Source organism: Quercus lobata, chromosome 3 (assembly GCF_001633185.2).
Source record: "Quercus lobata isolate SW786 chromosome 3, ValleyOak3.0 Primary Assembly, whole genome shotgun sequence".
NCBI lineage: Eukaryota > Viridiplantae > Streptophyta > Magnoliopsida > Fagales > Fagaceae > Quercus > Quercus lobata.
In genome coordinates, this window is record NC_044906.1 from 9,551,567 (window position 1) to 9,695,745 (window position 144,179).

Consider the following 144,179-nt stretch of genomic DNA (forward strand, 5'->3'; position numbering starts at 1 on the left):
TATATGGGTAAAATAATGATTTCGGGTTTTTACCAACCATTGGCACAACTCAGAAATACTTGATAGCTTCTTGAAGTCCGGATGTTGAACTACATTGTGCTTATAATGATCAACTTTTGCCTCTAAAAGTGTCATTTCTTGATCTATGAAGTCTTTTGGATAAAACTTGCTTACTAACAACAAAATGTTTATACTTCTAAAAGACTCACGTGCCTCTTTAGTATCAAGTGCTGAACTAAGACTAAGCAATTCCATTGCATGCTTACTAAACCGATGATTTAATTCTTGTAATATAGAATCTATTGTAGCATAAAAAATATCTACCCGATAATGATGTTTAATTGTGAAGTCATCTTGTTGATAACGAGCTAGATCTCCTTTCTCAACATAATGAGCATTCATATCTGGGACATCTATATCATGTGTCTCAGAATATGATTTCACAGTGGTAAGTAAATTATCCCACTCTTCATCTTTGAATTTTTGAATAAGTGCTTTAGTGGATGAAACAAAATTCATCGCATTCAAAATGTCTTGAGATTGACACTGCAAAGCTTGACAATGTGCATCAGTGATCTTCATAATTTCTGTCATGAGATGCAAAATGAACACAAATTCAAAAGAAATCAGAGCATGATAACATGAGTATGCTGCTTCTAGTTGGGAAGTAGTATTTCCTTCCTTGATGATCTTAAGTAAAATTTCACATGTTGGACTAAATATATTTACCAAGCTAGAAATCAATCTCGAGTGAGAACCCTAACGAGTATCTCCAGCCCATTGTAATGTGCTAATCTGGTTAAGTCCTCTTCTAGTTTCAAGCTCACCAATTTCAACAAAATATGCAATTTGATTAGCATAAACTTTTTTTAGTTGCTCAGTACGCTTGCATGATGCACCAACAACATTGACAATAGATGATAATCTATTAAAAAAACTTTGAACAAGAATAACTTCTTTTGATGTTGCCACTAATGCTAATTGCAAGCGATGTGCAAAACAATGAACGTAGTAAGCATATGGACAATCATTTGAAACCAAAGCTTTTAATCCATTCCACTCACCTCACATATTGCTTGCACCATCATATCCTTGCCCTCGAATATCTTGAATATCCAGACTATGATGTGACAAGATAGAATATATTTCATCTTTTAGGGTTAATGCCATAGTATCGGGGACATGAACTACCCCAAAAAAATGTTCTCAAACAAAACCATCTTTGTCTACAAATCTTATAGCAATAGCCATTTGCTCCTTCATTAACTCATCACAAGCTTCATTAACAATTAGGCAAAACTTTGCATCACCAATTTCTTCATGAATTGCCTTCTACACCTTATTTGAAAATACATATAAGATTTCCTTTTGGATTTTTGATGATTTGTAAGAGGCATTTTTGGGAGCTTTCTCTATCGCTTCTGCAACATATTCATTATATGATACCACCAAATCCAATATTTCAAGAAAATTCACACTATTAATTGAATCAGAATTTCCATCTCGTCCTCTAAAAGCAAGTCCTTGAAATGCAAGCACTTTGACAACATCAATTGAGGCCTTTAACCACAATCAATTGCTTGCAATTTGATCAGAATTGAAATTTTCAAGTACATTTTGTATGTGTTGAGACTGGTTCATCAAATCTATCATGGCTTGCTCGGAAGCTCTATGAAAAGAGTTAGGTTTTTTCCCCATATGATTTAAAAAAGAACAATTATTTCCATCATTAACTTTCTTCTAATTCCGAAATCTATCCTTAGTGAATACATGAGTCCCAGAATTACTAGTTGGCTTGTCAAAGAGAAAGCATGGTAGACAAAAAACAACATCTTTACTAGGTGAATATTCAAGCCATGTACTAAATGCCTTAATTGCAAACCATGAATGTTTAAATTTATGAGAATGAATTCCAAATTTAGTTTTCTTGTACTCATCTAGTTTACGTTGGTATGAACCAAGCTTAATGTAAGCTGGTCAAATTTCATCCTATTCATTAGCATCATATTCCCATATTTGCTTATGCATTCCAGGATCACGCACAAAACCTGTACTTTTGACTATGGTGACATTTGGAACTTCTGTTTGGAGATTTTCATAAACTAGGACATCAATGCTTGGGGTTGGCAATCTTGCATCATCAGCTATGACCTCAGAATTATTTATATTTTTTCTTTTGAAAAAATTTAATAATGCAGTGGACTTACTCATGATCTACAAATTAAAAAAAAAAAAAAATGTTTCATTATTTCCATATGTCGTAGTTCTATACACCAACTAAAAAAAAAGGGACTTCTCAACCCAAAAAAAAAAAAAATCTAAAACCAAAATAATCACAAACAAATAAGCATAAGTTTATATATATTACTAATATTAACCACATCACACAAAGTGACAAAGACAAAGTTCACAAGTTCATATATATATATATATATATATTACTAATATTGGCCACATCACACAAAGTGACAAAGACAAAATTTTTGATAAAACCAAAACAATCAGACCAAAGACTTTGGTCAATTGGTCTCAGAAAAAAGTCACTTATGACTTGCCAAAGACTAGTCTCACAAATTCATAATCACAGTTAACAGTACTCACAAATGACAAAACAGTGACTACCAAAGACTACTCTCTCAAATTCACTATCACAATTCAGTACTCACGTCCTACTGTCCTAGTGGTCCCACTTTATTTCTTTATAGATAAAACCAAAACCAAAAAAAAAGTTACAAACATTGAAACCAGTCCACACAATCACAAAAAGCCACAAACAATTACACAGTAGTTAATACAAAGCCACAAACACAAACTAGTCTACGGTTTACACATGACACAACACACTAGTCCATAAAAGCCCATAACTCACAAATACAACAGTCAACACAATCACCACAATTCATAAAAAAAAAAACATGGAGGGCAGAGGGCTAACCGGCTAAGGCAGAGCAATATAGCAGAGACAAAAAAAAAAAAAAACACTTGAGCAAGGAGAGAAATTTCTTAGATTTACCAGACTTGTGTGTGACAGTGATTAAGGATCTGAGAAGGAGTAGTAGCAGCAACAGTCCGGATCTGATCTGAGGAAAAGAACATACAACAGCAGCGGCAGTGATGGAGGCGTTGATGAGGTTGAGTGGAGGAAGAGTGAGTTTAGGATAAAAATTTGAGAATTGTAATTTAGGTTTTCAATCCATATTTATTTTTTATTTTGTAGTTTTTAGTTTGTCAGTTATATACATATATATATATATATATATTTTTTTTTTGTGAGAGTTTGTCGGTTATTTTTTTAGATTGCATTCATATATCAATTATTTTATTTTTATTTTTATTTTGGGGAGGGGGGGGGGCTATTAGAACGAAAATTTAATATACTAGCTTTTTTTTTTTTTTGGGGGGGGGGTGCATTGATTATAATAAGCGCGCGTTTGGCATTGATTATTTTTGCTATTTTATTTCACTATTCAGCTTATTTTTGGTACTATTTATAGGTCTCACTATACTATTTCAGCTAACTTTTAGCTATATTTATAATACTTTCAGTAAAAAAATTTCAGTTTCAGCTAAAGAAACTGTTCTTAAACCGACACTAAATATCCATTAATTCAGTTATCCACTTAATATTAAAATGTATGAACATCAAATTTTCTATGGATTCTCAACTAAAGAAAAAAGAAAACAGATAAAGAAAAAAGAAAGAGTGAAATCAGAAATCTTAAATAATAGTTACAGCCATAGGTAGCACACTGCGTGTATGTTTGGCATTGATGAAAGTTGCTAGTTTATTCTACTATTTATTTAATTGTTACTACTATTTATGGGTCCCACTGCACTTTTTGATACTATTTATGGGTCTTATTGTTCTTTTCCAGCTAACTTTTACTTTTATCTATGTACTTTCAGCAAAAAATTTTCAGTTTCAGCAAAATAAGCAAATCTTAAATAAACCCTGCATTTATGGATAAGTTTAGATGATATTTATCATTTTTTTAATAGGTAGCACACCGTAAATTGGGTTCCCATTATACAAAAATGCTAGCTACTTGGTCAAGCATGCTAAACTAAATTGTCACCTAAAATGGGTTCCCATCAATGCATAAAAGCCAGCTACTTGGTCAAGCATGCTTAATCACGCGTTTTCCTACTTGTTCCCGCTGGCAATAAATGCTTAATAATAATAAGTAAATTGAATAAAAAATATAATTAAATATTGAATAAAAAATAGAAAGCAAATGAAAAAAAAAATTAATTTTTTTTGCTACATTCAGTTTGAAAATTTTTTTATATATAAAAATAACGAAAAGGCAATAAATATAAAATTTTACTATTGGATCTCTTGTATTTTATTTCTATCCTTTCCAAATAGGGACAAAAAATAAAACCTAAACGTCATGTAAAGCCAGAAGTCAAGAACCCAAAATAGTAGTAAGAAAAAGATAATGAAAATTTCATCGACTTAGTCTGCAAATTAAATATGTATAGTTATTTTACCTAGCCATTGCCAGTTTGACATCCATGAAAGTCAAAGAAGATAAACGCTTGACCACCCACTCCAAAACTTGTAAAATAAGAAACTGCTGGTGCAGTGAGCCAAAGAAGAGACTGTTTCCTCTTTCTTAACATGGAAACCCTCAAACTTAGACAGCTTCAAGTTTTTCTTTCTATGCAGCAATACACGTTTTTGTTTTCTTCTGCCAGACTCAACTTCATTAACTTCTTTCCTATAAATGCTTGGCTAACATCAACCTTTATATTCATCTCCTTCTTGCTTATAATATTCTTCTTTACTTACCAGTTCTTTCTTAGCTCTTTTCTCTAAGTCTTATTCATTCGATCTTTACAGTAACGGGATATTTGGGTTGTAGAGTAACTATGGCAACAATCAAATTTTGCATGGTTTTCTTTGTTACTATGTCCATGATGGTGTCAATGTCACTGGCGATGCCATCACTCAAAGTGGGTTACTATCAATCAACTTGTCCTTCTGCAGAGACCATTGTGAGAAACGCTGTGATCAAAGCCGTATCAAACAACCCTGGCCTCGCTGCTGGCCTCATCAGAATGCATTTTCATGATTGTTTTGTCAGGGTATATTAGCACTTTGCAGCACCAATTAACTTGTTATATGTTCACTAGAATCTGTACCTAAATTTGCACTCTTCTGCTTTTCCTTTATGTTCCCGCAAAAAGAATATACCTTACAAGCTACATAATTACTAAGTTGTTAGAGTTAAATCTTATTTTCAATGTTATTTATGCCAGGGTTGTGATGCCTCTGTCTTACTTGATTCAACCCCCGGAAATCCAGCAGAGAGAGACAGTCCAGTCAACAATCCAAGCTTAAGAGGTTTTGAAGTGATATTTGAGGCGAAGGCCGCACTTGAAGCTCAATGCCCACAAACAGTCTCTTGTGCAGACATTATTGCATTTGCTGCTCGTGATAGTGCTTACAAAGTTGGAGGCATAAGTTACAAAGTTCCATCAGGACGCCGTGATGGTAGGGTGTCACGTGAAAATGAGCCTCTTGATAACCTTCCACCACCTACCTTCAATGCTCAGGAACTCGAACAAAGATTTGCGCAAAAAGGACTTAGTCTTGATGAAATGGTGACGCTTTCTGGTGCGCATTCTATAGGAAGGTCACATTGTTCTTCTTTCTCAAAGCGATTATACAATTTTAGTGAAACAAATCCACAAGACCCTTCAATGGATCTTATATTTGTTAGAGACTTAAAGACCAAGTGTCCACAAAATGCTGGCAATGTCGATCCAACTGTGCCACTTGATGTACTTACACCAAATAGGCTTGATAATAAGTACTATATAAATCTGAAGAACCACCATGGCTTATTGACCTCTGATCAATCTCTTTTGAGTAGCCCATCAACGGTCGGAATTGTTAGGAATAATGCAAGGGAAGGAGAAATATGGGCTTATAAGTTTGCAGCAGCTATGGTGAAAATGGGTTATGTTGATGTGCTTACAGGAAGTCAGGGTGAGATCAGGAAAAATTGTAGGTTTGTGAACTAGATATTATAGGTTTATTGGTGTGACTACTAAAATTATTTTGTATTATTTTCCTACATTAATTCCTTATTCAATGTTAATTCAAATGTAAATTCATTCTTTTGTATGTTTTTGAACAAATTTTGTTGAGAAATTAATGGGATAAGCTTGTATTCGTTGGATGTTACAAAATGTGCATAACACTTTTTAAAAACCTCTTTTTCGTTGCTTAATTAATGGATTTTTTTTTTCATTGCTTAATTTACATCCTCCTTTTTTTTTTTTTTTTTTTTTTTTGGGAAAAAAATTATACAAAAATGCATGTAGTGAATGTAACCCAAAGAAACAAAATTATTTGAAAGAGTTATTATCCAATAGCTGACTCTAAATTGGATTTTGATTTGTTATTCAACTAAATTCGAGATTTTTATTTTTCACTCGACCAAATTGAAGATATAAAAATTGCAGTTCACTTTCTACCCTGTTCTTTTATGTACTCCATATAATAAAGGAAGGATTTCAAACCTAAGTTCTCCCAATTTGGAGAATAAGACAATAATATCGAGCTCTTGATAGTTCTCTAACTTTGGCACTTACGTTAGAATCATACAATTTCATTCACTAAAAAACAACAGAGGAAACTTTTAATTGTTCAGAATTCCTATTTTATTGAATCCACCAACCACTGAATAGTGAATTATGTGAAACATTAAATTTAGATGATGTAAATCTTTTTTTTTTTAATATAGTTTTACTTTCAAATTATGTAAATCCCATTTTAAAAATGGGTTACTTTGAAACATGTTATCAATCATGTTGTTTATATAACACAATTTCTATGATGACCAAGTAAGTGACTTGAGGTCTAGCCTTAGTGTGATAGAAATTTCCTTTAATTAAAAGTAATATGTCCTGAGTTCGAGTACGGGTATTAGCCTCTTCAATAAATTGCCAAACGAGTTGTGGGGCTTAGCCACACAAAATTGAACACCCTTTAAAGTTGAAACCACCATATTATTTTATTAACTATTATTATCACAATCCGTTTGTAGACATACTCAAATTCACACCCAATTTCACAACATATTTGAATATTAATTTGTAATTGAATTCATCACATACATATGGGCTCACCATTGACAATTGATGAAAGAGTGAAATTGTTGTGCACTAATCACGAGTACATCCAAGCATATTGTTAAATTGAATGTATCTATAAAAATTTTATTATTATTATTATAATAAATATCCATTAATTCAGTTATTCACTTAATATTAAAATGTATGAGCATCTAATTCACTTAATAATACCCCCTTCTAGGTTTTAAATATTTAGCCTTAAATGTTTAGGTTCTAATTTTATTGTATGTTGGAAAAACCGAGAACAAAAATATGTCTAGAATAAGATCTTAGTGTCTTAGAAGTTTTTTAGACATTAATCAAATTGATACAAATTAAGATTCAAGAACATAAAAGTGGAAAAAAGAAGAATTTAGAAACTATCAAGCTCGACCAATCGAACTGCAATTCTGCAGATTTTTAAATTAGGCCCAACAGCCCACGAAATGTTTAGAATTTGAGTCCAACATTGCTAGGTATAAATGGGAAACTTTTTTAAGTCTTGAGATACTCATGTGAGATCTGTGAGGTTCTGTAATCTTCTAACTCTACAAGCAGAGATCAAATCCATATTGCTAGTAACGGTGGAGTAAAGTTGCTGCCAAACCTTCAACTATCAAGCGTACTGAAGATCAAGGCATGAATAGGTGGTTCATGTGAGAACAAGATCTAGATCAAGGAAGTCTATGGGGAGTCAGAGCCTAGCTTGGTAATTGTGATAGATTTACTTACGTGAAGTGTACAATTTCTTTCACCAAGTAAGACCAAAAGATGTAAAAATTAATTGTTCAAACTCCCCACAATATTGTTTTCACCAACGATTGAGCAATGAATTATGTGAAACATTGACTTTACATTAAACTAATCCTTTTTCTTTTTTTTCTTTTTTTGTAAAGTTTACTTTCAAATGACATAAATCACATTTTAAATAAGGTTTACGTTGTAATATGTTTTATATAAATTAATTGCTATAAAGACTAGATAAGCAGCACAATGAATTAGAAGAATTTTTTCACTCCAATAAGGGGAGTCCTCCCTTCTTTCACAAAAGTTGTAGGCCCTACCATCAATCCCACATTGGGAACCACTCCTGTTTGAAAAGAGAGGAGGAGTGAATAATTTCTCATGAGTTAGTGAAGGTTAAGACATGTTGTGGTTGATTGAATGTTGGTTCCTAAAATGGGAAAAGGATATACTGCTAGCATACCAAAACAAGTGTCTTGAGAAATGTTGGTTTCAAACACTTACACTGAACAACATTATATTAATTATAAATCAATAAAAAAGGTGACCTTAGTAACCTTTTATTTATATTTTTTTTATCTAACCAAACTATAAAAAAAGATTACAAAGAAATGTGTGAGAAACATTGAGTGGTTGTACTAAGCTATAAAAGTTGTCTTTTCACAACTATTCATTTTGTCTTTAGTCCACAACATAAAAGTAGGGATTTATAAGATGAGAAAGACATTTCATCAAACAGAGAATTGACTTTTTCCTTGGGATGACATATAAATGATCATCTTAAATGAGTTCCGATTGATAATAAAATGCTAGCTACTCGGTCAATGGGAGACCTATCTAGTTGTCATGCTTAATCATGGAAATTATTAAGTACTCTCTCCTACAATATGTGAATGGTAGATTAAATTATAAATTTAATAAGTAGACCTCATTGCCGTTAAGTGAGAGAAGAGAGCATGTTACTATATTTTGAGAATACAGAATAATATTACCGCACATCCTTGGTATGATGGTTACTCTACAAGTATAAGTGCTTACGAGGTATGGAGGGTAAGGATTAGAGTTAAAATCTCCATAAGTGAGTTTTACACACATATATACTTAAATTATACTATTATAGAATATATATATATATATATATATAAAATACTGAATAATTACTCGATTGTTTACTTGTTTTATCAATTGTAATACTATACATACACACACATAGAATGAATAAAAGAAATGAGATAAATAGATTTTTATAAAAATATAACTGAATAGAAAAAGATAGAAATATATATATTTTTAATTCTAGTTTCCTAGTGTATTTGAAATCTTTAAAGTAAAATGATCATATTCCCTAACTTTTTTCCTTTCACTCTCTTGAAAAACTCTCAAACGGTGGAAAAAATGGTGGGATCCACTACCCCTTTCGTTCAGACTTCCATCCATTTCCTAATTGTCCTAATCAAGGTGTTAGTCTGCATAAGATGCCTGTACGTTGGTTATATATATATATATATATATATATATACGTACGTTATTTTACCTTCTTACCCTCCCCATTGCAAAGTAGACATCCCCGAAAGTCAAAAGAACATAAATACATCATTACCCACTCAAAACCTAAGAGGCTAATAGGATGGAAAGATCTTCGAGTGAGCCAAAGAGGACTGTTTCCTCTTTGTTACCATGGAAACCCTCAAACTTAGACAGCTGCAAGCCTTTTTTCTATGCAGAAATACACGTTTTGGTTTTCAAAGAAAAACTGCCAGTCCCATCTTAACTAACTTCATTCCTATAAATACTTTGCTAACAACAACCTTTATCTTCATCTCCTTCTTGCTTAAAATATTCTTCTTTATCTGTTCTTTCTTTCTTGTTTCACTTGAGTCTTATTCATTCACTCGTTAGAGTATTGCGGTATTTATTGGGTTGTAGAGTAACTATGGCAACAACCAAATTTTGCTTGGTTTTCTTTGTTTCTATGTCTATGATGGTGTCAATGTCACTGGCGATGCCATCACTCAAAGTGGGTTACTATCAATCAACTTGTCCTTCTGCAGAGACCATTGTGAGAAACGCTGTGATCAAAGCCGTATCAAGCAACCCTGGTCTCGCTGCTGGCCTCATCAGAATGCATTTTCATGACTGTTTTGTCAGGGTATGTTAGCACTTTGCAGCACCAGTTAACTTGTTATTGTCGGGGAGATAAACACCTTGAGGAGCTTCCTTGAGTAATTAATATAACATATAGAACACACTTTAACCCAAAAGGCCTAATCCCAATGGGTATGTGCTCAATTATGTTATATTAACCACTCATTCTTCTCATCTTTATTCAATGTGGGACTTCACTCACACGTGTAACCCAACAATCTCCCCCTCACGTGTGAGTCTCTGCCTCTCTGTGGGCTTCAAGACCTCTCTATGGGCCATGAACAAGTCCTACTTACTCCTCCTTGCCTAATGGGCTTTTCACTTCATCAATGTATCATCCATGAGTCTTTCGTACGCCATCCATGGGAACCACGTGTCAACCCCGCACGCACATCCATGGGAACCCCGCACGTCCATGTTCATGGGAACCTTGCATCACACCATTATTTAGTGCCATTAGCAATATTCATTTGTTGGGCTCTTTTTTTTCTTCTTCTCTAGGATCTTTATGTGTGGGCTATTTAGGCTTTCTCTGTCCCCGCTGGATAGGGACCATGAACACCTCACCACCTTCGCCGCACACAACCATGGGCTCTGATACCACTTGTCGGGGAGATGAACACCTTGGGGAGCTTCCTTGAGTAATTAATATAACATATAGAGACACACTTTAACCCAAAAGGCCTAAGCCCAATGGGTATGTGCTCAATTATGTTATATTAACCACTCATTCTTCTCATCTTTATTCAATGTGGGACTTCACTCACACGTGTAACCCAACAGTTATATGTTCACTAGAATCTGTACCTAAATTTGCACTCTTCTACTTTTCCTTTATGTTCCCGCAAAAAGAATATACCTTATAAGCCACATAATTACTAAGTTGTTAGAGTTAAATCTTATTTTCAATGTTATTTATGCCAGGGTTGTGATGCCTCTGTCTTACTTGATTCAACCCCCGGAAATCCAGCAGAGAGAGATAGTCCAGTCAACAATCCAAGCTTAAGAGGACTTGAAGTGATATTTGAGGCGAAGGCCGCACTTGAAGCTCAATGCCCACAAACAGTCTCTTGTGCAGACATTATTGCATTTGCTGCTCGTGACAGTGCTTACAAAGTTGGGGGCATAAGTTACAAAGTTCCATCAGGACGTCGTGATGGTAGGGTGTCACGTGAAAATGAGCCTATTGAGAACCTTCCACCACCTACCTTCAATGCTCAGGAACTCGAACAAAGATTTGCGCGAAAAGGACTTAGTCTTGATGAAATGGTGACACTTTCTGGTGCACATTCTATAGGAAGGTCTCATTGTTCTTCTTTCTCAAAGCGATTATACAATTTCAGTGAAACAAATCCACAAGACCCTTCATTGGATCCTATATTTTCTAGAGACTTAAAGGCCAAGTGTCCACAAAATGCTGGCAATGTTGATCCAACTGTACCACTTGATGTACTTACACCAAATAGGCTAGATAATAAGTACTATATAAATTTAAAGAACCACCATGGCTTATTAACATCTGATCAATCTCTTTTGAGTAGCCCTTCAACGGTTGGAATTGTCAAGAATAATGCAAAGCATGGTGAAACATGGGCTTATAAGTTTGCAGCAGCTATGGTGAAAATGGGTTACGTTGATGTGCTTATAGGAAGTCAAGGTGAGATTAGGAAAGATTGTAGGTTTGTGAACTAGATATTATAGGTTTATTGGTGTGACTATTGAAATTATTTTCTTAGATTGATTCATTATTCAATGTTGATTCAAATGTAAATTGATTCTTTTGTAAGATTTTGCACAAATTTTGTTGAGAAATTAATGGGATAAACTTGTATTCGTTGGATGTTACAAAATGTGCATAGCATTTGTACATGGAACTTGAAAATTATTTTCATTGCTTTATTTACAACCATGTTTTTATTTTATTTTTTATTTTTCGAAAAAATCATACAAAAACGTTTGCCATGGATGTAACATAAAAAAATAAAATAAAAATACACAAATTTTTGAAAGAGCTATTGTTCAATTAGCTGATTCTATCTTAGATTTTGATATTTCATTCAACCAAATTCAATAAATAACCCTCTAACTTTGTTTTTAATATAATATATAGGGGATTCAAACATGAGTTCTCCCTTTTAAGATTTAGACAATACTATCGAGTTACAGGGCTCATGATAGTTGCCCATTTAACTTTGGCACTTACATGAAGCATACAATTTCTTTCACCGAATAAGACTAAAAGATGCAAAAATTATGTGAAACATTGACTTTACATGAAACTCATCCATTGACGTGAATCTCATTTTAAATATGGTTTACTTTGTAATATGTTTTTTTAGTCAAGTATTTTATATAAATTAATTGCTATAAAGACTAGATAAGTGGCACAATAAGTTAGAAGAAATTTTTCACTCCAATAAGGGAAGTCCTCCCTTCTTTCATAAAAGGTGTAGGCCCTACCATGGGTCCTATATTGGGACCCACCCTTCATGTTTGAAGAGTGAGGAGGAGTGAATAATTTCTCATGAGTTAGAGCATTAACATCAGTCTTTTAAAAAATATATATATATATATATATATATTTTTTAGCATTAGAACTTACTTTTTCTATTTTACACAGATACTTTACAAGAAAATCACATAAGTCTATCTATTATATACTCTTTTTTCTTTAAATAATAATAATTTATTCTTTTTTTATTATTTTATTAACCCACGTTGAAACACTCTCCCTCTTTTCTGAACCATATCTCATGGTTTCTTTTCTAAAAAACTCTCGCTCTCTCTAACTAGCCCCCACAACTCAAATCATCAATTTGAAAACTCTCTCCATCCGAGCCTTATCCTTCTCATGGTAGCGACGACAGCAACTGCGAGTCTTCAAGGCTGAGGCAACTGCAATGCTGGCTAGGTTTTGGATTTCTCAAATTTGAAAAGTATCTCTCCACCAGAGCCTCATTGTCACTCTCTTTCATGGCAGCAGTGATGACAGCGGTGAGCTTCCTTGGCAGAGGCGACGACTTGGGGTTTGGGTTGATTTGGGTTTTCCATTGTATTTTGTTTTGAGTTGATTATGTTTTTGGTTGATTTTGAGTTGGATTTAGGATAGGCTTGAGTTTATTTTGATTTGATTTCCACTGATTTTGGATTGATTTTTTTTTTTTTTATTATGATGATTTGTTGTAATGGTTAGTGGGTGGATGGGTGGTGCTAGGTTGCGGTGTTGCAGGGCTACGGTGGTGATGATTTGGTCTTCCTTTTTCCTCTTCTTTGTTCTTCTCTCTCTAGGCATAGAAGAGAGTCATGGAATGAAAGAGAGAAGAGATCTGACAAGGCTGAGTGAAGAGAGAGAAATAAAATAAAATAATCAAATAAAAAGCTACAGTAACTGTGTAAATATATATACTGTAACATTTTTGCATAGGTACAGTATTATAGACCCACTAATATGAGTAGTTTTTTAGCCAAAATGTAACGTCCCAGTTTTAGGGGGGAAAAAAACAAAAAAAAAGGTATTGACACAAAAAATTTTGGGTCCCACATGCCCCACCTATCCCATCACCCCCGCCACTCATTTACACAAATATCTCTTCTCTCTCAGCCGGCCATCCCTCTTATTCTCATTTGCTTTCTTTTCTTTTCTCTTCACTTAAACATACACACTTCTCTCAAACTTCCTCCTACTCTCCCACGGGTGCCACTCCATACCACCATCTCCACCATTATTTTTCCAGCAAGGTCATTGGAAAAACCTTAGGAACCTCTAAGCATTTTCATTCCTTTTATTTGAGGTAAAATTTTCTAATCTTTTTTTGTGGGTTTTGTACTTTTGCATGAGGTTAATTATTTATTTTTGTCCAAGTTTTGATAATGATATTCACGTGATTTATGAACTTTGGAAGTGATATTCATGTGTTTATTTGTATGGGTTGTATTGATGGAATTATTTGATGAGTGGATATATGATTTTTACAATGGTGACTATCTAAGTGGTGAAGATTTTGGGGTTTTGGCTTCTTAATGTGAAATAAACGGTGAGTATAATTTTTTATTGATTATTTGGAGCTAGTTAAGTATTCAAATTGTTTGCCTTGGAGGATATTATGATTTTTGGTATCATGGGTCTCTTGTTGATGTGGTGTAAATCTTGTAGGAAGTACTTAGAAGGTGTTGAGGTTTTGATGTTAGAGATAATATATTGAATGGGTTAATTTTATAAATTGGAGCCTATGCCTTGTGAATTAAATTGTTGAGAAACTTTGGAAGAGGAATACATTATTGATGAGTTTAAATACTAGGCTTGCCTAATCAATTGCTTATTTGGCAATTCCTAATTTGTAGCTAGATACAATTTCAAGTTTTATACTTATTGTGATTGGTTTGCTTGATATTGTTTAGATTCTAGCTAATCTTCTTTGGAGCTTAGAGAATTAGACTTTTTACGGGTTGCAAGGTAAGTAACTTTTTAATGGGATTTTTGAAAAATAACCATGTTGCATAAATGTTGTTTTTGGGTCAAACACATTTTGGGAAATTATTTGTGGAATTATGTTTTTCTAAAAAGTGTTGTGTTATGACCCTATTATATATTATTATATACGAAAAGTGCATTATATTTGGTATTGCATTTGGGGAAATGCATGAATTGTTGACATGGAAAATATGAGCATTTTTTATTTAATCTTTCATATGGAATTCATTGATTTTATGGTGTATTGGAAAATTTAAAGATGCTTTTCTTGTCTTGTTATTTGGGAAACTAATAGAAAATCTTTTTGACAAGAATAAAGTTGAAAACCTTAAAAGTTTTGTGAAAGTTATTATTTAAGGTTTTTTTGAAATTACCTGAATATAAACTATGTATTTGAAAGTACATGTAACTTGTGAGCTTTATATTGTTTTAACCTTATGCCATTGTGTGATTTCCTAGTGATCACTCGATTTGGTTTCCGTAGTCTTTTCACTTGGGATGACATGTTCTTTCCTGTTGCCTACGAGGGGAAGAGGTTCCTTGATTGTGTGTGGGTGAGATTGTCGCCCATGGGGCCAAAAGACCACATGCAAAAGAGGCCCTATTTGATGTGTTCTCCCTGCTGCCCATTAGGGGAGAGACAAAAACTTGAGTGTATGGGTGAGGCTGCTACCTATGGGGCCAAGAGACTGCATACCAGAGAGGACAATATCATGCCAATTGTGAATGAGTGGATCCCCCAACTGGTCTATATGGTAGTGTGGTATATTTGTGATAAATTACCGCATGTTAGATTTTATGCCTTTGGAATTATATTATTAGTGCTCACAGATTATAGTATATAGTTTTATGGTATTATTTTGAGAAACTTTATGTTTCATCATTTAATCATTCTTGTCATATTATTATAGAAAATGATCTTGTAAGATTCAGTTAGAAATTTTCTAAACTAAAACATGTTTTGTAAACTGTTCATCATCATGAGACTTGCATTTCCTCCACCTCCATTAATTAAGCTATTTACTGGGTTTTAGCTCATCTCACCCTCTAACAGTTTTTTAGATCAATTAGCTATACCTCAAGTATGGAGCTTACTTCATTGGTGATGATTGGAGTGCCATGTTAAATTTGGAGACTTTTATTGTAAATAGTTGGTGACTTGATCTTGCTATGTTCAACAAGGTCTTGATTAATTCTATAGAAGGTTAGGCACTTGAGGTTTGTTAGCCTTAGGCGTGGTAGGCCTAAACTCGATGTTAAGGTTCCTTATTCTTGCTAAGATTGTGACTTTGTGTAATCCAATTGAAGTTTTGTAATACATTCCTGTATTACATGGAGGCACATGATTTTTAGTTATTATTCGTAAGTGTGTTATAAAGCTTTGACTTGTAATGTGGAGATTTTAGTATGGTCATATATTCTCATCCTGTGGACAAAAGAAAAGAAAAATCCTCTACAGTCTCTCTCCTAATGGTTCTTTTGCCTTGCTTTGGACTTTTTTGGGTTTGGGGCGTGATACAAAATGTGTAAAATTCACCACTTTTTCTATTTTACATAGACTGATTCAATTGCACTTAATGAAGGCTAAGACATGTTGTGGTTGACTGAATGTTGGTTCCTAAAAAGGAAAAAGGAGATACTGCTAGCATACCAAAATAGGTGTTCTTGGGAATGTTGGTTTCAAACACTTACACTAAATAACATTATATTAATTATTAATTATTAATCAATAAAAAAGAGACCTCAGTAACCTTTTATGTGAATTTTTTATCTAGCCGAACCAAAAAAAAAAAGATTACAAAGAAAGGTGCGAGAAACATGGAGTGGTTGAACTAAGCTATAAAAGTTGTCTTTCCACAACTATTCATTTTGTCTTGGTCCACGAAATAAAAGTAGGGATGTATAAGTTGCGAAAGGAATTTCATCAAACAGAGAATGAACTTTTCTTTAGGATGGCATATAAAAGATCATCTTAAATGAGTTCCAATTGATAATGAAATGCTAGCTACTTGGTCAATGGGAGACCTAACTAGTTGTCATGCTTAATCATGGAAATTATTTAGTAATCTCTCCTGTAATATGTTAATGGTAGATTAAACTATTAATTTAATAACTTCATCGCTATTAAGTGAAAGAAGAGAGCATGTTACTATATTTTGAGAATACTGAATAGTTACCCGATTAATCACTTGTTTTCTCAATTGTAATACTACACACACACACACATATATATATAATGAATGCATGAAATAAGATAAATAGATTTTTATAAAAATATAATTGAATAGAAAAGGATAGAATAATATATATACATTTTTAATTCTAGTTTCCTAGTCTATTTGAAATTTATAAAATAAAATGAAAAGAAAAAAAAATATTTAGTTTTACTATTAAATCTCTTTATATTTTATTTCTTTCCTTTTAAATAGGGATGGCACCTACCATTGAATAATAAAATTGGAACAAAAAAAATCTCTTTAATTATTGAGGAAAATGATAATTTTCCCTAACCTTTTACCTTTCTCGCTCTCTTGAAATTTGAAAAACTCTCAAATAGTAGAATAATGGTGGGATCCACTACCCCTTTCCCTTCCATCCATTTCCTTGTCCTAATCAAGACGTTAAAATGTCATGAAAAAGTAAAACCTGTAAACAAAGATACTGAAAATTAAGCTAACTGACCTAGTCTGTATAAGATGCATGTACGTGGGTTATATATATACACGTACGTTATTTTACCTTCTTACCCCCCCCCCCCAAACAAAAAAAAATCCAAGTTGAGATCCCTGAAAGTCAAAAAACATAAATACATCATTACCCACTCAAAACCTAAGAGGCTAATTGGATGGAAAGATCTTCGAGTGAGCCTAAGAGGACTGTTTCCTCTTTGTTACCATGGAAACCCTCAAACTTAGACAGCTTCAAGCCTTTCTTCTATGCAGCAATACAAGTTTTAGTTTTCAAAGAAAATCTGCCAGTCCCATCTTCACTAAAGTCATTCCTATAAATACTTGGCTAACAACAACCTTTATCTTCATCTCCTTCTTGCTTCTAATAATCTTCTTTATCTGTTCTTTCTTTGTTCTTTACTCGTGAGTCTTATTCATTCACTCGTTACAGTATTAGGGTATTTCGGTTGTAGAGTAACTATGGCAACCATCAAATTTTGCTTGATTATCTTTGTTACTATGTCTATGATGGTGACAATGTCACTAGCGATGCCATCACTCCAAGTGGGTTAATATCAATCAACTTGTCCTTCGGCAGAGAACATTGTAAGAAACACTGTGAACAAAGCTGTATCAAGCAACCCTGGCCTAGCTGCTGGCCTAATCAGAATGCACTTTCAAGACTGTTTTGTCAGGGTATGTTAGCACTTTGCAATCCACTTAATTTGTAATATGTTTACTAGAACCTGTACCTAAATTTGCAGACCATTCTCCTTTTCATTTCCCTTTTTCCCCGCTAAAACAATATACCTTATAAGCTGCTTAATTACTAAGTTGTTAGTTAAATCATATTTTCTATGTTATCTATGCCAGGGTTGTGATGCCTTTGTCTTAATTGATTCAACCCCTGGAAATCCAACAGAGAGAGATAGTCTAGTCAACAATCCAAGCTTAAGAGGCTTTGAAGTGATATTTGAGGCAAAGGCTACACTTGAAGCTCAATGCCCACAAACAGTTTCTTGTGCAGACATTATTGCATTTGCTGCTCGTGATAGTGCTTACAAAGTTGGAGGCACAAGTTACAAAGTTCCATCAGGACGCCGTGATGGTAGGGTGTCACGTGAAAATGAGCCTATTGACAACCTTCCACCACCTACCTTCAATGCTCAGGAACTCGAACAGAGATTTGCGCAAAAAGGACTTAGTCTTGATGAAATGGTGACACTTTCTGGTGCACATTCCATTGGCAGATCACATTGTTCTTCTTTCTCAAAACGATTATACAATTTCAGTGAAACAAATCCACAAGACCCTTCAATGAATCCCATATTTACTAGAGATTTAAAGATCAAGTGCCCACAAAATGTTGGAAATGGCAACGGTCCAACAGTACCACTTGATGTAGTTACACCATATAGGCTTGATAATCAGTACTATAAAAATTTGAAGAACCACTATGGCTTGTTAAACTCTGATCAATCTCTTTTAAGCAGCCTTTCAACGGTTGGAATTATCAAAAAATAATGCAAGGCAAGGTGAAACATGGGCTTATAAGTTTGGAGCAGCTATGGTGAAAATGGGTTACGTTAAGGTGCTTACAGGAAGCCAGGGTGAGATCAGAAAAAATTCTGGGTTTGTGAACTAGATATTATAGGTTTATTGATGTGTCTATTGAAAATATTTTGTATTATTTGCTTACAATGTTTCATTCTTCAACATGATTCAAGTGTAAATTCATTCTTTTGTAAGTTTTTGAATAAAATTTGTTGAGAAATTAATGGGATAAACTTGTATTTGTTGGATGTTACAAAATATACATACCATTTATGCGTGGAACTTAAAAATTAAGTTCATTACTTTATTTACAACCATTTTTTTTTTTTTTTTGGTTGAAAAAATCATACAAAATGTTTGTAGTAGTGAATATAACGCAAAAAGAAAAAAAGAAAAAAAATATATATATATATATATATTTGGAAGAGCTATTGTCCAATTAGCTTACCCGAACTTAGACATTGATTATTTGTTTAACCAAATTCAATATATAACCCTTTACCTTTTTTTTTTCTTTTTTCTTTTTTTTGACATAATAAATGGGAGATTCAAATATAAGTTCTCCCTTTTAAAGAATCAGACAATACTATCGAGTTATAGGGCTCTTAATAGTTAGTCCCCCTAAGTTTGGCACTTACATATGAAGCATACAATTTCATTCAACAAAGACCATAAGAGGAAAAAATTAATTGTTCAAACTTCCCATTTTATTGATTCCAACAACTATTGAACAATGAATTTTGAGAAATATTGAATTTAATTACATGATACTAATCCATTTTATAGATTTTTACTTTCAAAATGATGTAAATCTCATTTTAAATATGGTTTACTCTGTATTTTTGAATGAAGTTGTTTATATAATATAATTGCCATGAAAACTAGATAAGTGGCACCATAAGTTAGAAGAAATATTTCACTCCAGCGGGAGGAGTCCTCTCTCCTCTCTTGGAAAGTGTGGGCCCTACCAAGGATCCCATATTAGGACCCACACCTCATGTTGAGGAGTAAAAACTCCTCATGTAAGAGTAAATAATTTCTTGTGAGTTAGTAACACATGTTGTGACGAATTACATGTTGGTTCTTAAAATAAGTTTCTTGGACTCATTATATGAATTAGGTTTCAAGCACTTAAAGCGAACAACGTTATTAATTAATTATAAATCGATAGAATTTCTCTTTTTATCAATGTAAGAATTAGGTTGACCTCATTAACCTTTTGTGGGCGTCTTTATTTATTTATGTGCTTTGGTCTCAGATCTTGGCCCTTGACTTGTGCTGAAAGAATTTATAATTAAGTTGCCTAGGAATTTATATTACTTGAGGTGGTTCTAGTGCATTTCTAGAAGATTTGATCTGTGGTGCTCAAGTTGCTTCTTTCAAAAGTAGTAGAATGGGCCATGTTTGAGGCTTTCTGCTTGAATGGCTGGATTCGGGAGTAATTTGTAAATTTGTTGGATTGTTAGAGCCTAATGTCATGTGGTAGAAACCTTGGATTTTGTTGGGCTTTGAGGCCCAATACTGTGCCGTCTTGTTTATTGTTTTGTCTACCTTTTAAAAATGTATAAGTTTCCAAAACTACCCTTAAAATAAATTTATCAAAAAATTGAATTAATAAATTAATAGGGGTATAATAGGAACATTAGTAAATTAGTGACTTTTATTTTTAGAAACAGGACAATATTTTGGGACATCCCAAAATGGAATAGAGGACAAACAAAATGGGACGGAGGGAGTATTTCCATTGAGCTTGCACTGCCTAGTTATCTGATTATTAATTATAAAAAAAGGTATTACCCTTTTCAACAGTCCATTAATTCAGTTATCTAATGAGAGACAGAGTAAAAAATTTTGAACATCAGTTTTCCTTTGGTTTAGTCATTACCCCTTCTCCCACCAAAAAAGAAAATGAATGAATGAAAAAAAATCCCTTATTTCATCCGCGAAATTAGAGCTCTTCTTAAATAACACAACAAATTCAAGACATTTACAACCACAAGATATGCATAATGGTGCATTTCCCCAGCTAATAATTCTGAACATGATGTGAACAAATAGCCCACGGATTTTCTTATGATCCATTATACAGTTGTCAAATGGAAAAAAATATTACGATAATTCTTTAATTACTTACCAAAAAATTTCACAAAATATTTCATACCCACTCTCTCATCCATGTGTTTTAGTGGCCCCATATCTAGTGAATGGTTATTCGATGTGACAGAGTGTGTGAATTTTTTATCTATCCGAACTAAAAAAGTTATGAAGAAAGGTGTGAGAAACAGTAAGTGGTTGAACTAAACTACAAGTTATCTTTTCACAGCTAATCATTTTGTTTTAGTCAACGAAATAAAAGTTGGGATTACTAAGCTGAGAAATTCATTTCATAGGATAGAGAATAGACTATTTCCTTAGAATGACGTATAAATGATCATCTTAAATGAGTTTCAATTGATGATGAAATGCTAGCTACTTGATCAATGGGAGACCTAGCTAATTATCATGCTTTTAATCATGGAAATTTTTAGGGAGTCCCTCCTCTAATATGTGAATGGCAAATTTAACTACAAATTTAATTAATGTTAAATTATCGATTGTCCCAAAATGTTAAATTATTAGGATATATATGGTAAATTTAATTATTTAACCACACAATTCTAACACTCTCTCACGTGTGGGCCAAAATTACCTTTTAATAGGTGAGATCCAACACGTGGAATTTTAAATGAGAAGTAGAGTAGAGGAGACAAAGATTGAATTCAGGATTTTATACTCTGATGCCATGTTAAATTAAGAGCTTTCTAAATAAAATGTGAACTTTATTGATGAATCAGGAAAGAATAGAAAGCGTAATTAAGTTACACTAATGCTTTGATATATATACAGTATTAAGTTACTCCACAAATATTAAGAGTTTGTGTGGTGTGGGGGGCAAGGGACATGATTCAAGTCTCTAAAAGGAAGTTTCACACACTTATACACCTAGATTAAGTTAGTGTAGAATTTCTATGTTATATATATAAAAAAAAGCATATCATTGTATTTAAGAATATTGAATAATTACTTGGTTGGTCACTTGTTTTCTCAATATATTTTTCTATTGCATGTAGGAAGTGAGACAAATAAATTTTAATAAAAATAGAATGGAGCAGAAATAGATAGATTAAAAATATATATATCTAGTTTCCTAGTCTATTTGAAATCTATTAAATAAAATGAAAAATAAAATAATTTTACTATTAATTCCTTACATTTTATTTATTTCCTTTTTAAATAGGGATGGCATCTATGGATCTTTGATCAATCTCTTTTGAGCAACCCTTCAACGGTTGGAATTGTCAGGAATAATGCAAGGCAAGGTGAAACATGGGCTTATAAGTTTGCCGCAGCTATGGTAAAAATGGGTTACGTTGATGTGCACACAGGAAGTCAGGATGAGATCAGGAAAAATTGTAGGTTTGTGAACTAGATATTATAAGTTTATTGCTATGAGTCATGTGACAATTGAAATTATTTTGTATTATTTACTATTGATTCAAGTGTAAATTAATTCTATTGTAAGTGTTTTGAACAAATGTTGTTGAGAAACTAATGGGATAAACTTGAATTTGTTGGATGTTACAAAATCCACATAGCATTCGTGCATGGAACGTATAAATTATATTCATTGCTTTATTTATAACCTTGTTTTATAATTTTATTATTATCTTTTTGAAAAAAATCATTAAAAAAAAATGTCTGTAGTAGTGATTGCAAAAAAATAAATAAATAAATTGAAGGAGCTATTGTCTAATTAGTTTACCTGCACTTACAGATTTTGATTTTCCATTCAACCAAATTCCATGTATAACTCTCTACTTTTTTTATATAATAAATGAGGGAATCAAACTTATGTTCTCCCTTTTGAGAGAATCAAACAATACTATTTAGTTAGAAGGCTCTTGATAGTTGTCGCTTTAACTTTGGCACTTACATGAAGAGTGCTATTTCGACCAAAAGTGGCAAAATTAATTGTTCAAACTTTTCATTTTATTAATTCCACCAACTATTGAGCAATAAATTATCTGAAACATTGAATTTATGTTAAACTAATCCATTTTTTAGAGTTTAATTTACTTTCAAATGATGTAAATCTCATTTTACTATATAATGGTTTAATATGTAATATGGTTTTCAATCAAGTTATTTGGGTAAAATAATTAATTGCTATGAAGACTAGATAAGTGGCACCATGAGTTAGAAGAAAATTTTTACTCTTATAGGAGGAGTCCTACCTCCTCTCACAAAGGTGTTGGTCCTACATAGGTCACACATTGGGACCCACACCTCCTGTTTGAGAAGTGAAGACTCTACAAGAAATTATTCACTCCTACAAAAAGATTGTGGGAGTGAATAATTTCTAATGAGTTAGTGAAGACTAAAACATGTTGGTTCCTAAAAAAGAAAAAGGAGATAGTGTTAGTATATCAAAACCAGTGATACTAGGGAATTGTGATAGGAATTAGGTTCTAACACTTAACTGAACAACATTTTCTCTATACTATTAATAACATGATTCTCTATTCGGGTTTCAATTTTTAGTGTACGAAAATACCCTCACACAAATTCTTAAAAACACTCTAAAATGCCCTTATTTTTTAATTAAATAATTTCAAATTAAAAAACAAAAATTGATTAAAAGTGTAATTTATTGTTCCCAAATTTTAAACTTTTTCCTTTATCTTCTTCATTTGACCTAAAACATAGGACACTATCTTTATCTCATTTTTAAACAGTATTCCACATTAACTTACCTCTTTCTTAAATACACACACACATACAGTTATTTATTTATTACTTTAAACATTATAACACTAAACTAAAAAAACAAATAAATAAAAAAGAAAATTATTGCACGCATAAAGCACGTATGATGAATCTAATTAATTATAACTCAGTAGACTTTCTCTTTTTATCAATGTTGGAATTAGGTATCTAACACTTAACCTTTTGAGAGTTTTATTTATTTATTTTGGGTGGTGCTTGGGTCTTAGATTTAAGCCTTTGGCTTGTGCTGAAAGAATTTCAGATGAAGTTGCCTAGAAATTTTAGGCTTGAGGAGGCTCTAATGCATTGCTAGAAGATTTGAGTTGTGGCTCAAGTTGCTTCTTTCAAAAGTGGAAACCTGGAAGCCATTTGATTAATTTAGGACCATGTTACAAGCTTTCTACTTGAAAGGTTGGATTTAGGAGTTATTTGTTAATTTGTTGGGTTGGTTGAAACCTTGGATCTCATTGGCCTTTGAGGCCCAATACTGTGCATTTTTTTTTTCCATTGAGGTTGCCTTAGCTAAATAAAACCAGAACAAAAAGGGTCATAAACCCTCTTGAAACTACTATATTTTTCTAATTTAACTAACTAGATTATTATTCTGATAAATATTCCATTAATTTAGTTATTTAGTTTTTTTTTTTTTTTTCTTAATTGATAGTAGATGATAGATGGGGGATAGGAGACTTGAACCTTAATTTTTTTTTTTTTTTTTAAGGGAACAGGCTATGTTAACATTATTTTTTCAAAAAAAAAAAAAAAAAAGAATGAAGGAAAGAATAAATGAAAGAAACCCTTTATTTCATCAACACAATCAGAGCTCCTCTTAAATAACACAGCAAATTTAGGACATTTACGACCACATGATGTATATAGTGCATTTTTCCAACTAACAATTATGAACATGATGTAGGATGTGATCAACTTGCCCATTGATTTTTCTATGGTCCATTATATGTACAATTGTCAAATGGGAAAAATATTACTCTAAGTTTGTGCTCAAGGAAATTTTCACACCCTCTCTAAACCAGGTTTTTTGGTGGTCTCATATCGAGTGAATGGTTATTCAACGTGAGGGAGTATGTGACATTTTATGTGGAATTTTTATCTAGCCGAACTAAAATAATTATGAAGAAAAGTGTGAGAAATGTTGAGGGGTTGAATGAAGCCAAAAGTCATCTTTTCATAACTATTCATTTTGTCTTAGTCCACCAAATAAAAGTTTGGATTTGTAAGTTGAGAATGGCATTTCACCCATCAAAGAGGACCTTTTCCTTAAGATGACAAATAAATGATCATCTAAAATGAGTTCGAACTGATAATGAAATGCTGGCTACTTGGTCAAGTAATGGGAGATCTAGGTAGTTTGTCATGCTTAATCATGGAAATTATTAGGTACTCTCTCCTTTAATATGTGAATGGTAGATTAAGCTACAAATTTAATAAGTATGCCCTATTGCTATTATGTGAAAGGAGAGAGCACGTCATCAGGACGCTGTGATGGCAGGGTATCACATAAGGATGAGCCTGATCAAAATCTTCCACCACCTACCCTTAATGCTCAGCAACTAGAAGAAAGATTTGCACGAAAAGGACTTAGTCTTGATGAATTGGTGACACTTTCTAGGGCACATTCCATTGGAAGGTCAAATTGTTCTCCTTTCTCAAAGCGATTATACGATTTCAATGAAACAAATCTACAAGACCCTTCAATGGATCCCATATTTGCTAGAGACTTAAAGACCCAGTGTCCAAAAAATGCTAATAATGGCAATGGTCCAACAGTACCTCTTGATGTACTTACACCATATAGGCTTGATAATAAGTACTATTAAAATTTGAAGAACCACCATGGCTTATTGACCTCTGATCAATCTCTTTTGAGCAGCACTTCAATAGTTGAAATGGTTAGAAATAATGCAAGGCACGGTCAAGCATGGGCTTATAAGTTTGGGGCAGCTATGGTAAAAATGGGTTACATTGATGTGCTTGCAGGAAGTCAGGGTGAGATAAGGAAAAATTGTAGGTTTGTGAACTAAATATATATTATAGGTTTATTTGTGTGACTGTTGAAACTTTTTTGTATGATTTGCTTAATGGGATAAATTGGTATTTGTTGGATGTTACAAAATGTGCAAAGCATTCGTTTGTGGATCTTGAGGTTTATGTTCATAGCTTTTTTTACGACCTTTTTTTTTTTTTAATGATACCGAAATATGTGAAGTGATTGTAACACAAACAAACATAATTACTTGAAAGTGCTATTAACCAATTCGCTGACCCTAATTTAGATTTTGATTTTTTATTCAATATATTTTAATACATAAAATTCACAATTGACTATCAACTTATTATTATTATTATTATTATTATTATTATTATAAATTGAGATATCTACCTTTTTATTATTATTAATTCTTATAATAATAAATGGTTATTTAAAACCTAAGTTCTCTATATCGAGAGAAGTAGACAATACTATTGAGTTATAAGGCACTTAGGGCTTGTTTGGTTTAAAAAAAATGGTCACTCATCACTTATCACTCAATTTTCGTCACTCATCACTTAAAATACCCCAACTCCCTACACCTCACCCGTTTGGCACCATCACTTATTTGTCATCACTCAATATTTTTCAACTGTTTGTGGGCCCCATACCTATAATCTGGTGTAGCTTTTACTCCTTTTTTTTTTCCTTTAACCCCCAATACCCAAACTCACCGAACCCAGTGAAAAAAAAAAAAAAAAATTCACCGAACCCAGTGAGGAAAAAAAAAAAAAAAAAAAAAGAGTCAATGGAAGAATGATGTATAGATGATCATCTTAAATGAGTTCCAATTGATGATGAAATTCTAGCTACTTGGTCAATGGAAGACCTAGCTAATTATCATGCTTAATCATGGAAATTTTTAGGTATTCCCTCCTCTAATATGTGAATGGCAAATTGAACTACAAATTTAATTAATGTTAAATTACCAATTGTTCCAAAATATTAAATTATCAAGATATATATGGTATTTAACTATTTAACCACACAATTCTAACACTCTTTCTCACGTGTGGACCAAAACTACCTTTTAATAGATGAGACCCAACACGTAGAATTTTAAATGGGAGGTAGAGTAGATAAGATAAGGATCAAACTTAGGATTTTATACTCTAATACCAATATTAAATTAAGAGCATTCTAAATAAAATGTGAACTTTATTGATGAATCAAGAAAGAATAGAAAGCTTAATTAAGTTACACTAATGTTTTGATATATATATATATATATATTTATAGAGTATTAAGTCACTCCACAAGTATTAAGTGCTTGTGGGGTGTTGGGGGTAAGGGTTAGAATTCAAGTCTCCAGAAGAGAGCTTCTCATATATATACACTTAGATTAAGTTAGTGTAGAATTTCTATGTTGTATTAAAAAAAAAAAAAATGGCATATCACTGTGTTTTAAGAATATTGAATAATTACTTGGTTGGTCACTTGTTTTCTCAATATATTTGTATAGTGCATGCAGGAAGTGAGAAAAATAAATTTTAATAAAAATAAAATGGAATAGAAATAGATAGATTAAAAAAAAAAAATCTAGTTTCCTAGTCTATTTGAAATCTATTAAATAAAATGAAAAATAAAATAGTTTTACTATCAATTTCTTACATTTTATTTATTTCCTTTTTAAATAGGGATGGCATCTATGGATCTTCTAACAAAGATATCCAGTGTTCAAGTTTTTCTTTGCCAACTATTGAATTATTAAATAAATAAAAAAGAGTGACGAAAAATTCATTTCTCTTAATTATTGAGGAAAACGATCTTCCCTATAACTGGTTCCATTCCTCTCTCTTGAAAAACTCTCGAACAGAAGATAATGGTGGGATCCACTATTCCTTTCAGTTCTTTTCCTCCATTTCCTTGTCCTAATCAAAGTTGTTAAAATATCATGAAAAGCTAGAACCCCTAAACAATAAGTGAAAGATACTGAAAATTAAGCTCACTGACCTAGTATGCATAACATGCATGTATATATGTGGGGTATGTACGTACGTTAATTTACCTCCTTATCCTCTCCATTGCCAAGTTGACATCCATGAAAGTCAAAGAAAATATATCACCACCCACTCAAAAGCTAATAGGCTAATAGGATGGAAGATCTTGTAAATTAAGCAACTGTACGTTGGAGTGTGCCAAAGAGGACTGTTTCTTCTTTGTTACCATGGAAACTCTCAAACTTAGGAAGCTTTAAGCACTTCTTCCATGCAGCTATACACGCTTTGGTTTACAAAGTAAAACTGACAAACCCATCTTCGCTTAATTCTTTCCTATAAATACTCGGTTAGCATCAACCTTTATCTTCATCTCTTTCTTGCTTATAATATTCTTCTTTATCTGTTCTTTCTTTGCTCTTTTCTCTAAGTCGTATTCATTCACTCTTTACAGTATTGGGGTTTTTCATATTTGGGTTGTAGCTTAACTATGGTAACCATCAAATTTTGCTTGGTTTTCTTTGTTACTATGTCTATGATGTTGTCAATGTCACTGGCAATGCCATCACTCAAAGTGGATAACTATCAATCAACTTGTCCTTCTGCAGAGTCCATTGTGAGAAACACTGTGAACAATGCGATGTCAAGCAAACCTGGCCTAGCAGCTGACCTCACCAGAATGCATTTTCATGACTGTTTTGTCAGGGTATGTTAGCTCTTTGTAACACCAACTACTTGTTATAGCTTCAACAGAATATGTACCTAAATTTATAGCCCCTTCTCCTTTTTCCCATTTTTTTTCCTCAGCTAAAAGAATATACTTATACTATACGTTTCTTAATTACTAAACTGTAGAGTTAAATAACATTTTCTATGTTTTCTATGTATGGTATACTATACAGTGTATTTATTACTATATATACACTACTAAGCTTCCTGATGATGGACTCAGCCAGTGCACAGTTACCAGTCTAGTCGGTGCGGATATCTGTCTCTTTTTTGATCGGACATAAATATATATCACAGAGTAACTCCCGCATATACAGTTGCCACCGCTTTTGGTGGTCCTCACCCCTCATGTTATCCTTTGGTTTGTACGTTGGAGTTATAAAGACATTAGTTGATTGGTTTGTGACGTGTGGAGCGTCACTGTTTGATATTGTAGAGGTTGAGACAGAGATGATGGGAAGCAATAAGAGAGGGAAAAAAAATAAGAAGAGTTACGTGGTTCAGGCACCATACGTCTCATGTTGGCTTAAGGTATTGTGGGACTTATTCTTATATTTTGAAGAAGAGCCTATTCAAAACCTTCCACCACCTACCTTCAACGCTCAGCAACTAGAACAAAGATTTGCACAAAAAGGACTTAGTCTTGATGAAATGGGGACACTTTCTGGGACACATTCCATAGGAAGGTCACATTATTCTTCTTTCTCAAAGCGGTTATATACTTTCAATGAAACAAATCCACAAGACCCTTCAATGGATCCCATATTTGCAAGAGACTTAAAGAGCAAGTGTCCACAAAATGCTGGCAATGATGATCCAACTGTACTCACTTGATGTACTTACACCATATAGGCTTGATAATAAGTACTATATAAATTTGAAGAACCACCATAGCTTATTGACCTCTGATTAATTAATCTCTTTTGAGCAGCCCTTCAATGGTAGGAATTGTCAGGAATAATGCAAGGCAAACTGAAACATAAGCTTATAAGTTTGCTGCAGCTATGGTGAAAATAGGTTACGTTGATGTGCTTACAGGAAGCCAGGGTGAGATTAGGAAAAGTTGTAGGTTTGTCAACTAGATATTATAAGTTTGTTGCTATGAGTCATGTGACAATTTAAATTATTTTGTATTATTTACTAATGATTCAAGTGTAAATTAATTCTTTTTGTAAGTTTTTTGAACAAGTTTTGTTGAAAATTTAATGGGATAAACTCGTATTTGTTGGATGTTACAAAATCTACATAGCATTCGTGCGTGGAACTTAAAAATTATGTTCATTACTTTATTTATAACCTTGTTTTTTAATTTTATTATTATCTTTTGAAAAAAATCATTAAAAAAAATGTTTGCAGTAGTGATTGCAACACAAAAAAAAAAAAATAAATAAATTGAAGGAGCTATTGTCTAATTAGCTTACCTGCACTTATAGATTTTGATTTTCATTCAACCAAATTCAATGTATAACTCTCTTCCTTTTTTTATATAATAAATGAGGGAATCAAACTTAAGTTCTCCCCTTTGGGGGAATCAAACAATACTATTTAGTTATAAGACTCTTGATAGTTGTCCCTTTAACTTTGGTACTTACATGAAGTGTACTATTTCACTCACTAAAGACAAAAAGTGGCAAAATTAACTCTTCAAACTTCTTATTTTATTAATTCCACCAACTATTGAGCAATAAATTATGTGAAACATTGAATTTACATTAAACTAATCCATTTTTTAGAGTTTAATTTACTTTCAAATGATGTAAATCTCATTTTACTATATCATGGTTTAATATGTACTATTGTTTTCAATCAAGTTGTTTGCGTAAAATAATTAATTGCTATGAAGACTAGATAAGTGACACCCATGAGTTAGAAGAAATTTTTTAGTCCTACGAGAGGAGTCCTCCCCCCCTCACAAAAGTTTTGAGTCCTACATAGGTCTCACATTATGACTCACACCTCCTCTTTGAGGAGTGAACTCTACAAGAAATTATTCACTCTTGCAAAAAGATTGTGGGAGTGAATAATTTCTCGTGAGTTAGTAAAGGCTAAAACATGTTGGTTCCTAAAAAAGAAAATGAAGATAGTGATACTATATCAAAACTAGTGGTACTTGGGAATTGTGATAGGAATTAGGTTCTAACACTTAACTGAACAACATTTTATTAATTATAACTCTGTAGACTCTCTTTTTATCAATGTTGGAATTAGGTTTCTAACACTTAATCTTTTGTGAGTTTTATTTATTTATTTTGGGTGGTGCTTGGGTCTTGGATTTAGGCCTTCGGCTTGTGTTGAAAGAATGTAGGATAAAGTTGTCTAAGAATTTTTTTACTTGAGGAGGCTCTAATGCATTGCTAGAAGATTTGGGCTGTGGCTCAAGTTACTTCTTTCAAAAGTAGAAACCTAGGAGCCATTTGATTAATTTAGGACCATGTTACAGGCTTTCTACTTGAACGGCTGGATTTGGGAGTTTTTTGTTAATTTGTTGGGTTGGTAGAAACCTTGGATCTCGTTGGGCTTTAAAGCCCAATACTGTGCATTTTTTTTCTTTTTTCTATTTTTTTTTTCTTTCATTGAGGTTACCTTAGCTAAATAAAACCAGCACAAAAGGGGTCCTGAACCCCCTTGAAACTACCATATTTTTCTAATTCAACAACAAGATTATTATCCTAATAAATATTACATTAATTCAATTATTTAGGGCTTGTTTGGATAGTCCAAAAACTGAGGCTTTCTACTTGAACGGCTGGATTTGGGAGTTCTTTGTTAATTTGTTGGGTTGGTAGAAACCTTGGATCTCGTTAGGCTTTAAAGCCCAATACTGTGCATTTTTTTTCTTTTTTCTATTTTTTTTCTTTCATTGAGGTTACCTTAGCTAAATAAAACCAACACAAAAGGGGTCCTGAACCCCCTTGAAACTACCATATTTTTCTAATTCAACAACAAGATTATTATCCTAATAAATATTCCATTAATTCAATTATTTAGGGCTTGTTTGGATAGTCCAAAAACTGAGTGATATCACTAAATTTTCATAACCCATCATCCAAAACTCATGGGTCCAACAAATGATGCAGTGTTTGGATTAGTTTTGGATGTTTGTTTCCATCACTCAAAAACTCAAAATTTTGAGTTTGGATGATGGAAATTGAAAACACAATTTTGGTGTTTTCATGTTTCCAAGTTATGAGTTACATGGCATTTCAGTAAATACATAAAAATAATGGGACCCACCTAAAGTCTTGTCACATCAATTCTCTTTTCTATTTTTCTTTCTTTCTTCCTTTCTTCTTCAGGTCACACGCCTGGTTCTCTCTTTCTTTCTATTTTTTTTTATTTTTTTCTTCCTTCTGCACTACACCGCCATTCTTCTCTTCTCTTTTCTTTCTTTGTTTCTTCACAGCTGCTTCTTCTTTTTTTCTTCATCTCTTCACACTGATTTTTTTCTTTCTTTCTTTACATCAATTTTTTTTTTCTTTTTACTAGATGGGTTGTTATAGTCTTTTCTGGGCATTTTTGGCTTTGATTTTCAGACTAGATTATTTTAGTTTTTTTTTGGGTATTTTCTGGGTTTGTGATATTTGTGCTACTTGCTGGGTTTATCACATGAGATCAGAGTTTCAAATATCAACACCAAGCCCATAAAACTAAGATCTTTTGGCTTCATTTTCTGGGTTTATTTTATGAGATTAAAGCTTTTTTTTTTTTTTTTTCTTTTTTTCTTTTTTCACTTTGCGTTCTTCTTTTATCTTCAGGTTGTAGCCATTGGGTTTTGTTTAAAGAGATGAAGATGTGAAGTGGAGAGGATGCATTTTGCTGAGCATTAATTTTTGTGGGTCCCACAACTTTACTTAAAATTGAGTTTTTGAATTGAAATACCACTAAGAATCCAGCCAAACACACTACCAATAGAGTTATGGGAAAATTGAGTTAGAGATATGAGAATTGAGTAATGAGTTTGAGTGATGAGATTTGAGATTTGAGTGTTGAGATATGAAAATTGAGTTAGCACCAAACCAAATAGGCCCTTAGTTTCTTTTTTCTTAATTGATAGTAGATGGTAGATGGGGGATAGGAGATTTGAACCCTAATTCTTAAAAAAATTATAAAAATTATAAAAATAAATAAATAAATAAATAAAGAAGAAGAAGAAAAGAAAGAAGGAAAGAAAAAATGAAAGAAATCCTTTATTTCATCAACACAATCAAAGCTCTTCTTAAATAACACAACAAATTCAGGACATTTACAATCACTTGATGCATGCAGTGCATTTTTCCAACTAATAACTAATTATGAACATGATGTAGGATGTGAACAACTTGCCCATTGATTTTTATGTGGTCCATTATATGTACAATTGTCAAATGGGAAAAATATTACTATAAGTTTGTGCTCACAGAAATATTCACACCCTCTCTAAACTAGGTGTTTTGGTGGTCTCATATCAAGTGAATGGTTATATTCAATGTGAGGGAGTCTATGAAATTTTATGTGGAATTTTTATCTAGCCGAACTAAAAAAATTACAAAGAATTAAAGGTGCGAGAAACATTGAGTGGTTGAACTAAGCTACAAGTTGTATTTTCACAACTATTCATTTTGTCTTAATCCACCAAATAAAAGTTTGGATTTGTAAGTTGAGAATGACATTTCATCAATTAAAGACGACCTTTTCCTTAGGTGACATAAATGATCATCTAAAATGAGTTCCAATTGATAATGAAATGCTAGCTACTCAATGGGAGACCTAGCTAGTTTGTTATGCTTAATCATGAAAATTATTAGATATTCTCTCCTCTAATATATGAATGGTAGATTAAACTATAAATTTAATAAATAGGCCCCATTGCTATTATGTGAGAGGAGAGAGTATATTATTATATTTTGAAAATACTTAATAATATATTACTTGGTTGATCACTTGTTTTCTCAATTGTAATACTTTTTATTTATATGGAAAATGCTTCCATACGTATATATTATAAGTGCAGGAAATGAGATAAATAGATTTTTATAAAAATATAATGGAATAGAAAAAAAATATATATATATATATATATTTATATTTAAATACTAGTTCCCTAGTCTATTTAAAATTTATAAAATAAAATGAAAAGAAAAAAAAAAGTTTTACTATTAAATCTCTTATATTTTATTTCTTTCCTTTTTAAATAGGGATGGCACCTACTATCGAATAAAAATATAGGAACAAAAAAAAATTATTTCTCTTAATTATTGAGAAAAGTGATCATTTTTCCTAACTTCTTACCTTCCACTCTCTTGAAAAACTATCAGGGTAGAATAATGATGGGATCCACTATCCCCATCAGTTCACCTCCATCCATTTCCTTGTCCTAATCAAGATATTAAAATATCATGAAAAACTATACAAAGATACAGAAAATTGAGCTCACTGACCTAGTCTGCATTAGATGCATGTTGACATCCCTAACAACCAAAGATGCAGATATTATATATACGTACGTTATTTTACCTTCTTACCCTCCCCACTGCCAAGTTGACATCCCTAACAGCCAAAGAACATAAATGCATCACTACCCACTCAATTTCTAATAGGCTAATAGGATAAAAGATCATGTAAAATAAGCTACTGTGCGTTGGAGTGAGCCAAAGAGACTGTTTCCTCTTTGTTACCATAGAAACCCTCAAACTTAGACTGCTTCAAGTCTTTCTTCTATACAGCAATAGTTTTGGTTTACAGAGTAAAACTGCCAGTCCCATCTTCACTAACTTCATTCCTATAAATACTTGGCTAACAACAACCTTTATCTTCATCTCCTTCTTGCTTATAATATTCTTCTTTATCTGTTCTTTCTCTGCTCTTTACTCTCAGTCTTATTCATTCCCTCATTAGAGTATTGCGGTATATTTGGGTTGTAGAGTAACTATGGCAACAATCAAATTTTGCTTGGTTTTCTTTGTTAGTATGTCTATGATGGTGTCAATGTCACTGGCGATGCCATCACTCAAAGTGGGTTTCTATCAATCAACTTGTCCTTCTGCAGAGACCATTGTGAGAAACACTATAAACAAAGCTGTGTCAAGTAACCCTGGCCTAGCTGCTGGCCTCATCAGAATGCATTTTCATGACTGTTTTGTCAGGGTATGTTTAGCTCTTTGCAACACCAATTAACTTGTTATATGTTTAACAGAAATTGTACCTAAATTTGTAGTCCCTTTTGCTTTTTTTTTTTTTCTCCGCTAAAAGAGCATACCTTATAATCTGCTTAATTACTAAGATGTGGAATTAAATCATATTGTACATGTTATCTATGCCAGGGTTGTGATGCTTCTGTCCTACTTGATTCAACCCCTGGAAATCAAGCTGAGAAAGATAATCCAGCCAACAATCCAAGCTTAAGAGGCTTTGAAGTGATATTTGAGGCAAAGGCTAAACTTGAAGCTCACTGTCCACAAACAGTCTCATGCGCAGACATTGTTGCATTTGCTGCTCGTGACAGTGCTTACAAAGTTGGAGGCATAAATTACATGGTACCATCAGGACGCCGTGATGGCAGGATATCACGTGAAGATGAGCCCAATCAAAACCTTCCATTTCCTACCTTCAATGCTCAGCAACTCGAAGAAAGATTTGCACAAAAAGGACTTAATCTTGATGAAATGGTGACACTTTCTGGGGCACATTCCATTGGAAGGTCACATTGTTCTTCTTTCTCAAAGCGATTATATAATTTCAGTGAAACAAATCCACATGACCCTTCAATGGATCCCATATTTGCTAGAGACTTAAAGACCAAGTGTCCACAAAATGCAAATAATGGCAATGATCCAACAGTACCATTTGATGTAATTACGCCATATAGACTTGATAATAAGTATTATAAAAATTTGAAGAAGCACCGTGGCTTATTGACCTCTGATCAATCTCTTTTGAGTTACCCTTCAACGGTTAGAATTGTCAGAAATAATGCAAGACATAATCTAGTATGGGCATATAAGTTTGCAGCAGCTATGGTAAAAATGGGTTACATTGAAGTGCTTACAGGAAGCCAGGGAGAGATAAGAAAAAATTGTAGGTTTGTGAATTAGATATATATTATAGGTTTATTTGTGTGACTATTGAAACTTTTTTGTATGATTTGCTTACATTTTTGTTTCATTTTTCTATGTTGAGATTCAAGTGTAAATTCGTTCTTTTGAAAGTTTTTGGGTAAATTCTGTTGAGACATTAATGGGGTAAATTGGTATTTGTTGGATGTTACAAAATGTGCAAAGCATTCGTTTGTGGATGTTATGGATTATCTTCATTGCTTTATTTACAACCCTTTTTTTTTTATTGATACCGAAATGTGTGAAGTGAATGTAACACAAACAAACATAATTATTTGAAGTGCTATTACCAATTAGCTGACACTAATTTAGAGTTTGATTTTTTATTTAGTAAATTTTATTATGTAAAATTCACAGTTGACCATCAACCTTTTTGTATTATATATATATATATATATATATATATATAGAGAGAGAGAGAGAGAGAGAGAGAGAGAGAGAGAGAGAGAGAGAGATATGGGTTCAAGTTACACCTGGTGTAACTTGACAAGAGTTACACCATTTGTAGACCGTAGATTTGTAATTGATCTAATGATTAAAAAAATAGCATTAAATGCTAATTGACTTACACCTCATTCACTTAATTAATAACAATTTTGTTTCTCTCTCCTTATTTATTATTTAAAACCTTTTAAATATACTCCTTTTCTTTCCAATAACTTTACAAATATATTTGCAATATATTTTCTTTTTTTTGGGTTGAGTTTGTACTACACATTTCCCCGGAATATCTTAAATATTCCTATTAGATCATTTTTAAGTAAACCTTAGCTTTGGAATTATTGTGCTTTTTTTGCAGACTTGGATGGAGAGTGGATATAATTGTTGCTGTTAGGACACCATGGGCTTATTCTTTCACATAAAAGAAACTCCATGGTATTATCTTCACATGTTTGTAGTTGACAAGTTGTCTCCTCTAGTGTGCTGCTCATTGTTTCAGGCCAAATAAGTGGTTGTTTTGCCAAAAACACGGGTTCGTTGGTGTTACTATTTTTCCCATGAGTATTGCAATCACCCAGTAATTTTTTTATTTCTCATTCTCTTTAATTAGGTAATTTTAGTTAGACCGATCTAAATTATATTCTTCACTTTTATCCCACAAATTTTGTAAGATGAAAAGTCTGTCAATTGTGAATTTAAACGTAGCTCTCACTCATGAGAATAGGAACCCTGTTTTGGGTATAGTTGAAATTAGATTCACTTGAACTTGCTAACAAAGTTTATGGTTCAAGTTTATAGGAATAGAAATTTAGCTTTGATATGAAAATTCTTGTGTGCTGGCCAAAAGAGAATTTATTTTGGTGGTAAAAAAGAGCACACGGGTTGGCTGTGTAGCCTATTTGCACTAGTGTCTTTTATACTCTCATAAATCTTCAAATACATCAGCAGATGGTTCAAAATATTTCCATGAGTTCCTGAGTGCACGAAACAGAAAATGGATGCGAGTGTCATATTTTACTTCTCGAACTAAATCCAAGTCAGAAGCCCAATTAATTTCAGTCACGGAAGCTCTCTTCAAACTTTTGCAAGACATTAGATGGAAAGCCTATTTAAAGGCATCCAAATAGCTCAAAGAACCTAGCCACGTCCCATTTACAATTGCGAATGATAGACACATCTTCTAAAGGGACAAAAAATCTAACAGAAATTAGATTAGCACTAGTGGCATCGAGTAAATTACAAGCTTGGTCAGTCATTAGATTAAAAACTGCTGAGGGAAATACAGAGTACCTTGGTCTTGCATTGTCTATGTGAAGATTAAATTCTATCTCAGATCAAAAAATTACAAGCTTGGTCAGTCATTAAACAACACTTAGCCATTTATTTATTTTTAAGGAGACAGGATATATATTTACAATTGATAAGACTATAAGAGTATGACCAGCTTAAAAGAAGGAAAAAAAAAAAGAAAAAAGAAAAAAGAGTAGTATGAACTCAATTAAAAAAAAAAAGTATTGCAAATATATTTGAAAAGTCATTGGCAAAAAAAGGAATATATGTAAAAGGTTTTAAATAATAAATAAGGAGAGAGAAACAAAATTGCTATTAATTAAGTGAATGAGGTGTAAGTTAATTAGCATTTAATATTATTTTTTTAACCATTAGATCAATTACAAATCTATGGTCTACAAATGGTGTAACTCTTGTCATGTTACACCAGGTGTAACTTGAACCCATCTCATATATATATATATATATATATAAGCAAAGCTTAGAAAAAGTTCAATTAAAATTCAATTTTGCTCCATATGTCTAAATTTATGTGGAGACCACACCATAATTGTCCACTTAAGTTTGTGTCATGTGTCCAGTTAAGTTTTTTAATCTTTCTGCCAAGTGAGTTAAATGAGTGCAAAACACTAAGAATCTAATATTAATGAACTATAAAATTTATAAAAAATATAAAATATAAAAAATCACATATACTCAATAAAAATTACCACATAACAAAGATCACCACACATTCTATCTTATTAAAAAAAATACAATAAGTAGTATTAAATTTATGAAAGAATTTTAATATATAACTAATTTGTTTACTTAAAAAATAATAATTTGACTAATTATTTATATTTTATGATAAAAATTGTTTTTAATTTTTAATTTTTTTAGATAATATTAATTTTAAATGTATCTATACGTATGCATGTGTTACACGCTATTTTTTATTATAAATAATTTGACTAATTATTTATATTTCTATAATATAAATTGTGTTTAATTTTAAATGCATTCATATGTTTACATGGGTTACATGCTAGTTTTTATAATACCTGATGATCTACCTTTTTATTATTATTAATCTATATATATATATATATATATATATATTTATAGATATTAAGAGGCAAAACTTAAAGAAAGTTAAATTAGAATTTGAAATTAGAATCCAATTTTGCGTTATATGTCTAAATATATATGAGGACCACACTCCATAATTATTCACTTAAGTTTGTTCCATGTGTCCACTTAAGTTTTTTAATCTTTGTGTCAAGATGAGTATTGTAAAATACTAAGAATCTAATATTGATAAACTATAAAATTAAAAAGAAAAACCAATCACATAATCTAAATAAAAATCACCACATATTCTTTCTTATTAAAAATTTAAAAAAAAAAAAATGAGCATAAATAGTATTAAATTTAGGTAAGAATTTTAATATGTGATTAATTACGTTTACTTTAAAAAAATTTTGACTAATTATTTATATTTTTATGATAAAAATTGTATTTGATTTTAAATGTATCTATATGTATACATTAATGCATGTATTACATGATATTTTTTTAATAATTTGACTTATTATTTATATTTTTATAATAAAAATTGTGTTTAATTTTAAATGTATTCATGCATTTGCATGAGTTACATTCTAGTTCTTATAATAATAACTTGTCATTTAGGTAAACAATACTATCAAGTTATAACGCACTTAGTAATTGTACCCCTAAGTTTGCATTTAGTATCAAATTATTTATCTTTTCACTGATTTTTTTTTCCTGAAATTGTTCTAAATTATATTTGTATTTTGAAAAAAGTGAAATTTGGAAAAGAATTAAATAAAAAGTAAAATCTAAAATCTGAGTGAAAATGTTTTTTTTTTTAGATAGTTATAATATGCTGCTAAAATTAAAATGCATGAACACCGGTTTTTCTTTGGCTAGTCATTATGTCCCCTTCCCCAAGAAAGAAAGAAAGAAAGAAAGAAAGAAAGAAATCCTTTATTTGATTATCGAAATGAGAGATCTTAATAACACTACTAATTCATGACATTTACAGCTGCATAGTGCATTCTCAACTAAATGAACTAATAAAAATTTGAACATGATATAGGATGGCAACAAATTTTCCCAAGATTGTGCTACGATCCATTCTATAGCCACTGAAAACCTTTTGTAATTTTCGTACCCCAATCTAATTTCTATGTTGCGGTGGTGCCAAATTAGGTGAGTTGTTATTCAATGTGATGGAGTAATAAGTGAAATTTTATGTGAATTTTTCAGTGTTAATATTTTAAGGTTTATGCTCTACTCTGAGTAAAGATAGACTCAATTTTTATTTACACATACAGGGCAAATCTCCCAATATCACATCTTTTTGATATGGTTTTTTTTCTTTTTTCAATTTACTTTATTTCATGTTTTCCATGAGGTAAAGACTGATAGAATAGAGGCCTTGGGTTTTTTTTTTTTTTTTTTTGATAAGTAATAATTAAAAGAAAAAGAATAGGGGATTCCCATATCTATTAGATAGACTATACAAATATCTTTGAAAGTAATTAGAAACATTCTATGTTAAAGGCTAAAGTTAAAATTTAAAATTTAGGGATAACAAATCTTTTGTTACAAAATTCAATTGAAATAAAATAAAGTACTTTTTGTGAATTAGTTGGAGTATGCTTTTATCTATTAATTAATAGGTTTTCTAACAGAACTGAAAAAATTACGAAGGTGCAATAAACACTGAATGGTTGAACTAATTAAGAAACTAGTTGTTTTTTCATAGTTAGCCATATGTATTATCCATGAAATTAAAGCTGGGATTTGTAAGCTGAGAAAGGTATTTCATTAGGCTAAGAACGAACTCTTCCCTATGGATGACACTTAAATGGTCATCTTAAGTGGGTTCTGATTAATTTTAAAATGTAGCTACTTGATTAATGGGATATATTTAGCTAATTTGTCATGGTTAATCACCAATGGTAGCTCTAGAATTATTTTTAGGAGTGTCAATAAATAGATGAATTTTTTATAGGAAATGAATTTTATAGTCTACGAGATTTTCTTATTACAAATTTGACCATAGTACTAGCATGCAAGAAAATAAAAGATAAACTATTACTTCATTTGGCATACTGTTTCATAATACAATGAACATATTAATTATTGTTACTAAGATGAAATCTTAAAAATCATTTATTGTTTATAAATACAATAAACATATTAATTATTATTGTTAAGTGAACTTTAATTACTGTTGTTCATAATTATTTTATCTATTAGTTTGTCTTTACTCTTTATGATTCTTTTATTTAACAATTCAACTCAACTTTAACAACTATTGTTCTTTGTAATTTTATTAAGTGTGTATTTGAGTCTTGATTATAAGTGAGCTTATTGCTCTCTCTTTTTTTTCTTGACATATGCAAGTCTCATGTGAGTCCTTACTTGTTTTATTTAGCTTTTACCTTTTATTTATACTACTTTCAGCAAAAAGTAGGATAAATTGTTCCCAAATGGACTAAGAAAATTTTTGTTTTGTTAACAATTGCTTTTGTCTTCACCTAATCACTCTTGGCTTATACCACGCCCCCAGTCTCCACTCAACAAGTAACAAATTAAAAACACATTTAGATTTAGCAACTTTTTTTTTTTTTCAAGGTTTTAGATCAAATTGGTTTATTGTTGGGCATTTTTTCTTTGTTTAAAAATGCTAAGATATTGGTAAGAGGATCATATTCAAGGTTATTTCAATTGTACTTAGAAAAAAAATTAAGGTCAGAGTGTTGAAAATTTTATTTTAGGAGGGTCAAAACAAAATAAATATATAAATATTATATATAATATATAATTTTTTTCTTTTTTTTTTGTAAGTCAGCGAGCGCCACTCCTGTTAATTATGGAAAATTACTAGATATTCTCAAAATAGAGAAACATAGTACTCATTTATCTTATATGAATGGTGAATATTATCATATAAATCTAATTAATGTGAGAGACGAAGTATCACATTGTAAAACTTTGAAAATAATGAATAATTACTTGTTTAGTAACCTATTTTCCCAATTGCAATAAATACTTGTTGCTTCTTAAATTAATTTGTCTAATAAGTTATACTCTATTATGGGTGTTTATAAACACTATATATATGAAATGAAATAAGTAAATTTTAATGAAAATAGAATGGAATAGAAAAATAATTATTTTTTTATTCTCATTTTTCTCCAGTCTATTTGAATTTTCTTTTTTTAAAGAATGAAAAGTAAATAAATATACATATATTTAATATTAAGTCTCTTTATATTATATTTCTTTCCATTTAAATAGGGACAAAAAATTCATTTCCTCTTCAGTATTTAGGAAAATGATCAGCATTTTCCCTATTAGACTTGTTCCATTCTTCTCTTCTAAAGAGTTCTCAAACAGTAGAATTGTATTAGTGGGATGCACTAATATTCCTTTCGGTTCTTTTCCATCCATTTTCTTGTCCGAATCAAGTTGTTAACACGTGAAGAGAAACTATAACCCTAATGATGCTGAAAATTAATTAAGCTCATCGAATAGTCTGCATAATATGAATGACCGACCCTGTCTGCATATATGTACGCATTAAGGGTATGAAGATTATTTTGCCTTCTTATTCTCTCCATTGTCAAGTTGAGTTCCCTGAAAGTCAAAGAAGATAGATACATCACCAACCACTAAAAATCTAATAGGCTAAAAGATCTTAAGCTACTTGGAATTAATGAGCCATTGAAGACTGTTTCCTCTTAGTTAATTACGTGCCACGGAAACCCTCAAACTTATACAGCTTCAAGTTTTTCTTCCATGTAGCTATACGCGTTTTTGTGTAAAAGTAAAACTGCATGCCAATCTTATCTTCACTATTTTCTTGCCTATATATACTTGGTTAACATCGACCTTTCCCTTCATCTCCAACTTGCTTATAATATATATTGTTCTTTCTTTGCTCTTTTCGCCTATTCATCATTCACTCTTTACAGTATTTGATCAGTTGTAGAGTAACTATGACAACAACCATCAAAATTTGCTTGGTTCTCTTTGTTACTATGTCTATGATGGTGTCAGTGTCACTGGCCATGCCCTCATTACTCAAAGTGGGTTACTATCAATCAACTTGTCCTTCTGCAGAGATCATTGTGAGAAATACTGTGAACAAAGCTGTGTCAAGGAACCCTGGCCTAGCTGCTGGCATCATCAGAATGCATTATCATGACTGTTTTGTCAGGGTATGCTAGCTCAATTTTGCAATACACCAATCAACTTAATTGTTACGTTCAATATATAGAATCTGTTAATTTGCTATTTCTTAAAGTCACTTTTTAAGACTCATGAGCATATTATGCTCGAAATATAGTTTTTTTTTTTTTTTTTTTTTGGTTATTTGTTGAGATTCTTATGCATGTTTCAAAGTCATTTTCAAGACCCATTAACATGTTGTGTTCAATAGCTTCTGCTTTTGTTGTCTGTTAAGCTTCTCAAGCATGTTTCAAAGACACTTTTTTAGACCTATTAACATGTTCAATTGTTCAATATAATCTGTTTTTGTTATTTGTTAAGCCTCTTATATATGCACGTTTCAAAGTCATTTTCAAGATCCATCAACATCTTATGTTCGATAGAATCTGCTCTTTTTTTTTCTTTTTCTTTTTCTTTTTTGTTTTGTTAAGCTTCTTGTACATGTTAATTTCGAAGTCATATTTGTTATGTTTGAAGAACAAAGAGAGAGAGAGAGTCAAGTCAAACATAATTGCGCATTGCTATTATGCTATAATAGGCTACCTTAAAAAAAAATGCTAGAATAAAAAATTCGGAGAGAGAAATGGTCCCGGCGGGGCTCGAACCCGCGACCTTCGGCTCATAAGACCAACGCTCTAACCAACTGAGCTACGGGACCATTACGGGAACAAACTTCTAAGATATTAGTTTTTTTGTTCGTGTCACCGAAGAAAGGTTCATCTTAACGGACAGGATATAGCAACAGGTGTCTAACCCACGACTTTTGTTGAACTTGCTTTAAGAGCAGATGCTCGTAATATACACTAGCCTCTGAGCACGCGCTCACGTGCGTGCTCAAAGGCCCTTCTGTTTTTTGAATAAAGATTAATAATTTATATTTATTATAATTTGAAATTTCTACTTATTCCAACAAAAAAAAAACTAAGGATATAATGAAATTTTTTTTAAAAAAAAATTGAAAAAAAAGGAGGACAAAAGAAACAAATACATCATGATGAAGTAAAAAAAAAAAAATGAATACGTTGGGTGAGTTTTGTAGATTGTAGGAGTTTTAAAACTAACAAAAGAGCAATCCTATTCTGTAGGGAGTTTGTGAGTAGAAGTAGGAATTTAAATCAACGTAAAGTAGGAATTTATTATTTTTGTCAATTTACTATTTTAACCCCATTTTTAAATTTTAGGTAGGGATATTTTTGACAGTAAAAAAAACAATAACTAACTTTCTTTTTCTAATTTACTATTTTAACCCCATTTTTAAGTTGTTAGTTAATTAATTTAGGAGTTTTTTTGACAGGAAAAAAAGCAATAACTAACTTTCTAAATTCTCTTAATATATACAGATGAAACAAATATCTCTTTGCTATCAGAGTAGGGGTGTCAATATTAGAAGTTTACAATTTAATTTTGACGAGACCGGGTCAAATTCGGGTTAACATGAATTGACCTATTTAATTCAAGTTTAACATGTGAAATCTGTTTGAACTCATTTGATCCATTTAATTTAAGGTTAATTTGATAAATTTACTCTTCAAAATTTATAGTTATAATTATATTTTAATTGTTTGTGACTTTGTTTCAAATCTTTAATCTTTTAGAAGAATTTTGTTTGCAATATAATTGTGTACTTTTTTTCATTTTATAAAATGTGAGGATTGCAAATAGGTTATTTGTGTAAAGTAAATGTGTTTACTTTGATTGCATGATTTATTTGTCAGACTAGTCATGTCAGGTTGTATCATGTTAACCTATTTAATAAATAGATCATTTTATTGTCGAGAAATCCTAACACAATTAATAAACGCCTATACAACCAAATACTCATAAGTCGAAATAACATGTAAACATGAATTACCATCTATAATCAAAGGCGTACTGCATTTGTCCACTGCATATATAATTATTGTATATAGATGTAGTTATGTGCCAAAATTTGAAGTTTATTATTATTATTATTTTGGCAAGAAGAATACTTCGACAACATAGTCGTGGGATCTACATACTTTAAAAAACATGATAGATTATATCCGATACGTAAGATAATTATTGTGTCATATTCCAATATTTTAAGTTTTTTTTTGGGGGGGGGGGGGGGGGTTAAAAGAATACTTTGAATGCTACTAAGATGTTAGAGTTAAATCACATTTTTCCCATTTTATCTATGCTAGGGTTGTGATGCCTCTATCCTATTGGAGTCAACACCTGGAAACCAAGCAGAGAAGGAAAATTTAGCGAACAAACCCTTACGAGGCTTTGAAGTGATATATGAGGCAAAGACTCAACTTGAAGCTCAATGCCCACAAACAGTTTCTTGTGCAGATATTATTGCATTTGCTGCTCGTGACAGTGCTTACAAAGCTGGAGGCATAAGTTACATGGTACCATCAGGACGCCGTGATGGCAGGGTTTCCCACATAGATGAGCCTAAGAAAAACCTTCCAACATTTGACTTCAATGCCAAGAAACTCAAAAAATGGTTTGCTAAAAAAGGCCTTAGTCTTGATGAAATGGTGACACTTTCTGGGGCACATTCTATAGGTGTGTCACATTGTTCTTCTTTCTCAAAGCGGCTATACACTTTCAATGCAACATATCCACAAGACCCTTCAATGGATCCCAAATTTGCTAGAGCCTTAAAGACCAAGTGTCCAAAAAATGCTGGCAATGACTACCCAATAACTGTGCCCCTTGATGTACTTACACCACATAGGCTTGATAATAAGTACTATACAGATTTGAAGAATCACAATGGATTATTAACTTCTGATCAAACTCTTTTGAGCAGCTCTTCAACGGTTGAAATTGTCAGGAATAATGCAAAGCAAGGTGAAATATGGGCTTATAAGTTTGCAGCAGCTATGGTGAAAATGAGTTACATTGAAGTGATCACAGGGAGCCAGGGTGAAATTAGGAAAGACTGTAAGTTTGTGAACTAAATTATAGGCTGTGTGGCAATTAAAATTATTCTGTATTATTACTTACACGGTTTCATTCTTCAAGGATGATTCAAGTATAAATAAGTTCTTCTGTAAGCCTTTGAATAAATTCTGGTGAGAAAATAATAATATAAATTTGTATTTGTGACGTTACAAGAACGTGCATAACTCTATCTTATTGTTTTTTTAATTGATACAAAAAATGTGTAAAGTGAATATAACACAAACAAACAAAATGATTTGAAAAAGCTATTTACTAATTAGCTGACCCTAACTTGATTATTCTAGTTTTCATTCAATCAAATTCAATAAAAATTGCAGTTGATTCTCTCTCTCTCTCTCTCTCTCTCTCTCTCTCTCTATATATATATATATATATATATATTTATGTGTGTGTGTTTTACAACAAGTGAAGATATTTGAACCTTAATTCTTACTATTGGAAGAAAATAATGACAATGAGTTACAAATTTTTTCGAAAACTAACCCTCTTCGGCACATATGTGGAGCATATCATTTCATTCACCAAAAAGACCAAAAGAGGCAGAAATTAATCGCCCATACTTCCTATTTTATTGATTCCAAGTTTCCGACCAACCACTGAAAAATGAATTATATAAACTATTGAATTCACATTAAACTAATCCCTTTCTATAGAGTTTCGCTTTCAATATAGTAATGATGGCTAATTTAATTTTTGCGACAAAGCTGCGCAACAGTTAAATATTACCCCGCTATAATAGAAATGTATCAGTGGGGGTAGATATATGAACAAGTGAACGACAGTTCAAGACTTTGGAAAAGTATTTACTGGAGGGTAAATTAACCATTATGTCAAGAAGAAAAATCTTCAGAGTTCCTTTACGCTATTCATTTATTGTTAGGTAGGATCGTCATAAATTCAAGACCAATACCATAAGTTATGTTAAATCCTTTGTACTATATGGATGGTTTTTTCTTTAAAAAATTATTTTATTTTGTTTGGCTATGACATAGATAGTCACTTTTTGTTCAACATGGATCATGGATGCTTCTCTGGACATTCCTATCCTATCAGATAGGTATCATAAATCCTTGCCACAAAACAGACCAACAAAAATAAGAGGATGTTTTCTTGGGTTAAACGTTGGAATGGATTATGGAAATGAAATTTATCACTTACTACCAAAAAATGGAATGTGCTAAAAGCAACCTAAATGCTTCCATTTTTTGTGAAATAGCTATTTACGTTTGAATTTATTTTTATTGACTTACTGGGTTCAAAAAATAAGTTAGACAAAAATGCAGTTATTATGTGAACAAAATGTACAATTTTTAATCCGCCACTCATTTATGTGAACAAATTACTAACTCATGGTTAGCTAGTAACTTCAAGTAAGTTGGTTGTTTGGTGTGTGTTATATCCCCTCCAAAAGGACTATATAATTTAATTTGCATTTAGTGACTACTCTCACTATTTTTCCATCCCGGACCACATAAGCAAATTGAGAGCTATAGAGACCCTTCTTTAAATGGAAAAGCTTGGTACTATAAGATGGGTGTATATGACTAAGCTTCTCTTCATTGTACTGTGTGTGTTTGAAAGTGTGTGAGAGAGAGAGACAGCATTGCTAGGGTATTCAGACTTCAGAGAGTTGTGTTTGTGTTAAGATGGAGAGAGTTACTAAGGTGTTTTTGATGCTCACCATCCTGCTACTGGTCCTTTCATCTGATGTTGAAAGAGGAAGGCAACTCAAGAGCAATGACAAGGTTGAACACCCTCAGAACTTTCTTGGAGGCATTGGTGGGGTTGGTGGGTTCATTCCAAGTCCAGGTTTTGCTGGTGGCATTGGCTCTGGCTCTGGCTCTGGTCCATCAAGCTTTTGTACTTTCTTCCCAGGTGGCTGTGTTCCAATCCTCCCCACAATCCCTGGTAGTGGTGTTCCCATTGGTGTTGGCTCACCACCATGAAAGAATGAAGGACATGGATGCACAATAGGGTCTCTGGCTTACTGGTCTTGTCACGCCCCAAACCCCAAAGGGTCCAAAACATGAGAGAGACGTCTCAAGTACCTGTAAAATTTTTTTTTTTTTTTTGCCTTCTTGACAATTCAATCCACATAATTATTATCAAGTGCCAACAACAAGAATTATCCTAATCATCCCATAGAATATACTTTCAGAGTAAGTCAGAGCTCTAAGCATTAATTACAAGGATCATAGGCCACAAAAGAATAGAGGTCTGAAAACAACCATTACATAACAACAGCTTGTCCCAACAGTGGAAAATACAGTCATAACCACTATAATATACAAAAGAATGAGTCAAGCCTAGACTAAGATGTACACCATCTAATATATCCATTACACAAAAATTCAGCCTCCATCAGTAGTTAGTCTAACTACTATTAGCCACCAAAAATGCTGTCTCAAAAGATTGTTGCCTACTCTGAAAAGTTATAAAAATAATGGAATGAGACAAAGCCCAGTAAGTAGCATAATTAAAGGGGGTGGGGAAATGCAAGTTTCTTGGTGGTAACAATTTACTAATCATGCTTTTAATTCAGGAGTTTCCAAATAGTTTCTACAAAACTATTTCCCAAAAATAATATGACAATAATGAATAAATTGACACAGCACAAAGCTTCTCAAAATGTTCTCATGAGATTACATACTATACATTCCTCAAAATATCTCAACATGAAACTACTTACTATACTGTGAGCAATAACACACCGTTCCAAACCAGAAAATCTAACCCAAGGCCACATGATAATCGCCGACACAAAGCCGGAACTCATTGCCGACACAAAGCCGGAACTAAACTGCCGACACAAAGCCGGAACTCATCGCCGACACAAAGCCGGAACTCATAACCATCACAAAGACGGGCGCTAAGATACTAATGTCACACAGACTATAGTATCTAGCTAGGTAATCACCGAGTAATCACATGTCACAGCACATGGGTAGAACATAAAGAGCTCACATAACTTTAATTCAAAATACATAATTTCACTTCTAAGTAGTTTCATAAAACATTTGAATGCCCAAGATATTCACAAGGTTTTCAATGCCTTCAACTTATTTCTTGCCAAAGAGATTTTGTATTAACTTCCCAAATAACATAGGCCAAGATAAAGCATCTTTATATTTTTGCAAATAATGCAATAAATCCATAATACGCATTTTCTAGAATTTAATCAAAGATGCTAGTCTTTTCTTTGCTAACAAATCATGCAAATCCCCCATATGCAATAAGAATATGCATTTTCATATATAATCATATATATAGTAGGGTCATAACACAACACCTTTTAGAAAAACATAGTTCCACCATTAATTTTCCAAAATGTGTTTGACCCAAAAACAATATTTATAAGATATGGTTATTTTTCAAAAATACCCATTAAAAAGCTACTTACCTAGCAACCGCAAAATCCTAATTCTCCAAGCTCCAAGGGGAGATTAGCTAGAACCTAAACAATGTCAAGCAAATCTATCACAATGAGCACAAAACTTGAAATTGTATCTAGCTACATATTAGGAATTGCCAAATAAGCACTAAATTAGGCAAGCCTAGATTTAGCCTCACAAATAATATTTTCCATCTCCAAAGTTTCTCAACCAATTACTTTACAAGACATAGACTCCCATTATACTTATGAATCATACAAGGTATTATTTCTAACATCAAAACCTCAATAATTTATAAATAGTTTCCACATGGTTTTCACAACATCATCAAGAGACCCATGACACCAAAATCACAATATCCTTTCAAACAAACAATTTAGATCTTTAACTAGCTCCAAATAAACTATAAAATTATATTCACAATTTCATTTCACAAGATATACCTCAAAACCCCCAAATTTTCACCATAACAAGCCCTAGATACCCAACATTGTAAAAGGCATGAACTCACTCAACAATTACATCCACCAAGACCAAAACCCATAAGTATAACACATGAATATCATTTCCAAAGCTCTTAAATCACATGAAAATCATCATTAAAGCTTGGGTAAAATAACCTCAAATAAGAACATAATACTCATCAAAAGAGATTAAAACTTTTACCTCAATTTACTTATGTGAAGGTGTGATGTTCTTGAGGATTTTCTAGTGATTTGCAAGAAAAATGGTAGAGGTGAGGATGAGGAGTGTACCGGTGGGAGGGTGAGGGAGAGGAGTGTGTGTGAGTGTTGTGTTGACTGAAAAAGAAAAAGAAAAGGAGAATAAGAGTGGGAGTGACCGGCCAAAGAGAGAAAAGAGGGAGAGGATTGTGTGATGGGTAGTGGGGTTAGGTGGGGGCATATTGGTCCACAAAAATTCTGACTTAACCCTTTTTTTTTTTTTTTTTAAACTCACGGGATGTTACAGGTCTTGTTTGAGGTCTTTCAGAGTTAGGACTTGTTTTAGGTATTAGTAGTTTGGGATCTACTAGCTAGTTGCTTTGTGCTTTGTTTATTTTTCTTTTTCTTATGATCGAGTTTCTAGTCTTTTGGGCCTTGATGGTGTTGTTAGGGTCAAATCTTGTAGTGTTAGGACTTTATATTTGGTAGAAATGAAAGTTTTCACCTTTGGGAATGTCTGCTGCTTTTTTGAGAATGTGAGGTCTTGACTTGGCTTTCCATTACTTTTATGTGAACAAAATCCATCTACATGATTATCTATCTTATATATGGTTTTTGGTTTTGTCCTTGTACTTAGATTGTATTTTGCAACTCCTCTCTCTCTCTCTCCCCAACCTCAAAACAGATAAAAAAATAGGTGAACTTCAATGAACGTATATCATGATCCATTTTTGTTTATAATTTATGAGGTAGCCCACAAAGCTAGGTGTACAAAACCATGGCCTTTGGTGAGGAAAACTGACTGATAGTTTCCTATGAAATTAATATGGTATCACGACGTGCTTGAGTTTGACATGCCTTGGTTTGTACATAAATATATTTTGAGGAAACTTTCAAGCATGCCACCTTACAACAAGGATCAGTAGGCTTCCATTTGTTGTAAACTTGGCAAAAGGTGTCACTGCCATGGTTATGGGTTTAAACGACCTTTGAAAATCCATTTGCCATTTTTTTTTTCTAATTAGTCCATTTACCATTTCTTTTTCCAAATGACAAGAAAAGTATAATTGCAACTCATTTGCCTATAGTTTTTATATGAACCGTTTTAAAATAATGTCACTAAAGCTATAGTTAGCCTTGCCCTGGCCATTAATCATTGCATGAGCGAACTTTTATAAGATGAAAGTAACCAGAATAATAAAATGAGCACATTATATAGGACGCAGAATAAGAAGTGCACACTCACCCTAAATAAATTGTCTTAGGGTAAAATAACACATTTTTGTTGTATTGATTAATACAACAATATGGTTGAATTCAGTTGAGGAATATAAGATACAACATCGAAGAAACTATACCTAAGTAATTTTGAACCCCCTTAGCGAACAAAGATACTACATATATCCACCCATGCTAAATCCTTAGAAAAAAGGGAGAAAGGAAACACCAATACGTTTTTTTTATTGTTTTATTATTATACGTACATATTATGATATTATCACTAACAAATAGGTTAGATGTTAATGGTTCAACAGTGGTAATTTCTAGAACATGTTATGATCAGAAAAATAAAATTAAGTTGAAATTAATGAATCACCAAGAATAATGTAAGTTGTTTCTCAAGAATAATGTAAGTTCAAGGATTGTTGCTTCAGTTCAAGTACTATTAAACAACATGAAGGATTGAGTAATGTTCAAGACACAACTTTCACCACAATTTTTGCCAATTTGCTCACGTGGTAAGTTGTGAGTGGTAAAGTAGTAGACCTATAATTTTACTCCACCACTCACAACTTGTCACTTGAGTAAATTGTAGTAAAAATGGTGGTAGAAGTTGTGTCCCTAGTATTACTCGGACTTGTTTTTGGTCTACTACCTATTCATAAAGGTTTGAACTAATGTTGAAAACCAGTAGATGCTATTAAATTAAACAATAATAAGTATACAAGCGAAATACTTTGTATAAATTTTTTCTAAAATATAAAAATTGATATGACATATTGTGATTAGCAAATAATAAAAATAGCACTAATGATAAATTAAAGTGAAAGAAATTTTATTCTAATTATAACAATATAACATCTTAAAGATTACTTAGGATGAAATTATTACTCTAATATTTGATACGTACATTCCAGTACAATTGGGAAGATGGCCCTTGTCCTGATATTATGGTCACCAACCATTCCCAGGGTTTATAAATGATTCCTAATGATGCAAAGTAGTTTTGTCAGTAGTTTGTAGTTGGCTCATTAAAGGGTTTGTTGACTGGTTGTAACTTGTGTAGGCTCAAGACTGAGTCCTAGCCCTAGGCCTCCATTCACCAATTACGACTAGCCTAGTATTCGGGCACATACGTATCATTAAATCGTTGGCTAAAATGAGGGCTAAAAGTTCTCATAAGTCATATCTTGGCTAAAATGTGATCGGGGTATCATTTATAAGGTACTCAAAGAGGTCTGACCTCCTTTACCAAGTGACTGCGTAATGATTAAATTCTAATACAAAGATGAGAGGCCGATAAATGGTTCTCAACTTAGCTTCTTATTTTGAGTGATAGAATACATAGATAGGTCTTGGAACCTTTGAAGGCCCCGGGTCCGGATGGTCTTCCTCCTCTTTTCTTCCAGCACTATTGGCCGTCAGTGGGCGCAGATGTGACTGAAGCAGTGTTGAGTTGTCTTGCTTCAGGTGTCATCCCTCCATCCATAAACCAGACATTCATCACTCTCATTCCTAAGGTAAAAAGTCCCACAAAAGTCTCTGAATATCGCCCTATTTCTTTATGTAATATAATTTATAAGCTTGTATCAAAGGTGATCGCAAACAGGCTTAAAGGGGTACTACCCTTGATTATTTCAGAATCTCAAAATGCTTTCCAATCGGACAAAGCAATTTCTGATAACATTCTTGTAGCTTTCGAGACTTTGCACCATATGAAGAACCAAAAATCAAAAAAAGGGGGTTTTATGGCATTGAAGCTTGATATGAGTAAGGCTTACGATAGGGTGGAGTGGAGTTTCTTGGAGGTCACTATGTTGAAGATGGGTTTTGATGCGCGATGGGTGGCCTTGATATTGAGTTGTATAAATTCAGCTTCTTATTCAATCCTTGTGAATGGAGTTCCTAAGGGTGACATCCGGCCATCGAGAGGTATTAGGCAAGGGGATCCCCTCTCTCCATATCTATTCTTAATTTGTTCTGAAGCCCTAAATTGTCAACTGCAACAGGCAGCCAGGTCCGAAGCTATTAAGGGTTTCTCTCTTTGCAAAAATGGCCCAAAAATTTCCCATTTGTTCTTTGCGGATGACACCCTCCTCTTTTGTCGAGCTACTAAGAGGGATTTGGATGTTATCCAAAGTATTTTGATGTTGTATGAGAAAGCTTCTGGCCAAAAGCTAAACAGAGAAAAAACTTATGTGTTCTTTAGCAAGGCTACTCCGGTTGAGAGGAAGATTGAGATAATTAATGAGTTGGGGGTAAGTGAAGTGCGGGAGTATGAGAAGTACCTTGGTCTTCCGGCGGTGGTGGGAAGGAATAAAAAGGCGAGCCTAAATTTCATTAAGGAGAGAGTTTGGAATAAGCTTCAAGGTTGGAAGGAAAAGCTTCTCTCACAAGCAGGAAGGGAGGTGCTCCTAAAGGCAATAGTCCAAGCTATACCTACCTTTGCGATGGGTTGCTTCAAGCTCCCATCCGGACTACTACATGACATAGAACTGATGATAAGGAAATTTTGGTGGGGCCAACGGGGTGATCAACGTAAGATTCATTGGAAGAATTGGGAAACTATGTGTAAGCCTAAGGCGTTGGGAGGTATGGGTTTTAAAGACTTGGAGAAATTTAATGAGGCTATGCTTGCTAAGCAAGTGTGGAGACTACTAGTGGATAAATCATCTCTCTTTTACCGGGTCTTCAGTGCGAAGTATTTCCCAAGTGGGTCAGTCTTTGATGCTAAGGTAGCATCGGGATCGTTTGCATGGAAGAGCATAGTAAAGGCCTCAAAGTTGGTTCAGTCGGGTTTACTTTGGAGAGTAGGGAATGGCTCTAAGATAAATATATACAATGACAGGTGGCTGCCGGGGGGGGCCTCGGCTTGTGTAGTTTCTCCAAGAATTGAAGGGGTTTCAAATTGGACAGTTGCAAATCTGTTGGAGTCGGGTGGAGGGGGCTGGAATGAGCAACTAGTAGATGACATCTTCCTGCCTTTTGAAGCCCAAAGAATCAAGAGTATTCCCTTGTGTGTCACGGATCAAGAGGACTGCCTCTCTTGGCCGAGGTGCAGGTCAGGATCCTACTCCGTAAAATCCGGTTATCAGTTGTTGTGTGAGACTGAGATGAACTCCCTGCCTTCCAACTCAGATTCAGAGATGTTTAAACGTTTCTGGAAGGATATTTGGCGGTTGAAAGTGCCAAATAAGGTGAAGGTATTCCTATGGCGAGCTTGCTCAAGAGCTCTCCCAACGAAGGTTAATCTCCAAAAAAGAAGGGTGGTGGATAACTCGACGTGTGACCAATGTGGATGCATGACTGAAGATGAGTTTCACGCTCTATGGGACTGTGAGATGGTTCGTGAGGTGTGGGCACCAGCTTTTGGGGAGGTGAGGAGAAAGGGCCAGAATCTTAAAGTCATGAGCGACCTTGTGAGTGTTACCAAGGCAGAAGGTTTAAGTCTGGAGTTGTTTGCAATGACGGCGTGGCTGATTTGGATGCGGAGAAACAAGTTGAGAGCGAACGATAATCCTCAGCCATGCTCTAGAGTCGCCTACTCTGCTTCAGCTCTGTTGGATGAATTTCAGCAAGGAAAACAGAGCATGGCGAGAGGAAACAGAACCAGCCCGGTAGTGTGGCAGCCTCCGTTTGGATGTTCAGTCAAAGTTAACTTCGACGAGGCGGTGTTCAATGAGGATCAGGAAGCTGGTATTGGAGTGGTCATTCGCAACAATGAAGGGCAGGTGCTGGCGGCGCTATCGGAGAAGGTGCGGATGCCAGTTACAGTGGAAGTTCTTGAGATGTTGGCGGCTAGGAAAGCTGCCATGTTTGCCAGGGACCTCGGTTTCAGCCAGGTGTGTTTTGAAGGCGACGCTGAACTAGTGATAAAGTGCTTACAGTCGGGTATGGTTTCAAATGCACTGGTTGGCCATTTGGTAAAAGACTTCATGTCTATAAGGAGGCACTTTCAGTCCTCTAATGTCATCCATGTCAGGCGGCAAGGCAACAATGTTGCCCATGCTTTAGCTAGGGATGCAAAATTTTCTTTTCCTTTAAGGGTTTGGATGGAGGAAGTTCCTCCAAATATTTCCTGTTTTGTTGTAAGAGATTTGCCTTAGTTTATGAAATTTTCTCTCCCCGAGTTGGGGGGTTCCTCAAAAAAAAAAAAAAAAAAGGTCTTGGGATAATGTGTCCTTCTGAAGCTGAACCAATGGCTTTGGACTCGGCACTCTTCAAATTATAGATCCAGAAGTTTACATTCTCCAATATGGTACGTTCTTTTCATGAAAACTATTCGATGTCCACATTTTGTAAGGGTAGATATCCACACTTTTATACCGAGGGCGTACAGTAGGGTGTAATAATCATTATTCAAATTGTTTCTAGACATTTGATAAGAAGGTTATATACACAATGTTTTTAAAAAAGGCATTAATAATAAAGAATCCTTGTAATTGCTATACAAATGATGAAGACGTTTGATAAGGAGATTATATACACAATGTTTTTTTTTTTAAATAAAAAGAACGCATTTTTTTTTCTTGGTTATTATTGAAGAAGACTCTTATCTTAGTAAACATGTTCTAAGCACTCTATCTTTCCATCTAAAACAAATATATATGGTTCCTCAAATAAATAAATATATATATATATATATATATATGAGTATCTTTTATTTTTATTATTTGAATCCTAAATATTTCTATTTTTAAAATGTATTTTCATTTAAAAAATGCATTAATAATAAAGAATGTTTTTAATTACTATATAAATAATGATAATGAGTTTCTGAAGAAATAAATAAGCCCAAATGCTAGTTCATGAAATGGGTGAAAATCTTCTCTCTTCACATTTTCCTGTGCATGTATTTGATCTAATATCTACTCCAATACATTTTAGCCTATTAATCGCCACATTTAAAAAAAATAAAAGAGTCTCTCACCTTTTTAATATGGGATTAAATATTTGATTAACTCCATATCTTTCATATTAACTATTATATTTATACATTTAAGTTGTCATTTTATATACATTTTAATTACTCAATATTTTATACAACAATTATTATAGAACTTACATGATTGGTTCCTGCGTACGTATTTGGTCCAATATTTACTCTAATACATTTTAGCCTATTAATCACCACATTTAAAAAAATAAATAAATAAAAGAGTCTCTCACCTTTTTAATGTGGAATTAAATATTTGATTAACTCCCTATCTTTCATATTAACTACTATATTTTTACATTTAAATTGTCATTTTTTATACATTTTAATTCACAATATTTTATGCAACAAAATTTTTTTTTTAATGAATATACAACAATTATTATAGAACTTACGTGATTGATTCAAATCATACATAGAAGTACAGCGGACAATTTTGGAAAGATAAAAGAAGAAGGTTTATGACTGCCATTTTTTTGGGTACACCCCTCGAAATACCAAGAGCGTAATTATCCAACCTTGTAGTCATATTTCGAGGGGGTACCCAAAAAAACAAAAAAGGTTTATGACTGGTAAAGGGGTTAAAACTAATTATCCAACCTATAAAAAAATTAATTATCCAAAAAATCTCAAAAAGAACAGAAAAATGAAAGAGAGAGGTGGGTATTGAGGCCATAGCATTATGGTGACGTGTCTTTGTTATTTGTTGAAGAAAAAATGACTTATTATTTATTGTTAACAAATAAGTTAGCTTTGTGATTTTATTATTATTATTATTTTTTTTAAATTATGACTTTGTGACTGAATTGTCTCCAAGACTCCAACCACAAAGTCCTAACATATTAACATAAGCCTCAACACAAAGTGATTAGAGGTCTATGAAAGAAAGAGTTTGAATTGCGGAGTTACCAGTATATTGTATCTATCTCCACCAAAAATGAAAATAAAAAATGAGCCCAACATTCCTAAGTCCATAGAATGGATGAGTAAAAATTGTACTATGCATGTCGGACCCCAAAGGGGAACGGACAAGTGTATTTGATCCCACCTGATCTTAACATGGACGGAAAAATCCAATGAAATATAATGGCAAAGGCATGTTCAAACAACAAGTAAAAATGCAAGCGACGGATATGAAAAAAGATAATAGATAAAAGCCCATGGAGGGCAAAATGTTTACATTCAAAGCCCAAAAATACATAAATACTGTTCTCCCAATGATTTATATAATAGAAGTAACAAAAAAAAAGGGGGAAAAGAAAAATAAGACATAATAATAAGTTTCAAAAGCTAAGGTTGGTCAACGGGGGCCTCCTCGTCCATAACCTTCTCATGATCAACTGGCTTGGCCTCCTCAACAAGACGGTTCTCATCCTCGACAGATTTAACCTGTTCATCTTGTGGAGCAGCTTCTTCGTCACCTTGAGCGTCGGGAGTGGGGTCAGCCTCAAATAGCTCATCGGTACCTTCAGGCTCAACGGATCTGGCTGGGATCTGGGCCACGACGTCCAAGGAGACCTGAGACACATCCAGGTCGGGGAAGAGAGCCTTGACCTAATGGAGGCACTCATGAAAGCCATTAGCATAGCAGTTGCCAAGCTCATCAAGGAAACCGTCAGAGTTGCGAAACTCCGTTTTCCCGTCCTCCTTAGCCCAATGGACTTGCTTCCTTAAAAAGGAGATCTCCCCTTCCTTGTCCTTGAGCACCTTCTTTAGCGCCTCAACATGACTCTCCGACTCCTCCAATGCCCTTTTCGTCATGTCTAGCTTCTTGATCTGCACCTTCCTCTAAGCCTTAAGCTTGTTCAGCCTCGTCTCCGCGGCCTTAGCCCTCTCCTTTAGATGGACAACCAACTTTTCTCGGGCCATGCAACAATCCATTAAGCCCTTCATCATCAACACCCCCTGCAAGAGTCAAAATAAGGTTAGAAATAAAGGTAATTGAGAAACGGAAGGGAAAGAGGATGGTTATACACCTATGCCAAGTTGAAAAGGCCAGTCTCCCCCATGGTTTCAGTTGCATGGTTGCCCAAATCTTCATAATCATCATCCTTGATGATGGACGAGAGTTGCCCGATCGATGGCATATCGCGAGTCCTTGTGAAGGAGGGGAGGGCGCTGCTCAACGACGGGACCTTTAGCCGTCATTAAACCTTTCTCAGTCCCATGACGGGGTAGAGGAGGTAGCTTGGTAGCTGGAGGCGTCTCCCCGACGGTTGTAGTAATTACCACTTTTGGCTTCTTTGCAAGACGGTCAACCTTGTCCATTTGTCTTCCTCTTGATGAACGGTTTAACTGGGCCCGTCCCTCCAGTAAGGGGCACGCCCTCCTCTTGCCGTTTCTTTGCATGCGTGGCGACTTGTTGGCAAATGAAAGCCCTCCTCTTACCATCTTCCATTTCTGCACCAAAAGGGACGGGAAGAAAGAGTTAGACAGAAATTACTAAGGAACTAAAAAAGTAAGGAATAAGTGACAAACTCACGTTGGCGTGCGAGTGCATCGTAATGACGGGTAGTGTCTATAGGCTTGGGACCCTCATAGTACCAGTGTAGGGTGTCCAAAGTGACGAGCTTCTTCCACGTCCTCTCTTCTAGTGAAATACTGAAGATCTTCTTTAAGAAGCTCCGCTATTCAAGGTCAACCTCTGGACGGTCTTGAGCTGCAACAAGAGATGGTTAGACAAACAAGTAAAACGGACAAAATAAATAAACGAGCAAATTAAGTAAACGAACGCCTACCAAATGGGGGCATTATACCCTAAGTTCTATCAACAAGGGGCATGTCCTCCCATTCGTCAGGGTGGCACACCCAGTTGTCTCCCTGGATGAAGAAAAACCGGTTCTTCTAGTTCCAATTGGAGTCAGGGGTCTCGTACACTAGCTTAAGCGCTGGTTTCCTTAGCAGGAAGCTATAAATGCCCCTGGACTTGACAATCTCAGTAGGATAGTAATAGTGGAAGAACTCCTCCACGGTTAAGCGACGTCTCCCTTTACTCAGAACCTCATATAACACCTCCGCACCAAGAAAGATTCTCCAAGCATTCAGAGCAATTTGGATGATGGCTAGTCCTAGGTATTGGACTAAGCGACAGTGGAGAGCACTCAAAGGTAGTTTAAATCCTACCTTGAACATTGCTTATACACCCTGACATCATTAGCACCACGGTAGTAGCACTTTTCAAACTTAAAAGGTAGATGGATGGCGATGTCGACGGGAATCTGATACCTCTCCCGTAAGGTGTTGAAGTGTTTTCTTTGAATGGTCGAGTTAAAATCATTGACCATCCACAAAGGGGGAAGGACAAAATTCCTAAGGCCGTCGAGGCTAATAACGATTCTAATAGGAGATTCAAAGCTCTCCTTGTCGTCTTGAGTCTCCGTTTGTATCACTTTCTGACCTGTCCACATCCGAATCCTCATCCTCCTCTTCGGAAGGTGATTTGGTAGACAAAACCCTTTCAAGATAAGAGGCGCCAAGGTTGCCTTAACCTGACAGGTACACCTCATCGTAACCCGCTCCTTCTCGGACACACGATTGTTCACTCAACGCTTCACTAAACATCTATTACACCTACAAGTGACTGATAAACTCCTAAGACTTTACAGGTCTGTATACGTGATGGACATATAATACTTAAATGAAAAAAGAAAATAAAAAATATGTGTACAGGACGGAGATCATTTACAGGTGTACAATGCAGAAAAGAGACAGAAATGGTGTGGTGAACGGACGCACTGAGGTGACAGAGTGGAGTGACAGATTCTTGCAGATGATGGTGGCGCTCTAACACTAGAAAATGGTTGCAAAAAGTAGAATTGGATGGGAAAGGCGACATATATATAGAGAAAATGACGCAAAAGACAAAGCAACGCTTCAATCCAAGTAGTCAACCACTGAAATTGTGCCACGTGTCCCCTCAGCATTTATGACTCTCAACTACCCTGTCAATCAAAACACGACTCCTACATGAAACCGTCACTCCACGTGTCCATCTAGGATACCAAGTGACGAACTCATGGAGTAAGGGGACAACTGATAGGGATTAATCCCAAAGTAGACAAATCCAATTAACAAAGTTAGTCATAAGTGACGGTGTTGCCAAAAGAGACGGTCTAAATAGCCTAACAGTCAAAGAACTGGTAGATAGAATCGTGTCTTGGATAGAAAGGCAGAGAGATGGACGGACTCTTTAAATTGGACGGGCTCAAGGGAGATAGGTGGCAAAGCCATATGGCACCTACGTGGCCTAAGTGGTCTTTAAGGAACCTAATATGGAAATGTCTTGCATTCTATACTCAACCATAATTAGAGGAATCCCTATAAGGAAAGAATCCCATGATATATAAGCATTGAAGAGGATCTTTTTTACAAGGAAATATCTTCTCCATCAAGAAACGGAGGTCAGCTCTACACTACTATAAAACCCCCCCAAAATCCTCACAAATCAAGCTACGCATATAATACCCTAGCTCTGGCACTCTAGAGTAATAGAAAAATTCTCTTTTCTAACTTAACTTTTAGAAGGTTTTTAGTTGGTACCACACCGGTACTCTCTGTGAGGTTTTCTTGGTGTTTATGTTTTCTCAGGTTTCATCAAGGGCGCGTATGGATCATTCGGCTCATTGACGATTTTCAGCATCATCACATACCTTGAAATAATCAAAACAATTGACACTGGTGCCATCTTTTTTTGAATTATTTTGGGGCGAAGTGTAAATTATTTTGATCATTTTGGGATAAAGTGTCACTTCTTGAAAATGAGGTAGAGCATATTCAATTTTGTTGTATATCTCAAGGGTGTTAGTGTAATTTACCCAAAATGTATATTAGAATAATAATATGTAAAATTGTAATGCCTTAAATACTTATTTGACACAATACCATGAAGTCTATATATATGGGTTGGGTTCAAGTTACATCTAGTGTAACTCTAAACAATGTTATACCATCCAATAACTTATTATAAAATTCATATTTAAAAATCTCATTGTTGAATTACTTGTTTTATATATTCTTAATATTCATGCAAATTGGATGCTATATACAATTCGATTAATAAACTCATCTTTTATGCATTATTTTAAAGTAGAAAAACTTGAATTTAAATAATTGATTGATGACATAACTATTAACCTTTGATCACCTTAAAATTTTGCAAATATAGAAAATATACAAAGATAATGTAATTTGATGGTGGATTTGTCAAAAGTCACATTCAATTAAAATATATTGAATGGTGTAACATTGATTAAAGTTACACCAGGTGTAACTTGAACCCAATCCTATGTATATAACTTATAAATAAACAAAGTAACTACTTAACATACATAGGATATATGTCTAAGATGGCCTAAAAAATTTCAAAGAATGAGAATTAAAATTGGAAAGTTAAAATATCTATAATGGAATCAATATAATAGACCTAAAACAAAATTCTAGGAAAAAAACATACTTTAGTTGAACCAACTGAGGTTTCCTCATTTTTAAAAATAGGAATAATTACACTTTACCTACCTGTAGTGGTTTGCCTCTAATTCTATGTGCCCACTCGTGGTTTAAATTTTGACACTTTGCCCACCTGTGATTCTCACCGTCACCCAGCTGTAACCCACCTCTCCAATTTTCGTTACTCTAACACAAAAAAGGTAAAAAACAGAACCCCACACGGATCAAAACTCATTCTCTCCCAAAACTCACTCACTCCCATCCAACGCAACGAAGATCCACAACAAAATCCACATAGATCGGAGATGCAACCACATGGGACGTAAGTACTGACAAATCAAGATCCTCATAAGCAAGGTACCCATTGAGATATACATTGAAGTACAGCAAGTTAAGTGCAGGACTAACAATATCACAGAAATGCAATCGAACCAAGTATTGAGCACCACCTAAACCCACTGGAAAATTCCAAGTGATGTTAAACCTTGAATCCAAATATACACAGCATCAGGCCCAATCTCTTGACTTGCACCTCCAGGTTTTTGTTTTGAAATTTAAATTTCAAACCCTCTAATTATGATGAGAAAAATCACTTCAAATGCATCTAAATTGTGTATGAAGGTTAATAATTTGAATTTATTTTTTCTTTATTTCTTGTGGGTATTTTTTTGGCTTAAATTAGAAGTCAATTTGAATTTAGAACGTCCTCGAGAACGTGCTCCAGTTCCTCAGCTCCCGGCGGGACCGCAACGCCGCCTCATTGGTTTGCAAGTCGTGGTGTCAAGTCGAGGCCTTGACCCGATCCGAGCTCTTCATTGGGAACTGTTACTCCGTCTCGCCTAGACGGGCCATGTCCCGGTTCTCCCGGGTCTGGGCCGTGGCCATCAAGGGCAGATCGAGGTTCGCCGACTTCAACCTCCTGCCGCTGGAATGGGGGGCCCACTTCGCACCATGGGTCGTCGCCTTGGGCTCTGCCTTGGGCTCCGCCTATCCTTGGCTCGAAAAAAGTCTACCTGAAACACATGTCGGTCACCGACGAAGATCTGAAACATCTCACTGAGTATTTCCCTTCCTTCAAAGAACTCGTCCTTGTTTGTTACGATGGCTTTGGTACACATGGCCTCGCCGTAATAACCAAGAAGTGCAAGTACTAGTATAGTACTTGTCCTTGTTTGTTGTGGATCTTCGTTGCGTTGGATGGGAGTGAGTGAGTTTTGGGAGAGAATGAGTTTTGATCTATGTGGAGTTCTTTTATTACCTTTTTTGTGTTAGAGTAATGGAAATTGGAGAGGTGGGTTACGGTTGGGTAACGGTGAGAATCACAGGTGGGCAAAATGTCAAAATTTAAACCTCGGGTGGGCACATAGAATTAGAGGCAAACCACAGGTTAGTAAAGTGTAATTATCCCTTAAAAATATTATGATTCCTCTTTCTCTCCACTAGAGGTGTCAACGGATTGGGTTTAGTTGGATTCTTCATCAACGGATTGGATTGTTAACTGGCAAAGCGTGGGAATTTTGGTGGTTGGATAAGTCAAAAACTTCAATCTTCTCATCAATGGTGGCATCATGGTGGCAATCTTGAGATCTTTGTTGAATTTGGCAAACTTTGAATGCCAAAGAGCAATATAGAGCAAAGAATGGTGGAGGCATTGTAAGGGTTCAAAACTGTTCAAATGGGTTGGTCAAACTCAAATTTTATTGCTTATACACACATTTTTATGAAAAAAAAATTATTACATATTGAATTTAGGGTCTTATTAGTTTTGAATGGATCTAGTCACACAACTTGGTCTACAACTTATTGAAGTTATAAGTTATGAGTGATGGAAATAAAAATGACGTCAATAGTATATTTGTGTAAAAGTAATTGTGCACCACTCGTAACTTTCCATAAGAAAAAATTGTGAAATTAATTGTGTGTACAAAAGTTAATTATTTTTTATGATACATATTCTCATATTTTATTGCTTATACATAATAATTTTCTTATATTTCATAATTTCATATCCACATCAATATGCATTTCTAAAGCACAAATCCGTCCATTAATTTATATCATTATAAAAACAGAGTTTAAGCAAAAAAATTACCCTATCTAACTTTGATATATTTTAAATTCAACCATTTATTTTATTTATTATTTTTAGTTGTTTAACTTAAATATGCTCTCAATTTAATCATTCCATCTAGATTCATTCAATCTCATCATTGGTTTGAGTATTTTCAATTTTCAAAATAATGTCATTTTAGTGAAGTTAACTACATGGATTAAACAAAAGGATTATATTAGAAAGGAGTTGAAATTACTTATCACAAAAAAGAAAAAAAAAAAAAAGAGCGGAAATTAAAGAATTTTGTTTTATTAGATAATATAATTTTCAATTTAACAACAAATTTTTTTTCATAATTCTCTCTCTAAAAAAAAAAAAAAAAGTCATTGACACTAAAAATTGCAATCCAAAACGATTCTCTTAAAATTAAAAATATTTCGATCCAAAAAAAAAAAAAAAAGCATAGGAAAATCTAAAGAGTTTTCCAATTTCTCAAAGTAAGAAACGACGTCACTTTGTCACTTTCCCTTTGACAAAGATAAGTTCACAGTGACTGTGTCTGTGACAGTCCCCGTCATCAAATTGGTTTCTTTCGGTTTCAGGGGAAAAACACAAAGCAAACTGAAAAACAGGCCCCGAGAAACACACTGCCCGGAGACAAAATTCTCCCCTTTTTTTTGTTAGTCAGAACCAAAAAACCATTTTTCTCAGTAAAAGATTTGATTTGCATTTCATTCACTATTGTATTTCTCTCAAACGAAGCCCTCTTCTCTCTCTTGTAGATCTGTTCTTACTAATCAAAAGTCCCTCAGGTTCTCTCTAAGACTCTATCTCTGTCTATAGATATGTGTGTGTGTGTGCGTGTGTGTGTGTGTATGTGAAATGAAATTTTTGATCTTTTTGGGTTTTTTTTGTGTATATGTGTATGAAAGAATTTCTGGGTTATGGTTGTTGTGGCACTGTTTATTCAATTTAGTTGGGTAAAAGGAGTGGTGGGTTGGTTAATTGTTGTGGGTTTTGCATGAAATGTATGAAGGGTTTAGTTTGCTTTTTGTTTGACTTTATTTGCATTTGTGAGTAGTTGATGTAAAATCTTGGCAAATAGAGCATGGGAAAGTGCGTGTGATATTGCATTTAGGAGTGAAAACAGTGGCAATGAGTTTGCTGTGGATGAAATTAGAGAAGTTGTGATGCAAAGACTTGAACTTTGGAGCTATATGAGGATTAGCAAAAGTGGGTTGATGAAGTTTATGCATTTTGTGGCTATTTGTGCTAAGTAGTAATAGGTGTTTGTTACTTATCATAAAAAAAAAAAAGTAATAGGTGTTTGTTTTCTATGATGCTTAGTCATGCAAACAGAGTTACTGGATCGCTAATTTTAATGGGTTTTTCTTGAAATGGTGAAATTGGTTGGTTTAGCATTTTGCTTAGTTAAATGCATGTGCATTTGTATGCTTGTATGTTAAACTACATTATCCCCTTATACCCTATAATAACGCAAAATATCAAGATGATTGGAGATTAATAACTACCACATCTGAAAAATGTTTAAAATTCAATTTTTTCACATTATTAGAAGTACTAAAATAGGACGTGTCAATTAAGGGAGTAATAGAGTGTATGACTTTAGCTAGGGTAGAATGGAGGAAAAGAATACATATGATCGACCCTAACTAATCTATCAAGGATCCATAGCTAACCCTAGAATTTTGAAACTAAGGATTTGTTTGTTGTTGTTCTTGTAAATATAGCATGTGAGTCTATAGATCAAAAAGTAAAACAACATCCGATTGATATGAAAATTAGTGTGCATGTGACGAAGGACATAAGCTTGATTGGGCTTTGATACCAATTTTGAGGTAGGATCTTTAAGGGGTTTGCACTAAATTAAATCTGTTGATGAGATCTTGAAGGGTTCTTGAATAAGAATTGATGTTTAAGGGTTTAGGTAAAGAAAATAATGAATCTTGAATGTGTTGATGCTGTTAGGTGTCAAAACAGGGAATAGAACAAGAAATAATATAGATAAAAGTAAAACACTAGGCAATCATACATAGGTTTTCCTAAGCAATCACACTTAGAAGAAGACAATCACACCCTCAAAGCTTAAATAAGCTTCTGGAATATTAATAATTTCCATCTTACTGTCAATTTTATTGACGACAATAGCCTTTTATATAGGCTATTGTTAAACCCTTTCCTAGAAGGACAAGTACTCTAAATAACCTGTTCCTAGAAAGACTTATTAACATGTAAACCAAATAGGAAAAGGACTTAGAATGTAAAGTAAGACTTATGGGCCTCTATAACGAGAAGGTATTTGGTATGGAATGATACCATGTTAGCAGTATCAAAATCCAATAAATGTGAGACATCAGCAAAAAATAACTAACCCACTAACTATTGAAAGAGATATGTTAGTAGATAGTTATTTTTGTACACGTCTCTTGTTTATTAGATTTTGATACGGTTGACGTGGTATTATTTGATACAAAATACTTTTTCCTCTAGAACAGCCCATTCCAGAGAATCTGACAATTTCGAAATTGCCCATATTCTAGTAAAACTATTAAGACCGAACCAAAAACTTTATAACCTAACCAAAAAAAAAAAACTTAATAACAAGACTCGATAATAACTAAAGTAACCAATGATAAGTGTCAAGAAAGTCCCACATCAAAACTAGACCACAAATCTTGAATCTTTTGGTATTTAATCTTGTTTTTCCTTGAACTCTTTCTTGTCCACATCAATGTGTTAAGAACATAGAGAACATGTAATACAACTATGGGATTTTCAAAATATTACTTCAATAAAAAGTTTTTAGATGGTGTAAAAGTAAGGAAGAATTATGCTAGGTGTAAAGTGATTTGACCCGATCTATGTACATATATGCTCATGCATGCAGAAGCTCATGTACAGATCCAGTCAAGAAGCACATTTTTTGGATGTTCATTATTCAATGTATGTTGTTTTTGTGGGTTAATATGCTTTGTTGCTATAATAGGTTTGAAAGGTCATACATAGTTATTGGGCTGATTTTGGTGTTTAATGCAGAGCTCCCTGCAAGGAGTAATTGGTTTTTGAGGTCTAATTTGCATTATCAAGGTTCTTGGTGTTGATTGTGATAATTAACGTGTATTGATATCGCAGATGCAGAGTGGTGTAAAATTCACTGTTATTAGTTATTAAATTCCTTATGGTCTGAGATCTATGAGATTATTGTATTTACTCGTGATGGGAGCTTATGAGTTTTGAAGTTTTAAGTCTTCTTTTTCTTTAGTCATTTCACTGATTGAAATAAATCTTCAAGGAGCCATGTATTCACTGGTCTTTGATAGGTAAACTTTTGTTCATTATTAGTTCTCAGTAATAAGAATATAATTCACATGAGTATATGATGGAGTGGCCAGACTACAAATGAAGGCCCATCATAAACAACTTTTAATCTGTAACCTTATTGGCATTAGCCTTGGTCATGATCTGAACATGAATGAGTCCTTAGTGGGAACTATTGCAAATTAAGGGAAAAAAGCATATTGTATATCTATTTGGTTACTTGGTTATGGTCAGAATGTAAATGGGTGATCAGAGCATAAAATCACTTTTCTCGTATCATTTTTTTCCATTTAGGAAGAGATATACCATGGATGATAGCTGCGTTGTCTGTGCTGAGACACTTTTGTGGGTTGCATATGGATCATGTGGCCATCGGGAGGTCTGCTCCACCTGTGTCATTCGTCTCCGTTTCATCTGTGATGATCGTCGTTGCTGCCTTTGCAAGTCTGAATCAAATATCATCTTTGTCACTAAGGTTAGCATTTTTCAGTAAGTTCTTTAACTTACATACATGATTGCTGTGCTTGGTTTTGGGAGAATTGGCAACTCTGATGAATTAGAAAGTTTTCTTCCAGACTTATATGTTTCATCCTTGTTGGATCCAACCGAGATCTGTTGTTATATGGTAACTTCTCCACAATTAATTCCGTTCGTCTATCTTCTGCTTGCAGACACTGCTAAGAAAGAGAAAAAGACCAATTTTCACACTTCACTGAGTTGTAGCTGCAATTTTTGATGAGTTATTACATGATTTATTTTTTATATACTTATTGGTTGTAATGTTTGTTCATTACTTCCCTTTTTTCCAGGCTTTAGGAGATTATACAAGGATGATTAATGACTTTTCAGTTTTTCCAGCTGATCCAATAGAGGGTCAAGTTGGACAATATTGGTATCATGAAGGAACACAAGCATATTTTGATGATATGGATCACTACAAGATGATAAAGGCCATGTGCAGACTATCATGCATTGTTTGTGATAAGAAAAATGAACAAAGGAATGAAGGGTCAAAGAGGAGAGCAGGGTTCAAGAACATTGAGCAGCTGAGAGGCCATTTGTTCCACCAACATAGGCTGTTCATGTGCAGTCTATGTTTGGAAGGTAGGAAGGTGAGATATGTTTGCATGAAATAAACATTGACGAATTATTATTATTATTTGTCAAACATGACATGGTAATATATTGAGTTGCATATAAAGTATTTACAATGTGGCTTCTGGATTTGGTTTTATCTTTTTCTCTTTTAGTTGAATACTCACCATATAACTGGTTTGTGAAAGGACACAAGGGGGTTGCTTGTAGAATTCCACATCTTAAATTTTTATGCAGATTTTTGAGTTCTAACCTTAGCACCCTCTTCTCTTTCCATCTTTTGGGTTTTGGTACCTTATAAATTTTCTGTAGAAAATTATTGTTACTATCTTGCTGAAATTCTTCTCTTTTTTTAGAAGCATGAACGTTGTACCTTACCTTGCACTACAATGTTACTGACTTCACTTTGAATTGTGTACCAGATATTTATCAGTGAGCAAAAGTTATATGAAAAGTCACAATTAAATCAGCATATAAAGACGGGTGATTCGGAGGTTGATGGCACTGAAAGTGAAAGAGGTGGATTTATGGGACATCCTTTCTGTGAATTTTGCCAAAATCCATTCTATGGAGATAATGAGCTGTACTTGCACATGTCCACTGAACATTATACTTGCCATATATGCCAAAGGTAAATGATGCTTTTGTTTATGAGAAGGTTGTAACTTCCTTGAAGTTTAAGCAAACATACAGACCATGGATCCAATTTACCTTGTTCATTGCAGGTGCCATCCAGGACAATATGAGTACTACAAGGATTATGATGACTTGGAGGCCAGTTGTTTTCTGTGTTCTTTCATGTATGCATTTCAGTGAATAGTCATATTTGAAATTTATGTTTACATCAAGAGTATAATCTTGCAGATCCATTTTCGTCAAGACCATCATATATGTGAGAATGAGGCCTGCATTGCTAAAAAATTTGTTGTTTTCACAAACGAATCTGAACTCAAGGTGACATCTTTGTCGGCCTAAATATGCTCTACATTTTCTTTTTGTTTTGAGTATGTTTCCGCTTGTTATTTTTTTTTTTTTGTAGATTCTATTGTCTCACTTAAATCCAATATATATAGAGGCATAATGCCATGGAGCATGGAGGGCACATGTCTCGCTGCAAGAGGAATGCCGCTCTTCAGGTTTGTATGCATTTTTTAAATTCCTTTTGTAGTCTTGTCTGTTATCTTTCCACCGTCTGCTGCAATCTTGACAATTTGTAGACCTGTTTGGAGTAAAAATGTTTCCACTGTCTGTTGTTAATCCTTCTTCTCTTGGGCATATGGGTGTCTCTACTGTTTCTTATTTATGTCCAGATACGAACAAGCTTCCAGTACCGGCGAAATGAGCAAGATCGTCAAGGTAGAGGATGTGTCTCTCATTCGGATTTGTCAGACAATCGACTTTCTTTGGCCATTCAAGCTAGTCTTGAGACAGCCAATACAGAACATCATCATCATGCTTCATCAAGTGCCCAAGCAGTTTCCAATCACCAAGCAAGGGATACTGCATCAATCACAAATGCATTTGAATCATTAGCTACCACAGAATCTGAGACACCTTCAAGACAAAGCCGTGCTTCAGCACAAAACACACTGGAAGAATCATCCTTTCCTCCACTACCTGTGGCTTCAAGGAGAAGTCGACAGAAATTTAGAAATCATTCAGAATGGAACACTATGGCTGCTTGCCTTCGTCGCCGGAACAATGGAACTGTAACTGTTCTTCATTCTTCTCAAGCTTGGCCAGCAGCAAGTCATTTAACCAGCTCATCAACCAGTAGCTCATTATCTAATCTTCCTAGTTCTTCCCAGAGGAAGCCTGTGAAGGTTAATGAGTCTTCATCATCTAGTTATACAAGCCCTGCTCAGTCTAGACTAGCCACAGCTCATCTAGTTGCATCGTCTAATTTTTCTGTTTTGCCAAGGATTTCAGGTAGCACCAATCAGGTTGGCCACTCTGTTTCGAATACAAACCTTGTAGATAGACGGTCTTTTGATACTTCTCTCTCTAGTTTTCCTCCGGTTTCTTCCTCTCAAACTAATAAGGCACCCTCAAGTAGCCACCCACTGCCAAAGGTGGAAGATGTTCAAAATGCTAACAAGAATCTGGTGGAGAAAATTCGTGCTGCTTTAGAATTTGATGAGAACAAATTTGCTGCATTCAGAGAAATATCTACAGAGTATCGCCAGGGCGTAATTGATGCAGGGGAATATCTTGCCTATGTTTTTCAGTTTGGTCTGTCACATCTTGTTCTTGAGCTAGCTAGACTCTGTCCTGATCCTCGGAAGCAAAAAGAGCTTGTTGAGACTTACAATTTTAACATGACTGTTGGTTCATCTGAAAACATTTCAAGTAGCGATGGTGGTCGGTCCAAAAACAAAAAAAGTTCCAAGAAAGGTAAGGAGAAGTGTGAAGCAAATGGGTTCCATAATTCAAAGGATGCTTTGGCAGATAGTATCATCAGCAGTGTGAAGAGTTTCCAATCAAATTATAAGCCTTCTGAAGATGAGGTGGAGGTCTTATCAAAAGATGGGTATCGGTCTACCAAAGGCAAATTAAAAGCTTCTGTGGATGATGAACTGTCCAACTTAATTTCTACCCATCACTCAAGAATGGAGCCAAAATCTGAAAATGGATCTCATTTAGCGGGTGGTGGATCAGCAAAAAATGTGGAGACTGGGGGAGTAGGAAATAAGCCAAAGAAAAAAATTTCTAAGTTCCTTAGAAACCGTCTAGGTAATGATGCCACAGAACTTTTAGATCTTGGTGATTCTGATCCTGGTCCTGGTCAGACTGAAGAAAAATCAGATGGAGGTAAGGAGCCGCCTGGAGGGTGGCCAGTTCGTGGAGTTTGGCAAAATGGTGGAGGGCGGAGACTTGTGTCAATTACCCAGAGAGACCCCAGAAAGTGATGAATTTTCTGTTTAATCCAAATGGAGAAGTACTAGTTTTTAAGTATAGGATAGCTGGCACCTTAGACACAAGAATGCTACCATTTTTATTTTTATTTTTAAATATCATTTGTCCTTGTGTTTCCAACTTGGTCTGTATATTTTGTGCAGCACTGGCTGGATTTTTCTATTTGTTAATGGACTTTTGAGGTCAGATTAGAAGAGGGAAATTGCCTTGAACAAGGGGATGTCCCTTTGGTGCAGTTTTTTGTTGAAAGCTTATTTGCTGAAAGTTGGTTGAAAGTATAATTTTACCTAGAGAAGGTGATTCTTTAAAATCTGTACATAAGCTAAAAAGCTAAAAGAAGTTCGCCAACTTGAACGTGACTTGGGTCTTTTTTGTTACGGCATACATAATACATTGTTGATTAGAGGTTAATCTCCTCAGAACTTGAGGCTTGTGTTTTTTATTCTGGTTTTGTTTCATAAAAAAAGTTGCCCTTTAAATTTCAGCACGTATCTGTATAGCTGCTTGTGATAGATGAAAATGTCATGGTTGTTCTTAAGCTGGGAATATATGGAACTAAAAAGACCTCTATATTTTCCTCAAATCACCTTTCTTGTAGCCATTGTGCCAAGAAAGTCAATGGTTATGATTACCTTATCAGTGTTGATCATTTTATCATCAGTAACCAGAGGTAATAGGCTTTTCTGACTTCAACTAATTAGCATGCTTTAATCGCATGGAGTGGTTGATTTGAAAACCATTTAGCAAATGAAGATCTTCATTTTTAATTCATTCTGCCCCCAAGAAAATAATACACGTATTCAGATACAGAATATGAAACTAGTCAGCCAAAAAGAGCGATGATTTTGATGATAGTGCTAGAAAATCTTAAAGGAGGTGAAAACTGTGTCAGCTAAGACTACTGATGTGTAAGTATATGTTGATCTCGCAAGTGTAATGAATGCCAAACTGAATGAGATAACATGAACCTTTTAGTAAATAACAGTAAATTGATTGGTAGGACAGCATAGTTAATAAATAACTTTTAGTACTTTAGTAAATTGCAATAGAAATTTTTGGCACTCCACTGCTGAAATTGAGTTGGGCAAAAGAACATTACCAATGTGGATGATGAGTTCAGCCACTTGAAGATTGGAAAGCTCTTTTTTGATACAAAGAAGATTGGAAAGCTAGGTGTCATCTTTATGCATTTATATATATAATTTTATTCAAATATACAAACCAATATGTAAGGCATGCAACACGATCCAAAGCTTGCATGAATTGGAATTTTTTGTATGTCGATGTCACCCTGCTTTATCTAGTTTGGTCTTTATAGAGAGAAGCAAATGGACTAAAAAGAGTGTTTTAATAAGTAAAAGTGGATAGAGACACTGCATGCTTGTATAATCAAATACAATTAATTACACACGCTAATTAGCATCATTATTACATCATGCTTAAAGCTGCTTCAACTAGAAAACAAGCCATTCTCATTTCTTAATCAGAATTATTAGACCAACCAACCTACCAACTATATGGTATCTTCTTCTTCGTCTTATTATTATTATTGGGTAGATTAAAGGGGTTAGGTGACACAATTTTCATCATGTGTTGACAAAGTGGATTCCAACACCTCATGAACATTTAGATTGCCCTTGATCTTATAAATAATTAAGATCTATATATATATATATATATATATATATATATTCTATAGAGAGATGGGTTCAAGTTACACCTGGTGTAACTTTATAAGAGTTACACCTTTTTTAGACCATTGATTTATATTAGATCTAAGAGTGAAAAAAAAAAGTCATGATCATGTCATTATTGTTTCCTAGAAATTAGTAACTAAGTCATTAATTTTTTTATTATTAAAAATAGAAAAATAAAAAACAGCATTAACTCTCTGCTCTCCATCATCATCTTCAACTTCTCTCCCTCTCTCACATGGTCTTGTGTTCTATCTTCTATGTACTTTCACCCTCAACAATGGAAATTAAGGACGAGTTCAAGAAACAAGTGAAATTTTTATTATTATTTTATGTCTGGGAGTGTTCGATTTCTTCGTTCATTTGCTACCACCTGTGAAATTGTTCTTTCATGGGGCCATGCTTTTCGTGTTGCACCTCCAGTGACAAAGTGTTTGATTGCTTCGTTCATTTATTTATTATATTATTTCCATTCTTTCCTATATTACTATATAATTGTAGCTTGTATCTGAAATTTGTGAAGTCCCTTAATTTGTTCGTGGCTAGACCTTTTTTTTTTTTTGACTGAAAGAGGTAGATGGCTAGATTTAGTTATGAGACAACTGAAAGCATAATCAAAAGGGAGTTTGAGTCTTATGGTCCAATCAAGCGGGTAGGTATTTTAAGCATTCCCTGCGGGGGTTTGGTAAGAGGTTCAGTTCTGCGGTAGCTTTTTCCTTTCTGTTTATCTTATTAAAATTAGAAATAAGTTCTTAAAGGTTGCATATATTCTCTAGCTTTATGGTTGACATAGTGATTTATTTTCACCCTTAGATTTCTTTTTGCCAGAATTTCTTTGTCATTCCAATGACTGAAGTGAAAAACACCAAAACATATTGTGCAAACTTCAAATACTGCCTCAACGGTTAAAAAATAGAACACAAGACCATGTGAGAGAGGGAGAGAAGATGAAGATGATGATGATGATGAAGAGCAAAGAGTTAATGCTGTTTTTTTATTTTTCTATTTTTAATAAGAAGAATTAATGACTTAGTTACTAATTTCTAGGGAACAATAAATACATGACTATGAGTGCTTTTTTCACCCTTAGATCTAATACAAATCAATGGTCCAAAAAAGGTGTAACTCTTATGAAGTTACACCAGGTGTAACTTGAACCTATCTCTTATTATTATTATTATTATTTTGGAGAAGAATACCATAGTAAGAATCTAATTATTGAGTTTCGATGCTTGTAAATATTGGTCTCATTCTATGGAAACTGTCTTATTTTAGTTTTCTTTTTTTAAAAGGTAAGGGAGTATTGGGTCCTTCGATAAGGAGATGTCTACTATGAAAGGTGTTAATCTCACATGAGGCTCTTTGCCTAGAATAGAGAAAAAAAAAGGGTTAGAATGACAATAATTCTCTTCCTAGATATCTTATTTGTAGATGCATTGTCCTTCCATTACATTCAGAGAAGAAAAAGGGTTAGCAAAGTTCGTTTATCAATTATTACGAAATTATTATGATATAAGTGCTTGTGGACAATTGGACATAACTTTGGTCGTAATTTGTTGAAACAGTTGAATATGAGTAATGGACAATCATCACACAAAATTTCCTCCAATTAGTTTTAATACATAACACGAAGTGATGTTTAAAAAATCAAATGGTTTTAAAGGATAAATTACACAAAATTATAAATGACATGTGTCTCATATTTAGCTAAAATTTTGAGGGAACTAGAAGGCTTTACGAATTTTTAAAATAAGAAATGGAAATAAACAAAATATACAATTATACTATTATATGTTACTTTTTTTTTTTTTTTTTTAAAGATATGATAGAATTTTAACGGTCTACTTCATAATGATTATTCTTTATTTTTAGACCAAAACATTAAGTTTTTTGTGTAGACAAAATTTAAAGTCTAAATTTTTTATATGAGGACGAGAATTTATTGCTTGTACTACTCACAAGTCACCACTTATATTTTGTTTGGTTGTTCTCAAAATGGGAATAGAGTTGGTTGTTGAAGTTAATGTCATTCAATAGATAAGTGTTTCTCTTACTTTGGAAAGGAATTTTTACAAGGGAATGAATAGAATATTCTTTAAAAATCTCTTTCAATCCATTCCTTTCATTCCCTAGTTCTAATCTTCTACTTTCAGTAGTTGGTTTTTTTTTTTTCTTTTGTTTTTGTTTTCTTTTTTTGGCTGAATCAGCAATTTATGTTCTTTTTTTGAGGCATTGATGTTTCAGCTTCCAACACCAACATGGAGCATAGAATTATGTTAGGGACACAACTTTTGGCATAATTTTGTATAACAATTCGTCACATGACGAGTTGTGATTGGTAAGAGTGTGTCTCCACATAACCCACTGACATACTCTTATCAATTACAACTCGTTATGTGACAAATTGTGAAGAAAAATTGTGCCAAAAATTGTGTTTCTAGCATAATTACGGGACATGCCATCATTTTGTGGAAGAAGTGGAAAGTTGGTGAAAATTCCAAAAAAAAGAGAGTCCCACTAGTTATTTTTATGAAGTAATATATATATATATATATAGATCTGTGCCACTAATTAAATTCTAAAATGAGAATGGTGACCAACTCATCATCATCAAGATCCTCCAATAACAGAGGCAAAGTCTCTCTCTTTGTTCCCCTCTCCATATTTACCTACTTCTGTCCACTTACTTCTGGCCCCTCTCAGTAGTCACCAACAATTCACCAACTACGATAGACTGCCACGTGTCTGTATCCAACATCTTTGGAGAACCTCCCCCATTAAAGAATGGAGCTAAATAGCTAATATAACTCATAAGCTCATTGGAGTCTCGCTCTTTGGTTTCAGCTCAAAAGTGAGGCTGTAATACTACAATCTGCAATATTCCCAAATCAGCAATGTTAACTAGGACAAATCTCTTCACAACTTGTTTTAAGTTTGTAAGTTATAATTGGTATAAAATTAGTTTTACATACAATTACTATTAACATTATATTTATTATATATTAATTATAACATGATTCATTAACGATTGTAAAAAAAAAATCATTTAGTTTAGAGTAAAATAGTACTTTAGTTCCTAAACTTTACCAAAAAGTTTGTTTTCACTCTTAAATTTTTAAAATTTTGTTTTTCATCCTTAAATTATTTAAAAGTTTATTTTTTGTCACTAAATTATTGAAAATGATTTACTTTCTATCCTTAAATTTTACCAAAAGTTTGTTTTTTACTCTTTTGTCTCTAAATTATTGAAAAATAGTTTTTTTTTTTCATCCATATTTTTATCTTTGAACTATTATTTTTTTATATATAAATTTTAAGGATGAAAATAGAAATTATTAAAATTTAAGGATGAAAAAAAAAACCTTTTAATAAAATTTAGAAACCAAAATAATATTTTACACTTGAAATTATTAGACCTTTTCTTCACTAAATGTTAGAAGAAATCAAAAGGGATTGCTATTTTTGGTTTAATGATATGGGCCAAAAAGTTTTACAGCTAGCTCATGACAAGGGAAAGCTGATGGTTGGCCATGCTGCATACACAAACATGTGGGGGGCATCCCTTCTTGTCTAGCCTAGCCATGCTTGCATATATTACTTGTCTAACATGGCATAACTCTCTCTTTCACTAAGGATTAGTTTTGGATGAGCTTATTTGCTTTAGCTTATATATATAGTTTTTAGCTTTTATTTTTTGGTATTATTTATGGATCCCATTGTATTTTTTGGTACTATCTCATTGTACTATTTAGCTAATTTTTAATTTTTAACATTTTTTTTTTTTTACACTTTCATTAAAAAATTTTCAATTTCAGCAAAATAAGCTGTTCCTAAACAGAACCTAAGTACATAGACATGTGAGCAATAAATGTCAAAGAAACATTCATCACTTCTAAGGACTGTTGGTACGTAGGATCCAAACATGATATCTGTACAATACAAAACCTAATATGCAAGGTTTTGTATTTTTTTTTACCTTTCTTGCTTCTAGGAGGGTGTGTATGTGTTTTCCCAGCTTTCAAACATGGGATTTCATGCTCCTATGTTTTTTAGTTTATGTCAATCAGCTTTACCAAAAAACTCAACCATGAAAATAGACTGTAGAAATCTATGATGTGAGGTGGAAAAGAAAAGAGAGAGAGAAAAAAAAAAACATGGAAGTTTATGTGGTGCGGCCTTGTGGCCTATATTTATGGGACAAGAGCCCAAATAGCTATAGTTTCTCATACAGTTTTCATGATAGTATACATTATAAATAAATTCATATTTATAATAGAAATTATACATATTATTCAACGATAATTTCTTTAGCTATCGATCCTTTGATTTGTTAACCAATCCCATGATTTTCTTTGGCAATCAATGTCTTGATTTTTTCTTCACTTTCATGAAAAGTAAATTATACTTTCCAACACAGACAAAAAATTAAGATGGGAAAATGTACATTATTTTATGAAGTGTTTAATTTCTAACAAAACTTTAGTAACGTTTTAATGATTCTTTCTCTCCCATTAGAAAAGAATGTAGGTTGAAGTCGTGTGTTTGAAATCCATTAAGAGCTGTGTATAATCAATAATAAATAGGGAGTTTTATCTAGGGAGGTAAATTAATGAATCAAGCTGTTCACAAAACAACTTTTTCTTGGCTCAATATAAAGCTTATTCATGCTTGTTTATTTATAAAAAAAAAAAAAGTCAATTTGGAGCTGTTGTTTTAAGCTTCTTTACTAAATGAGCTGAGCCTAAGCCAAAATATATATATATATATATATATATATATAAACTTGTAAATAATAGGGTTCGATAAAAAACAAGCCAAGTCTATGCTCATTGATAAGTTTGGTAATAAGCTTGACATAGACTTGAAGAATAAACTCGTAACTTATTTAGTCTTTAATTAAATAGGAGTTTATACCACTAGTCCAAACCAAATGGACTGAATAATATGCTTCATATGAATTTATTAGTGTAGTTTGAACTTAATATTGAACCCGAGCTCAACTTGATTAATAACTCAAGTCAAACCAAGCGGAGTTTAAGTTTAAATTTAAATTTAAGAAGAATTTATTAAAAAAAAAAAAAAAGAGGAACTATAAAGAAGTAGGACTGCTTGCCTCGACCCTGATAATAGACTCAAAACAGGGAGGACAACAACCTATATCAAAAGAACCAAATATATTACGTGACCATTTGGCCAGAGTATGGGCTGCACCACTAGAAATCCTAGAAACCCATTTTACAGAAACTTCTATGAATTGGGAGAGTAGAAGAGGCATTTTAGAGAAGGTATTGTGAATTCTCTATAGGATTTCGAGCTTTATCTTTGAAAGAGTCTCAACAACAACTTTAGAGTCGCTCTTATTAAAAATGAAATCAAAGACCGAGTTTTTGGACTTGAGAAGAAATTTATAGAGTTAATTATAAGTTATGAAACTTGAGGGACCAAAATAACAGCCCAATAAAACTTAAAAGGATTAAAATGTATTTTAGTCAGGAAAAAAATAAAATAAAAGTCAATTGAGCCAAGCCCCTTATCTAAGCTAAGCCATGAAAATGAAGCTAAGAATTACATCAAGGTGGGTGAACTCCACAAAAAAAACCAACCGGCTCAGAAGGTGACCCACCAAACCGCGAAGACAAATTAAGAAATGGCAAAAATTAGGTACAGTGTCTTGTGTGCTATTCTTTAAGTTTATTTCTTAAAATTCAATTATATGCCTAGTTAATTAAAAAATAAATTTCATTCCCATAAGAAAAAATCTTCATATCAGAATCTTAAAAAATAAGCCTAAAGAACAACATTTAAAATACTGTATCTAAGGCATACTTATTAAGAAAAAACCTATTTCTATCGGTGGCTCTGTCGCTCTCTCCCACCGACTCCAACCAATCCACACCACCGATTCAACCCCATCCAACGGCCCATATCTGACTCCATATATACACGTTTTCAAATCTGGACCCCAACACCGAAAAGCTAGTTAGACAGAGTAGTGTTATGATGGGAACTTTCTCATTTTGCTTCCCATGAGCTCTCCAACAATTTGGGGGTCATCATCAACATTCTCATTTTGCTTCCCATGAACATTCTTATTTATGTAATTTCAACAAAATATATTTATTCAGCCTTTTTTGTTCTTCCTGTTTATTACATATGGTGTAACATGTATATATTATTAGAAAGTAAAATGCTCCAAGTACAAGTCATATTATTTAACCCAAAAATCAAGTTTACATATGTTGGTCAAAAAGTTAAGTTTTGGTAAAACTATAAGAGTAAGCAAATCGCACACTTTTTTGTTTATGGGATGGCAAGTCTTGGGTGAGCTTTATTTATTTATTTTTTTAATTTGGCTTATTAATAAGGTACTTTTTAATTTTTTTTTTCTAGATGCATCTAAATATTTATTTAGAATTTTTTTTTTAAAGGTTAAAGAAAATAGGCTAATCCAAACATAAAAAAAGTTATAATAAAACGTTTTTTTATTTTTATTTTTATTTTTTATTTTATAGAAAATCATTTCCTTTAGACTTCTTTTGAGATACAAGAAAGATAATAAAAGAAGTGACTCACTATTTTATCTCTTATCATATAGTTTTCCTTATATTATTTATCAAGATAATTTTTTTTTTTTTGGTACAAACTTTTCTTACCAACATAATTTGGGGAAAAAAAAAATTGTAGATTAAAGTTTACTTTACACCCTCTAAATTTTAGGTTGCTTCGAAATAAATTATTAGATTTTTTAAATTTTGTAATTTGTACAGTTGATTATTATAACATTGTCAGTACACTCATTCCATTATGCATCATTGCATTTGTTGTTAATCCTATTAGAAAAGACTTTTTTTTATACCATTTTTCTTTAGAATATTGTCATTTTTTAGTGGATTAGCATTTACCGAACGTTGACAAAAGAAACATTTTGATATTCTTGTAATACTTTTTATTTTTATTTTTTATAAAATAGAAATTCTACTCTAACCTAATTTAAGTGTGCATGTGTGTGAAAACTCCTTCTAGGAGACTTAAACCCCGATCATTGCCCCCGCACCCCACAAACACTTATTATTACTTTTTTTTTTTTTTTTTTTTTTTAAGATAGAAATTTTATTCTATCCTAATTTAAGTGTACATGTGTGTAAAAACTCTTTTTAGGAGACTTGAACCCTGACCATTGCCTCCCACAATCCACAAATACTTATTATTGTAAAGTGACCATTGCACTAAAAATGTACAGTGGTTATTCTTGTAATACTTAAAAGTGTTGAAACAATCCAAAATATAAAAAGGGAATAAATACTGGTATACTAGCCTAATTTGTAACATTATCCATTGATGTGATTTGTTTCCAAAAAAAAAAAAAAACCTTTGATGTTATTAGGACAAATGTTTTTTTTTTTTAATAGAGTTTTGACTTATGATTTCTGTTTTTTATGATTGTGCTCTTTATTATCATAATAAGACACAATAAATTTTTGTGTAAGCGACGATTGAACTTTAAATATTTTATTCAACTATTAAAGATTTTATCAATTAAACTAATTAAAATCACGTTACAAGTAAAAATTTGATGCAAAAGAAAAAGAGCTTTTTCTTTTTTGATGGAAAAGAAAAAGAGCTCATGGAACTTACAAAAGTGCCTATGCCATAGTAGCATTTGCCACCTAAAAAAATATAAAATCAAGACCGTCCATTCTATTTTATTTTTTGATAATCCCGTATATTATATCCAAAGCGGTTATTTTCGGTCACATAGAAAAATCCTTACTATCAGCCTATAAATACAGACCCGAGTCTCAGTGTAAGAGGCACACAAGAGTCCTTTTAGACACGGGGACACGGTTGGACACTCAAAGGTCAGGTTTTGCCTTTACCACACATCTGGGTTTAGCCCAAGTGTTTGTGTTTGCTAATTTCCCTTTTTAGTGCTTTGGTTTTTCTTGTTAGTGTAAGTTTTAAGTTGGAGGGATTTGTTTTGTTACTTGTTGTATGATTTGGGTTGCTGGCAAGTTCTGTTTTTGTCTCTGTTTTTTTGTTGGATTCTGGGTAATAATGCTTGATATGTGTTTACTTGCTGGGATTTATGTTAGTAAAATCTTTGTTATGGAGTGGTTGCGAATGTTGCAGAACTCTTTGGAGCAGTGTAATATGTCTTTACTTATAGTTTGCGTAGAAATGATGCAGATTTCTTCATTGGGCTCAAAATTAGAGAAACTTGTGCTTTTGTTTGTGCTCTTATTTTTGTTCTTAGGTATTACCAAAAAAAAAAAAATTTGAGGCTTTTGAGTTTTGATACCTTATTTTGTTCTATGGAAATTTTAAAGAAAAAAAAAAGTGTGATTCTTTTACAGTTGAAGTTGTTTGCAACAATTTCTTGGGTTCAAAGTGACATTACTTTCATGGGTTTTCCTTGTTCTGTACTCAGCTTTAGCATATAGATTTGTTCTTACTATCTCACATGGAAGATTCTGTTTAACTCTTTGGGATTTGCTTGATTTGAAAGTATGGATATATAGTGTCTGGCTGGAACAACTTATCTAGTTTTTTGCCCAAAGTGTGCTAAAGTATACTTATACCTTAGAACAAGTGAGAAAAAGTGAAAAAAAATAAAAAGAGGTTTCAAAAAGATGTATATAAAAGATAAAAGTTGAAGTTGATGCCAAACAGACTCATAGTCTTTATGCTTTCTAGATTTGTGTCAAGAGTGGCTTTTCTCAATCTCTGAATTGCAGGATCATATTCTTCTTCTGGTAGACTTTCATTTTAATGTAATTATTAGAGAATATTACTTGATACTTGTCTTGTTGGTGCTTCTTTACTTTTACACCATAATTGGTGTGTAGTGGAAGCTTGTTTGATGCTATTTTCTTTACTATTATTTGCCTTTAGAATATTTGCTTTTGGGAATTCGTTTAAGCACTGATCTCAGATGCTTTTTTCTTGCTCTGTCTTATGAATTGAGCGAGCATTTCAGTTGTAGGTATTTTTAGTAATAGATTGACCCTTACTTCTGTATTATATACCAATTTTCTGCTTGGCTTCTGCTCATCCCTATGCTGACATATCTGTGTGTTACATTGTCCTTTGCAGCTTCGGAATAATGGATACCTTCCTATTTACCTCCGAGTCTGTGAATGAGGGTCACCCAGATAAGCTTTGTGATCAGATTTCTGATGCAGTGCTTGATGCCTGCCTTGAACAAGACCCTGAGAGCAAGGTTGCCTGTGAGACATGCACCAAGACCAACATGGTTATGGTTTTTGGTGAGATTACCACCAAAGCCAATGTAAACTATGAGAAGATTGTACGCGACACATGCCGTACGATTGGATTTGTTTCTGATGATGTGGGACTTGATGCTGACAACTGCAAGGTTCTAGTTAACATTGAGCAACAAAGCCCTGATATTGCACAGGGTGTCCATGGCCATCTGACTAAGAGGCCTGAGGAAATTGGTGCCGGTGACCAGGGTCACATGTTTGGCTATGCTACAGATGAGACCCCTGAGTTTATGCCTCTGAGCCATGTTTTGGCTACCAAGCTTGGTGCACGCCTTACTGATGTTCGTAAAAATGGGACCTGCCCCTGGTTGAGACCTGATGGTAAAACTCAAGTCACCGTGGAATACTACAATGACAATGGTGCTATGGTTCCAGTACGAGTACACACTGTCCTTATTTCCACACAGCACGATGAAACTGTTACTAATGATGAGATTGCTGCTGATCTTAAAGAGCATGTTATCAAGCCTGTCATCCCTGAGAAGTACCTTGATGAGAAGACAATCTTCCATCTGAACCCATCAGGGCGCTTTGTCATTGGTGGACCTCATGGTGATGCAGGTCTCACTGGCCGCAAAATCATCATTGATACTTATGGTGGATGGGGAGCCCATGGTGGTGGTGCCTTCTCTGGAAAGGACCCTACCAAGGTTGACAGGAGTGGAGCATATGTTGTTAGGCAGGCTGCAAAGAGCATTGTTGCCAATGGGCTTGCTCGGAGGTGCATTGTGCAAGTCTCATATGCCATTGGTGTTCCTGAGCCATTATCTGTATTTGTTGACACTTACGGCACTGGGAAGATTCCAGACAAGGAGATTCTCAAGATTGTTAAGGAGAGCTTTGATTTCAGGCCTGGAATGATTGCCATTAACCTAGATCTTAAGAGAGGTGGAAATGGCAGGTTCTTGAAGACAGCCGCTTATGGCCACTTTGGAAGAGATGACGCTGATTTCACATGGGAGGTAGTGAAGCCCCTCAAGTGGGAAAAGCCCCAAGAGTGAAGATAGTGCCAGTTGTTTGCAAATGATCAATATGATTGGTCTTTGCAACTGCTCTCCGATCTAAGGGTGCCTATTATTTGCTTGCCATTGTGTTTCTTTTTCTTTTCATTTGTTTACCCTTTCTGTAATGTTCTTCACTTCTTCTTATATGCCTTTGGCCATGTGAAAGAATATATATGAACTTGAGTCATAGCTGATGAAAACTTGTAGATGTTGCTGCCTCCATTTGGATGGAGTTTACTAGATTACAACATGGAAGAAAGGATCAGCTGCAGAGCAGCCTCAATTGATTCATGCAATCATGAATTCGTTTGTTGACATCGACATTCTGATTATTGATCCACTCTTAAGCGTGAAATTGAGAACAATAATGTGTCCAAAAACGTTAGGAAGTGGAGAATGGGACTCAGCACAGGCCCTTTGGAAACTTGGGCCACAAGGTTCTCCCACTTCAAGCATTAATGGGTGATATTGAAATTATAGTTAAATCCTCGAAGGGTTTTAAATATGTTTATTCTCATTTTGGCTTTCTCAATGGTTTTTGATTCACTCAAACCAAGGCTTAAAATAAACATTTCAAGTCATTTTAGTGATACCGGCTTAAGTCGGTAGACTTTGAATTTGAAAATTTAGGCCGTAGGGCTCATTGTCATTGCAAAGTCAGGTTTTCTCCCAATGCTTTTAAAACCTACCATGTTCTATCTTATAATATTGAGTCATTAATCTACCGGTTTGTATTTCTTCTTTTGTCCCAAGTCCTAACCAATGCCTTTGGTTTGAAACACTGCAAGACCGTTCATGTAGCCTGTCATCTATTTTCAAGAAGAAAGAAGAGATGACATGTCCTTCAGTTTTAAAAGGCTGAGATGTAAACGACACCCAGCGTTCTCTTATTTCGAAAACTACTTGCAGTTTAATCTAAATGTCAAAACGGTTTTATTTAGCAGTTCCCCTCGAATCTAATCCAACCCATTTGGAACGCCTCTTTGGTTGAATACATAATTTTCACTTCCTAATTGAACTGCCATGAGCCATCCCCATTTGGGACCAAGTGACCAACAACATCAATGATTCGCCACTACAAATCAACATAATGTTGCTGACTATTGCTTGCTATTGTCGGCAACCACTTGTCTTGAGATTCATCAAAATATACAAGCTTAAAATTACTATTTAAAAAAAAAAAAAAAAAAACTCTAATTATTGTTACACACGTTTACACACTTCAGCTAAAATCACATTTTCAAAACACGAATTTTCAGCTGTGTTTTGTATACACAGTATGTAACTATCACTACTGTTACAAAGATATTGATGATTCCATTAATCATCATAAGCAACTTAAGGTCATAATTACATTGAATTGGCTAGATCAACCACTTGCAACAAATTTATTGACACATTAACTTAATTGAGATAATAGTATTATACATTTACTACTAATTCCATGATTATGTTCAGCAAGCCACACATATTCTCTTCTTTGAAAAAAAAAAGAAAAAGAAAAAGAAAAAAAAACCCACATAAATCTCATATAATAACCAAACTTCTTAATGGTTCAAATTGCCTTCTAAAAAGTCACTAACAAATGCATCCAAGTGAGAATCAAATGATCCACCTTTAGCAGTCGCTTGATCATACATATTTTTAAGTTCTCTTGCTCTTTTCCTAGTTTCTTTTCCCTCACAGCTTTCAAGATCCATAAGCCTTTGTATGTGTTGTAATATATCCTCTGTTGCCACCAAAATTTCACTTCCTATCTCTGCTCTCTTAACCCTCTACCCAATCTTCCAATCTTCCTCAATTTTCCTACTGTTAGGAACTTGGTCCAAAAATAAGGGGAAAGCAAGCATAGGAATGCCTGCATAAATATAGTTTCTTGGACTGAATTCCATCCAGAATGGGACCAAAATCCACCTACAGAAGGATGGCACAACACTCTTAGTTGGTCACACCAAGGCACTACCAACCCTTTATCACCACCACAAGTTTCTTTCAGCCTAGAAGCTTCCCCTCGCGCCACCCACAAGAACCGAACACCACTACTACAAAGCGCGACTGTGAATTCATCCATTTGAGTGCTTGAAAGCTCAAAAAAACTTCCAAATGAAACATACAAGACAGAGCCTGCAGGCTGAGAGTCCAACCATTTTAGATAATCAATAGTTGATGTAGTTGTAAAGGAACTATGTTGATCAAGTTTTGGTTCCAAGTAACGGTTGGTAGGACCAATAGGGTACACAGGGAAAGGGAATGTTGCTTTCAAAGAGTCAAAGGCTTGAGCTTCAAGCTCATAGAAGGAATTGACAAGAACATATTGTGCTTTGGACACAATTGAAAAGCAATTCAAGATTTGTTCCATTCCCTTTGGGTTGTTTTCATGAAATACGATTTGTAAGTCATCTAAATCAGTTGAAGAAATCCCGGGTATGTTTTCCACATGATTGTCTTCGTCATCTATCACACCAAAGAAGGAAAAAATAATATCTTATGAAACCGACTAATATGCACTAATTGCAAATCAATCTTCTGCACTTGAAATAGGTGGGCTTAGTTGAAAAACAAAGTGAATAGTTAGACAGGAATACAATCCTCTCCGCTTAAAATGAACATATTTCATGGTTTGGATTAAATATTATAAATTTAAAAGTTTATCAATTGCTTTACCATTTAAAATTCTGATGCGGCAAATATATGGTTTGATCTAAGAAATAAAATGTACAGTGAAATGGATTCTCTCTTGTGATTTGAAACTAACATGCAAACCGATTAAATTTAATTTCTATGAGGTGTCCAACTAGTAAACATATACATATATTAAAATTATAGCAAGGAAGTGGAGATTTTTCAAGTAATACCAGGGACATGAATAAAAATCTTTTGTCCCATATTGAATAGTCCATTTTATATATGCTCTACTAATTATAATTTGTCACATGTTTATAATAATAATAATAATATTAATATTAATAATCAAAGTTTAAAATGAAAAAAAAAAAATGGACATATAGTAGAGTACAAAGTGGAACATAAGAATAAGGGTAAAACATATGATTTTATACCTAAGGACATCATTTTTCTAAAATGTTGACATGACTTATTGTGACTAGAGTGACATTACTCTTATCTAAGTCCATCATTGACACTACTTTTATTATGTTATATACCAATTATCATCAAAGCTGACCCAATAGAATTTGACGCCTAAAGCAATGATTTTAAGTGAATTCCTATCTATATTTAGATATAAATTAAATAACATCTATTTAAATTTATATATCATAATTTTTTAATGTGAAAATTACTCTTCTTGATTTTAAAATATTTAAGGTTGAATTTAATCAACCATCTTGTTGGCTTTATTCCGTGTAAAATTTGCTTGTATTTCAGCATTTAGTATTCTGTATTTAGGTGGGTTTGTTGTAAGAGTAGTGAGTGCGATAGAGTGTAGAATGCTCAAGAGTGTGCAAGAAAACAGAGACTCGCAACTTGATCTCGCGGGTGACTCGCGGCTGCAAGCCGCCAGATGCAGCACACGTGCCAAGCATGCCAGAAGGTGAACAGTCATGCCAGCTGGAGCATTACAGGATAAAACAGGACAACTGGCCATACGGTTATCTCGCGACTGGATCTCGCGGCTCAGTCAAGTAGCGAGGCCAAGCCGTGAGCCACCCCTGTTTTGAAAAACCTGATGTTTCACATTCTCCTCTCACTACAGTATAAATACCCCTTATACCCACAAATAAAAGAGTACTTCTAGAGAGAATTTTGAGAGAGAAACCCTAGAATAAAACAAGATTGATTCACCTACAATCTGTACATTAGAGTCTTTTCAAATTCCTCAACTCTCTTCCTCTCCATTGTCAAACCCTTGAGAGGCATTTTACCAAAACCTTGTTCTCACCATATTCATTACTGTGAGAGGGATGTTTGGTGTTCTGGGAAGTAGTTAGGAAAGAACCAGTTTACATTGGTTGATGTTATGGTCAAGTAGCGAAATCCAGGAAGCTAGAAAAGAAAAAGGTTCGGCGCAACCTCGTTGGAGCAAGAAGCTTGGAGGGCTTAGGTGCACTGGGTAGATTAGGCTTGAAGGGTCTATTGCTGTCCATGTATCCCAACTACATTTTCTAGTGGATTGTTTACCGCTTGGAGGGCGGCGGAGAGGTTTTACGCCGAGGGTTTCGGTTTCCTCTTCGATAACACATCGCGTGTTGTTTTTGTGTTTGCATCTTCCTTCCCTTTTATCTTTGCATTTTATTATCTGCTGTGAGTTGTGATTTTAATTTAGCTTAGATAGATTTCCAATTCTATATTATAGCTTTTGTTCATTTTCCGCACACTAGTTGTTTGACATAAAGCTTGAATTGGTTAATTTGTAATTTGGGGATCTAAACGTTCAAGGGTGTTTTTACACTATTTGAACTTTCAAAATACAAAATTATTAATTAAATTTTTGTATCTCTCTTTTAATTTGATAACAACTACTACACTCTTCTTACTTTTTGGCATAAAAATCATTGATCATCTTTATGGTCAATAATAATTTGTCATACTTTACTTACAATAGTTTTTTTAATAAAATAGTTTAGGTTTTTAATTGGATTGACTTTTTATTGATTCAATATTTGGGGTCTTTATATATATATATATATATATATATATATATATATTCGTTAGTTAATTAGGAAATGAGAAATTTGAACATTTGAACATCTTCGATAGAAACAACCTCATAAAAACAATTATTACACTACTCCAATTAGGTTTTTTTTTTTTTTTTGTTAATTTTTAATTTATTTTAATAATGGTACCTATCACAACAAACTATGTCAACAGCTATGAAAAAAGAATTACAAAAATATTGTGTCCCAAGGAGTATATCATGTCACCTTGTGTTTGAAGGATTATCATTTTTAGAGAAAGTTTACGGGTCCAACTTTTTTTCTTTTGAAAACTTAATAGCTGCAACAAGAGAAAGTCATTAGAATCATGAAAGTTTCTGTTGAAAATATCAAATTGTGCTAAACCCAATGGAGCCATAAAACTCTTGATTAGGACACAATTTTTGTTCCACAATTTTTAGTGCAACCATAATATATGCTGACTGTGAGTGAAAGACAAAAAATGGTAGGTGTAGGGTGCGTTTGTCTTGCACGTCCGCATCCACGTTTTACGCGTATGGCTTTTTCAGCTTTTTTTTTTTTTTTTTTTTTTTTTACCAGTGCCTATTGCACTGTTCATGAGAAATGAATAGTGCAATCAGGCATGTGAACAGTATTTTCAAGCATGAACAATAATTTTTTATTATTTTTAGTTTTCAGTTTTCAGTAAAATAAACGATATTCAAACGTATACTTAGTGATGAATCTTAAATCACAGTCACATATGTTATTAAATTGTGGCAAAAAATGTGAGAGATGTGATCTGTTATTTTTATTTCCCACTAATGCATTATTACTAAAGGAATTACCTATAAAGTGAAGTGGCAGATGATGATGCTGTGTGAAAACATAATGACGATGAAGCATGGAGAAAAAAAAAAGTCGATATGCTCCAAAGCGAGGCAATTGGAATTTCCTTTCGAATCGCTAAGTCGAGTGGCCACTGCAGCTCAAAGTCGGCTATGATTCTATCCACCAGAGGGTCGAGTCGATCCAGGAGTTCTTCAACGGGAGCTTCCATTTTCGCCTTCACCACTTCGTTGAAGGGTCCAAAGTCACCCATTTTTTCACGCTCGACCACGTTAGGGATGGTAGCGAAGCGAATGGTGTTGTTACTGTTATCATTTGGCTTTAGCCACAGATGCAGCTGAGCCACTCTTCAGAGACAACACTGGTGATGAGAATTCCATGGTCTTGTTTTGAAGATAGTGACTTGCAGACACCCATCATGGCGTTGATGTGGCCTTGGCATGGGAAAGGAATCACTGCCACGTGCCGGACGGTGATTGATTCCATATATATTGTTGGGTGCAAGTTCTTAATTATATGACTAGGAGTAGAATTTAGTTTTTAACTTTTGTAGAGATGTTAATGTTATGCTAGACATGAAGGAAAAACAGAGTATTGCAGCACAAATATTTCATTCTAATTTTCATAGTTCTTTTTCCAGATGTTACATACTTCATTTTATAACTCACATCTTTATATAGATATGTTAGGAGTTTAGGATGAATATAAGCTTCAAGAATACTACAGAAGTTTGCTTCATTTTAAGTTTGCTTCATTTCTCTTTAATTGACACTTGTCCATGAGGTGTCATTTGCATGCTTGTTCAATTCTGCTGCTGCTGGATTCTTTATTTGTTGACATCTAGATTTCAATTGCTTCTTTCTTTGACACTTAGGGAGCCACTTGTTAATTACAAATTACATTTTAACATGTATATATAGTATATAGACACACTTAAACACACAAGGTATAGAGGGTTGACTGAACTGAAACAAAAGAAAGAAGATGAACAGTGCAGTTATATTGATAGGGCTGTATTATCTTTCTAGTTTTGCTTCTCTGCCTCAACATACCAAGCTTTTTATAGGCGATGGACTTCAAACTATTATACAATCTAGCATGTATTAACAGTACACTCATGAATTATTTTATAGATATGCTTAATTTGTAAAATATAAACTATGTTTCTTTAATCCCATTTGTGTCTTCCTTGATACCAGTATTCATGGTTGTCGGTTGTCACCACTTGGATTATATATAATTGAGAAGGAATTTTCAAAGTTATCTTAGGAGACACATATGCAAGGAACAGACAAGAAAAGGTTATTGTTATTAAAAAAAAAAATGGTTATGCTAAGAGTTAAGAAGAATTTAGTAGCTGTAAACTATGTGATGTGCATGAAAGTTTTTTCTTGAAGTTAATATATATATCACACATTATAGTTAAAATTTTTCTTTATTAAAAAGATTAAAAGTAAAATGTAGGTTCCAGTTAACTCTACTAGTAAAACATTTTCTCGACAAATAAGAGAGATAAGGGTCGAATCCCGCTTATACCAAAAACCAATTAGTGTTTTAACTTGATAATAAAGAAAAATTATCAAGGAATAGACACTATAGATTAAAATACTACCATAACTATAAATAAATAAAATATGAAAAACAAAAAAAAAAATTTCTCAAGAACTCAAAAGGTAAGTAGAGAAAATCTTCATTTCTAAACAATATTCACTTACAAAATTTTGTACATCATCAAAGTTCACTAGATATTGGCAAATAATATTGCTTAAAAAAAAATTCATAAAATCCAAATTTCACACCCTATATCCAAAAAAAAAATGTTAACTATCTAAAAATTTATAAATCAAGAATTGTTTTTGAACATAAAATAATAAATACATAGATAAAAGAAGAAAACATAGAGAGAGAGAGAAAGAGAGAGTAATATATAAATAAATAAATAAATAAATATATATATATATATATATATATATTGTGTAGGAAGAATGTGGAATGAATTAGAGAGAAGTAATATGAAATTTATAAAAACAAAGATGGGAATAAGGAGATTTAAAAAAGAGAGATGAATGGTCTGTTGGGGATCCGCTTATTTTGCTGAAATCGAAAACTTTTTACTAAAAGTACTGTAGATAAAAGTAAATGTTAGTTGAAATAATACAGTAAGACTCATAAATAGTACCAAAAAATGCAGTGAGACTCATGAATAATAGCAAATTAAAATAAGCTAAATAGTAAAATAAGTTGACAAAAAATAAGCTAGTTAAATAGACACAAAGAGTTTGAAAAAGAGTAACAGTATGGTGAAGAACTATGGGGGAAGAACAAGAGTTAAGAAAGGGAGAAAAGGGGTTGGAAGAATGATAGGGAGAAAGAAAAGTCAATAAACCAAAATTAATTACTAAACCTCCATTCTATAGGGTAATTATTGAGTACTACCGAAATACTATAAATGCATACTCTCCCATCTCACATAACTATGGGTTTCTCTAATTAAATTTATAGTGGGACCCATAATTTATGTGAGAGGAGGGAGTATATATTTATGATACTTCCGGAGTATTCGATAATTTTCCCATTCTATATATTGTATATTTGTATGGATATTAATATTTCTTTATATTTTATATTAAAAAAATTAATTGACATTGAAACTAAATTTAAGTATGACATCTGTAATTGTTGAATATATTGACAAAGGGAACATGTAATCATTTGGAGAAAAAAGAGAACAAGTTTTTCATGGATAATTGAAAAAGGCAATAGAAGCCAAAACAACTTATGCATATATTTATTTCAGTAAATCCTGTGTTTTATACTTCTAATAATGATAAATTTTAAAGATTAATTTAAAATGTGGGTTCTAGTTAACTCAACTGGTGTAGTCTCTGATGGTTAAATAAGATATTTGAGATTCAATTCGCGCCTACACCAAAAACCGATTAATGTTTTGGTCTAATGATAAAGAACTATTATCAGGAGTGGATACCATAGGTTTAAACTATCTAAATTAAAAAAAAAAAAAAAAATGAAATAGTACACATCAAAATGCTTATTTGGGTGTATTGAAGAAGCTCAAATGTGTATGACGTGTATAAAACATTGTTTGCTATGTGACGTCATAGGGTTTACATCACTCTAAAAGATAACATATATAATTGATGTATTAAATAATACAATTAATATAAGATTGGGCATTGGAATCAAAGAGATAGAGTCATGTGGAAGCATGCACATCCTTGGTGCGAAAACAATGACAAAAAATTATTAAGGTTTTTGATATATAAATATAATAAGGGATTTCTCATTCTTTTTTTATTTTTTATTTTTTTGAGAAACATAAGGTATTTCTTTATAAACAGTCTGGTTGTTCTTTGAGGTTTATGTTTTATTTATTTAATTCTTTTAATTTTTTTATTAGAAAAACAAGGTTTGTGATATTTTGAAAATGTAATATTATCACCGCGCAACCTTAACATGATGATCACTCTACAAATTCAAGTTCTTGTAAGGTGAGGAGTAAGGGCAAAATTCAAACCTCTAGGTGAGATTATTCTAGAATATAATTTCTATCTTAAAAATATATATATATATATATATATATATATAATCTTAAAATTCTTTGGATTCTTTTGAATGCTTGAAAATGTATGAAAACACAAGAGTTATTTAGAGCCCAATTAAAGTAACGACTTAATTGATTTTACTCTAACTTAATACTAAGTGTGGAATAGAGTAAATGCAAGCGGATAATCAAACAAGCTACTCTAACCTATAAACATTATAACACAGCAATAAAATGAAAGGTAAAAGAGTAGGGAAGAAGAATGCAAATACAAGATAACACGCCGATGTGTTAGCGAAGAGGAAACCGAAGAACTCAGCGAAAAATCTCTCCACCGCCCTTCAAGCAGTAATCAATCCACTAGACAATCATTTGGGATACATGGGTTAGCAAGAAACCCTCCAAGCTTAATCTACCCGATGTACCTAATTCCTCCAAACTCCTACTCCAACAAGACTTCTCAGAACCATGTCTTGTCTAGCTCTCCAGATCCTGCAACAAGCACCATGTTACATCTGCCATCATTGGCTTCTTCCAATGTTTCCCAGCAGCACCAAAACCTCACTTGACACTCGGAAAGGGTGTGGTAAGTGTTTGGGCTATCAACCTCTCAATGATATGGAAATGGAGAGGTAGGAGTTAAGGAAAATCTACAAGCAATTGTGTGGAGGATTGTGGGTATAACAATCTCTAACTCTCAAGATTTGTGGCTAGAGTTTTCTCTCTAAAGCACTCCTTAACTTTTGTGGGTAATGTGGATATATATAGTGTGGGTACAGAAAATGTGTATTAGATAGCACAGTCTGGCAAAACAGAATGTTTCGCGAGTGTCTCATGGGAAGGCCTTACTCGTGAGCTACTCTCAAAACATAGTTGTCTCCATCTGTCCTGACTCTTTGCATTCCAGTCATGTGTAGGGAACATGCATCATTTCGCGGGATGCTTAGTCGCGTGCTATCCGCGAAAACTCTTCTGTCTTCAATTTCTTGAGTCTTCACACACTCTCTCTATCACACAACCTTTACAATTAAATCCCACAATAAATATAGGGTATAAAAGATTGAATAAAATTACAATCAAATTTGACACGGAATAATAGCCAACAAAATACATAGTTGTAAATTACAACTTTACAATCCCCCCTTTTGGCTATTCCGTGACAAAACCCCTAAAACAGACTCTAAACTTAAGCGTGAGTTTGAGAACAGTGACAAAACTCACTCACACCTAATCTAGAAGATGTGAAGCACTTGCATGTATATACCTGTAACCTAAAACACTTGCACACAAACAAAACTTTCATTAAGCTTATGACAAGTTAAATACATGGTACGTATATGAGCAAGTAAAATGCGATCAAGTTTGTAAACATAATATAAACATGTAAGCATATCTTGATCATACAAGAACAGTCATTAAAAAATTACTACAATGAACATTTAATAAGTAAATGCTCATCCGGACATGCAATGCAATGAAGATCACTCACAAGGATCAATTGCATGTCCAACACACAACCAATGCAAAATACACAAAGTATATGCATTTAGGATACAAGATCCTTCTAGGGTACAAGTGTGAGGTACTTAAGAAATATTAGTAATATTTTAGAAGCACAAAAAAAATACTACAAAGAAATAAGGTAAACAACGATTACTGAATATAAAATGAAATTAAAACAGAGTACTAAAGCTTTAAATGAAAGTAGTAAACCAACTGTTATAAAAAGCTAAAATAAATAAAGGTAAACCGCCTAAATGAACCCATGTTTCTAACCCTAAGCTATGTTCCCCCTAACTGTGCAAGCTCCCCCTCAAAATTTTCTCCCCCTTTTTGACTAGAATGGCCATAGGGCTAGAACTGGTCGGACTCGGAGTCTGAACCCTGGTCGACGAACAAATCATTGATTTGAGATGATAAGGCTGTGATCTGACCCTAGACATATGCAAACTGGTCCGTCGTGTGCTATACATGGGAGGCTAACATAGTGTACATCTGCTCTACTTTGGCTAGAAGACGATCGAGTCTGTTTGGTCTTCGTGCTGGTGCTGAGGGTGATGGCTAAGTTGAGCTCTTTGGAGCAATAGTAAATCTCTCTATCTTATCCTCCGTATCACCTCCCTCCTCCTCAACTCAAGGCCGTGGTATCGTGTGCACACCTGTTTTGGAGCCCTTGATGTGAGTTGTGCTCCTAGTGAGTGTATGTGAACAAATGGGATAGTCCTTCTGAACCACTGTGTGGCCACTCGGAAGTTTGAGCTGCTCCTTTGCAATTAGGCCTATAATGAGAGTGGGGAAGGGCATTACAGTCCTTGAATTCTGCTTTTCAATGCTCTTTTTCAACAAATGGAAGATGTGTCCACAAACATCAATCTCCTTATGGGTGAAGAGATCATACAGAAAGATTGTCCTTGGAGCTGACAGTGTAGTGAGGTTGGTGATCGGGTATAAGTTATGGATCATCACATATGCCAATATCCTCATCTCCGGTGAAAATGGGATTGTATTCATGGATGACTTCTTTGGTGTACCACCAAGTATTTGCACCATCTCCTCAGTCGATCCCAATCTGTCTTCTTATTGGACTAAGATTGGCTAAGAGGGAGGACAAATCTCCAAAAATGCTTGAATGCTATCCCTTGTAATCACAAATTCTTTGTGCCTTACCCAGCAATCTATACGGTCTCCTTCCACAGTAGCATTTGAGCAAAATTCTCTTATGTTCTCTAAGTAGACAACCCCAACCGGGTTCAATAGCTTGGTCCAAGTCCTTTCTTTGAACACCTCAGGGATGAAGGTGTCCTCAAGGGTTTCTAGCTTGATCACCCTCTCCATAATAATGGTTGCTCTTTTGTAGCAGTCATTGTATTTCATATTAGCTTCAACAGACTTGAAGTTATCAGAATCAATGCGTGCACTTTTGGAGGATGATCTCTTAGGAGCTGCATGCTTAGTAGGAGCCATCTGCATATGGGAACACAGAACAGACAAGAACCAACTGCAAAAAAATAAAAATAAAAAATAAGACAGAACACAAAAACATTATTAGTGGTGTGCTGTCGCATGCAACCAAAAATAAAACTTATACTCCTAAAAATATACGTAGTAGTGCGAGTAAGGATCGTTCCCACAAAGAGTATCTAGCCTAGTTTTATGCTACGTGAACAAGGGGGGGGGGGTGGAGTATAATGAAAACAATTTTAAGAAAAAAAAACAACTAAGGAACAATTCAAATTAAGGTATCGAAATTAATCAAAAGAACAAACCTTAGTCTAAGTCAACATCCACCATCGTAATTTTACAACTGATCATCGATGCAAGTATATATCAATTCACACTTTGAATATTCACCACCGGAACAATTTTCCTATCTCTCCTTAGTCGTAGTAAATTAGAAAACAAGCAATCTAATAAACCCTAACTACTAAACAACTCAAGACAAGCACTAAAGGTTTAATCTAGTAGCAGCCTTAAGAATTAGAGAGATCGATGAAACTAAACAACACAAACACAAACGGTTGTATTTAATTTAGTCGACCATTCTTCCTAAAATCTAATAATTTCTGACGCAGCAAATCATTAAATCTTGGTTGCTTCACAAGTCGGAGAGATCAAACAATTACGGATTTGATATCTAACCTAGCAGTAAATTGCAGCGAACAATAAACTAGTAGGCCTCCTAGTAATTAACGAGACAATCATGAAAATAGGCACAGAAGAACATCCGATATTCAAAGCATAAATTGAACAATAAAAAAAAAAAAATTAGATCTCACAGTTTTATTGATTCCCAAGCTTCAGTTTCCTTCGACCAAGTATAAAAGTTTAGCCAAGTAGGGCCATGATGAAAACTCAAAGGAAAAAATCAGAGAAGAGGGGAGAGAGAGGCATGTGTGTCCAATTCTGATTTCTCCTCCCCCTTTTACACGTTAATTCCCCCTTTCCCAAGCCTACAAAATCTCCTAAAAATATTCTCAATAATAATATCCAAATCTAAGTAATTAAGGAAAAATATTAAAAATAAAACAAAGTCCTAATATAACTAGGAAAGTGGTGTTTTTCAACTGGAAATTTCTTGCACCAGCTCTGGAAGCTTTTGAAAATAAACCCCATCAGATCTATGTATTAGAATTGCAGGCAAAGGAACATTCCAGAATGTCAGCAGTGTAGGTGCAGCAACTTCAAGCCCGATTTTGACCTTGATGCATCCCGTATCTCTCAAAACTCAAAGCATGAAAGTTGTAGATCTTTGTCTTGGTGTTCCATAGCATCTTGAATCATCTCAATCGGAGCTTCGATGAGAGAGTTATGCCCAGATTATGAAATGATGTCAAAGCTATCCAGAATCGCCCAATTAGCTACGTTTTGCACTTAACACCTCCATTTGCATCCTAAATCAAAAAATAAGAATAATAAGTACATTTAGGCACCAAATAAATATAAAGGACTAAATATTAAGGGAGAAAATATGACAATTTGCATTCTCATCAATTAGATACATGTTAGTTCAAAACAAAAGTAAAACAATGCACAACAGAGCATAACAAACTCAAAATAGTGCAAACAGACACAAAACAACATGTTATAAGTGTTTAACCATGTAAACAAAAACATAGTGCAAGAATGAAGTGTGTGCATGGCATGGCATTGAGGCACAAAATGGGCAAAGTGTGTAAAACACACAAACATTGACCAAAATATGGTAAACATGATCAATCATGACTAAATCCAAGCCAAGGAACTCACTGGTTGACACAGAAATGTCACGAAGACATTCTGTCAAGCACCTAACATGCAACAGAGTACACAACTTATGAAAAATGCATGAACATAGTGAAAAGCTGCCTCAATACGTGCTCAAACTGCCACATGGGGCCAACACAAGAACAATCACAGCATATGGGACTCAGCCCAATCAAAATTTTGGAAAAATTTTCACAAATTTAAAAACCCCAACCCATTTTTGAAAAATCCCCAAAATTTTAGAACCCTAACCTAAATTTTTGCATAAACTCAGAAAAACATGAAGAAAATGTTTTAGAAAACATACCTTGAAGTTGGAAATGCAGAAAATAAGCTTGAGAGTGATGGGGTTTTAGTGAAAAGTGGTTTTGGGTTGAGGGGGGTTTGAGAGAGGTAGAACGAGGGAAGTTAAGAGTGTTTGAAAACATGTCACATCTGCTACATAAAAACTGAAAACACGCGATTTTCGCAGGTTAGACAGTCACGATATTAGTCGCGAGACACACTGAGGCTTTCACGAGAAGCATTTAGTTGTGAAACAGTTGCGAGACAATCGCGATAGCCTCAATATGAAATGAAAAAATTTCTAGTTTTTGCCTAAAAACATTTTGCGAGAAGAGTTTAGTTGTGAAATACTCGCGAGGCAGTAGCGAGACTCACTATATAAAAATGTGACATTTTAATTTCCCTTAAGCACATCTCGTGGGAAGCTCTAAGTCGCGAGCTTCTCACGAAACAGCCTTTAAACCAGTTTTTGAAGAAAAACACAAAAATGCATTTTGACCAAAAACTAAAAACACGTAAGTATAAAATCACTTTCAAAAACATATAAAACACTCAAAATCTTTTTGGGTTTGATCAGCAAGTAATTGAGCATACACATCACATTTGAACATGTACAATCACACAAATGAGATAAGCATTCATTGAATCAAAATCTTGTGTGTTGTGGGTGAGTATCAAATGTGGAATAGTCCTTAGACCAGAGTGAAACTTCAATGATCAATTTAATCAAGTCATACACAACTGGTACTCAATCAAGTGGACTATCTCAGTTATAGAAATGAGCATATATGACCTCCCACAAGAGAATGATTACAAAACTGAGAAGTTTTTCATTTGGATTCTGCATAAATCATAACATTTGATCATTTTTGGATAATACATCTCTTTTTGAGATCGGTGCTTGAAATTTTTGATATTTCAACATTGAGAGATATAACCTTTGGTTTTTTGAGCACTATACATTTCAATATAAGAATCGCTTTTCCTTTTTCCTAGTCAAATACTAATATGTGCGACAGGCTTTTGCAGCTCATAATCTCTTTTCATTTTGAGATTTACATTTGGTGAGCTCTTTTGCCAAAAAAACCATAAAAGTAAAGTTGGAAAGACATATAGGCACAAGTCTATGCAAGTGTCAAGACCATCAAGACAATTGACCAATCATTCATGACAAGCTTGAAGATCTATTTACAACAGTCACCCATAGTTTTCAAGATTTTTCCCACACAAATATATGTGCATACATAACAAGCTAAGCTCGTAAATGCACTACGCCATTAGTACGAAGGTACTAGGCCAAACTCACATGTGATATACACAACACAAGCGATCAAACTTTTTAAAGATTTTCCAATTTTTATGGTTTTTGAATTTTTGAACACACTCAAAAACAGAACAAGAAAAGTAAGATCAATAAAAACAAGTACAAATCAGAACTTATAAAAGAAACATGCTCTAAACAAAAAAACAATGCATGATATAATGCATGAACCTATGAACCTAAACATTGGAAGTATTAATGCATGGACATAGAAGGTGATCATGCATGAGTACCCTTCTTCACCTACACGTCACGTGCGTTTAGGGTGATATCTCTATAAGATTGGGTACGAGAGTTGTGACCTTCAAACCTTCTATTGAAGTTTGCCAAATAGGTGGTGAATGCATCAATCATCTTCATCACATCCATCACTCAGGAATCACCATCTTGGCCTCTTGATTGTTTAGCAGCCCAATTCCTTTTGTCATTTCTTGGTCCTCTTGACCTTTGATCACTTGCATTTTTCAATGCTCTGAGCTTATGACAATTTGGTTTGGTGTGTCCTTGAAGTCCACAGTGATGGCAGAAGTGTTGTGTTCTCAAACTTCTTTGTGACTTTGGAAGTGATTTCCCTTTAGCTTCAGATTTGACCACGGATTGATTATGAGGCTTTATCAACACCCGTTGGTCAGCCACATTCTTATTCATCTCTTCCTTTACTTTCTCAGTAGTAGTGGCAGCTACAATCGATTCTTTGGCTTTCAGTAACTTTACTTCCTTGGACACATTTACAGCTAAACTGCTTTCTCCAGTGTATCCCAATCTAGTTTTTTCGGAGAAAGGTTTTTGATGAGAAAGGACTTCATCAAGCTTCTTAGAGGAGACTCGCTCTACTTTAGCATTCGCTTGAATCACTTCAAGCTCAAGGAATTTGACCTTTGTGTAAGCTTCAGTTAGCTCACCATTCAGCATCTCTATTTCACACTTGGCCTCCTTATAACTCACTAAAAGACTCCTATAGTCCTCCTTTGCCTTCTTCATCTTTTTAACGGTTGCCTTGGCCACCCTTGCATATTCTCCAGACTTCTCAAAAAGGGAATTATAGTTCTCTTGAAGGCCCACTGAACTTTCATCTTCTTCAGCATCTGATTCATCTACAACTCCCATTGACTCCACCTCACTATGCTCCCCAAACTCTTTCACGAGCAAACTCAAGTCCTCCGATGACTTAACATGAGCAATAGTCATAAAAGCGGGGTAATTCCCTTCTCCATGACAACTCTCTTCTGAATTTGAATTGGAAGAGTCTGAATCACTGAGAGTTGTGGCATATGTCTTGCCCTTCATTCTCAAATAATTAGGATATTCTTTCTTGACATGTCCATGTCCATTGCACTCGAAGCAAGTGATTCCTTGAGTAGATTGAGACTTCTTCCCATCTTTCTTCCTAAATTCCTTCCTATCACCCTTGGGAGATGAAAACTTTCCTTTGTTGAAAGGCTTCCCACTGTTGTTCATCTTTAGAAATTTTCGGAAGTTCTTTGCAAGGAATGCTACTTCCTTCTCCACATCATCCTCTTTGAAGGAGTCGTCCATTCTCTTGGTGATGGTTTTAAGAGCAAGATATTTGCTCGATTTATGCGAAGGCAGTCCCAGCTCATATGTTTGGAGACATCCAATTAGCTCTTGGATTTTGATCTCATCCAAGTCTTTACTCTCTTCTATAGTTGTAACTTTTGCTCGGAAACTCTCCGGTAAAGACCTCAAAATCTTTCTCACCACCTTAGAATCTTCAATCTTCTCTCCGAGATTGAGCTTGGCAATTACAATTTCATTGAGCTTTCCATAGAAAGAATCGAAAGCCTCATCATCTCCCATCTTAAACTCTTCAAATCTGGTGGTAAGCATTTGGAGCTTCGTGTCCTTGACTTTCTTGGTACCCTCATAGGTAGTCTCAAGGATCATCCAAGCTTCCTTGGCTGTCTCCACATGCGATATCCTGTGAAACTCATCAGGGGACACACTACAGAATATAACATTAATGGCCTTACTATTCGCATTAGCTAATGCAAGAGCTGCCTTGTCCCATTCGGACTTGGCAGTTGTGGGTTTAACATACCCATTCTCAACAAAATCCTATATGGACTCATCTATAGCACACAAGAAAGCCCATATTCAGACCTTCCAAAAAGCATAGTTGCCTCCATTAAAGAATGGTGGGGCATTGAGAGATTGTGACCAGTCCATCACAAAGGATCAAGGATTACACTCAGGTATTTAAACCACAGCGAGTGTACCCACTCTGATACCAATTGAATGCTCAAAAATGTGTGAAAACACAAGAGCTATTTAGACCCCCAAATTAAAGTAACAGCTCAATTGATTTTACTCTAACTTAATACTAAGTGCGGAATAAAGTAAATGCGAGCGGATAAACAAACAAGCTACTCTAATCCATAAACATTATAACACAACAGTAAAATGAAAGGTAAAAGAGTAGGGAATAAGAATGCAAACACAAGATAACACGCCGATGTATTATCTTAGAGGAAACCGAAGAACTCGGTGAAAAACCTCTTCGCCGTCTTCCAAGCGATAATTGATCCACTAGACAATCAGTTGGGATACATGGGTTAGCAAGAGACCCTCCAAGCTTAATCTACCCGATGTACCTAAGCCCTCCAAGTTCCTACTCCAACAAGGCTTCTCGGAATCGTGTCTTGTCTAGCTCTCCAGATCCCGCAATAAGCACCATGTTGCATCTGCCATCCTTGGCTTCTTCCAATACTTCCTAGTAGCACCAAAACTTCACTTGACATTCTGAAAGGGTGTGGCAAGTGTTTGGGCTATCAACCTCTCAATGATATGGAAATGGAGAGGTAAGAGTTAAGGAAAATCCACAAGCAATTGTGTAGAGGATTGTGGGTATAACAATCTCTAACTCTCAAGGTTTATGATTAGAGTTTTCTCTTTGAAGCACTCCTCAACTTTTGTGGGTAATGTGGGTATATATAGTGTGGGTACAGAAAGTGTGTATCAGATAGCACAGTCTGGCAAAAAAAAAATGTTTCGTGAGTGTCTCGCGGGAAGGCCTTACCCTCGAGGTACTCACGAAACACAGCTATCTCCATCTGTCCTGACTCTTCGCATTCCAATCATGTGCAGGGCACATGCATCATTTCACGGGGTGCTTAGTTGCATGCTACCCACGAAAACTCTTCTGTCTTCAATTGCTTGAGTCTTCACACACACTCTCTCTCTATCACACAACCCTTACAATTAAATCATACAATAAATACAAGGTATAAAAGATTAAATAAAATTATAATCAAATTTGACACGGAATAAAAGCAAACAAAACACATAGTTGTAAATTTCAACTTTACATCCTTAAATGCTACTAATAAATTACGACTTTGCTAAGGGATTTTTACGCCATGAGCTATGCGTAAAAGGGTTTCCGCAAGTTCACTAGTGAGTTTGCTATATATAATATGTACTTTAATAGGGATGGCATTATTTCATCATTGTTGTTTGGTGATGTATGTTGGATGTCACTCTTCTGAAATAGGGACAGGCACTACTCCAATTCGTGGACAGTACTATTCCAAGTTCTTGAACAAGTTCCATGGCTGTTTGGTTACAAGAGAACTATAACCCAAAACCAGTTTTAGATATTCTAATTCTGATCTGCACCTACCCCTTACACCAAAAATTGATGATAAAGAGTAATTATCAGGAACAAACATAGAAAGATCAGAGAGAGAGAGAGAGAGATTAAAAAAAAAAAAAAAAAAAAAAAAAAAAAAAAAAAAAAGAAGAAGAAGAAGAATGGCTAAATAATTGAAAAGAAAGAAAAAGACAGAAGAATGATCCAAACAACCGAGAAGGAAGACCAAGTTCAAAGTGCCCCAAAAAAAAAAAAAAAAAAAAAAAAAACTGATTTTAATAAAACAATTAACATGATTTTGCATGAGCCGTGGATGACTCGATGTACATATAAAAATCTTACTTTTTAGAACCTTGGCATAGGAGGCAAATAAGAAGAAATAGCCCGTATATATAATTATAAACAATTGACCATAAATGATAACAATGTAACAATATCCAATTAGTATAAACCAGTTCACCTGTGCCTAATAAGCATACCTCATACTGAGAAGTTAGCTAGCATCTCTCTACCTAATTAACCTCCTAAACATATCAAACAAAGATTTTTTATTTTTTTATTTTATCCACCTCTCAAAGTACAATCCTTTTCCCACTTTGCTAAACATATTAGGAAGGACATGACCTCTATCGGGTCACGTAAAGAGTATAGGGCTTCTGTCTCCTTTGAAGTAGAAGAAACAACTGTAGGAAATCCTCTTCCAATGTTCTTAATCATCTGCAAGCATTGATATACAAATTACATTAGTGTGGGTCTAAAGACAAGCCTGATTATTCAACAAAATTAACAAAAAGAGTTTAATGCATGATTTAAATGGTTTTGGCAACATCCACCAAGCCTATGGAAGAAGAGGGGGTTTGATCAATATTTAATGGGTTCATATAGCTAGGCTTTAAGAAGAATCACCACATTTTAAAACTGGTAACAATAAAAAGTACCATCAAGTAGATAATTTATACCTTAAAAGCATCCTCATCAGTTTTATCATCTCCTATATATATAGGAAGGATCTCGCTAGAATTTTCAAAACCAAGACTACCAAGTAAATATCGCAAAGCAAGACCTTTATCCCAGTTTATATTAGGTCGGATTTCCATGACCTATAACAAAAATAACAACATCAACAAAAAAACCTAAGTCTTAAATCAAAAAATTTTGGAGTCAGTTATAAATTTTTTACAGAATAATTAGGATTGAACACATGCATATACTATGATCTATCTTCCACAAAAAAAAAAAAAAAAAAAAAAAAAAAAAAAAAAAAAAAAAAAATCAAAAGAGATAAATTATATGATTGCATGATTGATTTATTCCAAACTTTACTACTACTTAATGGAAAATTATATTTTTAAGAAGGGAGAAATCTTAAAATTTATTATAAAGATAACAAAAAAATTTTATACCTCTTTTCCTTCGGATATACGAAAGTCTTTATAGGATTTCATTGCTGATTCCACCTTCTCCTTAAGTACGCCAACATTCTGCATTAATTTTGACATGCAATCTTATTATCTACAAATTTGAGAACTACCATATTTTAGCAGGTTTTTTATGTATTAACAATATCATTGCTATCATATTGCATTTATTTTTATTTGATCATATCAAATTATCATTATTGCATTATAATATTACATCTTCATCATTCACACATCGAAAGTGTACGGAGAGGCAAAATTTATTGTCTTCAACCATGGCACCTTTTATGCCTCTTGTTATTTCTTGCAACATAACCTTTATCTGCAAGAGAACCAAAGCATTATTGAAATTTAAAAAAGAAAAAGAAAAGAAGAGACAATTTATTTTGCATTCTAATACTACAAAGTCCTAGCTAGGAACAAAAGGAGGAGTTTTTGATACTATAACCATGCATTTTTTGTATCAGTTTGCCATTTTATCTTTGACAAAGAGGATACAAAGTTTGTAAACAGTACATCATTTCTTACTGTTTGAATTCTAGGCAAGAAGTCCTGTGCTGGGCAGAAGTTAACCATGTCATTACCCTACAAGATCAAACAATTAATGGAAAACGTTTAGGATATTTTCATTGCAGTTTAAATTTTGATTTACAGGTTTTGAACACAACATAAAAAATGCAATTTCCATGAGAAGCACCAAGTATAGAAAATTAACCACAAACAACTGAGAAAATATACCTTTTCATCAATAGTCCCAGCTTGATGCTTGTGGTTACCATAATAGAGAGAAACTGATGGGGTTGATATATCCATCCCATGACTTCCAGCATAATAGATATTATTTAATCTCACAAATTGGAACACCTAAAGAAAAAACACTTGTTAATATCACAAATGTGTTAATTAGTTTTTAAGAAAATTGTATATAAGATCTAGCTCATTGTTGCACTAATTGTTATAGGTCACTTCACAATTATAAGTAGAGTGGGGGCGTAAGGGTCAGAGTTCAAGTCTTTAGAAAGGAGTTACTATTATCATTTAGTTTGCTAAGGTCGGAGCCACAGTGTCACGCCCCAAACCTCAAAGGGTCCAAAGTATGAGAAAGGCGTCTCAAGTACCTGTAGATTTTTCCTTTTTTACAATTCATTCCACATAAATCATATCAAGTACCAACATCAAGAATTATCATAATATTTCTATTGAATATACTCTCAAAGTAAGTCAAAACTCTAAGCAATAATTACAAGGATCATTGGCCACAAAAAAATAGAGGTCTAAATAAATAATTACATATCATCAGCTTGTCCCATCAGTGGGAATAACGTCACAACTACTATAATATACAAAAGAATGAGTCAAGCCTATTCCAAGATGTACATCATCTAATATCTTCATCAAAAAAAAAAAAAAAAAAAAAAATTTAGCCTCCATCAGTAGTTAATCTAACTACTGTTAGCCACCAAAAAACTATCTCAAAAGATTGTTGCCTACTCTGAAAAGTTTATAAAATAATGAGATGAGACAGAGCCCAGTAAATAGCACAATTAATGAGGGTGGGGGAAATGCAAGTTTCTTGATAATGGACATTTTACAAAACGTGTTATAATTTGGGAATTTTCATGAAAATCCAGCAAATCCATTTTTCTTAATAAAATGACAAGAATGATTAAAAGAATGTAGCACCAAGCTTTTTCAAAGTATTCCAACATGAAACTACGTACTATTTACTGTGAGCTATCAAAACACCCTTTTAAAACCTGAAATCCAACCCAAGGCCACATGATAAGCCGCCATAAAGATGTTAGGTATGCCACGAAGACATCAGTTATGCCACGAAGACATCAATTATGCCATAAAGACATCAGTCCGCCACAAAGACAGGGTGTCAAGATACCAATGTCACAAAGACTACGACATTTGGTTAGATAATCACTGGGTAATCACATGTCACAGACCAAGGGTAAAAGCATGAAAAGTTCACAGTTTACATGAAATCACAACATTGTTCAGTTTCAAGTAGTTTCACAAAAACTTTTGAAATACCCAATATAGTTATAAGGTTCTCAAATTTTCCAAAATCATTTCTTGTCAATAACATTTTCTATCAATTTCCCAAATATTGCAAGTCAAGATAAAACATCTTTAGAATTTGCAAATAATGCAATAAATCCATAAAAGTCATTCCCAAGAATTTTATTAAAGATGCTTATCTCTTCCATACTAACAAATCAATCATTTCCCCATGTGCAATATTAAACATAATGCGCTTTTCATATAAAATCATATATAACAAGGTCACAAAACAATACTTTTTAAGAAAACATATATCCACAAATAATTTTTCAAAATGTGTTTGACCCAAAAACAACGTTTATGCGACATAGTTATTTATTTATTTTTTTTAAATCCCATTAAAAAGCTACTTACCTTGCAATCCACAAAAAGGCCTAATTCTCCAAACTCCAAATAAGATTAGCTAACACCTAAACAATATCAAGCAAACTGATCAAAATAGGCATAAAGCTTGACATTACATGTAGCCACGAATTAGAAATTGCTAACTAAGAAATTAATTAGGCAAGCCTAGCATTTAACCTCACAAATAAACTGTTTCACTTCCAAAGTTTCTCAACAATTTCATTACAAGGCATATACTCCAATTTGTCATCATGTTATTCAAATCATCTCCTTTACCATAAGAGATCCTAGCATTTTATGAATTTCTTCCACCATATATACGTACCATTTTCAAGAGACCCATGAAACAACATATATAACAATACCCATTATTACAAACCCCAAATGTAACTCCTCCACTAGCTCCAAATACACAATAAAAATTAGATTCATCAATTGTTTCACATTAGAAAGTCAAAACCCCCAAATCTTTACTATGGGTAAATCTCAAATGGCTACCATTGTACAAAATTCACAACCATTCACCCAAATAGGTCCACCAATGCAAAATCCATAAACATTATCACAAGAATATCACTCCAAAACTTAGATTACAAAAACCTCTAGCAAAATATGAAAACCCACAAAAAGTATAAAAGCTCATACCTTAAATAAGATGAGATGTAGGAGCTTAAGAGGTTTTTAGAGAGCTTTCCGATTAACTTCGCTGGAAAAGATGGTGGAAGTGATGAGGAGTGTACCAGTGGGAGAGTGAGGGAGAGGAGTGTGTGTATATGTGCTGTTTGAGTGAAAATGAAAAAGAAAAGAACAAGAATGAGTGACCCGGCCAAGAGTGTGAGATGATATTTGTGTGGTGGGGAAGTGAGTGGGGTAAGTGGGCATGTGTGCAAGCAACTAAAAATTTGACCATAGCTTTTATTTTATTTTATTTTATTTTTATTTATTTTTTATTTTTTAAGTGGGCTGGGCCGTTACACACAGAGGCAGCTAAGCCACCCTTCAATGACAACGAAGGTGATGAGAATTCCATGGCCTTGTTTTGAAGAAAATGACATAGTTTTAAAAACTGGACCGGACTGGTCGGTTTGATCGGTTCAACCAAGAATCGGTCTTTAATCCGGTCCGGTTATGACATAAAACTGTAGATGGCCTAAAAACCGGCTGGTTCAACTTGAGAACCGAAAACCGAAGTGGTCGAACTAGTTACTGACCGGTTTGTCCTTTCCCACCTAAAACTACGTCGTTTAAGTGTTTAACCCTAAAAACTAACCCTAACACTCTCACACTTTCATCTTATCTCAGTTCTTCTCACTTCTCACTCTCAGTGTTCTCTCACGCCTCTCAACTCTCAAGTCTCACCATCTCACAAGTGGTGGAGCAGCTAGTGACAAGGCCTTTACCAAAGCAGAGACACTTAGTGATGCCGTTAAGCACCATTTGGCTTATCAGTAACAGCCCAAACGCCGACAACCCGTACATCGTCGACACATCCAAGGCGTACACACAGTATGTTCTCTCATCGTACTCATCAGGAACAACCTTAGCCTGTTCACACAGTACAGTACAGTAGTCAAATGTGTGTGTTAGCTTAGCTAGCTTCAACTACAGAGAGAGAGAGAGAGAGAGAGAGAGTTACTGTGCTACGACGTCGTTCAGTGCCGATAGCAAAGACGAAAGTGATGAGGTGGAGAGAGATGATGATGGCTAAGATCGACACTGAGATAGCCATTTCAGCTATTATGCTTCTTCTCACTCAACTCACTCAATCACTCAATTTTTTGGTACTGTTTGTGTTTCTCTCTCTTTTCTATTTTACTTGTATTTATCTCTCTCTCTCTCTGCTTTTAATTCTTTTTTCTTTTTCTTTTTTTTAGGCAACAAATTTTCGGCTTTTGATGATAATAAGCAATTATTGCTTATTTTAGCTTTGGGGTTGCTTTTTTGGATTCTTGTGAACAAATGGGAAAATGTTTAAGATTTAGAGGACTATAATTTTTGCTACAATTTGCTCACATATTTTTATCATAATGCTAATTGTGAAAGATAAAGTAAAAATGATGGGTTCACAATGGCACCGCTCACAATTTATTTGTTATTTGCCATTTGGATGTAAATGTAATGACTAATGAACTTATTTATTTGGTTTTGCTGAAAGTTTATTATGTTAAGGATGATTGTTTTGTAATGTTATTATGTTAAATTCTTTAAAAAGATGTTATATACTTATATACTTGTATTTTTTTTAAAAGAAACATATTTATTGCTATTAGTTTCTTAGTTTTAGTATATTAAAAAATTATTAATTATTTATATAATTTAAATAAATAATAATTAAATTATTTATGACATCACCGGTTCGACCAAGTCCGACCATAAAACCGGAAATTAGCTCATTTTTCGGTTCTTTCACCATACCAGTTTTTAAAACCACGGAAAATGACTTGCAAACACCCATCATGGCGTTGATGTGGCTTTGGCATGGGAAAGGTATCGCCACCACATGCTGAACGGTGATCGATTCCATATATATATATATATATATATATATATATATATATAGACACACTTAAACACAAGTATATAGAGGGATGATTGAACTGAATTAATAAAAGAAAGAAGATGAACAGTGCAATTATATTGATAGGGTTGTATTATCTTTCTAGTATTTCCTCGCTGTCACAACACAACAAGCCTTTTATAGGCGATAAACTTCAAACTATCATACAATCTAGCATACATTAACACTTAACAATACACACATGAATTATTTTATAGGTATGCTTTGTAAAATAAACTATGTTTAATCCCATTTGTATCTCCTTTATATTAATATTCACGGTTGTCGGTTGTCACCACTTGGATTATATTTAGTTGAGATAAGGATTTTTCAAAGTTATCTTAGGAGATTCTAATGCAGGAACAGACAAGAAAAGGCTATGTTAAGAGTTAAGAAGAAGCTAGTCGCTAACATATGTGATGTGCATGAAAGTTTTTTCTTGAAGTTAATATATATTATAATTAAAACAATTTCTAGATTATGAATATTAAAAGTAAAATATAGATTTCAATTAGTTCAACTAGTAAAACATTTTGTCAATGAAAAAAAGATCGGGGGGTCATCATGGAGCAGATGGTATAGATTGAAATACTATCGTAACTATAAATAAATAAATAAAAGATGAAAAGCAAAACCAACTTTCTCAAAATTTTATTTAAACCAAAATTAAAATGAGACTAATACCATAAGATATAGTATTTGTAATAGTCAATTACTCAAATAATTGGTAGACACATTTAAATACATAGCCAAGTCAAGCATGTTAAGATATAAACTTAAATTCTCACTTCCAAAATAACTAAGTATTTACCTAAACTTATATATATATATATATATATATATATATATATATATAAACCCAAATTAAATTCAAACCAAATTCATAAGAAAAGGGGCTTGTGATGGGGAATCAAAATTCTAAAACGTATCAACCCAAATTAAAGTAAAGCTACAAGAAAGAATAAAGAATTTGCTACAAAGATGGCAAATAAAATAATAAATACATAGAAAAAAGGAAGAAAACAAAGAGAGAGAGAGAGAGAGAGAGAGTAATAGTTTTTTTGTTGTTGTAGGAAGAATGTGGAATGAATTAGAGAGAAGTAATGTGAAATTTATAGAAAGAAGATGGGGAGGAGAGTAGAAAAAGAGAGACAAAGAGTTTGAAAAAAGACTAATAGTAAGGTGAAGAACTATGGGGGAAGAAGTGGGTTCCAGTTAGCTCTACTGGTAAAATCTCTGATGGTTGTATAAGAAATCTGGAGTTCAATTCGCCTACACCAAAAATTATTTGGTGTCTTGGTCTAATGATAAAGAGCTATCATTAGGAGCAGACGTCATAGGTTGAAATTCTCTATTAAAAAAAAAATAAAATAAAATAAAAAAATAAACTAACTATGGGGGAAGAAGAAGAGTTAAGAAATGGAACTATGGGGGAAGAAGAAGAGTTAAGAAATGGAGAAAAGGGGCTGGAAGAATGATAGAGAGAAGAAAAGCCAATAAACCAAAATTAATTACTAAACCTCCATAACTATATATTAATTGCAAAGATATTAATATTTCTTTATATTTAATATTAAAAAAAAATTAATTGACATTAAAACTAAATTTAAGGATGACATCCGTAATTGTTGAATATATTGACAAAGGGACAAATGTAATCATTTAGGCAAAAAAAAAAAAATAAAAAAACAAGTTTTTCATGGATAATTGAAAAAGGCAGTAGAAACCTAAAGGCAAAACAACTTATGTATATATGTATAACAGTAAACTATGCATTTTATATTTCTAATAATGAAAATTTTTCAAGATTAATTTAAAAATGAAATAGTACACATCAAAATACTTATTTATTAGGAATATTGAAGAAACTCTAATGAGTATGATGTTTATAAAATGTTGTTTGCTATGTGAATCGTAGGGTTTACATCACTCCAAAAAATAACATATATCATTGATGTATTAACTAATGCAATTAATATAAGATTGCATGTGCATTAGAGTCGAAGAGAGAAAGTCATGTGCAAGCATGTGCACATCCTAGGTTGGCTTTGGCATGGTCAACAACTCGTTTAAACTTTAAACCAAGTAGGTGTACAAGTGGGAAATCAAAACAAAAAATTATTAAGTTTTATGCCATATAAATATAATAAGGGATTTCTCTCTCTCTCTCTCTCTCTCTCTCTCGTTCTTTTTTTTTTTTTTTTTTTTTTTTTGAGAAACATAAGGGATTTCTATATAAACAGCCTGATTGTTCTTTAAGGTTTATGTTTTATTAATTAATTATTTATTTCTTTTAATTTTTTTTAGAAACACAAGGCTTATGATATCTTGAAAATGTAATATTACTATCGTGCACCCTTAACATGATAATCACTCCATAAAATACAAGTTCTTGTAAGATGAAGGAGAAAGGGTCGAAGTTTAAATCCTTAAATGGTACTAAAAATTTATGACTTTGCAAATGGACTTACGCCATGAGCTATGCATTTAAGGGCTTCCGCAAGTTCAGTAGTGAGTTAGCTTTAATTGGGATAGAGCCAGTTGTTTGCAAATGATCAATATGATTGTTCTTTGCAACTGCTCTCCGATCTAAGGGAGCCTATTGTTAATTTGCTTGCCATTGTGTTTCTTTTTCTTTTCATTTTTTACCCTTTCTGTAATGTTCTTCACTTCTTCTTATATGCCTTTAGCCATGTGAAAGAATATATATGAACTTGAGTGATAGCTAATGAAACTTGTGGATGTTGCTGCCTCCATATGGATATGGAAGAAGGATCAGCTGCAGAGCAGCATCAATGTATTCATGCAATCATGAATTTGTTTGTTGACATCGACATTCTAATTATTGATCCACTCTTAAGGGTGAATTTTAGAACAATGTGTCCAAAAACCTTAAGAAGTGCAGATTGGGACTCAGCACAGGCCCTTTGGAAACTTGGGCCACACAAGCATTAATGGGTGATATTGAAATAATAGTTACAGCCTCTAAGGGTTTATAAATGTGTTTCTCTCATTATAACTTTCTCAATGGTTTTTTATTCACTCAAATCAAGGCTTAAAATAAACATTTTCAAGTCATTTTAGTGATACCGGCTTGATGACTTAGAAGTTAGAAACCGATCCAATAGAGTTAAACCGAGCATTTTGCAAGCAGGCCAAGTCAATAGACTTTGAATTTGAACCTTTAGGCTGTAGGGAACTAGGCTAATTGTCATTTTGCAAAGTCATGTCTTCTCACAATGCTCTTACAACCTATCATATTCTATCTTTTAAGGGCTGTGTCTATTAAAAACCATCTATTACCCACAATGTACACACATTTTAGTTCAAAAAATAAATTGTGTATGGTATGTGCAATAAGGTGTGTGAAGTGAACTAATAATTACTCATCTTATAATATTGAGTCATTTACCAATTTGTGTCTCTTCTTTTGTTCTAACCAATGCCTTTGGTATGAAACACTACAAGACCGTTCATGCATGTAGTCTGTCACCTATTTTCAAGAAGAAAAATGATATGACATTTCCTTTAGTTCTAAAAGGCCAAGATGTAAATGACACCCAATATTTTCTTATTTCGAAAACTACTAGCAGTTTAGATTAAATATTAAAAAGGTGTAATTTAGTAGTTTCGATTTAATCGGATCCAACCCATTTGGAACGGCTCTTAGGTCGGATTGACATAGTCCATAATTTGGACAATACATAATTTTTCTCTCTATTCTATCCTGTAGTTTGACTTCCACCCTAATTAGACTGCCATCCACATATGGGACCAACAACATCAATAACTTGCCACTACAAATCAACTAAATATTGCTGACTATCGCTTGCTGTTGTCGACAACCACTTGTCTTGAGGCCCATCAAAATATAGAAGCTTAAAATTACAAAAATGCTAATTATTATTACACACGTTGAGTAACACACGTTGCGTAATACATTTCAGCTAAAATCTTGTTATCAAAACATGATTTTACAATTATAACTAAAATCATATTTTGAAAACATGATTTTTAACTATGTCTCATATACACAGTATGTAACTATCACCACTATTACTAAAATATTGATGATGCCATTAATCACCTCAAGCAACTTAAGGTCATAATTGCATTAAATTTGCTAAATCAACCACATGCAAAAAAAAAAATTATTGGCACATTAACTTAGTTTTTTTTTTTGAGAGAGGCACATTAACTTAGTTGAGAATAGTATATATTATAAATTTACTATTAATTCCATATTCATGTTCAACAAGCCCCCCCCCCCCCCCCCCCCCCCCCCCCACACACACACACACACACACAAAGAAAAAAGAAAAAGAAAAGAGAAAGCCACATAAATTCCATATATTACAATCGCTACAATTCGTCTAGTTACTGATGAGAACAAAATAACGAAACTTCTTAATGGTTGATATTGCCTTCTAAAAAGTCACTAACAAATGCATCCAAGTGAGAATCAAATGATCCACCTTTAGCAGTCGCTTGATCACACATATTTTTAAGTTCTCTGGCTCTTTTCCTAGTTTCTTTTCCCTCACAACTTTCAAGATCCATAAACCTTTGTATGTGTTGTAATATATCTTCTGTTGCCACCAAAATTTCACTTCCTATCTCTGCTCTCTTTACCCTCCACCCAATCTTCCAGTCTTCCTCAATTTTCCTACTGTTAGGAACTTGATCCAAAAATAAGGGGAAGGCAAGCATAGGAATGCCTGCATATATGGTTTCTTGGACTGAATTCCATCCAGAATGGGACCAAAATCCACCTACAGAAGGATGGCACAACACCCTTAGTTGGTCACACCAAGGCACTACCAACCCCTTATCGCCACCACAAGTTTCTTTCAGCCTAGAAGCTTCCCCACGCGCCACCCACAAGAACCGAACACCACTACTACAAAGCGCGACTGCGAATTCATCCATTTGAGTGCTTGAGAGCTCAAAGAAACTTCCAAATGAAACATACAAGACAGAGCCCGCAGGCTGAGAATCCAACCATTTTAGATAGTCAATAGTTGATGTAGTTGTAAAGGAACTATGTTGATCAAGTTTTGGTTCCAAGTAACGGTTGGTAGGACCAATAGGGTACACAGGGAAAGGAAATGTTGCTTTCAAAGAGTCAAATGTTGGAGCTTCAAGCTCATAGAAGGAATTAACAAGAAGATATTGTGCTTTGGACACCATTGAAAAGCAATTCAAGATTTCTTCCATTCCCTTTGGGTTGTTTTCATGAAATACGATTCGTAGGTCTTTTAAATCAGTTGAAGAAATCCCGGGTATGTTTTCCACACGATTGTCTTCGTCATCTATCACACCAAAGAAGGACAAAATAATATCTTATGAAACCGACTAATATGAACTAATTGCAAATCAATCTTTTGCACTTGAAACAGGTGGGCATAGTTGAAAAACAAAGTGAATAGTTAGCCAGGAAAACAATCCTCTCCCCTTTAAAATGAACATATTTCATGGTTTGGATTAAATATTATAAATTTAAAAGTTTATCATTTGCTTTACAATTTAAAATTCTGATGCGGCAAATATATTGTTTGATCTAAGAAATAAAATGTACAGTGAAATGGATTCTCTCTTGTGATTTGAAACTAACATGCAAACCAATTAAATTAATTTCTTTGAGGTGTCTAACTAGTAAACATATACATATATTAAAATTATAGTAAGGAAGTGGAGATTTTTCAAGTAATACCAGGGACATGAATAAAAATCTTTTGTCCCATATTGAATAGTCCATTTTATATATGCAATTGTGGGTGAAAGAGTAAAAGTGGTGGGTCAATCAAAATGATAGTAATGGTTCTTAAATCATAGTCACATGTGTTATTAAATTGGGGCAAAAAATGTGAAAGATGAGATCCGTCATTTTTATTTCGCACTAACATGCATTATTACTAAAGGAAGTACCTATAAAGTGAAGCGGCAAATGATGATGCTGTGTGAAAACATAGTAACGATGAAGCATGGAGAAAAAAAATGCTGATATGCTCCAAAGCGAGGCAATTGGAATTTCCTTTCGAATCGCAAATTCGAGTGGCCATTGCAGCTCAAAGTCAGCTATGATTCTATCCACCGGAGGGTCGAGTCGATCCAGGAGTTCTTCAACGGGAGCTTCCATTTTCGCCTTCACCACTTCGTTGGAGGGCCCAAAGTCACCCATTTTTTCACGCGCGACCACGTTAGGGATGGTAGCGAAGCGAATGGTGTTGTTACTGTTATCATTTGGCTTGCTGGGGTCGGAGCCACAGATGCAGCTAAGCCACTCTTCAGTGACAACGATGGTGATGAGAATTCCATGGCCTTGTTTTGAAGATAATGACTTGCAGACACCCATCATGGCGTTGATGTGGCCTTGGCATGGGAAAGGTATCGCCGCCACGTGCCGGAAGGTGATTGATTCCATATATATATATATATATATATAGACACAAACACACAAGGTATAGAGGGATGACTAAACTGTATTATCTTTCTTGTTTTGCTTCTCTGCCCTTAACATACCAAGCCTTTTATAGGCGACGGACTTCAAACTATTATACAATCTAGCATGTGTTAACAGTGCACTCATGAATTATTTTATAGATATGCTTAATTTGTAAAATATAAACTATGTTTCTTTAATCCCATTTGTGTCTTCGTTGATACCAGTATTCATGGTTGTCGATTGTGACCACTTGGATTATAATAGTTGAGAAGGAATTTTCAAAGTTATCTTAGGAGACACATCTGCAAGGAAAGGTTATTTTTATTAAAAAAAAAAAGGGTTATGCTAAGAGTTAAGAAGAAACTAGTCGCTATAAACTATGCGATGTGCATGAAAGTTTTTTTTTTTTTTTTTTTTTAAGTTAATAACTATATATATATATATAACATTATAATTATGAATTTTCTTTATTAAGAAGATTAAAAGTAAAATATGGGTTCTAGTTAGCTCAACTAGTAAAGCATTTTGTCGACGAATAAGAGAGATCAGGGTTGAATCCCACTTATACCAAAATCCAATTGATATTTTGACCTGACGATAAAAAAAAATTATTAAGGAATAGATGCTATAGATTGAAATACTATCATAACTATAAATAAATAAATAAAATATGTAAAACAAAACAAACTTTCTCAAGAACTCAAAAGGTAAGTTGAGAAAATATTTGTGGGGCCCGGCCCAGAAATAATGGGCTATTCCAAATTCAGGCCCGTCCGAGGAGCGTCTTGTCCGAAGAGAAACCACGTATGAAGCATTACTCAATCCCAATAAACGCCAAGGAAACCTGTCCGAGGAGTAACTCCTCCTCGGACATCACAAAGCCCAGACGAGGAACTCTCTCCAGCCACTTCAGTTCATCCTCCCAACATATAAAATGAATAAAATCCAAAATATCCCATGGAGAGCTACCACCACATTAATTGCGCCCCAACCACCCTCTTGGCCGCATTAATGAGGAAATGACCCCTGAACAGTACCGCCTTGGCCTCTGCAACTCACAAGGGGAGAGATGAGGGCGTCTGATGGGACAGGCACTCAAGTAGATGCTTAGATGATCAACAAGTGTAAGGTTGAGATGAGAGGAGGGGAACTATATAATGTAGTGGAGTCCCTCAAAGAAGGGGACGAAAAATACTGTATGAGGAACTAAAGAAATAGAATTATACGTGAGAGATCCATTCTTGTGCTTTTGTCTTCTGCAACAATACTGTCCATGTATCAGACCGAATAGGCTCACTGAGGCTAAGTTCTTTGACCCATCCTCTACAAACATTTATTGTGGGTTGCGCTTTGGGCCAGGGCCTGATCAATAGAATTTGGACTAGGAAAATCGTGCAACTACAATTGGCGCCGTCTGTGGGAAGAACTAAAGCATCAGCTAGTGCAACGGTCGAGCATGGCAGAACTGGCTCCGCACCAGGAGGATCCTCACCAGGCTAATTCCCAACGGACACAACCCGCCGAGTCCCAGAGGCAAAATAACCCCGTCAACCCAGGCCCCAGGGGAAATCATGAGGGAAGTATGCATACTACCCGGACCAGCCATAGTCACACTCAGATAGGAAGTCACGTGTCTCAGAGGCGAAATAGTCACCAGGCCATGCAGCGAGAGATAGATGACCTAAAAAGGGAGTTACGGCGCGTGCGGCGAAGACGATCTCACTCTGACTCAGGCGAGTCTTCTAATGCGGAGGATGCGAGTTACAGACAAAGGTCAAGGACCCCCCCCAAGTGAAACCTTTACCTACGAAAAGGAACCACGCCCTGTGCGGAAGTATGAGAGCACATCTAGCAAGGGTTCGGGAAACGACGCCATGAAGAAGGCGTTGGATCAGGTTTCAAGGTCCCCCTTCACGTATAGAATTGAAGGGGCTCAGCTGCCTCGACGGTTCAACCAACCAGCATTCGCCATCTATAACGGTCGATCAGACCCGGTAGAGCATGTGAGTCAATTTAACCAAAAGATGGCGATCTACTCACAAAATGAAGCCCTTATGTGTAAAATCTTCCCGTCCAGCTTGGGATCAATGGCGATGAGGTGGTTCAACGGCCTGAAGACAAATTCCGTAAGCTCTTACAAGCAGCTCACTCGGGATTTCTGCTCCCGCTTTATCACCAACACCAGAGTCCCCAGGCCCCTCGGTTCGCTATTGTCCTTATCCATGCACGAGGGAGAGACTCTGAAAGCATACTCCGATAGATACTGGGAAGTATATAATGATCTGGATGATAACCATGATGCTGTCGCTATCAGCACATTCAAAAGCGGCCTCCCTACCGACCATGGTTTAAGGAAATCCCTCACTAGTAAACCGGTTGCCAACGTTGATCAGTTGAGGGATAGGATAGACAAGTACAAAAGAGTGGAGGAAGATCAGCTGCAAGGGAGGGGAAAGGAGAAGGTTATCCACCCCAAAGCAAATGATTTCAGGTCGGAACGGCACAACCCTGGTCAGCCGAGGAGAGATTTTTCACGACAGGCTGGGCAGAGTAACCCGCAAACAGTGAATTCCATATTCAGAGAGCTCGTACAACAGGTACTGGAGAAAGTAAGAGACGAGCCCTATTTCAGGTGGCCGGGAAAGATGGCTGGAGACCCTTCTAAACATAACCAGAACCTGTACTGCCACTATCATCAAGACCATGGGCACACTACTGAGGACTGCAGGAATCTGTGGAATCATCTAGATCAGTTGGTCCGAGAAGGAAAGTTACGTCACCTGCTGCACCCGTCGAGTGGCCACACCAGCCAAGCAACACAAGAGCCTCGAAAGGACGTGACCTTAAAACCACCCACCGGGACGATACATGTCATCCTCGCCGCACCAGGAAGAACGGGGCCACCCATCCCCAGGGTGTTAGTTGTTGATCGGCTCCCCTCCGGGGGCAGGCAAAGGGAACACAAAAGGTCAAAAAAGGGAAGCTCTTTGATACTGGGGTTCTCGGATGAGGATAAGAAAGGAACTATTCAACCTCACGATGATGCCTTGGTGGTCACTCTGAGGATTGGGGGCTTTGACGTGAAAAGGGTGTTGGTGGATTCGGGAAGTGCAGTAGAGATAATGTACCCTGATCTATACAAGGGGCTGAACCTGAAGCCAGAAGATTTAGCAGTTTATGACTCCCCCCTTCTCAGCTTCGAGGGAAGAATGGTTACGCCAAAAGGACAAATCCGACTACCCGTACAGACTGGGGCGGAGGTGGTGGAGGTGAATTTTATCGTGGTCGACGCATATTCACCCTACACCGCGATAGTCGCCAGGCCATGGATCCATGCCCTGGAAGCCGTAACCTCCACACTTCATCAGAAAGTGAAATACCCATCCAAAGGACAAGTAGAAGAGATCCGAGGAGATCAGGCCGTATCCAGGTAGTGTATGGTGGCCGCCGTCTTACATCGGCCCCATGCCGAGTCCTTGGCCCCTGAAAGTTTATAGCAATCAGTCGCCTCGGCAGAGCAAGACGACGGACTAGCCGAGGAGATAAGGTGTGAAAGTTTAGATAAAATCGCTATCAACGACGACCCGGAGAAGTTCTTTCTGGTTGGCTCTGAATTGCCCTCTCAAGAAAAGGAGGAACTGGTCAGATTTCTTAGAGAAAATGTCGACGTGTTCGCATGGGACGCCTGCGACGTCCCGGGCGTTGATCCTAGCCTTATTTGTCACCACCTGAACGTCAACCCCTCTTCCACTCCGAAGAAGCAGCCACCCCGACGCCCTTCAAAGGAACATGCTAGTGCCGTAAAAGACGAAGTGGCAAAACTAAAAAGAGCGGGGGCTATCAAAGAGGTCTTTTACCCGAAGTGGTTGGCAAACACTGTGGTGGTAAAGAAGAAGACAGGGAAATGGAGGGTCTGCGTAGACTTCACGGACCTGAACAAGGCGTGCCCAAAGAACCCATTCCCCCTACCCCGAATTGATCGATTGGTGGATGCAACCGTTGGGCACCCTCGAATGAGCTTCCTGGACGCCTTCCAAGGCTATCATCAGATACCCCTTGCGCTGGAGGACCAAGAGAAAACGGCTTTCATGACGCCCATCGGAAATTATCATTATAAGGTGATGTCGTTTGGGCTAAAGAACGCAGGCTCAACCTACCAAAGGATGATGACTCGGATGTTTGAACCACAACTGGGCAAGATCATTGAGGTTTATATAGATGATATGGTTGTCAAGAGTAGAAGGGTGTCCGAGCACGTGAAGGACCTCGGAACAATCTTCACTATATTAAGGGAGCACCGGTTGCGGCTGAATGCCTCCAAATGTTCATTCGGGGTCAGGTCTGGGAAATTCCTAGGGTATATGGTCACCCACAGGGGAATAGAAGTAAGTCCCGATCAAATCAAAGCCATTAACAGCCTACAGGCTCCTCGGAATCCGAAGGAAGTACAGAAGCTCACTGGCATGATTGCGGCATTGAACCGGTTCATATCGAGATCGGTGGATCGATGTCGGCCTTTCTACCTCCTGATAAACAAATGGAAAGGGTTTGAATGGTCGGAGGATTGTGTTCGGGCTTTCCAGCAGCTTAAGGAATACTTGTCGCGACCACCCATCATGTCTAGTCCTGAGGCAGACGAGGTGCTGTTTGCGTACATCGTTGTAGCTCCCCATGCTGTGAGCCTGGTACTGGTACGGGATGATAATGGGGTGCAGCGACCAGTTTACTATGTGAGCAAATCCTTACATGAGGCTGAGGTGAGATACCTACCTCTGGAAAAGGCAATCCTGGCGATAGTACATGCCACCCGGAAGCTTCCTTACTACTTTCAGGCGCATACGGTCATCGTTCTGACTCAGCTTCCCCTTCGAGCAGTGCTTCGAAGCGCTGACTACACCGGAAGGATCGCCATGTGGAGTGCGCTTTTGGGGGCCTTTGATATTAAATATATGCCCCGATCCTCCATCAAAGGACAGGTCCTCGTAGACTTAGTGGCAGAGTTTGCAGAGCCCTCTGAAGAAACAATAACTGAGGAGAAAGACATGGATGGAAAATCGGTTGGTGCGATTTCAACGGGAACCATGCATTGGAAGGTCTACGTGGATGGCGCAGCCAACCAAAGAGGGTCGGGAGTGGGGATAGTTTTAATATCCCCAGACGGTGCTGCCATTGAAAAATCACTGAGGCTCGGATTCTCGGCTACAAACAATGAGGCCGAATACGAAGCCTTACTTCAAGGAATGACGATGGTTCAAAGGTTGGGCGGAAGAGTAATAGAAGCATTCTCGGACTCCAGACTGGTAGTCGGACAAGTGATGGGTGAGCTGGAAGCTCGAGATACTAGGATGCAGGAGTATCTGGGGCAGGTTAAGCGGCTGCAAACGAATTTTGAATCCTTCAATTTGACGCCCATTTCTAGGAGTATAAACACCCATGTGGACTCGCTGGCCACTCTCGCCACGTCTTCGGCACATAATCTACCGCGGATGATCCTGGTTGAAGATCTAGCTCAGGCAAGTCCTATCAGCAGAAGCCCGACCGGAGTCCATCAGATCAGAAAGGGTCACAGCTGGATGGACCCCATAAAAAAATTCCTTCAAAACGACATCCTGCCGGTGGAAAAATTGGAAGCCGAGAAGATACGTAGGAATGCTCCCCGGTTCTGGCTGTCAGAGGACCACAAACTATATCGACGCTTCTACTCTGGACCGTACCTGCTTTGCGTGCATCCAGAAGAATCCGAATCTATACTTGAAGAGTTACACGAGGGGATTTGTGGAAGTCATACCGGAGGAAGGTCACTAGCGCACAGGGCACTTACCCAAGGGTATTGGTGGCCAAATATGCAAAGAGAGGCCCAAGAATACGCTAAGAAGTGCGACCAGTGCCAAAGATTCGCCCCGAATATTCACCAACCCGGAGGGGTTCTCAACCCCCTCTCGAGTCCATGGCCGTTCGCACAATGGGGCCTTGATCTAGTTGGACCCTTCCCCAAGGCCGCGGGGAATAAGCGATATATAATAGTCGGAACGGATTACTTCACTAAATGGGTGGAAGCTAAACCATTGGCCAACATTAGGGACGTGGACGCCCAAAAATTCATCTGGAAGAATATCATCACCCGCTTCGGGACTCCGCGTACACTCATTTCCGACAATGGTCTGCAGTTCAACAGTAAGAACTTTAGGGAGTATTGCCGCGAGTTTGGAATCATCAACCGATATTCCACCCCCGCCTACCCTCAGGGAAATGGGCAGGTCGAAGCCGTGAACAAGGTCATAGTGAACGGACTGAAGAAGAGACTGGACGAGGCAAAGGGGAGATGGCCAGAAGAACTCCCCCACGTCTTATGGACTTATCGGACGACGCCGCGACGATCGACCGATGAGACCCCCTTCTCGATGACTTACGGGGCTGAGGCCGTGCTCCTGATTGAGAACAACTTTCCCACACTAAGGTCTAGATCGTTTACCCCAAACGATAACGACGAGTTATTGGAACGGAGTCTGGACCTAGCCGAAGAAAGAAGGGAAAAAGCGATGATTCACATGGCCTATTATCACCAGAAGCTGAGACAAGGGTATGATGCTAACGTCAAACCACGGCCTCTGGGACCAGGTGATCTCGTGATGAGGAAGATTCTTGGCAGCGCAAAGAACCCCTCTTGGGGCAAGTTAGGGCCCAATTGGGAGGGACCATACCGTGTCACATCCGTGGCCGGAATAGGCGCCTACTACCTAGAAGATTTAGATGAAAAAGCTGTACCTCGACCATGAAATGTAAATAACCTCAGAAGATATTATTATTAATGAGAATGGCTTAGCATACGTTTTCTTTCTTGATTATCCACTGCTTGCTGGGCTACTGACAACTATTCATAGTTTTAAACAGAACCCAAGTCCTGCATGGTTCCTCGGACCACAGACTTGGGAGAAATTATTACTCATGACAATTTTTATAAGTTTTAAACAGAACCTAGTCCTGCATGGCTCCACAAACCACAGACTAAGGGGAAATTAATACTTAAGGCAACTATTCATAGTTTTAAACAGAACCCAAGTCCTACATGGCTCCTCAGACCACAGACTTGGGGGAAATTATTACTCATGACAATTTTTATAAGTTTTAAACAGAACCTAGTCCTGCATGGATCCACGGACCACAGACTAAGGGGAAATTAATACTTAAGGCAACTATTCATAGTTTTAAACAGAACCCAAGTCCTGCATGGCTCCTCGGACCACAGACTTGGGGGAAATTATTACTCATGACAATTTTTATAAGTTTTAAACAGAACCTAGTCCTGCATGGATCCACGGACCACAGACTAAGGGGAAATTAATACTTAAGGCAACTATTCATAGTTTTAAACAGAACCCAAGTCCTGCATGGCTCCTCGGACCACAGACTTGGGGGAAATTATTACTCATGATAATTTTTATAAGTTTTAAACAGAACCTAGTCCTGCATGGATCCACGGACCACAGAATAAGGGGAAATTAATATTTAAGGCAACTATTCATAGTTTATACAGAACCCAAGTCCTGCATGGCTCCTCGGACCACAAACTTGGGGGAAATTATTACTCATGACAATTTTTATAAGTTTTAAACAGAACCTAATCCTGCATGGATCCACGGACCACAGACTAAGGGGAAATTAATACTTAAGGCAACTATTCATAGTTTTAAACAGAACCCAAGTCCTGCATGGCTCCTCGGACCACAGACTTGGGGGAAATTATTACTCATGACAATTTTCATAGTTTTAAACAGAACCCAAGTCTTGCATGGCTCCTCGGACCACAGACTTGGGGGAAATTATTACTCATGACAATTTTTATAAGTTTTAAACAGAACCTAGTCCTGCATGGATCCACGGACCACAGACTAAGGGGAAATTAATACTTAAGGCAACTATTCATAGTTTTAAACAGAACCCAAGTCCTGCATGGCTCCTCGGACCACAGACTTAGGGGAAATTATTACTCATGACAATTTTCATAGTTTTAAACAGAACCTAGTCCTGCATGGCTCCTCGGACCACAGTCTTAGGGGAAATTATTACTTATGATAGATTGGGGGACTATTACTTAAAAGGAAATCATTTTAATGCGTTCGCGCAGTCGGGCACCATCGCAACCCTCAAATGCGCAACCCAAAAACCCCTTTCATTTTGACCGTTTACTTGTATCTACATCGTTGCGAATGTTTAAAGGGAAAAAAGAAAAAAGAGCGTTACTGGCATACATCCGTAGTAAGCAAAACGAACATTTTATATTAGTATTCTGAGTACATTAGAAAGAGAGGTCCTTACAAAAGGATAAAAAAAAAAATAGGACGACTCTCATTTAAAAAAAAAGAAAAAGAGAGAAGCATAAAGAGCTAAGCCTGGGCAGGAGGATCTTCTTTTGACTCGGGCTGAGGGGGAGGAACCTCTATGGAAGAGTCCGTAACATGATCTTTCGCCATATCAGGCACAGGTGCGGCGCCAGGCACCACCAGATCCTGCTCAGAGGCCGCTTGGACACCATCAGGATGTTCTCGGATCTCCTTAGGATAGAAAATGCTCTCGGGCAGTCTCAGCGCCGAGTCAGCAGGAACTCCTGCAGCGTCGAGGGCACGAGACCATGAGATGCCGCAATATTCCCGGCATACCTCGGGGATCTCCTCGGATAGCCTAGCCTCCGTCTCTTCGGCCCCGAGCTGGCGAGCGGCACTCTTCTCAGCCTCTGTGGCCTCTCGGATCAGTTGGGCCTCCTCTTTGACCCGTCGCAGCTCATCCTCGACCTTTTGCAGAGCAGTCTTGAGGTCCTGCACTGCCTGTTTCTCGGTGGCGAGGTTAATCTGGGTCGAGAACAGCTCCTTGCGCTGGTCCTCCGCCTGGGCCTCAGCACTCTTCAAACCAGCGTCTGCAGATTTGCGCCGGTTCTCCGACTCCTTGAACTTGTCCATGAGTTCAGCGTAATCGTGCTGGAGGGACCCCAAGGTTTTCTCCACCTCCGCCCGCGCCTGGTTCTCGACCTTAGCCCGACTACTGTTACCGCGGCAAAATTCCTCAGCCACGAATACCTGCTGGGTAATCTACAAACGAAACAAGATTGCTTTAATCTAACAAGGTCAAATAAATTAATAAAACAGTAAAAGGATTACTTACCATCGCGAGATCCCTTTTAAGGGATAGGAAGATCTCGGGCTGAGAGAACCGCCTATAAGCCTCCATATCCCGAGGAAGGAGTAGGGGCTGCTCTAAGGCCTCGGCCACGTACCCCGCCCGGCCTCGGTTGTACTCTCGGATCGAAGCATTGTAGCGAATGGTCACCCCATCCAGCTCCAATCTGGGGCTCCATACACGCAGGGTAGCACGTACCTCCGCAAGATTCTCCTCGTCCCGACTCTCCGAGGAATTGCCCCTTCTGCTCCTTGGCGCGCGAGTGGTTTTTTACTGCTTGGTCGGCTGGGCAACCACCTCGCCCTCCTCAGGAGTGTCGGCCGGCCTTTTCTTCTTTAAGTCCGGATTAACCTTAAGGCCAAGGTCCGAGGTGTCCGTAGGGGCCACAGGAGGGAGGGTCTTGCCCTGTGGTGGAGTTGGTGCCTTCGAGGACTGTCCTTTCGATGACTGTCCTTTCGACGACTGGCCTTTCCCTCGGGAGGCCATCAACTCCTTTAGAGTTTTTCCTTTTCCTGCTATGGGCTCTATCTCTTCGTCCGAAGTATCGTCCGAACAGATAACGATGGAAGGAACACCAACTGCAGAATGTCGGTCCCGCTCTCCTTCGGGATCGGAAAGTTCCACCAAGGGGGTCTGCTGAACTTCCTCCTCAAAATAAAACTCGTCTATCTCTGCCTCAAGGGAAAGACGAGATGATTCAGCTTCCTCTTCAACCTGAACGGCAGCACCAGGCTCGTTTGGCGGAGGTAGCTGCTTTGCCAAGTAGGGATCTCTAACACCGGGCAACACGACTGGTGGCAGATCGTGTTCAGCTAGGAACCCGTCCTTGGACACATCAATCCTAGCCAACCTCGGACTACCAGCCCTTATGGCGTGACCGATAGCCTGGAAAGAGCTGCTCAGAGGTTGATAGCCTAGAACCAGATGGGCAGCACGCAACTGCCCGTCCTCGGAAACGTAGATCTCCGACCTAAGAAGGTAGTTCAATGCTGGCACGTTCACGAAGTTTAGCCGAGGGGCGACGTGAACTTTATCTGCAAACAATCAAGGAAAATGGGATTAGTTCACGAAATTTTCCAATTATAAAGAAAGCAAAAAATATATAACCCCTCAATGCTAAATCCTATCCCAAAAAGGACCGATCCTAGAGACGCCGCACCTGGGTTTCCTGCCCGAGTTGGACAATGAATACCGTCGAACCACTCCCCAGAAGCAATAAGGAAGTCATTCTTCACTGTCTTATTGGATATTGGGAGACAAGAGATCAACCTAACATCCTCGTTCCGGGATTTAAGATAATACCCCTCATCCCCGAGGCGATGACATTCGTACAGATAAGCCACATCGTGCCAAGTAAGGCCTAGATTCATCCGCTCGTTTAAGACATCTACACAGCTTAGTATCTTGAACATATTCAGGGCACACTGATACGGCGTCAACCTATGGTTGAACAAGTACTCCCTTGTAATCCTACGCATGGGAAGTGTCATCCCTCCCTCTATGAAAGCAATCATGGGGATAACGACTTCTCCCTCACGTCTATCTGTCAATACTCTTTCAAGAGGACAGTACCGCAGCCCAACCCCCGGGGGAATGTGGTATTTTTCCCTAAAAGCCTCCATAGCGGCTGAAGTTTTTACTAATTTCTCAAATCTACCCATCTGAACTGAACTGGGGAAACGAAAGTAAAAACTAAGAAGAAAAGTAGAGTCCGAGGAGGGAATTGAAATGGCGAGATGAACAAAACGTACCGGTACCTTCACAAAACGCTCGATGGGACGCCTAGAAATCTCTCTTGGACGAAACGCTTCACAGAAAACGGCTACGGTGGCGTAACGGACGCAAGTGCTCGTATATCTCTGGGATTCGATGGAGTTCTCCGGAGTCCTTTGAGATTTACGAAACGCAGATAAAAAGAAGGAACTAAACCCCTCTGACGTCTTATATAGCCAGGAGGAGAGAGAAAAAATCACTCCTGCCTAAAAATACGAGAAAAAACGATGGCCGTTCGATCTACGCCACACCGTTGGATGAGGGAACATAGCGCGTCAAAAGTAACGGTCCGCACACGCGCCATACGCTCTCCTTATTTCCATCCTCTCCCAAATATCAAAACCCCGTTTTTTCCTCCTCGGAAGGAGATAGAAACCGGAGTTTTGAGGGGCTATTGTGGGGCCCGGCCCAGAAATAATGGGCTATTCCAAATTCAGGCCCGTCCGAGGAGCGTCCTGTCCGAAGAGAAACCACGTATGAAGCATTACTCAATCCCAATAAATGCCAAGGAAACCTGTCCGAGGAGTAACTCCTCCTCGGACATCACGAAGCCCAGACGAGGAACTCTCCCCAGCCACTTCAGTTCATCCTCCCAACATATAAAATGAATAAAATCCAAAATATCCCATGGAGAGCTACCACCACATTAATTGCACCCCAACCACCCTCTTGGCCTCATTAATGAGGAAATGACCCCTGAACAGTACCGCCTTGACCTTTGCAACTCACAAGGGGAGAGATGAGGGCGTCTGATGGGACAGGTACTCAAGTAGATGCTTAGATGATCAACAAGTGTAAGGTTGAGATGAGAGGAGGGGAACTATATAATGTAGTGGAGTCCCTCAAAGAAGGGGACGAAAAATACTGTATGAGGAACTAAAGAAATAGAATTATACGTGAGAGATCCATTCTTGTGCTTTTGTCTTCTGCAACAATACTATCCATGTATCAGACCGAATAGGCTCACTGAGGCTAAGTTCTTTGACCCATCCTCTACAAACATTTATTGTGGGTTGCGCTTTGGGCCAGGGCCTGATCAATAGAATTTGGGCTAGGAAAATCGTGCAACTACAATATTCATTTCTAAACAATATTTACTTACAAAATTTTGTACATCATCAAAGTGCACTAGATATTGGCAATTAATATTGATTTAAAAAATTCATAAAATCCAAGTTTCACACCCTATATCCAAAAAAAAAAAAAGTTACCTCTCTAAACATTTATAAATCAAGAATTGTTTTTTGAACATACACTTTTAGGATCCAAAACCTAATATAAACAAAAATTGGAACAAAAAAGAAAGCCAAAATAACATCCAAATTCAAATTTTCTCTCCCTAATGTCTAAAATAAAGAAAAAATATCTCAAACCCAAATTAAAATGAAATTAATGTCATAAGATGTAGTATTTGTAATAATCAATTATTCAAATAATTGGTAAACACAATCAAATACATAGCCAAGTCAAGCATGATATTATATAAACTTAAATTCTCACTTTCAAAACAAGTATTTACCTAAACTTTATATATACATATATATATATATATATATATATATATTAATCCAAACCAAATTCATAAGAATGGGAGCTTGTGATGGGGAATCAAAACACTAAAACGTATCACCCTAAAGTAAAGTTGCAAGAAAAATGTGCTAAAAAAAGGCAAATAAAATAATAAATACATAGAAGAGAGAGAGAGAGAGAGAGAGAGTTTTTTTTTTTGTAGGAAGAATGTGGAATGAATTAGAGAGAAGTAATAAAGTTATAAAAACAAAGGACTAAGGAGATTTAAAAAAGAGAGATGAAGAGTTTGAAAAAGAGTAACAATGGTGATGAACTATGGGGGAAGAAGAAGAATTAAGAAAGGGAAAAAAGGGGTTGGAAGAATGATAGGAAGAAAGAAAAGTCAATATTCCAAAATTAATTACTAAACCTCCATTCTATATATTGTATATTTGTATGGATATTAATATTTCTTTATACTTCCTTCGTCCAACTTTTTTTGTCCTCTATTCCATTTTGGGATGTCTCAAAATATTGTCCTGTTTCAAAAAATAAAAGTCATTAATTTACTAATGTTCCTATTATACCCCTATTAATTTATTAATTAAATTTTTTGATAAATTTTTTTTAAGGATAATTTTGAAAACTTATACATTTTTACATGTTCTCTAAAAAAATTTGACTTTTCAAACAGAACAAAAAAAGTGGGATGGAGATAGTATTTTATATTAAAAAAACTAATTGACATTGAAACTAAATTTAAGGATGACATCTGTAATTGTTGAATACATTGGCAAAGGGAAACATGTAATCATTTGGAGAAAAAAGAGAACAAGTTTTTTATGGATAATTGAAAAAGGCAATAGAAGGAAAAACAACTTAGGTACATATGTATTTCAGTAAATTATGTGTTTTATACTTCTAATAATGACAAATTTTTAAGATTAATTTAAAATGTTGGTTTTAGTTAACTCAATTGGTAAAATTTCTGATGGTTGAATAAGAGATCTGGGGTTCAATCTCTGCCTATATTAAAAATCAATTGATGTCTTGATTTAATGATAAATAGCTATTATTAGGAGTAGACGCCATAAGTTGAAACTATTTAAAAAAAAATGAAAAAAGAAGAAGAAGAAATAGTACACATCAAAATGCTTATTTATTTGGGTGTATTAAAGAAGCTCAAATGTGTATGACGTGTATAAAACGTTGTTTGCTATGTGACATCATAGGGTTTACATCACTCTAAAAGATAACGTATATACTTGATGTATTAAATAATACAATTAATATAAGATTGGGCATTGGAATCAAAGAGATAGAGTCATGTGGAAGCATGCACATCCTAGGTGCAAAAACAATGACAAAAAATTATTAAGGTTTTTGGATATATAAATATAATAAGGGATTTCTCATTCTTTTATTTTTTTGAGAAACATAAGTCATTTCTATGTAAACAGCCTGGTTGTTCTTTAAGGTTTATGTTTTATTTATTTAATTCTTTTAATTTTTTATTAAAAAAACAAGGTTTGTGATATTTTGAAAATGTAATATTATTACCGCGCAATCTTAACATGATGAGCACTTTACAAATACAAGTTATCACTTTTTAAAAACAAATTCTGTGAGGTGAGGAGTAAGAGGGAAATTCAAGCCTCTAGGTGAGATAATTTTAGAATAGAATTTCTATTTTTTTTTAAAAAAAAATATATATATAATCTTAAAATTCTTTGGATTCCTTAAATGCTACTAAAAAATTACGACTTTGCTAAGGGATTTACGCCATGAGCTATGCGTATAAGGGTCTCCGCAAGTTCACTAGTGATCAGTTTGCTATATATAATATGTACTTTAATAGGGATGGCATTATTTCATCATTGTTGTTTGGTGATGCATGTTGGATGTCATTCTTCTGAAATAGGGACAGGCACTATTCCAATTTGTGGACAGTACTATTCCAAGTTCTTGAACAAGTTCCATGGCTGTTTGGTTACAAGAGAACTATAACCCAAAACCAGTTTTAGATATTCTAATTCTGATCTGCACCTACCCTCTTACACCAAAAATCCTAATTGATATTTTTTGTCTGATGATAAAGAGCAATTATCAAAAGTAAACATAGAAAGAGATAAAAAAAATAAAAAAATAAAAAAATAAAAAATAAAAAAAAGAGAAGAATGACTAAATAATTGAGAAGAAGAAGAGACAGAAGAATAATCCAAACAGCCGATCGAGAAGGAAGACCAAGTTCAAAGTGCCAACCAAAAAAAAAAAAAAAACTGATTTTAATAAAACAACTAATATGATTTTTCATGGGCCATGGAGGACTTGATGTACATATAAAAATCATACTTTTTAGAACCTTGGCATAGGGGAAAGGCATATAAGAAGAAATAGCCCTCATATATAACTATAAACAATTGACCATATATGATAACAATGTAACAAGATCCAATTAGTATGAACCAGTTCACCTCTGCCTAATAAGCATACCTCATATTGAGAAGTTAGCATCTCTCTACCTAATTAACCTCCTAAACATACCAAACAAAGATGTTTTTTTATATCCACAATCCTTTTTCCACTTTGCTAAAAGTATTAGGAAGGACATGACCTCTATTGGGTCACGTAAAGAGTATAGGGCTTCTGTCTCCATTGGAGTAGAGGAAACAACTATAGGAAATCCTCTTCCAATGCTCTTAATCATCTGCAAACATTTATACACAAATTACATTAGTGTGGCTCTAAATACAAGCCTGATCATTCATCAAAATTAACAAAAAGAGTTAAATGCATGATTTCAATGGTTTTGGCAACATCCACCAAGCCTATGGAAGAAGAGGGGGTTTGATCAATATTTAATGGGTTCATCTAGCTAGGCTTTAAGAAGAATCAACACATTTAAAATTGGTAACAATAATAAAGTACCATCAAGTAGATAATCTATACCTTAAAAGCATCCTCATCAGTTTTATCGTCTCCTATATATATAGGAAGGACCTCGCTATAATTTTGAAAACCAAGAGTATCAAGTAAATATTGCAAAGCAAGACCTTTATCCAGTTTATATTAGGTCGGATTTCCATGACCTATAACAAAAATACAACATTAACAAAAACAATAAGTCTTAATCAAAAAATTTTGGAGTCAGTTATAAATTTTTTACAGAATAATTATGATTGAAAACATGCATATAATAAGATCTATCTTCCACCAAAAAAAATCAAAAGAGATAAATTATATGATTGCATGATTGATTTTTTCCAAACTTTACTACTACTTAATGGAAAATTATATTTTTAAGAAGGGAGAAATCTTAAAATTTATTATAAAGATAACAAAAAAAATTTATACCTCTTTTCCATCGGATATACGGAAGTCTTTATAGGATTTCATTGCAGATTCCACCTTCTCCTTAAGTACGCCAACATTCTGCATTAATTTTGACATGCAATCTTATTATCTACAAATTTGAGAACTACTATATTTTACCATGTTTTTTATGTGTTAACAATATCATTGCTATCATATTGCATTTATTTTTATTTGATCATATCAAATTATCATTATTGCATTATAATATTACATCTTCATTCACACATCGAAAGTGTACGGAGAGGCAAAATTTATTGTCTTCAACCATGGCACCTTTTATGCCTCTTGTTATTTCTTGCAACATAACCTTTATCTGCAAGAGAAGCAAAGCATTATTGAAATTTAAAAAAAAAAAAAAAAAAGATAATTTATTTGCATTCTAATACCACAAAGTCCTAGCTAGGAACAAAAGGAGGAGTTTTTGATACTATAACCATGCATTTTCGTATCAGTTTGCCATTTTATCCTTGACAAAGAGGATACAAAGTTTGTAAACAGTACATCATTTCTTACCGTTTGAATTCTAGGCAAGAAGTCCTGTGCTGGGCAGAAGTTAACCATGTCATTACCCTACAAAAACAAACAATTAATGTAAAACGTTTAGGATATTTTCATTGCAATTTAAATTTTGATTTACAGGTTTTGAACACAATATAAAAAATGCAATTTCCATGACAAGCACCAAGTATAGAAAATTAACCACAAAAAATTGAGAAATATACCTTTTCATCAATAGTCCTAGTTTGATGCTTGTGGTAACCGTAATAGAGAAAAACTGATGGGGTTGATATATCCATCCCATGACTTCTAGCATGATAGATATTATTTAATCTCACAAATTGGAACACCTAGAGAAAAAACACTTGTTAATATTACAAATGTGTTAATTAGTTATAAAAAAAAAAAAATGGATATATAAGATCTAGCTCATTGTTGCACTAATTGTTATAGGTCACTTCACAATTAGAAGTAGAGTAGGGGGCATAAAGGTCAAGATTCAAATCTTTAAAAAAAAGTTTCACATAAATACAGTTAGACTTAGATTAGACTGTAGTAAAATTTCTATCTCATATAAGAAATTTTGTTAGAGCAATTTACCTTATCCCTAGACCTTCCAGAGATAATTGAAGTTGGGAAATGTTTACCAACTTTTCTTACCGCCGAACGCATCTGCCAATCGATAGGCACACAACTATAGTGTTATAAGACGACATCTTTTTGGAGGAACAAATTCATTCATTAAAAATAAATAAATAAATAAATAAATAAAAAAACCTTGCATATACCATACTAAAATGATGCTGTCAGTTTGCAACGTTTTTATAATGTGTATTGTTGGAGTAAGAGAAAATGATTAAAAAAAAAGATGTTAATAGTTTTGATTTAAGTTACTTTAAAAAAAAAAAAAATTATTAGAAGTGGATTTTATACATTGAAACTATCTTAAAAAAAAAAAAAAAAAAAAAAAAAAAAAAAAAAACTAAAACTGTTTCTTTTTATATGCTATAGCCATGTACTTCTATAGCACAAGGATTAACCAACAAAGTAAGAAAAAAAATGTTCAAATCATAGTAATAGGCATAAATTTATAATGTTTTAGTTTCAGTCAAATGAATTCCAAACGATACACGAACCAGTTAAAAAAAAAAAAAATTAGGCAATTTAGTTCTTCCTCCATAAAATTTGTGGGGATTTTTTACTACAAAAATATAGTCTTTAATAATGTATGTGTGGTCACAATTAATGCATGTTCTAACTTTTTTTTAGATAAAGTACTTACTGCATCAGACATGTAAGCTTGATCAGGGTCGTTTACAATTGGTGAGAGGGTTCCATCGTAATCCAAAAATACAACAATCTGTTTCTCATAAGCCACTCTCTTTATTTCATCAAAAGAGCTTAAGGCAGAAGGATGATTTTTCTATAGCAGCCAAACAAAAAACTTGTTAGTAATTTACTACAACAACAAAGTTTTAATGTGCTTTTGGATTGGCTTTTCTTGTGTGTTGATTTGTTTATTTGTTGAAAGTTGATAAGAATATATTTGTACCTATAAAAAAATTGAGTTTTTAAGAAATAGTGCATAAACAAATATGCTAAATATATGTTTTTTTTTTCTTAAAGAAAAACTAATGTACACAATAATGTATACCCAATGAAAAGAGAAAGGTATATAAAGTAAGAAATTAAGTATAAAAGATAGTTTGTAATGAGTTGAAAACTTGAAAATTCTTTTAATCAAAGATTCATAGCAAAATGGTAATATAAGGCATCACATGATAAACTATCGGTATCTCGTGTGGTTTGGTCATTAAATTTAGTGTGTGCTTACCAGCCATACATCATAAGAACCATTAATTGCTCTGTCGTCAAATCTTTCTTTTGAGTTGAATTCCATGCTTAAGGGACCTAAATTAAGGTGGTTGTCGATATACCATAGTTAAATGAAATATTTGAGTTAGTTAATTTTGCAACACTAATCAAACAAAAATGAAAAAAGAAAGGAAATAAATCAAGCTCAAATCAAAGGCAAGAAACTAAGACTAGACTCATAGTTGATACAAGAATAATTGGTAGAATCGAACAAGAAATTGTGTTCATTCACATATATTTGGTTGAGACAATATCAACAATGCATAATTCACTCTTTTAACAGTTTTTTTTTTTTTTTTTCCTTTGAAAATGGATGATTTTAATTGACTAGAAAAGTTGGGTTAAAACGTAAGGGATAAAAGTGCATCAATTAATTCAACTAACCACCCAAAGATTAAAATGAACCACCTAAAGATGTTAAGAAAAAGGAAACATAAAACAACAGGCGTATTTCAAATTTTCACTTAACATTGCTTTGTGGGACCCTTTTATATAAATATATATAAATATATATATATATATATATATATATTTATATCTAAAATTGGAAGAAAAAATATTTAATGGAGTCCTACAAAAATAAAATAAAAAAATCAGGTGAAGTTTTGCACCATTAATAGACAATCTTTAAGACCCCTATAGCAATAATTCTTACCAAAAGAATTGATAAACTTACCAAAATTATATTGACAATTTAATAATAATAATAATAATAATAAAGGGTACTAGGATATTTTCTTTTTAAAAAAAAAATAGAACTATGTATTTTGGGTAATTTAATAATATATCTAAGTTTTTTTTTTTTTTTTTTTTTTTTTTTTTTTTTTTTTTTATAATTCAATAGTTGGGAGATGTAGGATTTAAATCATAGATTTTTTTATTAGAACTATTAAAAGATACCATATTTTTTTGTCATCCAAAAGCTTTTCTCTTATAATATAAAGCTAAAGTTAGAAAGACAAATACCTTAGATTTATTTCGATTAAATAAAGTTTCAATAATTTAAAAAAAAAAAAGAAAAAAAAGAAAAAAAACTTGTATTAGTGTTTGAGTCATTAGATAGAACGGGCTAGGGAGGCCGGAGACCTTGTCATCCGCCAATTACTATGCATAGATTAGAAGGGTATTATGATCCTTTTTCTCCAATGGAGTGGATTCTAATTAAAATCCTAAAGTTTTTTTTTTAAAATAAAATTATAAAGTTTTTTGATGAATATTGTTACAAGATTTCTGTTTGTTTAAGACAATGACTATCTTACCCCTATCTTACTTGTTTGTCTATTCATTGTCACCCTAGATTCAAGTCAAAAGCAAGGCTATGATGGTCTTTATAATCAACCTTTCACGCCGCTATATTAAAATCAAAGAGCTTCAATAAAATTTAAAAGGGTAATTAAATTCTATCAACATATCCTGAGGTTTGGGGGCTAATGCCAATCAAGTCCAAAATTTTTCAAAACTAATCAACTTGGTCTCTAAAGGTACCTTAGTTCCTAAAGCCAACTTAATCCCCAAGATGGTTGAGAAAAATGATTAACAGGTTTAACAGTATTTAAGAACTAAGTTGGTTTTAGGGAACAAAGCTAGTTTTAAAAAGTTTTGGATCTAATTGGCATTAACTCAAATCTCAGAGGATGTTAGTGAAATCTACCCAATTAAAAAAAAAAAAAAAAAAAAAAAAAAAAAAACCTTGATTACTTGAATATATTATCCATTTTTTACTATAGGATGTTATAAAGTACAAACTCTCAATGGTACATATTATTATCCATTGTTGTCACTTAATGTGAGGTTGATGAGTCCATACCTAGGACCCACTTTTTTTATTCCAAAAAAAAAAAAAAAAACTAGATTCCTTCTTAATATAGGAGACAAACCAACACACATCAACAAAACCCAAGTACAAACATAAAACATACATTCAAATTCAAACATAATTTACAGAAAACAAAATCACATTGAAATTAGGCTATTCATTGTAATATTGAATAGACCCGACGTACCAAATTGAATTATTATTTCAATTGTAAGTTGGAGGACAAATTTTTCTTTGTAAATATATAGAACCAAACCTTAATTTGTTTTCCTTTCAAAATCAAAACTTTGTAACATGGTACATAGCATTGGCCGCTATGAATAAACAATGAAGTAAAAAAGAATTAGAAGGGAGAGTGAAGAAAAGAGAGTAAGTACCTAATTAGCTTGGGCTGATTTGAGAAAACCTTCTTAGAGAGAAAAATTTCCTAGAAATTAAACTATGTAAGAAAGAGAATTTAGTGAGAAAGAGAGAAACTAGAAGGGAGGGGTGGTATGGTATTTATATATGTACGAGGAGAGAATCAAGATTACAATCTCGTCGGATTCTCACCTTCTAAAACTTTTCTTTCAACATTTGTGAACTGTAAATCTATAAACGTATGAAACTAAAATAAAAAAATAAAAAATAAAAAACAAAAACAAAACACACACACAAAATTTAAAACTTACCTGGTTTGCTAAATGTCCAACTAGGATTCGGAATATGGTAAAAGCATAGGTATGGTATTAAAATGATTGTGATGATTCCAATTTTACGTGTGCTGTAGTGCATTAATTACTCTCACTCCAATCAGACACAATAATATTAATAATATTATTATTATTATTATTTGGAGACAACTTATTGGTTAAGTAAAACAATAAGGAATAAGGTAAAATTCACTTTTTTTTTTTATGTAATAAAGTAAGTCTGAAATTTTAATATTTTTATGAGAAACAAACACATAAAAGGAGAGAGAGAGAGTGAGTCTAATACAAATAAGCTCTTCTTCTTCTTCTTCTTTTTCTTTTTCTTTTTTTTTTTTTTTTTTTTTTTTTTTTTTTTGAAAACAAAGAATTCGTTCATTCATTAATATGTAAATAATCTTAGTACAAAGTATCCACAGCAAGTGGTGAAGAATCTTCTAACCAATACATTTCATCAATGATATTCCTAACATGTCGAGTTAAAGAATGTGCTACATTTGCATTGTCTCCTTCACCAACTTTGAGAAGCCAGCTCAATTTAAAAGCTATGATGAAGTTATAAAATTAGTAATGAGGTTTTTTATTTTTTTTATTTTTTTATTTTTTATTCTAAAAGAAAAAGGTAATGTGAATTAAAATACTTATGGCAAATCATACAATTACCTCATGTGAAATTATCAGTTCCGACAAGTGATAGAAATACTGTTGTTGCTTTAGTTTTACTCACGTAAGTAGCTTTCTTCTAAGCGGGTCCTAATAAAAAATGATTAGGTTATTTTGTGAAATACATTAAACAAACTCCAATCCTTTTACCCATTAATTTCTTAGAAGATTTTACAAAACCTCTACCACTTAGTTTTCAACTTTTTAGAAATATATTAGTTGACCACCTCACACCCTTAATACGATAGTCACTCCACAAGTATAAGTACTTGTGGGGTGTAGGGCAAAGGGTCAGGATTTAAGTTTCCATGAGAAAACTTCACACACATATACACTTAGATTAGGCAAGAGTAAAATTTTTATCTTGTATCAAAAAAAGAAATATATTAGTTGATGAGTCAATAGTTGCATTCTAGCTTGTTTCTCTTAGTACAAGGGTTTCTTTAGTACCTTTCATGGTTGTTATACACTTATACTTATCATTTTACTTGGATCATTTACAAGCGGAAATATGGGCCTCTCATAAAATAAATTGTTTTCGAGTTCAATAAATTTTTAAGTTTTTGTTGATATGAATTTGTCCATTAAATTAATAAGTACTTAATGAAGCTTGAGAACAAATAAAAAATCAACCATTAAGGGTATAAAAAACTATTAAGTACTTTTGAAGTATGGTAATATGATATTCATTCCTCTCACGTGAATAGTAGATTCCATTGTAAATTTTATTAGTAGAATCTGCAATTCATGTGAGAGAAATGAATATCATGTAACAACATTGTTGAACTTCAATAATACTAAAGAGTTAAAGGTTCCCATAATACATTGCATTTTTGTAATAATTTCAAAAAAAAAAAAAAAAAAAAAAAAAAACCCTTTACTGAATAATATCAGTGTCACCTTTTAAAACCCCCCCCCCTCCACTTACCAAAGCGAGTAACATATATAAGTATATAGGTTTGGCTTACCTCCAGTATTTTTTTATCTGAATATGTCTTTTTATTTTAAATATACAATGACAAGTGATAGTGGGTTTTAATCCCCATATTTTATTTAGTGAGTGAGTTATGTGTCAGTCTCTCATTAAAACAAAAAGAGATTCGTTTTTAAAAAGTACTAAAGGGAAGCCAATCCCTAAGTTTATAACAATGTTTCATTGCTTGAAACGTGAACAAATTAATCAAGATTAATTTTGTTAATTCAGTGAGATTATACTAAACAAATATCTTACTAACAATGGAAGATGATTTTCTCACGAATTCTTAATTTATTTAACATTGAAAGATAAATTCTACTAAATTAATACAGAGTTGACTATGGATTATCTTTAAAATTTAAGACAATTAAACAACATCAAGTTCCATTTTGATAGATAATTTAGTTGAAAGGTATTAAGAAATAACTTATTTTGTGTTTTTTTGAAAATTTATTCATATTTAATAGATGCTAGTTTGGATTTGTGTGAATTTATTTATTATTGTTCATGTTTGACTACCCTCCTTCCCCAATCCCCCCCGCCCCCCGTCCTCACAAAGTTCAAATCTTGGTTTTGTCTGATAATATGCCTTAAAGAGTTATTCCACAAATACAACAAAATCTCACAAGAAGTTAAAATGTAAGTCAAAATAAGATAAAAAATAAGTAAGATTCACTTGGACCCTTCACAATTCAAAACAAACTTGCTATGAAAATGCCTTCAAATTTGTTGTGCCCATAAACTTTTTGTTTCTTAAATGGTAAATTGAGGTTAGGCCAATATCTGAGACAATTCATGTTAGCCCATTAATCATCACAATTAAAAAGAATAAAATAGTCTCTCTCCTTTTCAATGTGGGATTAAACATTTTTCACAACTCTTCATCTTCCATATTCACTCCCACATCTTTACATTTATGTTATAACATTTACTCATTTTAATTATTTAATATTAAAATGTTCCAACAATCCCCCACTCATTTTAATATTAAATTTTAGTTAAAGAGAGATTACCAGGCAAAGATGGGTCACTATGCATCATGAAGGTGTGCTCTGCATTGAACCTTCACTTAGTAAAACAGCGATCTCAACTCCAGAGTCGTAGCGGTCTCCGACTTGAACTAGGACTGCTTTAGGGAAATTAAGCATCACTGCTTACACATAACAACCCAGGTGTTGACATGAGCTTTTATAGCTAGCACTTTACGGCCATGTGCTGATCCCAGTTTCATGAGTATATTTGAGATTAAGTCCAAATCTCATAGGGAGCGGCCTCACCCCCACACTCACATAGGTGAAATTTGTCAAGGGTGCTCCTGTAATTCTGACACCCCACTCATACGAGCTACAAATTTCATTAAGAGTTTTTTACTCAACCTCTCCACATTACAGGATAAATTCACTTACATCATAGGGATGAACAATTTAAAAAATTATTTACAAAATGAATAATTTTAAAAAATAAATAGTGCATTTCTTACGACCATCATATGATTCGTTTTTCCCATTGAACCCAATTCTCAGGATCTCTGGTCCTTGGGTTGGGTATCCTCATACATGGCTCATGATTCTATGGACTTTAGTCCCATCCCCCTCAATGTATTCTAGACTCTATCTTTTGCCAATGCCTTGGTAAATGGATCTGCAAGATTATCATTAGATTTAATATAATCCACAGTTATGATGCCACTATTCAAATAAGATCGCACGGTACTGTGCTTTCTTCTTATAGGTCTGGATTTACCGTTGTAGTAGCTGTTTTTAACTCTACCAATTGCGGCAGTGCTATCACAATGAATTAATATAGGTGGAATTGGCTTTTCCCAAAGTGGAATTTCATATAACAAATCTCTAAGCCAATTTTCTTCTTCACTAGCTGAAGCTAATGCTATTAATTCAGCTTCCATTGTTGAATTAGCAATTATCGTTTGCTTTTTAGATTTCCAACATATAGCACCACTACCTAAAGTAAAAATATAACCAGTGGTAGAGAGAGAATCACCTGACAAAGTATTCCAATTGGCATCACTAAAAGCTTCAATCACAGCAGGGTACTTTTTATAAAATAAGCCATAGTTTTTGGTACCAATTAAATATTTCATAACTCGCTCAATAGCTAGCCAATGATCTTTACTAGGCTTGCTAGTAAATCTGCTAAGCACTCCTACTGCATATGCAATGTCAGGTCTAGTACAATTAGTAGCATAACGCAAACTACCAATGATACTAGCATAATCCTTTTGATTAAAAATCTCATCATCATTATTCACAGGAAATAAATGAACACTAGAATCAAAAGGAGTAGCTACACTTTTGTGATCATGAAAATTATATTTTCTCAATATTTTCTCAACGTAATGTGATTGATCAAGATATATTCCATCACATGTTTTTGTAATTTTCATGCCCAAAATAAAATTAGCCTCACCAAGATCTTTCATATCAAAATGGCTTTTAAGCATATTTTTTGTTTCATTTATAACATGCATATTTGAGCCAAAAATCAACATATCATCCACATAGAGGCTAATAATAACATGTAAATTATTCCATGATTTAGAATAAATACATTTATCACATTCATTTGATTTATAACCATTCTCAATCATGCAGGAATCAAATTTTTCATGCCACTGCTTAGGTGCTTGTTTTAAACCATATAGGGATTTAGTTAGCTTACATACCTTGCTTTCTTGTCCAGGCTCTACAAAGCCTTCGGGTTGGTCCATATAAATCTCTTCCTCTAGGTCCCCATTTAGAAAAGTAGTTTTTACATCCATTTGATGAATTTTTAAATCAAAAATTGCAGCAATGGCAATTAACAATCTAATAGATGTAATTCTTGTTATCGGAGAAAATGTATCAAACAAATCATGATCATCTTTTTGTTTAAAGTCTTTTGCAACAAGTCTAGCTTTAAACTTATCTATTGACCCATCCGGTTTCAACTTTTTTCTAAGGACCCATTTACAACCTATGGTCTTACAACCCGATGGAAGATCTACTAATTTCCAAGTTCTATTAGAAATTAGAGATTCCATCTCATCATTTACAGCCTGTTTCCAAAATATAGCATCAGGTGATATTAAAGCCTCTTTTAAATTTTGGGGATTTTCCTCAATGTTAAAAACATAATAATCAGGACCAAAATCCTTTTCAACTCTAGCTCTTTTACTCCTTCTAGGTTCCATTTCAAAATTTTCTTGATTTTGTAAATGTGAAGTAGAAGAACTAGGTTGTGACAAAATATTTTCTTCACCCCCACTATTTTTCAATTTAAAAGGAAATTTTTCTTCATGAAAAATTGCATCACCAGATTCAAAAATTATTTTGTTTTCAAGATCAAAAAATCTATAGGCTGCACTGTTAATCACATAACCAAGAAAAGCACAAGTAGTAGCTCTTATACCTAATTTAGGCATTTTAGGGTCAGTAAGCCTTACATAAGCAAGACAACCTCATACTCTCAAATATCCCAAATTTGGCTTATGTCCTTTCCACATCTCAAAAGGTGTGGTGTGTGACTTTTTATGTGGCACCCTATTCAAAACATGACATGCAGTTAAAATAGCTTCACCCCAAAAATGTAAAGGTGCACCAGATTCAATTAACATGGCATTTGTTAACTCAATTAAAGTTCTATTTTTTCTTTCAGCCACACCATTAGAAGCAGGTGAATATGGTGCAGTAGTTTCATGGATAATTCCCAAAAACTGAGCAAATGAGTTGAATGCACTTGATTCATACTCACGCCCTCTATCACTTCTTATTCTTTTTATTTTTCTACCGAATTGATTTTCAACTTCTTTTAAAAAATCTTGAAATTTTTCAAAAGCATCACTTTTATTTTTCAACAAATAAATAGTTGTATATTTTGAGAAATCATCAATAAAAGTGATAATATATCTATTTCCTCCACGAGTTAAAATTCCCTCAAATTCACATAAATCGGAATGAATTAACTCAAGCAATTCGGTATTTCTTACAACATTTTTATGAGGCCTTTTTGTAATCTTAGCTTGATTACAAGTTTCACATTTTTCAAAATCTTTTGACAGTCTTGGAATTAATCCTAAACTACTCATGATTCCCACATATCTACTATTTATATGACACAAACGAGCATGCCAAAAATTAATAGAAGAAAGCATATAAACTGAACTGGTAGATGCTTTATTATTCTCAATATTCAATTTAAATATTCCATCACAAGCATAACCCTTGCCCACAAATAATCCCTTTTTTGTGATTACATAATTATCAGATTCCATAATTTGCTTGAAGCCAGCCTTGTTAAGTAAAAAACTTGACATTAAATTCTTCCTCATGGACGGAGTGTAAAGTACATCTTTCAATGTTAGCACACGTCCAGAAGTGAATTTCAATTCAACCTCACCACTCCCAAGAACCTTGTTTTTACTAGAGTCACCAAGCATAACAATTTTTTCATCTTCAAAAGGAGTGTACAATTTGAACCAATTCTTGTCATAGCAGACGTGCCTATTAGCACCGAAATCTGTCCACCACCCTTCAACATATTGCACCATATTGATGTCTGTAATTATAGCCACTAAAGGCTCTTCGGCTACGTTAGTCTGTGGGACAGATTCACGTTTCCGAAATTTGCAAAATCGAGCAATATGCCCACTCTTGCCACAGACAAAATAGGATCTATTAAATTGATCTTGTGAAGGGGGTCCTTGGTTCTTATTGTAATTTTTATTTGGGTTTCCCTTCCTTGATGTCTATTATTATTTTTAAAGGCTCTTTTTTTAGGCTTCAATTGAACATTTCTAGGAAAATGATTTTTGGGCATATTATTATTGGATGAAATAAGGTTTACCTTTGTGGTGGAATTACCATTGCTCTCTTGTGTCATGAGTGCATCTTGTCCTCTAGCCTCCTCCTCCACACGGATGCGTGTGATCAAAGTCTCCAAGGATGTCTCCTTCTGTTTATGCCACAAAGTCTTTTGGAACTCTCTCCAAGATTGTGGTAGTTTATCAATTATGCCAACTACCACCAAATTGTCTCCAATCTTTATGCCTTCGGATCTCAATTCTGCCACAATCATTTGGAAGTCTTGTGCTTGATCTACCACCGATTTTCCATCCACCATTTGGTAACGGAAAAATCTACTAGCAGCATACTTCTTTGCACCTGCCTCCTCGGTATCATACTTGCTTTGTAAAGCTTTCCAAATTTTCTTAGCAGAATTGTAAGTTGTATCATAATAATCATAGAAATGATCGGCAAGACAATTCAATAGATAAGAGCGACAATTATATTCATCTTTTGTATACTTATCTATTTTTTCTTGATGGAGAATATATTCTTCCTCACTCATCTCATCGGTAGGAACTTTTGACGGATTCTTGTCAGTGAGGATGTAGGAGACTTTGAGAAGACTCAAATAGAAGAGGACATTTCCTTTCCACCTCTTGAAATGGGCTCCCTTAAAGCGAAAGGGCTTGTTGAAATCTCCAACATGCTCATTTGGTTTCTCTTGTGTAGGCTCCATGTGTTTGAATCTCCTTAAAATTGATGGTGTAAATACAATAATAATGGAAATAACACACAAAGAGAAAATGAATAATACTTTTGAATATTATTGATGTAACTGCAATACCACACCACAAAGTGATGCGAAAATGAAAACAACGGCCAAGATGAGAGCCCACGTCATTTCCATTTTTGATACCTCCACTCTTCACCTCCCCCTTGCGCACGTATCTAGCCCAATATCTGAAACAATTCATGTTAGCCCATTAATCATCACAATTAAAAAGAATAAAATAGTCTCTCTCCTTTTCAATGTGGGATTAAACATTTTTCACAACTCTTCATCTTCCATATTCACTCCCACATCTTTACATTTATGTTATAACATTTACTCATTTTAATTATTTAATATTAAAATGTTCCAACACTATGAGAATCTAATTACGTGTACCCCAAGTATTCTCTCATAGAGCTACCTTTCAATAATGGTATGGAGTAATTAATAATTAGTACTTCAAGAGTAAAATGATGTGATATATTACTATAGCAATGTGATATATCTTTTTCTTACATAATGGTAAGTTCTACTAATTAAATTTAGGGTGGGATTTATTATTCATATTAGAGGAGGAAATACCATCCCATTATGCTATGAGAATTTCTAATAATTTTCAATTGGTATAAGGGTTATAAGAAAATTCGAGCAAAATGGGTAAATACCCTTAATTTTAAAACTATATAACAAAATACCCCTCTTTCCAAAATATTTAATAAAATGACCCTATTTTTAAAATTGGATTTTAACAAATCAAGTTGTAGGTAGAACTTGACATTAACAATGTCAACTTTTACACATATTTTGCTACTTAAAATTTTTTGAAAATTTAAGTGGAACTCAAAATTACTAATGTTGAGTTCTACTTAAAAATACACAAAACTTAATTTTGAGGATATTGAGTTTACATAGAACTCAATTTTGTTAAAATTGAGTTCCAAAACAGGGGTATTTTGCTAAATACTTTGGATTTTGCTACGTTAAAATTAAGGGTATTTACTCATTTTGCCAAGAAAATTCAACTTTCTTATAAGTTTGACATTGTTCTCCCCAAAAGTTTTATAACTCAACTAACACATTTTTGGTATTTTCAATGAAGAAGTCGAGGATTTAAAACCCCCACCCAAACTATCAAGTTATTAAGAAAAAAGAGAGAAGGTTTTACTTTTTTCTACAGGACCATATTATGATGCCGCATTTGCTTTTTTCCTTATATTTGACATTAAAAAAAGATAATTAGATTGTATCTATTAAAAAGAGAAAATTGTTATCTCCATAAATGTTTTAAAAAAAATGACATCTCCCTATACAGACCTTAGACCTTTTGTATGCTAGACGTAGTATTCGGCTTATGCTCACAAATTATATAGTCTTAAAATCCAATTTACACAATCCAAGTACGCCTAAAAACTAATTTTATTTAGACTATTAATATAAGACAAAACTTACATACAGTACTTAGGTATTGTTTTATAGGTTCTTCTCTTAAAATTCAATTATGCAGGTTTTTTTTTTTTTTTCATGGGATGGAAGTATATTTTAGTTAAGTACTGTCATGTGACTGAATTTTAAGAACGGAATCTAAGGAACAGCACCTAAATACTGTACGTAAGTTTTGCCCCTAACACAATATATTAAAATTATAGACTATACAAGTATGCATATCAATGGACTTTGATAGGCCAATAATGTATTGACCCCTTGTAATGAATTAATTGATTAATTAGCCAAGTTTATTAATTAATCAAATTAACATGCAATATGCGTGGCAGCACAAACAAATCACCAATTAACTAAAGTATAGAGTGGAAAATAAATTAACACGGTGATTTGTTTATGAATGGGGAAAACCTACACGGCAAAACCCCCACCGGGTGATTTTAAGGTCACTACTCCCGAGAATCCACTATTATCAAAACAAACGGTAACAAGTAAAGGAATCCCAGTATCTTATACCAACCTACAGTTGAACCCTTACCCCAATACCCAATTGGAATTGTTTAGTAGTGACAATCTCTCCTTTTCAATGCACGGCTCCTAGTACGTGACTAACCAATTATACGGATCCCAATACGCGACTTAATCACTAACTTGAGAAGGATGTTGACTACAAAATTCTTCTATTCATCACACGATGAAGATCATGAAGTTGCTTGGTCACAAAATCC

At 34.4% G+C, this 144,179-nt stretch overlaps 8 protein-coding genes, 1 long non-coding RNA gene, 1 other non-coding gene and 4 pseudogenes across 13 annotated transcripts; 10 read left to right on the forward strand and 4 right to left on the reverse strand.

Moving 5' to 3' along the window:
• Positions 1 to 4,757: 4,757 nt before the first annotated feature.
• Positions 4,758 to 6,130, forward strand: LOC115982120 (peroxidase 5-like). Its single transcript, XM_031104638.1, has 2 exons — positions 4,758 to 5,091; positions 5,266 to 6,130. Exons 1-2 carry the CDS (start codon positions 4,876 to 4,878, stop codon positions 6,031 to 6,033), a joined length of 984 nt encoding a protein of 327 aa, XP_030960498.1. The 5' UTR covers positions 4,758 to 4,875; the 3' UTR covers positions 6,034 to 6,130.
• A 3,581-nt stretch (positions 6,131 to 9,711) lies between these two features.
• Positions 9,712 to 11,723, forward strand: LOC115982775 (peroxidase 5-like). The gene is made up of 2 exons (XM_031105487.1): positions 9,712 to 10,021; positions 10,942 to 11,723. Exons 1-2 carry the CDS (start codon positions 9,806 to 9,808, stop codon positions 11,707 to 11,709), a joined length of 984 nt encoding a protein of 327 aa, XP_030961347.1. The 5' UTR covers positions 9,712 to 9,805; the 3' UTR covers positions 11,710 to 11,723.
• A 5,914-nt stretch (positions 11,724 to 17,637) lies between these two features.
• LOC115978997 lies at positions 17,638 to 18,802 on the forward strand (annotated as a pseudogene).
• A 6,166-nt stretch (positions 18,803 to 24,968) lies between these two features.
• Positions 24,969 to 25,559, forward strand: LOC115980278 (annotated as a pseudogene).
• Positions 25,560 to 28,033: 2,474 nt separating this feature from the next.
• On the forward strand, positions 28,034 to 29,315 carry LOC115980279 (annotated as a pseudogene).
• Positions 29,316 to 33,830: 4,515 nt separating this feature from the next.
• Positions 33,831 to 35,476, forward strand: LOC115979648 (peroxidase 5-like). The gene is made up of 2 exons (XM_031101702.1): positions 33,831 to 34,356; positions 34,533 to 35,476. The coding sequence occupies exons 1-2, from the start codon at positions 34,141 to 34,143 to the stop codon at positions 35,301 to 35,303; spliced, it is 987 nt and encodes a 328-aa protein (XP_030957562.1). The 5' UTR covers positions 33,831 to 34,140; the 3' UTR covers positions 35,304 to 35,476.
• A 6,597-nt stretch (positions 35,477 to 42,073) lies between these two features.
• On the forward strand, positions 42,074 to 45,343 carry LOC115980281 (peroxidase 5-like). Its single transcript, XM_031102547.1, has 2 exons — positions 42,074 to 42,295; positions 44,471 to 45,343. Exons 1-2 carry the CDS (start codon positions 42,074 to 42,076, stop codon positions 45,236 to 45,238), a joined length of 990 nt encoding a protein of 329 aa, XP_030958407.1. The 3' UTR covers positions 45,239 to 45,343.
• TRNAI-UAU lies at positions 42,890 to 42,963 on the reverse strand. The gene has a single exon. It is a non-coding gene; the product is annotated as a tRNA-Ile (tRNA).
• A 1,368-nt stretch (positions 45,344 to 46,711) lies between the features above and the next one.
• On the forward strand, positions 46,712 to 49,836 carry LOC115979271. Its single transcript, XR_004089016.1, has 2 exons — positions 46,712 to 47,232; positions 49,604 to 49,836. It is a non-coding gene; the product is annotated as an uncharacterized LOC115979271 (long non-coding RNA).
• A 13,690-nt stretch (positions 49,837 to 63,526) lies between these two features.
• On the forward strand, positions 63,527 to 70,495 carry LOC115979940 (E3 ubiquitin-protein ligase hel2-like). 3 transcript variants are annotated; one of them, XM_031102058.1, is made up of 9 exons: positions 63,527 to 63,630; positions 63,734 to 63,763; positions 66,585 to 66,765; positions 67,100 to 67,402; positions 67,808 to 68,016; positions 68,111 to 68,159; positions 68,250 to 68,339; positions 68,459 to 68,521; positions 68,696 to 70,495. In XM_031102058.1, exons 3-9 carry the CDS (start codon positions 66,598 to 66,600, stop codon positions 70,292 to 70,294), a joined length of 2,481 nt encoding a protein of 826 aa, XP_030957918.1. In that variant the 5' UTR covers positions 63,527 to 63,630; positions 63,734 to 63,763; positions 66,585 to 66,597; the 3' UTR covers positions 70,295 to 70,495. The 3 variants fall into 3 exon arrangements, with proteins under 3 accessions (XP_030957918.1, XP_030957919.1, XP_030957920.1); XM_031102059.1 differs by having other exon boundaries at positions 66,589 to 66,765; XM_031102060.1 differs by lacking the exons at positions 63,527 to 63,630; positions 63,734 to 63,763 and adding an exon at positions 66,866 to 66,915 and having other exon boundaries at positions 66,731 to 66,765.
• Positions 70,496 to 79,747: 9,252 nt separating this feature from the next.
• Positions 79,748 to 82,598, forward strand: LOC115980034 (S-adenosylmethionine synthase 1). The gene is made up of 2 exons (XM_031102229.1): positions 79,748 to 79,854; positions 81,089 to 82,598. The coding sequence occupies exon 2, from the start codon at positions 81,099 to 81,101 to the stop codon at positions 82,278 to 82,280; it is 1,182 nt and encodes a 393-aa protein (XP_030958089.1). The 5' UTR covers positions 79,748 to 79,854; positions 81,089 to 81,098; the 3' UTR covers positions 82,281 to 82,598.
• Positions 82,599 to 83,808: 1,210 nt separating this feature from the next.
• Positions 83,809 to 88,237, reverse strand: LOC115980282 (annotated as a pseudogene). The gene is made up of 2 exons (XR_004089342.1): positions 87,751 to 88,237; positions 83,809 to 84,737 (listed from the first exon to the last, which is right to left on the reverse strand). The product of XR_004089342.1 is annotated as a UDP-glycosyltransferase 87A1-like (transcript).
• A 13,452-nt stretch (positions 88,238 to 101,689) lies between these two features.
• On the reverse strand, positions 101,690 to 132,336 carry LOC115980283 (probable trehalose-phosphate phosphatase 3). The gene is made up of 9 exons (XM_031102549.1): positions 132,271 to 132,336; positions 131,719 to 131,859; positions 131,037 to 131,108; positions 103,429 to 103,554; positions 103,219 to 103,275; positions 102,908 to 103,012; positions 102,676 to 102,753; positions 102,232 to 102,372; positions 101,690 to 101,989 (listed from the first exon to the last, which is right to left on the reverse strand). The coding sequence occupies exons 1-9, from the start codon at positions 132,334 to 132,336 to the stop codon at positions 101,834 to 101,836; spliced, it is 942 nt and encodes a 313-aa protein (XP_030958409.1). The 3' UTR covers positions 101,690 to 101,833.
• LOC115979646 lies at positions 106,373 to 106,837 on the reverse strand. Its single transcript, XM_031101700.1, has 2 exons — positions 106,745 to 106,837; positions 106,373 to 106,653 (listed from the first exon to the last, which is right to left on the reverse strand). The coding sequence occupies exons 1-2, from the start codon at positions 106,835 to 106,837 to the stop codon at positions 106,450 to 106,452; spliced, it is 297 nt and encodes a 98-aa protein (XP_030957560.1). The 3' UTR covers positions 106,373 to 106,449.
• Positions 132,337 to 144,179: the final 11,843 nt, after the last annotated feature.

What these genes read in the sequence shown, in the direction of transcription:
- LOC115982120 (XM_031104638.1), top strand. Translation starts at nt 4,876, where the DNA reads ATGGCAACAATCAAATTTTGCATGGTTTTCTTTGTTACTATGTCCATG. An exon ending in TTCATGATTGTTTTGTCAGG is followed by an intron (nt 5,092 to 5,265) that starts GTATATTAGCAC and finishes TATTTATGCCAG; the next exon opens with GGTTGTGATGCCTCTGTCTT.
- LOC115982775 (XM_031105487.1), top strand. Translation starts at nt 9,806, where the DNA reads ATGGCAACAACCAAATTTTGCTTGGTTTTCTTTGTTTCTATGTCTATG. An exon ending in TTCATGACTGTTTTGTCAGG is followed by an intron (nt 10,022 to 10,941) that starts GTATGTTAGCAC and finishes TATTTATGCCAG; the next exon opens with GGTTGTGATGCCTCTGTCTT.
- LOC115979648 (XM_031101702.1), top strand. Translation starts at nt 34,141, where the DNA reads ATGGCAACAATCAAATTTTGCTTGGTTTTCTTTGTTAGTATGTCTATG. An exon ending in TTCATGACTGTTTTGTCAGG is followed by an intron (nt 34,357 to 34,532) that starts GTATGTTTAGCT and finishes TATCTATGCCAG; the next exon opens with GGTTGTGATGCTTCTGTCCT.
- LOC115980281 (XM_031102547.1), top strand. Translation starts at nt 42,074, where the DNA reads ATGACAACAACCATCAAAATTTGCTTGGTTCTCTTTGTTACTATGTCT. An exon ending in ATCATGACTGTTTTGTCAGG is followed by an intron (nt 42,296 to 44,470) that starts GTATGCTAGCTC and finishes TATCTATGCTAG; the next exon opens with GGTTGTGATGCCTCTATCCT.
- LOC115979940 (XM_031102058.1), top strand. Translation starts at nt 66,598, where the DNA reads ATGGATGATAGCTGCGTTGTCTGTGCTGAGACACTTTTGTGGGTTGCA. An exon ending in TATGTTTGGAAGGTAGGAAG is followed by an intron (nt 67,403 to 67,807) that starts GTGAGATATGTT and finishes ATTGTGTACCAG; the next exon opens with ATATTTATCAGTGAGCAAAA. An exon ending in AGAGGAATGCCGCTCTTCAG is followed by an intron (nt 68,522 to 68,695) that starts GTTTGTATGCAT and finishes ATTTATGTCCAG; the next exon opens with ATACGAACAAGCTTCCAGTA.
- LOC115980034 (XM_031102229.1), top strand. Translation starts at nt 81,099, where the DNA reads ATGGATACCTTCCTATTTACCTCCGAGTCTGTGAATGAGGGTCACCCA.
- LOC115979646 (XM_031101700.1), bottom strand. Translation starts at nt 106,837, where the DNA reads ATGGCTATCTCAGTGTCGATCTTAGCCATCATCATCTCTCTCCACCTC. An exon ending in CTGAACGACGTCGTAGCACA is followed by an intron (nt 106,654 to 106,744) that starts GTAACTCTCTCT and finishes CTGTGTGAACAG; the next exon opens with GCTAAGGTTGTTCCTGATGA.
- LOC115980283 (XM_031102549.1), bottom strand. Translation starts at nt 132,336, where the DNA reads ATGGAATTCAACTCAAAAGAAAGATTTGACGACAGAGCAATTAATGGT. An exon ending in AAGCTTACATGTCTGATGCA is followed by an intron (nt 131,109 to 131,718) that starts GTAAGTACTTTA and finishes ATCGATTGGCAG; the next exon opens with ATGCGTTCGGCGGTAAGAAA. An exon ending in CTGGAAGGTCTAGGGATAAG is followed by an intron (nt 103,555 to 131,036) that starts GTAAATTGCTCT and finishes TTTTTTCTTTAG; the next exon opens with GTGTTCCAATTTGTGAGATT.